The 144,179-nt window shown below is 41.0% G+C and overlaps 1 protein-coding gene across 1 annotated transcript; it reads right to left on the bottom strand.

Annotated features, from left to right (window-relative positions):
• Positions 1-47,134: 47,134 nt before the first annotated feature.
• On the bottom strand, positions 47,135-119,593 carry LOC148021213 (topoisomerase II-associated protein). Its single transcript, XM_087699046.1, has 4 exons — positions 119,317-119,593; positions 50,346-50,503; positions 50,177-50,251; positions 47,135-49,434 (listed from the first exon to the last, which is right to left on the bottom strand). The coding sequence occupies exons 1-4, from the start codon at positions 119,333-119,335 to the stop codon at positions 47,452-47,454; spliced, it is 2,235 nt and encodes a 744-aa protein (XP_087555172.1). The 5' UTR covers positions 119,336-119,593; the 3' UTR covers positions 47,135-47,451.
• Positions 119,594-144,179: the final 24,586 nt, after the last annotated feature.

Below are 144,179 nucleotides of genomic sequence, written 5' to 3'. Positions count from 1 at the left end.
TCGCTTAGAATATGCCTCTTGTGAAACACGGCTGAAATTAGATTGGGCTAATGTAACTGCAGTAGTTCATATGTTGGTAGAAAGAGAGCGAATGAAATTAAGTCGGGGTACAGGCACCACACCTACCAGTGCTCAGAAGGGGGCTAAATTGCAACCAAGGCAACTGTAGCTATGGCAGAACAACCAGCTATAACTGTTGGTCTGACTCTTAAAGGTAATGTTGTGGATGAATTAATCAAAGGCATGTGGGATTTGAGGCTGAATTTGAGAGAAATCTACACAAAGGTTGAAAATTTGGATGTCAAGGTAGAAGAGAAGGATCGTGGGCAACAATCCAAAGACTGTATAAAGAAGGATACAAGAGAAGATGTATTTGGTATGATAGTTTTCAGCATGAAAAGTGAGATTGTATAGCTTACCATGAAGCGGAAGCAAAAAGGTTAGTCTTTTGAAAAGATGGCAAAATAAATGCAACAGAAACTGGTCTTCCAATAGAGCCAAACTTTGGGAATCGTGGCATATGTAGAAGAGGTAACTGGAAGATATGGCTCCAAGGACAGCATTTGTTGCCATAGATGCCGCCACATATGGGTTGAAAGGATTGATGAAGCTCGTAAAGGAGACATGGCTGAAGCAAAATGTCACGTTTAGATGCAAGCATTAGATTGCATGGAAAAGGACAAAATAGCAAAGTATGAATTGGTTAATGCAAGTCAGACAGGATGGAGTGTACTAGTGGATTCATTTTTAGCCTATGCTTATTTGGCTTAGGTTCATAATCAATAAGCTCTTGTGGAATAAAAGAGAAGAAGAGATGAGGACACTCCTAGTCCTTCCTCTTCAGTCCACCTAAATGCATAACATGAAGTAAAATAGAGTAGTAGAAAGAGGCTGAAAAAGCCATATCTGAGCATGTTATGAAGGATGCATCTCAAGAGAAGAAACAAGAAGTAAAGAAAAGGGGCAAGCAACCCGATTACAGGTTACAATCGGATCGTGAGACTGCCACAAACCTTGGGAAGGTCTTGGAAGATCGCATACTTGGCAGTAGAGTGGAATTCACACTTGGAAAAGTTCTTGGAATCACCAAGCATGAATTTCATGATGCAATCATTGATATGATGAAACCAAAAAGACAGTTTGATGGTGAATTTTTGCAAGCATTGATACAGGTTGACAAAGACATAGAGAAACATCTTCAAAAGGAATATGATGATGCATGTCATATTGTTTTGGAACAAGTGGATGCTAAAAATGGGTTAAGTGGGAGTATAGATAGCAAGCTTGTGGCTAAAAATGGTATTATGGGTAGCACAAAGCATAGAGAGAAGGCTATGTATAATAGGGATGTCCATCAGCAAGCACATGAAGAAGAAGATGCTCATTTTATTCCAAGCAGTCATTATTCACGAACGCATTAGGCTCGTGCTACAACAAAGACAATTGTTAAAGTGGGAGAAAGAGAGACACCTTGCATAGCTCTCTTGGATCATGGTTCTGAGATCAATGTTATGGCACACAGTTTTTATGAGAATGGAGGATGGTGGACTGATGTAGATCCGGAATGGCACATGTAGGCAGCAAACAATTCATCAAGGGATCTTTATGCGGCTTGTCCAAATGTACCCGTGACTATTGGAGATGTTAGGGATGAATATCATTTTTTTGTACATGATTCATTTAATTATCCTGTGATTTTGAGACAGCCCTAAATTTGAGAATCAAGGCTGGAAAAAAAAGCCTTGGATGATGGTTCTTTGTATGCTCAGGTTCGAAGTAAAGACGATACAAAGGTGGTACAGTTTCTCACCATTTGTGTGAATAATCCCCACAATCGTGATAGGCTACGGGATAATCCCATGCCACCTAATGCATGAGAGTTTAAGGGCTTTTAGACAACACTGCTATAAGTGGAGGCTATGGCAGTGCCTCTAGGAAGATAATTATGCCTCCAAGAAAGGGGAAAACTATGTTTGTGTCTAGATTGTAGGAATGGACAACATGTAGTCTTGGCAACTTTAAGAACATTTCAGCCATGTGTAGGGATGAAAAGAAATATGTAGGATGGGCTGAAAAAGAGCTAAAGATATATGGTTTGATGACTAAAAATGAAGGTATTTCAAGGCTATTTTTAGGCTGGTTGATGTTGATACAATGGCTGAAATTTTTGCAGCAATTAATGTTGACAAGAGGGCAAAAAAAGAAGTTATGTTTATGTTAAGACTTTAGAGATGTATGAAGTCATTCAAGAGTTTTCTGAGCATGAATGTTATGGGCTGCAAAACACGGCTGAAGCAAGGGTGGATACAAAGTACAAAACAGTTGCAAAGAAGGTTAAGCCTATGGCTTTGCCTTTACCACCTAAAAGTGTGGGTTGGCTAAAAAAGTGACTCAGCAGCCTAGTTTACGAGATCCACATGGAGTAGGACATAAATTTACAGCTGAAACTTTACAAAAGCTAAAATTTGGTTATACAAGCTTTCTTTTGCCTACAGAAAGAGCTTGTTTCTTTTAAATGTTGGCAAGGCATGGGAAAGCCTTTGCATTTCAGCCAGATGAAATTGGATGTGTTGATTCGACCATAGTGGCACCTATGGTGATCTTTACAGCACCTCATGTGCCATAGAATTTAAAGCCTATTCGAGTGCCTCAAGCATATTTGCCTAAGCTTCTAGAGCTTTTAAATGAGAAGATCAGGATGCGGATTTTGGAGCCCTCTTCAGCTCCATATTCAAATCAGTGGTTAACTATTCCAAAGAAGAATGGTTCTTTGAGGTTTATATAAGATTTATAACTAGTTAATAAGGTCACCATAAGGAATTTGGATCAGGCTTGATAGTGGATGAATTTGCAGAAGCATTTGCAAGCAAGGAAATTTACTCTATGGGAGATTTATATTTAGGATATGATCAGTTCTAGCTTGCATTAGAAAGCCGAGATATCACTACCATGAAGACACCACTTGGATTGGTTAGGATGTGTACGCTTCCACAGGGAGCAACCAATTCATTGGCGCATATGATGAATGCTATGAATAAAGTTTTGAGGGAGTATATTCCTCAGTTGACCTTACCCTTTCTTCATGATGTGCCAATAAAAGGGTGTGATATCCATGAGAAGAATGAAGAGCTGAATGAGAAAGGATGTAGAATGTTTTGTGGTTGATCATATTGCTGATTGTGACAAGATTTTAAGCCATCTTTAAGGAGTGCATTTGACTTTGTCAGGAGAAAAATTGGTTTTTGTAGTAGATGAAATATTAGTTGTTCGACACATGTGTGGACCATATGGGAGAAAGCCCTCACCAATAAAGATTTATGCCATAAAGAGGATGCAAGAGACATGTTTGAATGTATCTAAGGTGAGAAGATTTTTGGGTGCATGTGTCTTTAACTTGATATGGATTCTGTATTTTGCTCATGTGATTGAAAGTCTTTATTAGCTCTCTTAAGAAAATGACAAAAGTTTTGGTGGGGAAAAAAGCATACAAAGGTTATTCAGAAGTTAAAGAGCTTATTGGTTTCAACCCTAACACTAAAGAGAGAAAATTATGAGAATGGGTAGCCTATTATTCTCACTGTGGATACAAGCCCAATTGTCATTGGTTGGGCAATGGGTCAGGATTATGCTAATGGGAATAAGTATGCCATTCGGTTTGGAGAAAAGATCCTCAATGAACCAAAATGACGGTATTGTCAAGTCAAAAGAGAGCTTTGGAGTGTAGTTACATCCCTTAAGTGTGATAGGGAGTATTCTATGTGAGCTCATGTAGTGGTAGAGACTGATTGTCTACCTCTATTAGACATGATAGAAAATTGCTCAACTTTTAATATTGCCATTGATCCGGGTTTTTTACAACCCGGATTACTACCACAAAATTTGGCCAAAGCCTCTATCAAGAGCTTACCATATCACTTTGGGTTTACTCTTCAAGCACTAGGTATGCTACATTGTTTCTCGATTATGATAACTCTAGCAAATGGGGGGAACAAGTTCTTAGGAGGCATGTCAATGTAAAGAGTAAAAGGGATGGTTATCTTAGTGAAGATGAAAATGGATTATACCTAGGAGTTGAGTGAGTGCATAGATTTTTCAAAGGACTAGCCTCCAACTACACATGGGCTCCGTCTACATCACTAAGATTTGGAATCTATCACCATCATTAGAGGACACCTCACCCTAGCACACAAGTCAATATCCACATCATGGTGTCATTTGGATCTTACATAAAAGCTTACAAGCATGGACCCCTTCTGTCACATGCTTATATGTATTTATATATATATGGGGGACTAAAGTCAAAGCAGCTTTTGGAAGCCATTTTTTATAATCTCAATAAACCCCAAGAAAAAGAAAATTTCAAGAAAATTCTCGCGCTACCCGATCGATTTCGACCTGGTCTACAAAGTTGCAGAAGAAACTTTTTTCAGATTCTTCACGGATTTGAAGTTACGAAGGCGCAGACTGCTGGCTATATGCAATTTGCTTCTCTCTTTCACCACACCAACTTTCCACTCTATCCTTCTTGTAAATATATTATAATAATGTGCTTTGGGCACCCACCTCTTATAATCTAGCTCCATTTCTCTATTTTGTCTACCACCACCCTTGGCTTCTTGCATGATGACCAAGGTGGGGACTTGTCGCATCCACTATTCTCCATATTTTCAAAGATGCCATACATCATCTAGGATTATGTTAATCAAGAAGATTAGCTTAATCTAATCCCTCATGGAGGCTATATAAAGAGCCCATGGAGAATGAAGAGGGGGAGGGAGGACAATGACAAGCCCATGAGAGCACTCTAGAATACCCTCATCTCTTTGAGGTAAGCTATGAGTAAGTTCTTTTATTATGTAGTATAATGGCAAGCTTCCTCTACCTCTTCTCCTATTATCTCCCTCTCTTCTCATCTTCTCATTCCATGTAGCATAATGGCAAGATTCCTCTACCTCTTGTCTTCCTCTCCTCTCATATTCTAATATGGTGTCTAGTACATATATTCTCTCTTGTAAATTTGTGTCTTGGTTCTCTTGATTCTCTTTGAGAAAAGGGATGTCCTAGCCCATCCTCCCTTTGGCTAGGTGGTGCCCCTCTTTAGTTCTCTTAGTGAGGATTGGAGGTTGGATGGGTAAGAGGCAACCCTTTCATCATTTCAGCCCTCATTTTTTGTGCCCCCGCTGAGGACATTCTCAACCACAATTCTCTACCTCCTTATGTGGGACAATACAACACATGGTGGTGCATCCTCTACAACAAGTGCCCCAAGTGGCTCTTCTCCAATGCCTTCACCAAATTTTTTCGAAGCTGGTCGAATTCCACGACTCCCACAATGGTCTCCCAAGAAAGCCCAAGAAAGAAAGTATACCTATCGGATGACGGCACATATGCGGGTAAAAGGTGTTCACCTTAGAAATTCCATTCTCTCACAACTGAAAAAATCATGTTGCCATCAATTGCTAGGTTCTCATAATTGTGGTGAGTGTTTTGCAAACAAATTAAAGGCCCTTCCGAGAGGTCCTCGTCTCCAAATCATCAAATCCTTCTCTCTCTGGCCTAATCCACATCAAAGGAGGACAACTATGCATGAACGGTGTGAAGTTTTGTAGAAGTGCAAAGTATGGAGACTACCTTCAACTGTTGTTAGCTTGAAGGTTGGGTGTGGTTGAAAAGGTGGCTATCACACCTTATGAAATTTATGTCACCGAGGATGGACACACTATGGCAAGAACAATCAATGGTGAGCAAATTCTTTGTATAGCAAAGTTGGTGGGTTCCAGAAAGATACACTCTGGGAAAAATCCTTTATAATTCAAGAAAGTGCATTCTCTCTACTCCCTTAAGTAGTCTCCACTCATGAATAATAATAATGGCCCAAATTTCTACACCTTCCACTCTGTACAAAACATCCGAGTTAATGTATGCATCAGTAGGAAGATTTTCTTCCAGCAACGCCTTGTCATGTACTTTGGGGCTGAAAGATTAAGGGAGATTCTTGTATCACCAAAACCTATAATCTTCCCAATGCTAGACTACAATGCATCCTTCAATGTACATGTCTTTATCTTATTATAATAGTTTCTCATAAATCACCACGAGTTGTATGGACCTATCCGTCCACTTGCTATGCAAACTGTGCATATTATAGCCAGCACAAAGCTTAGATTCCAAGCATTCCTTTGATGTCCACCACATCATATGTGGGGGAGATATGGTGTGATAGATAGCAAAGGAAAAGAAAAAGTCATTCAAGATGCATCTGGTGGGATGACGCCTGGCAAGATGACTTCAAGCTATGACTCAGCTAACAGTCTAGATAGTGAGCTTGGTATTGTGACAATGTATACGCCTGGTACTAGGCAGAACACGTACATTCCGCCTCATGAGAGAGGGGAATCGAGTAGTGCACCATAACTTAGACGATCGCAGAGAGTCAGGTACCCTGTGGATAGGCTGACTTATAGTGGTTACTCTGCAAAGCATTTTTCTTATATGACAAAGGTAACAGAGGTCAAGGAGCCTCCTTCATTTGCTAAAGCAGTGATGGATAAAAATTGGTAAACAGCTATGGATGAGGAGATAGATGCCTTTGCTTGAAAATAGTACTTGGGATCTTGTGCCACTACCAGAAGGAAAGAAGACCATTGGCTGCAAATGGGTCTACAAGACTAAATGCAAGTCGGATGGTAGTGTTGAAAGGTACAAAGCCAAGCTCATTACTAAGGGGTATGCTCAACAGTACAGATTTGATTATGAGGAAACATTCGGTCATGTTGCCAAATGGTAACCATACACACAATGATTGCATTGGCTGCTACTACAAGGAGGAAATTGCAACAGATGGACGTTAAGAATGCCTTTCTTAACAGTGACTTGGCACAGGATGTCTACATGGATCAGCCCAAAGGGTATGTTCACCCTGATTTTCAGCATTATGTGTGCAAGCTAAAAAAAGCATTGTATGGGCTGAAGCAAGCTCCGAGAGCCTAGCATGCAAGGATCAGTAGTTACTTGCAAAGTTTGGGATTTAGTGTTGGGAGGGATGATCACAGTCTATTTATAAAAAGGATCTGGTAGTGCTGGTCATATATGTTGGTGATTTGATAATTACTGGGGATGATGATTTGGGCATACAGCATGTTACAGAAATGCTGAAATCAGAATTTGACATGAAAGACTTAGGTGATTTGAAGTATTTCTTGGGCATTGAGATAGTCAAAGCTGAAAATGATTTATGGCTGACGCAGAAGCACTATGCTATGGAAATGCTAAAGAAGTATGGCATGCCTGAATGCAAACCATTGGATACACCTCTTGAGTAGAATGTCAAGCTAGACATGAGCACTGGAGCTAAAATTGAGGATGTGACTATGTATAGGGATGGTCAGAAGTCTAATCTTCTTGACCATCACTAGGCCTAACTTGAGCTATGTTGTAGGGCTCATAAGTCAGTTCATGCCGAGCCCAAAAAGCCGCATTTGGATGTTGTTATACGTATTTATTTTATGAGATATGTTAAATCCACTATAGATTATGGGCTATTTTATGTAAGCGATAAGCCCTTGAAACTGGTTGGATACACAGATGCAGATTGGGCAAGATGCTCATATGACCATAGATCTACAAGTGGCTATGCTTTTGGCTTGGGAAGTGGAATGATCAGATGGGGTAGCAAGAAGCAACCTACAGTTACTTTGTCGAGTACTAAGGCTGAGTAGGTGCTGCATTGGCAGCATGTGAGATTGCATGGCTACTCAAGCTTATGGCTGATTTGGACATACAAGAGAATGCTCCAATGACTTTGCTATGTGACAATCTTAGTAGTGTACTCTTAGCTATGAATCCAGTATACCATTCCAAGACTAAACACGTTGAGGTACACTACCACTTCATCAGAGAGATGGTTCTTGCAGGGAGAGTTGATCTCATGCATGTGAATACTGATGAACAGGTTGCGGATATCTTTACCAAGTCTTTGGGTAAAGTTAAGTTTAGTGTTTTCAGACAACTACTTGGTGTACAGATGATGGTATATAGATTATGTCTTGAGCTTGAGGGGGAGTGTTAGACTTCAAGCTCGACTTTCCTATCTTTGGTATGACTATATCCAACATTTAGCATGTCCAGCTGTACACATCCTAACATTGAATAAGTCAGTGTTAAGCTTAGCTATCTTTGGTGTGAACGGTCCAGTTATGACCTTAGGTTGTAAGTACTTGTTTTAGTTATGAGTCATGGATAGAAATAAAAGATGGGAGCTCTTGGCGTTGTATTGTTGGCTCCAACTCCTCTCTCACTCTCAACAAGAACAATAAGGCATTCATTCCTAATATCATCTTTTAGAAAACATCCCTTTATGCCCATGGCCACTTGCCATCACAAACCCCTACCATGAATTTACCATCCATCACAAGCACTTGGAATAATCATCCAAATGACAATCCAACAAATCAGTTGAATGTAAAAGCAATCAAGATGTTGTTTGATCAACCAACAAAACCAATTGTATTTTTCCAAAAAATGCAAGAGTAGACTCAATAACATTTCCATCCGCAGATTTGCTCTCCCCCTTGGGATCTAAGAGCAATACTATGCAAAATTCTACTTAACACTCCCTTCCTTTGGATAAGGCATATGCTAAGGTCTCATACTACTATACAATATGTAAGTTCTATTCATCACTTACGTTGATTAACAACCCAACCTTCTTCCGATAACTACAAGAGAATTGATCCTTTCTTTGACTTAGGGTTTCCTAATCCTTGAGCTCTCCACCTTTGAGGCCAAGGAATCTTAGCGTTAATCCTTATGATTCATTGTTTGTACTAACTATGCACATCTTCAAGATCCCAATATACCAAACATGGACAATCAGTTCATGATGTTAGTAAGATCTTGGGCAATGACCTAGAGTTTCTTAAAACGAATTTCCTTTAAATTGGGTTGTTTACCATGCAATCCACCAACCATGGAAGCTGCAACATATACCTTCAATGTAGCTTGAGGCCGAAGCTATGGAGGTTGGAAGAGAAAGAGTGAGTTCATGGAGTCACTGACATTACTGACTGATACACAAGTGAATTAGGTTCCAAGATGGAAGCTTGGACTCATAAACACAATCTTGTGTATAGACTGACAATGACATAGACTTTACTGAAGGACAAAAGTACTATGACATTGCATTAGAAAAGAGAGCAAGTACAATGCTTTATAGAAAACTGGATGATAGCACTTCTCCTATTGTGCATATGGGATTCTAGTCTTGAGACCTTACTACTCCTTCCAAAGAGACTGAAGTAGGTGTGATTGCAAACATCTCAACAGTATCTACTAATTTGCAAGAAGAGGGAGTGGACAATACTCTGGAACCTTATATGCTTTTCATGTTATGTATGATTTTGTGGCGTAGCACCAAGATGCAATTTACTTCTCTTGATACATGCACCTTGAAGACTCAGCCTTGTGATTATTTGAGATGAAGTTTATCCCTTTCAATGATTTTATGTAAAAGGATTTGTGCATACCTCAATGTGCCATATGCATATATCTATTCAAGGTCATTTATGGTTATGGAGAACCTCACACGAAAAGAATTATCCTACGATCCCCTACAAGCTCATTAACCATTGAAAAATAAATTCAAGCTACTCATTTAAATGAATTCATGCGCAAGTCGAAGTGATATAATCTATGTCTTAATGAATAGAGGAGATGGCAGTTAGTACCTAGGTATTTGGAGATGAATTATCCATACCCAACATTGTATTCATATTAACTACAATGCCTTAGCCCATGGATTTATTGTCGCATGCAGGATTACCGTTAGTGCGTGCCTTCAGCTTATGAATCTCTCTCTCTTGTCAGAGAGATAGCTTGCAGGGGCGACTCTCTTCTATCATGATGGGGGGAGGGAATAAGCTCACGGAGAAGAGGAAAAAGGGCAATTGCGTGTGATCACCCTCTAAGGAGGGGAAGAGAATAAACCTTCTAGAACTCTCTCTCTCTCTCTCTCTCTCTCTCTCTCTCTCTCTCTCTCTCTCTCTCTCTCTCTCTCTCTCTCTCTCTCTCTCTCTCTCTCTCTCTCTCTCTCTCTCTCTCTCTCTCTCTCTCTCTCTCTCTCTCTCTCTCTCTCTCTCTCTCATTATTAGTGTAATGTCTCCTTTCCTTGCAATGGGGAAGAGGAAGAAGTGCTGAATCGTAGCCCTGGGGGGGTGTGATGGGCATGGTATGGAGTGGCCCCCCCCCTCTCTCTCTCTCTCTCTCTCTCTCTCTCTCTCTCTCTCTCTCTCTCTCTCTCTCTCTCTCTCTCTCTCTCTCTCTCTCTCTCTCTCTCTCTCTCTCTCTCTCTCTCTCTCTCTCTCTCTCTCTCTCTCTCTCTCTCTCTCTCTCTCTCTCTCTCTCTCTCTCTCTCTCTCTCTCATTATTAGTGTAATGTCTCCTTTCCTTGCAATGGGGAGAGGAAGAAGTGCTGAATCGTAGCCCTGGGGGGGTGTGATGGGCATGGTATGGAGTGGCCCCTCTCTCTCTCTCTCTCTCTCTCTCTCTCTCTCTCTCTCTCTCTCTCTCTCTCTCTCTCTCCGCCATGTTTTCTTCATGGTCGCCATGCCACTGGCCACTTGGCAATCATGGGGAAATGGTCTAGAGAGGGGAGAAGGGATTGATGCCTTCACGGCTTTTCCTCCCTATCCACTTGTTGTTTCCCATCTACTCTCTCTCTCTTTCTCTCTGTCACGACAGGGAGAGAGAGAGAGAGGGAAAAATTTTCGAACTCGTTAACATCAAATTTTATCCCCACCTTGACCTAAAATGCTAGGGTGCGTATGCGGGGAAGATGAAGACATAATTTCTCTTAAGTGCGGGGACAATATACCTTTTAGTTTGTTTGAGTCCAATTCCAAACTAAAAAATATGTATGGAATCATCGTGTGGTGACAATTAATGTTTAATGTCGAAGACATTACAACTATCTTAATTTTTTGGAAGAAGATGAAGAATAAGAATGGCTTTTATTAATTTTCTAGACGTAAAAGACTACATGCATCTAGAAGAGGCTTTTTCACTAACAATCCATTTTTTTAGAAAAGCGTATACCAAATTTGACATGATCTTTTCAAATCAACACTCCATGCAAACCTATCAAAAATAGAAATAAAGAAAAATAATATGATTAGTTTTTAAAAGAATTTAAGTATTGAAAAAAATATTTTTTATTTTATGAGGCTCATATCTCTAAAATGATAAGGAATTTGACCAAGCTTGTGAGATGACAAAATGTTTTTCTTCGTGCCCTCTTCAAACTCCCTGAGATGAACTTTGGCCAACTTTTTATGTGTTTGATTACAAATCAAGCTTCAAGACAATACATATCCTTGTGTTAGTTAGAAACATTTCAATAAAAAATTTACCATCACTAAAATTTGTCAATACACTCAAAATATCCTAAACCCCATTTCCAAACATTATTTATATGTATGCCACAAAAAAGTTCGCTATGTCTTTATTAGGGCATATCATATTAGTAGACATTTTCTTAGTGCTAACATCAATAGCTAGCTTATCTACATTATCTACAACAACATATATAGCACCCTATGTTAATTCTACATTAGTCTCACTACATTTGTGTCCTAAGAAAAAACCAACATATTTGCCATTTAGAAGCATCCTTAGTCAAGGTCTTTGCATCTTCATAGCCCTCTAGCAATATATCTACATCTATAAACTATAGTCAATAGATTTGTATATGTAGCATCAACCTACATATCAAACAACACAGAAGATTGACACGTCAAAATCTCTGCATCATCAATACTCTCTAGCGCTACATCTGTATCTACAATATTTTGCATCTCCTTTGAATCTGCTGAAGGAAACCTAGATAATCTAGTAGACAAGTCACAATTTGACATATGAAAAGTGTATCTATAAGCACACTTAATTTCTTCTTAGGCTTTAAGATCATGCTTGTAATCTTTCCATGTTATTCCATACATCTGTTGTATCTCTTGAACTTGTGCCTTGATCCTGCTCTTAGCATTGTACTTTGAATGTCCAATCTTGTAATCTTCTAGGATAACATACAATTTCATTATTTTATCAAAAAATTTGAGATGGTTGGATATAACCCACTCATTAAATAGACCCACTTTCCCTATAATCACATGAAGTGCTTCCATTATCAAATCCTGCTTGGTGTGATAACCACATTTGTACTCTCTCCAAAAATATTTGAGCATTGGTTTCATGCAATCCATATCCAAATCTTTATCCTTAACTATCTATATACACTCGTCCAATATCTGCATCTACTCCCTCTGAAGATCCTTGTTAAAGTCCATGTCAGCTTCATGATTATTTTGGTCTCCCATCCTATAATCCTAACATGGCTTTTCACGTTGGATTCACCAGAATATCAAAAAGATTTACTTATAGACCAAAAACATGCAAGGTCTTTGTGAAGTGATTTAGGAAAGAGGAGAATAGATATACTTAAGATCTGCAAACACTAATGAAACCACTTATATTTGTTTCTACTTTAAACTACATCTGTCATCATGTAGCTCAAATCGTGTCCCAAGAAGAAACCCTATATATATTATGAGCATCTACTCATTACCATGATAATCTTCACAAGCATTACTATTCTCTTCATCTTTCCTTCTTTACCATACAAATCACAATAACTTCTTGCTTGATTCAAGTTTACATAGAAGAAGTTGACTCCACATAAATCCACTCACTGGATGGAGACTCCTTAGGCATCATTATGCTTTTGAGTAATACATTCTAGTGTACCCATCACAAGATACTCATGTACTGAAAATTGAAGGCGTCAACAACATTCAAGATATGTGTTGTCATGTATATCCATCCATGGGAAGGGGTAAGAACATGGGATACACATATCTTCTATACTACTTGTGACATTCATGGATCTTACATAAGGGGTAAGAACATAGGATAAACATATCTTCTACACTAGTTCTGACATTCATGGATCTTACATAAGGCGTAAGAACATAGGATACACATATCTTCTATACTAGTTGTGACCTTCTTTGCCCAATGCAACTAGTTAGAGTTTTCCATATGAAAAGTGTGCTAGCCACCTTAGTCATGAAAACCATTGCAAAAAAATCTAAGGAAAGGTATCATGATTAACCTTGCAAATACATGCTTCTTTCTTGCTAACTCGACAATGACTTGATGAAAACCTCAGCTTAACACCATATTAGAGAATTTGGAAATCTCTTGAGCCCCACTTTCAAATAAGGGGTAAAGATTTGGCCATGTGGCTAAATCTTAACCCATGCTTCAAACCAAGACTTTGAAAGACAACCTATATAGTAATTAGGGTAGACTCCACTTTCAAGTAAGGGGACAAGATTTGATTATTTTCCCAAATGTTAACTATATTGGGAAATGACCACCATAGTCAAATCCTTCCTCAGCTATAGTAGAAACATTGCCAAAAGCTTGAGGCAACCTTTATAATGATCACATCAAGTTCAATATTTATCATTGATTGAAAAGTATTGGTCTTCTCTCTACATCCAATCAATGCATCCTCAAACCGCTCTCAATCTTTACTCCAATGAGGACTCCCTAATTGTCATGAAGATGGCCTACACAATAAGCCACAATAGTTTGAAAATCCTCAAGATGATTCTCTACAATTGGCACCTAGATCCCCTCATAATCTTAACCATCTGCTTTTAACTTTGTTTCACTAGTTGCTCCTACAAAATACATGGGAAATCCAACACAATGATTTGCTCCGCCAAATCTACACTTTAGTTAAACTCAAGTAGCATCCTTCCATAAAGCCTCCCACAAGCTTTGCCAACCTCATCTCACTATCATCATGTAGACCATCCAAGCTTCAAAATCACTGTGTTGCCTCTTTGCAATGAACACAGTCGAAAAACTCTTCCAAACCCCCTGACTCCTTCTACATAAAACATCAAACAACCCCCATCTGCAAGAACACTACCCTCCATAATTTCACATTATTGTCTCCTCCCTAACACACAAAAAATCGACCAAATCACAAGCCCTCTCAGGTTTCATAGCAAATCAGAATGGATGGACCATTATCGTACCCAGCATGATAACACCTTAAACAATGCAGAGATAATAGAATAATACCATGTTGTTGGTTGCATGCTCCACTCCTTCCTTCCCTACATAACCTTGGAGATTCTGCCCTCTTTAATCATGTAGAACCAACGTCCTTTCCCATACACATTGCTGAAAGCAACATGTCAATCTTCATTCCATCAAAACATGTCCCCCACCCCCCATCATCACCCAACTGTTCCCTCCCACATTGATGGCCACCATTTTCCCATCGGAGTATCACTCCTCAAATGACACAAAAAAGATCCCCTATTATGGGAAAACCCTTCCATCATTAGCATATGTCTCCTTTTGAACAGTAGTAACACTCTGTATTTTTAATAAGGCTTCATAGCCTTAGCCATTCATTACATACACAACATACCTTGAATATATATTCCTTATCCCTTCTTTCCCAACTCTTTAGAGAATGCTATCAATAGGATCTTCATGTGAAATTTTCAATGTGGCACCTTACTCAGTGCAATCCAAGTCTAGGTAGACATCCACAATACCAATGTTGAATACACTAGGTTCATCATGAAATCCTTTGCAATGAACTCAATATTATGTGGTCGCTTCAAATCCAAGCATCTTTAATACCCACAAGCAATGTACTCAAATTCTTAAGATGCTTTGAATCACAAGGCTATTAAGAACATGCAGTCCTGAGGCATACATGTATTGGTGGATGATTATCCATATGACAATGTGCACTTTGAGCTTTGTTTCCTCATACAAGACATTGATGTCATGAATAGTGTCCTACATTCTGATAATCTGATTACTATTTTGAGTTATAATTTCATTCAGTTGCTTCACTTGTCCAATTAGCTGTTGTATTTGAAGTTGATGTGTAGTAATGACATTATGAAAATTTTTAATTTTTTCTTGGTAGGTTGTGAATACTTTTAATGCCTATTCATTGAGCTTCATAATTAACTAAACAATCCATTTTCACCCTCACATACATATTTTAGTGAAGGTTTATTGATTACTAGATTGATTGGGTAGACTCCCCCCCATCAACCCACAAGTCCAGTCCAAGTGCTTCAATCCCATCTACATGTATCTTTGTCGAACTTGAGGATTAACATTGGTATGCTCTGTCCTTTTGAATATTGGGGCATGTTCAAGCTCTATCTAAACATGAAGCTTCTTTTTGCCTATATTCATTCTACTTATTGATTATGGTCTAGTTAAAGATATATGAATTAATAATACAAGTTAGCTCAATGTATGTTGAGTGTGTTAAGATACTCTACATAGACACACATAGATGTTATTAATGAAAATAAGGGGCTTGATATATATGGAGATAGACTAGAGAAGCATAGACAAACAAACTAAGATGTTAATGGTATTAGGGTGCTTGATTCTATGGAGGTAGATTGGAGAGGCACACATACATAGACAGAGATATTAATGAAAATAGGTAATTATGTATTTGAGGACATAGGCTCGAGAGATATAGATAGACACATAGAGATATCAAAGGCTAGTAGGTAGCTTATTGTGAAGATAGGATGGATAGTTAAAATGAAATGTCAATGGAAATAGAATAGTTGAGTGTGAATATAGAGTGCACAAAGAAATGAAATATATATCCAGCATATGTACACGATGCCTTCTTAAATGAAACATTAGAAGAAGAGGTGTGCATCACTATAGATACATTGCATATAGTGAGTATTTATGATTGATTGTGTACAAAAAAGATCAAAGTGTCTCACTATGTCAAGGTAGGTTGCATAGATATAGAGAAGTAGTCACAGTAAAGCTGTGGCAGAGTAGGGAAATGGAGAAAAATAGCTTAGAGAGAAGAGATGTCTAAGATTTTTTGGATTTTAAAAAAATTCAAATCTACCCCAAGAACATTTCTAATTAATAATGAGAAAATTGACATGAATGCTTGATATCTAACCAAAAGTCATAATGTAAAGAATCCCTAATAAATATTAAAATGAACTCTTAAAAACAAAGCTCTACACTTACATAATGAACTTATTTTTTGTATAAAATTTTATTGAAAATATTATTCAATGAGGAGAGAGAAGAAATCTAAGAAAATCCCTCATAGATAATATAAAAAAGGGTAAAACAAGATTACAAAAGTGAAGAGGAAAGAGGATTAGTTATTCTTCTTTGTACTTTTCCTTATTTTAAGGAGGAGAGAGGAGGATAAAAAGGCCCATTTTTTAGTTTATTTTTATCCTAATGAAAATCCTTTAGTGGAGATAACAACCCATGTTGGGAGTCAGTAATGAAAAATAATAAGAACCTTGATTGGTGCGCAAATCGGACGCTGTATGCTCGCGTAGTGAATGCCGGAAGGTCCCCAAGAACAATGAACTCTACTTTTTGCACAAGTTACAAGGTAAAAAGCATGAACGACAAGAGCAAGAGACCAATTGGGTGCAATCTTCCCCCATGCCTTGTGTGAGCGCTCCACAAAGCATGTATTTTTTGTATATTTCATCTTCATGCTCAATAATAGCCCAATTTACAAAAATATAACAAGCTTTTAGTTTTTGAGTTTGCTTTAACACAAAAATAGGAATAAAGCTAATGGACGGTGCCCAAAGAGTCTGGCACGCCCAATACAATGTCCAAATAGAAATAACATAACCTTGCGCCCATGCGCATATAAAATAATAATAAATAATCGATGCCTCAATAAATAGGCATGACAAAATATAGGTGTGGTGCCTATCAAAATATAATCCATAAATCGAATACTCGCTATCCTCCAATGCTTTCCTCCGCCACTGCTGCTATCTCTACACATCAACTGAAGTATTCATAATCATTAGTAAAATAATACAATTAAACCGACAAAAGTGAATACCTAGCAGTCTTCAGCTACATAAATAAATCAACTGGTTAGAAATAAATCCTAACCTTAATTTATTACGAGTGCGCACTCTAAACTCATAAACGTTTATTAATTTAATATACATTTTGCGGAATCACCCACTATGGAATCACCCATGTACACACTAAATTAATGAAACGCCCGAAAAGGACAGGCGTCCCCATCAACTTCTCGCACAAAGAATCCACTTTGTGTATGAGCCCCGGTCATCAAAGTTTACAGAATCCACCGTAAAACCTCACGGAATCCACCGTGGCACGGAATCGACCGTAGAATATGCCTCCTGGCATCATACCCCCGGGGTGGGATAGCAATTGACCTCAATTGCTATTAGCTCAATGTGGAGCTAACAGAGTGGGGAAAGCATTTAAGTCTCTAGCGTGCATCCATTGTGCTTCCTCTACAGGATGGTTCTTAAATTTAACTAGATATCTAGAATACCTTCGGCCAGTTCTAGTGGTCATAAAGTCAGTGTCTATAATAGCTTCTGGTTCAAGTATTTCAGTCTCTTCCTCTAATAAAGGTGGGTTTTCATAAACAGGGTGTACAGGTAATTGGCCTCTAAATGGTCTCAATAAACTAATGTGAAATGTGTTGTGAATTTTCCAATGAGGTGGTAATTCTAACTTGAATGCATTATCATTAATTTTATGAATGATCCTAAATGGTCCATAGAATCTGGGGGCTAATTTGACAACTGGGTGTCTATCTACACTTTGTAATCTACGTTTTTCTATTCTCAGCCAAATATAATCATCAACTTTGAAATTCATTGCTTGTCTTTTCTTGTTGGCTTGTTTGGTATATGATTGCTGGGCTTTAGCAATCATATCTTTAACCTCATCAAAAGTACTATTATGCATACTAGCAATATCATCAGCACTTTAAATTCTATTTGACAAAGATGCAACAGGTGTAGATAATCTATATCCATAAATCACTTCAAACGGTGCTTTCTTTGTAGATGTGTGTGGTGTATTGTTATATGCAAACTGTAATAAATGCAAATGTGTGTCCCATGTTTGTGGTTTAGAGATAGTATATGCACATAAAAGATCTAGAATTGTGTTGTTAGTGGCTTCTGTTTGTCCATTAGTTTCTGGATGAAATGCAGATGAGAAATCAATCTTTGTGCCTAGGTTAGCAAACAGAGTAATTCAAAAGTTGTTACAAAATCTAGAATCACGATCTGAAATAATAACTTTTGGCAATCCATGGTTAGTAAAAACAGTTTTCAAAAACAATTGTGCTGCTTGTGATGCTGTTAAAGTTTTCTTACATGGAATAAAATATGCTTGTTTACTAAATCTATCTACAACTGTCCAAATCATATCATGGTTAGATTTAGTATTTGGTAAACCAGTAATGAAATCCATAGAAATTTGTTCCCAAGGTTTAGATGGAATAGACAAAGGCATAAGTAATCCATCCTGTTTACCATGATGTCTCTTAACTCTTTGACAAATCAAACATTCAGAAACAAAGTTAGATACATCAGCATCCATATGCGGCCAATAAAAATCTTCAGTTAATATACGTAAGGTAGATATGATACCTCTATGACCTTGATATGGGGGACAATGAATTTCATTCAAAACAAAAGATCAGAATGGAATTGTAACACAGAATCTCTTTTCATAAAACATAAATCCATCATTATATGACAATGAATCAATAGGAATCCAATTATTTTGAACTAATTTATTCCAATCAGCATGAAAAGTAATATCCTGATGATATGTATCTTTCATAGCAATTAAAGAATCAAAAGATATAACATAAATATTATGAATGGCAGGTCTTCTACTCAATGCATCAGCCACTATATTTTCTTTTCCGGGTTGGTATTGAATGATAGGATAAAAACTTTGAATAAAGGAGGCCCATTTGATATGTCGGTCAGAGATTTGAGGTTGGCTAAGTAAATGTCTAATACTTTGCTAATCGGTCTTAATCATAAATTCTGAACCCATTAAGTAGTGTTTCCACTGTCTTAATGCTTGTACAACTGCTAATAGTTCTTTGTCATATGTGGAATATTTCAGCTCAGAGGGTTTCAGCTTACAACTAGAATAGGCTATAGGATGATTGTCTTGCATAAGTACAGCTCCTATTCCTGATCAACTAGCATCGGTCACTACTAGAAAGAATGGTCTATTAAAGTCAGGCAACTATAGGACAGGGGCATGGGTTAATGCATGTTTCAGTAAGTCAAAGGATTTATGTTGATTTTCGGACCAATGATAAACAATTCCTTTCTTCAGAAGTTTGGTTAATGGTAATGCAAGTAATGAAAAATTACGTAAAAACTTCCTATAGAAACTAGCAAGACCAAGGAATGAGCGTAACTCATGCACGTTTTTAGGTACAAGCCAATTCAATATTGCATCAATTTTCTTAGGGTCAACTTTAATTCCATCAGATGATACAATATGACCTAAATACTCAATTTCTGTTTTAAAGAATTCACTCTTTTCAGGATTTGCATACAATTGATTTTCTTTCAATAACTGAAAAACCAATGACAAATGCTCATAATGTTCTTTCTCATTTTGACTAAACACCAAAATATCATCAAAAAAGACAATTACACAATACTAATATTTCAGAAATATACGGTTCATCATTCTACTAAACGTAGCAGGTGCATTAGTCAATCCAAATGGCATCACTAAAAATTCGTAATGACCAAACTGTGTCCTAAATGCAGTCTTGAATATGTCAGACTTATCTAGTCTCACCTGATGATAACCAGACTTAAGGTCTATTTTACTAAATATAGCAGATCCTTCCAGTTTGTCCATAAGGTCATCAACTCTAGGAATAGGATACCTATTCTTTACAGTGATTTTATTTAAAGCTCGATAGTCAATGCACATACGATAGGTATTATTCTTTTTCTTGACTAACAGAACAGGTGCACCGAATGGAGAACTGCTAGGTCGAGTCAATCCTCTATTTAGTAATTCCTCAACTTGACTCTGGATTTCTTTTTGCTCTATCTGGTTATGTCTATATGGTGCTTTGCAAGGTGGTTGTGTGCCAGGGATCAAATCTATCTTATGGTCTTCTGGACGTGAAGGAGGTAAACCAGGTGGTAGGTCTTCTGCAAAATAGTCCTTAAAATATGCAAGAAATTCTTTATGCCTAGGGTGCATATTATTATCTTTTACTTGCAGTTCATTCACCCAAATGAGATAGGATTTACTACTCTTGCGTATTGCACGTTTAGCTTGAGTATGCGAAAGCAGTGGAAAGACATTAGATGCATGCATACCATATAATGTAATAGATTTTCCTTGAAAATTAATATTCATTGAATGTGTGGAATAGTCTATATCTGGGTTATGCTGGTGACGCCAAGGCATACCTAAAATAATGTCACTCGACTGTAATGGAACAACTAGAAAATTTCTTCTTTCAGTGTATTGACCAATTTGAATCTCTAAGTCTTGCACTTCTTGTGTACCATTATACCTAGTGCCTAAGAATGCAGCTTTGATGCGATAATGCGTAGGTACAATCTGTTACTTCAATTCTTTTACTAATTTTGCTGAAATAAAATCATGAGTACTGCCATCATCATGCAAAATAGTCTTTTTCTTTCCATGCACCAAACATTTCATAGTCAATAAAGAATGTGGAGTAGGCATACCTGGTAAAGTATCGGAAGTAGTAGTAGTGTCGTCCTCATCTTCAGTGAAGTCAGGCATATCTTCATGTTCGTCTTCGTCCATTGCTCCAAGGTAGTTGACATGGGCAAGTGGCTTCTTTGAATGACAATTTGCTGCTAGATGTCCAGGCTGGTGGCATTTATAGCATACTATTGGCTTGGCTTTGGTTACATTGTTTGCAATGGCGGGCAGTCTAGGTACATTAGGATTTGGCTGTGGAATAGGCTTAGGGTTTTGATTGACATTGGATGGTAATGCAGGTGGTTTTGCCCAATTTTTGCGGAAAGATGATGAAGAGAAACGACCTGGATTAAATCTTCTAAAATTGGAATTGAATTGTTTAGATCCATAGTTACCATTAGCTTGGAATTGCGGTGGACGTCTGTCTCTACCTCGTAGCTTATCTTCAGTTTCGTGAGCTAGTGAAATGGCGTCTTCAAGGGTAGCACGCTTGAACATGTTAACTTCAGCGTAGTAATGCCCAAGGAGTCCAGACATATATTTGCGCTTGTGTGTCGCTTTAGGTACGTCTTCAAGCATGCGTAACTGGAGTAATGCATTCCAAAAATGCTCTGTATAATTGAGGTATAGGCTCACGATCCCGTTGCTGGAGAAGATCCCATTGCTTAATAGCTTTCTCATAAAATTGTGGTGGAAGGAAATTCTGCATGAACTTCTTCTTGAAATTCTCCCAAGTATCAGGACATTCTATGCTCTTGCGTACTACAGTCCGCCAAAGAGATGCTCTGTCTACTAAATGATTAGTAACACACTTGATTTTATCTTTTTCTGCATAGGTTTCTTCATGGAAATAGTCGTCAAACTGACTAATGAATGCTAGAACAGTTTTTCCTTCTCGTATGCCATTGAAAGTACGGAATTTGAAACTTCTTTTACTTATCTTTGATTCCTTGCGGATGGTTTGAGCTTTAAGAGTTGCGTCGATGGTACGTCGAATAAGATCTTCAGCTTGAGGTTCTTCTCTGTCGGTAGACGCTCTTTGTAAATTTGCCAGTTGGAAATCAACCAACTTAGTTGATATTGCAATGCAGAGATCGAGATAGTTGAAGGGTTGCCAACACATTGGAAAGTTCGTGAACGAGACGGCGACGAGTTGGTAGGTATTACACGACTGATAGTGCATATGACACCCTGGTGTAAGACAGATGAGAGACACATAACTTGACACGTGCCAAAATAGCCATGTGCTGCACGAGTAGAGTATTGACTGGCAGCCAAAGCGATGATTAGTTGCTAAGATTGAATGCTAGAAATCAGGACTTAGTCCAGGAGTATTGACGGCGACGAATGATCGACAAACTATACCTTCTTATGCAAAATGATATGTAGGTCGATAGAGGCACGTTGATGGTACAGACTTCAGCAAATAATCATCATGTCAACAATACGAGGTCAGACCAATGATAAAACATCAGCACAAATTGCGAGACTTCTCGAATCAAAATAGTTAAGACGTTAGATGGACTTTTATTCTTTCAAAAGCTCCAACTTGCTTCGGTGAAAATCTCTCGCCTTATCTTCTTGTTCAAGTCTAACTAATCATGTATCCTTCCCTCTTCCCTCTATCCCCAAGAGAGCAAGGATGTAAGACTAGCTTCGAGGTATTGTGAACTCGTCTATCTTACCTTTTTGCGTTATATTCCATTTAAAGCTTGAAGGCTTGAAGGTGGTTCCAAGACCCAAGCAAAAAAATGCAATGTTATCACTTTTTCACATACACCACCAACTATGCTAGCATTGAGCGCGAAGAAAATGGAAAAGAAGTACTCAAGAAATAAGATGAAAAAGAGTTCGTGCATGCTTAACCTTAACTCTCTTGCAATCTCACAACAACACACAAACCTCAAATTCAACCCTCTTACCATCAATCGAAAGAAGAAGAAGAAAAGCAAGAAGAATATGTAGATTTTCTCTATCCCAAGTGTCTCATTAAATTTAACTCTCACACTCCCTCTCCCTTACATTTAACAATGTTGACAACATTATAGAGTAGAAGAAGTGAATGAATGCCCGATAGTTGCACTAATATAGCTATTGTAGTATCGATGCACTGGAAGGGTGATTACAAATGACACCTCGCAACTTTATATAGAACAAAATTAGCATAATTTGGGATTATGATATTCTCTAGGATGGCGATTTGGATTCCTTTTGTGTTTTAGGGTTTTAATAATTGTGAGTTAGGGTTTACATCCTAATTTGGGCATCCTACACAATTTGTGGGCTCTAGGCTAGATATTTCTTGGTGAATAATTTTACATTAGCCTAATTGAACCTAGCCTATATTATTAATTACAATTACATGTTTATGTGCATAATACACACAATATTTGTAGGTGTGCCAAATACAAGTGTGGAAAGTAATGCATGTGCATGGGTATGATGAGCCCAACTCTCACAAAATAACAAGGCTATAATAATGATGTGTTCATCAAGTAATACAAGTTCACAAAATAACACATTAAATCTCCAAAAATAATAATCCTCTAAAGAATAAATATGGTAGTCATGCTTTGACTTTTTCTTCCATTTATTCTATTAACAATTGATATTGGGATGGAAAATGAGAGAACATGCATATATTTGATATAAGCATTCATGTTCTACTATCCAATGGCTTGATAAGGAGCTTGGGAATGGTAGAGACATCATCTTTATATTTGATCTTGGTATGCATTAGGTTTTTTATGCAAAGCAACATGAAGAGATTGATATCATTTTTATCTTTGATCCAAGTTCACTACAGTGCATCAATTCTTGTGGGCTAGAGGTTGGGCTAACTATGTCCTAATTTTTCATAAGATGCATATATAGCTCTAAATGATCTACCATCTAGATAGATGAATATAACAAGTTATGCAAGTCCTTCTAGCCACTAGAATAATGCACTTCTTTATTCATAAGAAACTAAAGTTGGTTTCATATAGTAGTTTCTATATACAAGCCAGTAATAATAGATGAGTTAGCATCCAGACAAAGTAAATAGAGTAAAGTTGGAGGATGGTGGAAAAAAGGTGTAAGTGGATAAGGAGGTAGTTTGCAAAGGGATTGGCCCTTGCATGGAGAGAGAATTAGAACGCATGGTGTAAGGGGCATGAGGTAGAAGGAAAATTGGGAAGGAGATCATTAAAAGGATAGATGGGTACATGTTTTAGCAACTATATTGAAAAGAATCCTAGCTACATGAAATGGAGGCCAATAAATGAAATATACTACCATATGTGAGTGAGGAAGGAGGCTTTCTATTTGAAGACAATGAGGTGAACAATAACATGGAGCTTCAGAAGAAACTATAATCAAGTATCACAAGAAGCAACTAAGAAGTTGGGAGAAGATACAATAGTTCCAACTATAATAACAAAAACTTAGCATTCATTAATAAGTTGCAAGTTTCTTAGGATGTAGAAGTGTGTCTGGAATGCTACTTTTTCACACGAAGATTGGCTTTCTTTCCATGCAAAGTGACGATTTGATAGAATAAGGTGGTTTAGGACATGATTGATTATTATCTCCATGATACTATCAACAATAAGTGGTGAGATTATTGTGCCAAGTTCAGGTTAAGTACACATCCTCACATCCAAACTCTCCCAAGGGCACCACATGTTCCATATATATCATTTCACCCATAAAGCAAGCACATATAAATAGTGAGCCCAAGCTCTCAAAATATTGACACGTGAATGATACTAGATACCATATGCATCATTTTCATAACCATGACAATGAAAGAGAAAAGATAAAAGTACCATACTACACAATATTGAGGAGTTTGGGAATCTCCCAATTTCCATTTTTTGAATACTAAAAAGGTGGCATCCGGATAACATGCCCATAAGTTTCTCAAAACCATATGATGTGACCTATCATTGGAAAGCACTTGAAAAATGGAATCTATTGAGCTATAGAGCACTCAATTTGGAGTTATACTGTTCAAGTTATGACAAATCCAAAGATTTGACCACGTGTTCCAAACTAATGGGAAATTCCCATATTTTCCAATATGGTGCCATGAGTGCATCAATGACACTTATGTACCATATGCATCATTTACATAGCCATGAGTACGCTAAAAAAAGTTACCACAACATGAGTGAATCAATACAATCCAACATCTCCATGTGTATAAAAGAACCATAAGCATCATAGCTTATCTTCTTGATGTAACCATAAAAACCATAGTTTTGATATCAAGATAATGTATCACAATCACAAGCCCACAGTACTATATGAGTCCAACTATAGAGCATATACCATCGATGTCTTTCTCCCCAACATATGCCATGTCCTTGAGAACATCAACATAAGTTTTGGATGAAAATAAAATCAATTTATCAACATGAACAATCCACACAAAATCAACCCAAAGTTGATAAATATAGTAGTCTAGATAAGATCTCAAATATGCTTTTGATGAAGTATGTTATATTAGAAAGGTTTTTGAAAATTGTGCTTTGGAGATTAAAATAAGAGAATAAAAGAGTGCACACATGAATCATAGAGATGTGACTTATTCTAAAAGGCCTATTTTTTATTTATGAAATGGAGGCAACTACTATACGTAAAGCTTCTAGGAACAAGGTTGTCTTCTTCATGCAAACTCCTACTTATTCATGACTAGGTCTTATTTCATCAAAGAGTCTTGTTGGTGATAATATCCATGTTTAATGATAGTGTTTGACTCCATATAAGCTCTCACCACCTAACAATGAAACAAGGGTTAGTAGTTGCAATTATAAGTCATATGTTTCTTAGGCCACAACTTTGAATCAACCAGATCCTCATCTTGGCTTCATGATTCTTAAATATGCAAAGTCACAATTCTAAAACTAGATAGATCTACCATTCACGTGATACTTTCTTAACTTGGCTTTCTACTTGTGGAATATCCTCCTTGAAAAAATATCCCCATGATCACTTGGTGCTCCACATCAAGGGAGATAGGTCATTCATAAGATCCAGAATGTGATTATTGGAAGTAAATATGGTTGCTCCTTATCCTTGAGTTAGATCAAAATGATTATCAACTCGAAGTAGGTAGGACTTACTAAGAGAATCTAATCTGTACGGCATGAAAAAATCTCATACTGCCTCTTGAGAGTTATAAGAACACAGAGTCTAATTTAAGAACTACCACCTAGATACTAGATTCAATATATTTTCCTATGCCTTAAGATATGGTGAATAGTTTGCAATGAGGATGGAAAATTTTGTAAATTGACCAAAATTAGGTGGAGAAACACTTGGAGTAATTAAATGTAGAAAATACACTAGGTCGCACAAAGATGGGATGACTCAATAATGTAGAATTCATGTTCAGGGCCATCATTGATGAAGAACTCAAGGTCATAGTAAGTATTCCATCACCTCTCAACCTATAATATGGCCACCACCATCTCAATCAAGTCCCAAAATAGCTATTAGCGACATTATAATGAGAGATATAGTTAATTTTTAAGACCTAAATACCCCTTTGGCTAAACTACATGACGAAATCTTTAGCAAATGTATATAAAAATATCCTAAAGAACCCATCACAAATGCCAAAGCACACTGAAACACTAGACAAATAGGTATGCATGGATGCAATTACATTGCATAGAGTGGGTATTGATGATTGATTGTGCACAAAAGAGATCGAGGTGTTTCACTATGTCAAGGTAGGTTGCATAGATACAATGAAGAAGTCACAATAGAGCAATTAGAGAGTAGGGAAATTGAGAAAAATAGCTCATAGAGAAGAGATGTCTAAGAGTCTTTGGATTTTTTAAAAATTCAAATTTAGCTACAAAAACATTTCTAAATAATGAGAAATTTGGCATGAATGCTTGATTTTTTACCAAAAGCTGTAATATAAAGAATCCCTAATAGATCTTAAAAGAAACTCTTTAAAACCAAGCTTTGCACTTACATAATGAACTTCTTTCTGAATATTAAATTTGGTTCAAAAAGGATTATTGAATGAGGAGAGAGAAAAATATAAGCAATTCCTTTGTGGATAATATAAAAAAAGGTAAAAAAAGATCGCAAAAGTGATGAGAAAAGAGGATTAGTTTACTATTATTCTCTCTACTTTTCCTTGTTTAAGGAGGAGAGAGGGGAGACTAAAAGGCCCACTTTTTAGTTTATTTTTATCCTAATGAAAATTATTTAGTGGAGGTACCAACCCATGTTGGGAGTCAATAGTGAAGAATAATAGGAACCTCTATAGTTGTTTATCCACAAAAGGGAACATTCACCCATAGAAAGGAAATCTCATAATTTATTTGAAACTTGAAATTTTGCACAAAAGATCATGGACCCTCATTTACAACCTTCTTATTCTCTTATTGCTACATACATATACATAAGAATGTGCAACCTTTTACACCTTCATAAGTTGTAAAAGGGGGAGCTATCTTTAGTATGAGCTACTTAGAGAACAAACTCCTCTTTGATAACCAAAGACACATTGTATACCATAGCTAGAAGCTCTTCTAGAAATCTCACAATGTCAATACAAGGAGGCAACTCCACAATGAGTATCCACTCATTTGAAAAAGGCCAAGAGATTGCCTCCATACATGGATAATTATACATAATCATGATTAAAATCCAAGGTGCTAGATCTAAGATAAGATACGAGGTCATGAGCTTAGAGTAGGACATACATCATAAGGTACAAAAGGACTCGTTTTCTGGACTAGCTCAAGGTACAATATGATATCACTTCTGATTGCTCAAGGAAGGGTGTGATATAATTTTTAGAGCACTCAAAAAATGTATAATATCATTTATGCCATCAGGAAGACTAAATGCCTAGTCATGCTAAGAACTTCTTAATTGATTGGATGTGTAATATTAATAATAGGAATGATTAATTAAACAAGTTCATCCTAAATCAAAGTTAGCTTCTATCCTTGAAAGAAAATCTTCATGCGATAAAGAAAGAATCTCAAGGAAGTTAGGATGATTAGGAATTTAGGAACTTATCATATGCTAGAAGGCATCAAAGAGCCAAGGGGGATTTTACCATAAATCCTTAGGCATGCTAGGACTATCTTACCCCTACGAGCCTGAGTGGATCTCACAGAAGGCCATGTTATTAGTTGAGGGTGGACTTGGTGGGTCTATTTTGGTCTTCGAGAAGATTCGTGATATGGATTGGAATAGTTTTTTAAATAAGAATAAGAATAATAAATTTGAATAAATATTTTTCTTTCTAAAAGAATTTTTTTTTCCTTATATTCATGTTTGTGCTTAACTTATGTGAAGGAAATTTGTTTAATGGATTAATTAACAAAGTTATTTTTATATGTTGATGGTAGGGTGGTCTCAGTTAACCGAGAGACTTCCACAAAATGAATGCTAGATTAGGACAAGCTGGAAAGGGCCCAATGCTAACTATCCTAGTATGTCATCCTAGATCCCAACCAATGCTATTTTAGGGGACCAGCATCAAGACTATACCTTATGAGTAGATGGGTTGATGCAACATTGCTCCCCCTCATTTCTCACTCTCTTTGAACCAAGTGTAGCAATAGTTTGATATCGTGTGGTCTTTAGTCTTGTAATGAAAGAGACCTAACTGTCCTAACTAAGGGAAAGGAGAGAAAGAAGGACTGTAAAAGAAGAGGGAGAGGAGATGGAAGCTTGAGAAGGTGAAAAGAGAGTTTCTTGATAATTTCTGTGATGCCTCAAAATACCCTCTTACACCTTATATACCGTCAGTGTGACTGGTATGTTCCCATGCCATGTTCATGTGATCCCCATTCATTACGAACCATCCCGTCTCATAAAGTTTTTGTCCTCAAAAACAAGGGATGTAGTCATGGACTATAAGGGTGTGTTGTAGTAAATCAACCATAACTTTGTGTGGGAAACTCCGAATGGGATAGTTGAGGTGTAGTTACGGAGATCATGAGATATACTTTCAGTCCATGTGGGTGGGGCGGGGCTGCAATCAGGTCAGGACCAAAACTGTTACAAAATAAAGGGCTGTCCAGGAATTACTAGTGTGCTGTCCCAGATGGTATGGCTGGAGAAAAACAGCCATAACTTCCACTAGGGAACTCCGATCGAGGCAAGTAAGGTGTTGGCACGGAGCCCTCGAGGTGTACTTTCAGCCCGTGTATGGAGGATGGGGCTGAAAATGGATCAGGACCAAAACTGGTACAAAACAGGTGGTTGTTCAGATGCAGACTGCAGCCCAAAACAGGTGTCATGGTTAAGTTCCAGCCAATACGGCCTCCTTGAGGTGTGGAAATTCATCCAATATAGATGCTGGGTGCCAAGAGGCTTCCTCTATTGGTAGGCCTTGCCATTTGATCAGGTATTCATGTATGGAACGGGTGCGGAGTTGCTTTTCACGTTGCCCAATGATCGCTTCAGGAATGTACTAAATAAGGCCCTCCTCATCTATGGGTGGTAGCTCCTCTGCATGATCTTTGGGAGTGCCAATGAAAGGTTTCAATTGGCTCACATGGAAGAAATCATGGATCTTAGTAGTGGGAGGGAGTTGGAGACGGTAAGCCAAGTCCCCGACCCTCTTAATGATTTTGTAGGGCCCATAGTAATGGTGTGCCAACTTGTTGCAAGAACCGTCCTTTAGTGTGGCTTAACGGGACTTGGGGACCTTGAGGAGTACCAATTCACCCTCTTGAAAGTCAAGGGCTCTTCTTTTTGCATCAGCATGGAGCTTCATGTGCTCTTGAGCCCTTTTGAGGTTTACCTTGCATTGTTGAAGTAGAGTTTGCATGCGGTCCAACTCTTCTTTTCCAAGGGGGTTGAGCTTTTCATTGAAGGTCACGGTAGGAAGGGGCACCCGATAACCATACAATGCTTCGAAGGGAGAGACTCCAATGCTCGAATGAGTGGAGTTGTTGTAAGAAAATTCAACCAAGTGCAGCCATACGTCCCAAGAATTCTGCACATCATGACAAAAATGTCGCAAATAAGTTTCAAGCCACTTATTGACTCTCTCGGTCTGCCCATCCATTCGGGGATGATAGGCTGTGGACAAAACCAATTTGGTCCCATGGAGCTAAAAATTGTCTGCCAAAACTGACTCATAAATTTGGTGTCCCGGTCATGTACTATGACTTGGGGTAAGCCATACAACTTAAAAACATGCTCCATAAACTGAGTGGCAACTTGGGATGCTGTAAACTGGGATTTTGTATGGATGAAATGGGCTGCTTTAGTGAGTCGGTTAACTACCACATATATGCTATCCCAACCCTTCTTGGTTGTAGGTAAACCAGTGATGAAATCCATGGTAATGTGGGTCCATTTTCCTTCGGGGATGGTGAAGCTATCTTTATTTTGTTGGCAAGGCACACATCTAAACACAAAGTCTTTAACATCCTGCAATGTGTCCTAAGTACTCAACCTCTATTTTCATGAAGACACACTTGCTTTATTTGGCAAATAGCCGGTGCTCTCTCAGTACATCAAAAATTTGTCTGACATGCTTCAGATGCTCATGCAGTGACTTGCTATAAATGAGTATATCATCAAAGAATACCAACACAAACTGGAAAAGCCATGGCTGCAATATTTTGTTCATTAAACTTTGAAATGTGGCGGGTGCATTAGTGAGCCCAAATGGCATGACAAGGAAATGGTACAAGCCACGGTCAGTCCAAAAGGCTGTTTAAACTTCATCACCCATCCTCATTCAGACTTGGTGGTAACCTGATCGCAAATCAATCTTGGTGAAGTAGCGTGCTCCCTTAAGTTCATCAAGCAAGTCATCAATTCGAGGGATGGGGTATCTATTTTTTATGGTGATCTTATTGAGATCACGGTAGTCAATGCACAATCGGAAAGATTCGTCCTTTTTCTTAACCAATAGAACCGGGGAGGCATAAGGAGAAGAGCTAGGCTCTATGAATCCCATCTCAGTGAGCTCCTTGACTTGCTTTGCTACTTCCTTTCTTTCACATTTAGAGAGTCGATATGGGGGTTTATTGATGGGCTTGGCATGGGGCTCCAAGTCAATCGAGTGATCCACCGATCTCTGAGGGGGAAGGGTAGTGGGGGGCTGAAATAGGTCCTCATATTCAGTCAAAAGCGCTTTTAGTGCTGCATTTTGCTTCCCCAAGGTATGTTGGTCATCATTATCCTTATGCAAATGCAAGACAAAGATTTGGGAGCGTTTCTTGAATTCTTTTTTGAGTTGTCTTGCTGTTATAAGCTAAAAATCTGCATTTTCTTTGATTCCCTCCAAGTGTACAAGCTACCCATGCATTACAAACTCCATATACAGCTGAGAGAAGTCCATAGAGATTTTTCCCAACTGCTAAAGCCAATCACATCCCAAAACAACATCCATGGGGCCCATATCAAGGGTAATTAAGTCCACCTTTGCTGTGTAATTTTCAGCCAGCATAAGAGACACTTGTGTGCATACATGGGAGCTCACTTCCTCATTTCCATTGGCCACTTGAACCCAAAGAGGTTGTTGTAATTCAGTGGGAACACATGTCAAACGGCCAAGAGTCGATTTATTCACAAAACTGTGTGTGCTGCCACTATCTATGAGGATGTATATACTCTTGCCATCAATGTTACCATGCACTCGTAGGGTGTTCGGACTCCTAGAGCCAATCCATGCATCCATGGAGATCGAGCAAGCTGATATAGTGGTGAATGAGGGGTGCCAAGGGTCATTCCCAAGCACGTCATCAATGGAGCAGCCACCGGGGTCAAAAGGAAACCCGTCCGGTGAGTCATAAAACTGATCGGTATCAAGATCCTCCTCATATTCAGCATTTTCAGCAAGTGTCATCATTGGAGAGTTGTCATGCAAGTCCTTCTCTAACTTGTCACTATCTTCTAGCACATACATGCTATTAAACTTGACAATGGCGTTCTTAAAGGGGCATTTGGATGCATGATCAGTCGTGTACTTATCCTCGCATTTAAAGCACAAGCCTTTGGCTTTTCTATCCTTGACAACTTCAGGAATAATGAATTTTTGACCGTTAGGGCTGAAGCCATTTCTTGTCTTATTTTCAGCATACTTTGGGTCACTTTTGGAGGGTGATGCTGTCCCAAAACTGCCATATTTCCTTTCAACATTAAAAGTGGGGTAAGTAGGAATTTTGGGGCTGCCATTCCCTGCATTGTTACTGCGATAATTATTAGCATATGGGGGTTGCCTGATAGGGTATCTTTGTTGTCCTGCAATGGGCTGCATGCCCTCATTGCGGTGGTATTTTCGACCATAGTGTTAGGCCAATTCTATGGCTGCAAATAGGGTGGCTGGCTTTTGAGCCATTACATCAGCTGAGAGATCCGCATCTAGCCCATAAATGTATTTATGCAATTTTTCATCATCATTGACTGCCTCAACATACATGGATAGGTTCATAAATTGGTTGATGTATTCCCTCACTGTGAGATTTCGCTAATCAAACTAATACCATTGCCTAGCCAAGCATTCTTTTTCCACCGGGGAGACAAAAACTTGGATCATATGCATCTTGAACTCTTCCCAATCACGAAACTGCTGAATTTTTCTTTGAACGAATCTCCACCATGTGTGGGCAAAACCTTCTAAATGAAGAGAGGAAAAAATGATCTTTGCCTCATCGGTACGGGGATAGATGAGAAAATAGGCTTCCAATTTAGAGGTCCATTCCTCTAGTTCAGCTGGGGATGAGGACTGCCCATTGAATTTAGTAAACACAATCTTATCACGCAACTTATTTGGGCCTTGCTGCCCATGAATGCCATGTGCTACATACTGCCCATACATGCCATGCTGTCCAATCCCCGCCGGCTGTCCAAAATTTCCATGGGGGCCATGCTGCCCGTGCATTACATGAGGACCAAATTGCCCATTAGGACCTTGCTGTCCAAAATGTCCATGCTGCCCATTACCATATGCATGCTGCCCATTTCCATATGCATGCTGCCCATTGCCATGTGCATGCTGCCCATTGTCATATGCATGCTGCCCATTGCCATATGCATGCTGTCCATGCACTCCGTGCATTCCATGCTGCCCAATATTTGCATTGGAGCCATTCCCTTGAGTGTGCAAGTAGCTTCCGTTATGGGGGAGTTGGGGTGCCAAGGACGGGCTTGAAGGATTCGTAACGGGGGAGGGAAGGAGGGGCTCATCATGTCGAGTGGAGGGCTCACCCGTCTCATAAGTGCTATGGGGAATGCCATGGGTACCACCGAGACCTTGTGGACTACACCCGGTCTCCAAGGGGGGAGGGCGGTTAGCCTCACGAGGAGGGACATACTCCTTGGGTCGATCCGAGGGGGGGCAATGGTGGCGGGGATGAGGGCGCCCATGCGCTCTATGAGTAATTCCATCTTGGCCATTATCTTGGAATGGCGGTGATCTTAGCGGGTTTTCATCTCCCTGTGGCGTTGCTCCATCTCTCGATGTCGTTCAGCATGATGGGTCTCATGTTGGCATAAGGTTTGGTTGAGCAGAGATAAGTAGTCTATCTCGGGGGCACCCTCTTCAAACATGTCTTCACGATCCTCCTGGGCTGAGCTAGGATCGTTCATTGAGGCACGGGAATCTCTTATTTCACGCTGAAATTCCTCCTGGGCCTTTGCTTTACCCTTGTGGCTTGCCATCCCAAGTGCAGTCCACCAGACCCCTTGTTACAGAAATGATGATATCTTGAGCTCGCAATCCAATCCCCAAAATTTTTGATTCTAATGAAAGCCCTTGATCCCCTCTATGAGGCTATGTAAAAATATCTCTGATAGTAAATGATCAGGGCTTTGCTGTAATCACTTTTTATGGGCTAATTGTGTAGGACTGTTGCCTGTCCCACAGTACCTCTGGGCACAAAACTGAGTGTATCTCCCAAACTGTAGGGCGGAATGGGGAGGTTTTTAGTTCAGATTGAAGGGTAGGATGCCCTCTTTGAATCAAGCTATAGAGCCTGCACTCAGTCACACAAGAAGGCTTTGCTGTAATCAACTTTTGCGGGCTGACTGTGTAGGACTACTGCCTGTCCCACAATACCTCTGAGCACAAAACTGAGTGTATCTCCCAAACCGTAAGGCGGAATGGGGAGGTTTTTAGCTCAGATCAAAGGGAGAATTCCCTCTTCGAATCAAGCTATAGAGTCCGTGCTTAGTCACACAAGAAGGCTTTGCTATAATCAACTTTTGCAGGCTGACTGTGTAGGACTGGCTGTCTGCAATACCCTGCAAAGATTCCCTCAAGGAGCATACCTTATCCCAATGGTGAGGGTCTTATCCCAGACATCCAGGGCCAATGATGGCTCTCAATTCCACATAAAGCCATACATCCTTTGCATCCATAGTTCATTGCTGAGACCATTTCCATAATTGCATACCCTACCCTTCTTGCATTGCATCCACCATACATTACCAAGTGGTTCGTGACATTACCAATGCATGTAGGGGCTTGTAGACTCAAATGATCAGGGTTCGGGCTATTCCATCAAATGTACCTGCACCTGCAATAATTCTTGGGCTTCGGATCACCGGGAGGTGGGCAAAGTTCCCCCCGGGCCGGGTTGTGCACCCCTTCAAGATCTTTGATGGAAAGGGGGGGTCACCCCTCTTTTGTCTTGCCACCTCGCCTAGCATCGGGATTTTCCTCACCGGGAATATACATGGCAGACATTTATTAATTAAACACCCAGCATGAGATGCATTTCAGGAATCAAAATTTTGGGCTTTTCATGAAGTGCATGGAATTGGAATGGGGAATAGGGATAGAGAGCTTATTGGCAGTGACTCACTGCCTACTCACCCTTATACAATGGATTTTTTTTATCACTTCTTGACTCAGCCAATTCACAAGAAGCCAAACGGGTTATGGGTAAGCAAAAATATAATCCCAATGAAGCTTCAGCATGAGTAAAATCCATTTCAGTACCATAAGATCAAAGGGAAATGACTGGGGTTAATACTCAGCATGCATTCAATGTCTAGAACTCCTATTATCTACTTGGATTCATACATTCTCTCAAACAAGTGGATGGGATTCAACAAGAGGCTTAAACAGAGAGAATGAGAGCCAAGAATCGATTACCTTGAGTCTTTTGGAGAAGAAGGCAGCCACTAATGCCACCTCAGTCCTTCATGAGAGCTCCACTTTGATCCCGCATGCTCCATAGCTCCAAAATGGTTGTGCTCCGTCAAGAAAGCGTGAAGTCAAGCTTGGGGCAGGATGGCTCAGGACCTTCCCATGAAGAGTTCTTGCTGAAATTGAAGTTCTACTCCCATAGCCATGGCTGCCCACAAGTGCATGCCTTCAAATCTTGCTTGTAATCTTCTTCTCGTGCTTCTTGATGGCTGAAATCTTGAGCTAAGCTTGAAGAGGGACTCCTGGGGACCAAGAAAAGACCAAAATCTTCAAGATTTCTGAGCTTGATGCCAAGGTTCCATGGCTGCCATGGACTGCACCAGACCAAGGTTTCTTGAAGTGAAAAAGGGAGTCCAAGAGCTGAGGAGGAGACCTCTAATGCTGCCCAAGAAGGTTGCCAAGAGCCAAGAGAGGTCAGGAAGGAGAGGAGGGCTGGGGGGGTTGTCCAGCAAGCCAGGAAGCAGCCCGTTTTTTGCACCGCAAATTTCGGGGCTGCTCCTGGGGGCTACATGCAGGGTAGATCAGGGTTCTTGCTGCTCAATATGTTGCTCTAGTTGAGGGGAAAGCATTGGGACAAGCCCTTCTTGCTGAGGAAGAGGGGGGGAAGCAAGATTCCTGAGGTTCTTGGGCTGGAGCTTCCATGGCAGCTTGGAGGAAGGAGGAAAGAGAAGGTCTTCTTGAAAAGTAACTGAGTTTTTGGCCTTCTCTAACTGTGCTACCCTCCTTTTTTCCCAAAACCCTAAAAAAACTTGCTTGAAAATTAGTGACGACCTATCAAATTTGTCTGCCTGCCTCCAGATGTGTCCATGGTTATTGGGAAAGCTCAAAGAAAGGCTGCCATAGTCTTCAAGAGGGCTGACAGCCTGCCTGAGTACTCTTGTGTACCTGTGAAAGAGATGTAACTGGGGTTTTCTAACTGTGGGAAACTGTGAGAGCCCTAAATCTATGGAAAAGAGAAGGATCAAGGACAAAGCTCTGATACCACTTGTAATGAAAGAAACCTAACTGTCCTAACTAAGGGAAAGGAGAGAGAGAAGGATTGCAGAAGAAGAGGGAGAGGAGAGAGAAAGGCAGGAAGAAGAGAGAGAAAGAGGGAGAAAGGAAGAAGAAGAGGAAGAAGAAGAAGAAGAAGAAGAAGAAGAAGAAGAAGAAGCCATGGAAGCTTGAGAAGGTGAAAAGAGAGTTTCTTGATAATTTCTGTGATGCCTCAAAATACCCTCTTACACCTTATATATCGTCAGTGTGACTAGTATGTTCCCATGCCATGTTCCCGTGATCCCCGTTCATTACAAGTCTAGTGGAAGAAAGTGGTGAAGAAGTCAATCTTCACAAGGGGTTTACTTATATGCCCTATCCACATGAGGATCTTAGGTATGGGTCACTTGGTAGGAAGATATTACAAGTATCCGACAAACTAGTGAGGAATCAAATCTTCTAAGTGTTCATTAAGTTCTTGAAGGTATATGCTTTTAGTCTATGTGTGAAGGCACTTTACAATGGGGATTTTTAAGACTCGTTACATAGCCTATTGAAGGCTTTTGAAGAGAGGTCATTTTTTGGCAACAAATTGTGTTTAAGAGGCCAAGAGGAGGCACATGTATTCAGTGCAAAGAAGGAGAAATGTTTGAGCACGAAAGTGAAGAGAAACAAAATCTTTGAGGCATGCAAGACTTGAATTTCATAATAGGAACCTAGATAAACCACTCAAGAAGAGTAGGGCTAAAAGAAAGTGTGTTCTTTGATGTGTTTTTGGGGCCAAAATACAACATTCCACTAGTGTTATACAAGGCAAAACATGGCTTTTGAACTATTGTTGATAGCTTTGACAATGAATTTTTACTTGAATTGGGTACCATCTACTACTGCTCTTGGAGGACCTAAATAGAGACTTTTTGTGACAAATTCGAAGCTTTATATTCTTACAGTTTTAAATGCGAAATGGCATAGACTTTATACAATAAATAGGGATGCAACAAGGATAGCACTACTACTATCCATAGTTCTTTCATATTTATATGCTTTTTGAAGCTTGTCCCAAGCAAAATAGTGGATAGATTTGATGTTTTTTGTCATCCCTTCTATCAACCCATTTTGTTGATTCACACTAGCATATGAATCTTCCTCCAACTCGTGGTGTGTAGCACGAAATTCATACTTAGCCCTTTCATTTCGTCGGACCTTTCAACTCGTGGTGTGCTATACATTTCTCAAGTAACTTCCTCCCATTTTCACTCAAATTTTTCTAGTTGGACCCTACAGCGCTACAAGGCATTGCCATTGTAGGAAACCCTCTGTGCACGCCATCAAATCTGGGTATCCCTATCTCTAGGATCTTCAAACTTGACACATCAAGATGTGCACATATCCATCAAGCCACATATCCTCCTTGCTTTACTCATAGATATCCTCTCTCTCTCTCTCTCTCTCTCTCTCTCTCTCTCTCTCTCTCTCTCTCTCTCTCTCTCTCTCTCTCTCTCTCTCTCTCTCTCTCTCTCTCTCTCTCTCTCTCTCTCTCTCTCTCTCTCTCTCTCTCTCTCTCTCTCTCTCTCTCTCTCTCTCTCTCTCTCTCTCTCTCTCTCTCTCTCTCTCTCTCTCTCTCTCTCCCCCTCCCCCTCCCCCTCCCCCTCCCCCCTCCCCCCTCCCTCTCTCGCTCTCTCTCTCTCTCTCTCTCTCTCTCTCTCTCTCTCTCTCTCTCTCTCTCTCTCTCTCTCTCTCTCTCTCTCTCTCTCTCTCTCTCTCTCTCTCTCTCTCTCTCTCTCTCTCTCTCTCTCTCTCTCTCTCTCTCTCCCCCTCCCCCTCCCCCTCCCCCCTCCCCCCTCCCTCTCTCTCTCTCTCTCTCTCTCTCTCTCTCTCTCTCTCTCTCTCTCTCTCTCTCTCTCTCTCTCTCTCTCTCTCTCTCTCTCTCTCTCTCTCTCTCTCTCTCTCTCTCTCTCTCTCTCCATGTACTTGTGGTTGGTTTATTGTTGTGTTTGTGCTTAGCCACCATTCTATCAAAATTTACTTGCATTTGTTTTTTGTAACTACATTTGTTGAGATTTTATGTTGCACCTCACCCACCCACCACCTAGGGGCCTACTACACATAAGAAAACATTCCCACACTATTCGATACCTCTCCTATGTTCTATAATGTCTAGGTTCTTCGATGCATGTCTTTGCAAGCTTTCAATAGCTTATATCTCAAGTGGCATAATTGCACTATTGCACTAGTTGTTTATAGAAATAATGGAAAAAACCAAACATATTGCAAAGAAAGAGAGCAAAGGGTACACAATGACATGAATCAAACCACCAAGGGAGAAATCAACTAGAGATTATTCTTCATCATGGAAGCCCTAATAGGAGAGAAAATTCAAATTCTCACATAGAAATGGGAGATGAACCTATCTACAAGATGCACAATACCTCTCCATCTCACCTGAGGACATAATATTCCTTCAAGAACTTCAATTTGTCATCATTTCTTATCATGAGGGGAATATCTTTGCCCATATAATTATTCATTAGTATATTAGAAATTTCCATTTCTTTGAATTCTCTCCATGGAAATGTTAGCCTCTAAGTATTAATTGAATTTTGTGTTACTCATCTATTCCAAGTAAATTTAAACTGATTAATACAAGCATACTCTACATGTTTTCAAAAAGACTATCTACTACTAATGAGGACAAGTTTCTAGTGTTGAAAAAAGGACAACAAGATTTTCTTTTACAACCTCCAAGTCCCTCACCAGGTAGACACCTCCTCCTATGGATGGAGGGTAATAGAAAATTCTTGGAGATTTCTTCAAGAAAAGTTCATGCTATAGAATAAATTAATAATTGTATGTGAGTCTCTAATTTTTTACCATAATTCAAAAATATTTTTATTCTTTCTCATATTCCTTCAGTAATTGTTGCCATTTACACAAGATTGCTACAAAGAAGATTTTGTTGGCTTGTAAGGGTTCTGGCAATTAAAGTTCCCCTTCAAAGGCATGTTAGACTCCCTTCAACTCTAGATTCCCCAGAATGTCAAAGAATTCCCAGAGCTAAGAAGCCAGTTGCAACCAAGAAGGCAATTGGTCCAAAGAAGCTAGTTGTAATCAAGAAACGAGTTGCAGCCAAGAAGCCATCTATAACTAAGACACTTGCCACTTCAACCAAGGATAAGGAACCTACATCATTTTGAAAATTGTTGGTGCAACCAAGAAAAGAGCCAAGAAAAACAAAATCAAGGTGAAGAAAGTGGCTCACACTACAAGGATACAGAGGCATAGCGACGGCGCTTTCCGACGCAAAATAGCGGTGTCGCTATTTGTGTCACTAATAGTGACGTTTCTCAAACGAAAAAAACGCAGACCGAAACCCAAGCGAGTTATTTTGCACGAACAAACGAAAGAGAGAGTGAAAGGGAGAGCGAACTCCATCTTGCATTGGAGAGGGAGAGAGAGAGAAAGAGAGAAAGAGAGAGAATGAAAGCTTCTCACCGCCACCACCACCGTTCGCGAAGAAGAGGAGGAACTGTATGAAGGGAGAAGAGGAGCCGCCGTCGCGAAGAGGAGCTGCCGAATCCATCCTCGGGCCTTTACGGTGAGTGCATTGTTCCTTCTTGCTTTGTTTTTGTTTTTTCTCTTTTTCTTTTACTTGTTTTTGTTTAAAATGATGTGTATTGACAGAGGGAGAGGAAATGAGAGAGGGAGAGGAAGAGAAAAAAGGAAATAAGGAACGAGAGAGAGAGAGGGAGAAAACATTAAACATAATAGGAAAAGAGAGAAAGAGAGGGACGGAGGGACGGAGGGACGGACGGAGGGAGAGGTTGTTATTATTGTTGTTGTTGTTTTATTTTTTCTTTTCTTTTTTTCTTGTTTGTTGTTGTTGTGGTAGTCGTAGTAGTGGTAGCGGTAGCGGTAGTCGTAGAAGCGGTAGCGGTAGCAGTTGTTTAATTTCTTATTTTATTGTTTGTTGTTTTTGTGGTAGTTGTAGTAGTAGTAGTGGTAGTGGTAGTTGTAGTAGTAGCGGTAGCAATAGTGGTAGTTGTTGTTTAATTTCTTATTTTCTTGTTTGTTGTTGTTGTAGTAGTCGTAGTAGTTGTTGTTGTTGTTTAATTTCTTATTTCTTGTTTGTTGTTGTTGTAGTAGTAGTAGTTTTTTTTCTTTTCTTGTTTATTGTTATTTTCTTGTTTATTGTAGTGGTAGTGGTTTGTCGTAGTCGTAGTCGTAGTCGTAGTCGTAGTCGTAGTCGTAGTCGTAGTAGTAGTGGTGGTAGTGGTGGTGGTAGCGATGGCGGTGGTGGTGGTTTTCTTGTTTGTTGTTTTTTTCTTCTTCTTTTTCTTTTTCTTTTTCTTTTCTTGTTTATTGTTGTTTAGTTTTCTTGTTTGTTATTGTTGTTGTTGTAGTAGTGGTAGTAGTAGTAGTTTTTTCTTCTTTTCTTGTTTTTTGTTGTTGTTGTTGTTGTTGTTGTTTTTCCTTCTATTCTTGTTTATTGTAGTGGTAGTGGTAGTAGTAGAGAGAGAGAGTTGTTGTGGTAGTCGTAGTCGTGGTCGTAGTAGTCGTAGTCGTGATTGTAGTAGTAGTACTAGTAGTAGTAGTTTTCTTGTTTGTTGTTGTTGTAGTAGTAATAATTTTTTTTCTTTTCTTGTTTATTGTTGTTTAGTTTTCTTGTTTGTTGTTGTTTTTTTTTCTTCTTCTTCTTCTTCTTCTTCTTCTTCTTTTGTTTGTTGTTATTGTAGTAGTAGTTTTTTTTCTTCTTCTTCTTCTTCTTTTCTTGTTTATTGTAGTGGTAGTGGTAGTGGTAGTGGCAGTGGTTTGTTGTTGTGGTAGTCGTACTCGTACTCGTACTTGTATTCGTAGTTGTAGTCGTCGTAGTCATGGTTGTAGTAGTAGTAGTGGTTTTCTTGTTTGTTGTTGTTGTTGTAGTAATAGTTTTTTTTTATTTTCTTGTTTATTGTTGTTTAGTTTTCTTGTTTGTTGTTGTTGTTGTAGTAGTGGTAGTAGTAGTAGTTTTTTCTTCTTTTCTTGTTTGTTGTCGTAGTAGTATTCTTCTTTTCTTGTTTGTTGTCGTAGTAGTAGTTTTTTTTCTTCTTCTTCTTCTTCTTCTTCTTCTTCTTCTTTTCTTATTTATTGTAGTAGTAGTGATAGTGGTAGTGGTAGTGGTACAAAGAGAGAATTGTTTTGTTAAAGAAAATTGGTAGAGTAGAGAGAGAGATATGTTTTGTTAAAGGAAATGAGAGAGGGAAAGGAATAGAAAAAGGAAGAAGGAACGAGAGAGAGGGAATAAACATACAACATAATAAAGAAAGAGAAAAAGAGAGAGAGATGGAAGGAGAGGAGAGAATGAATGGATAAAAAACAAAGAGAGAGTGGTGGCGAGGTCCGGTGCAATACCACGAGACGGGAAACACTCTGGCATACGTTGGTGGATGGAGACTTTACATATGTTAATTTTGCTGAGTTACAAGAAAATAAACCCCTTCTCAAACAATTTAAGAAAGAAAAAAAGAATGATAACAAAAATAAATTGTTTGTCGTAATGTAGACAAAATGGAAAACGATGAAGGTCGTGATGTTCAAGATCGCGAGGTGTATCTTAATCAACGTATCACATGTCCTTGCTCTCAATGTAAGCTGGCAATTAGACGAAAATATCGATTGTCTATAGAACACATACGATGCTTCGGCGAGTTTCAATCTGAGATCGTTGATCAGGCGATCTCAGATTTTAAGCAAACGGTAAGAAAAGTGTATATCAATCATGCATTGTATTCGCAAGCTAATTGAATACCATATACAAAAACATTGGGTATTGCTGGCAAATTTTCTATCCAGGGAGGTGACGTCTCGTCCCAAGGAGGAGTGCACCCTTTGTGACCAATTAGAAGAGTTCGTGGACGTGCAATGGATGGAGTGCTTGAGCCAATCCACCACTTGGAAGGTACTACCCAATCTATACCATCAATACGAGAGGAGACAAGTAGCCTTCTAGACTTACCTACAATCTTGGAGCCTGAGATGGAGGCAATGATCGATGCATTGATGCCCATGGATGTCGAGACTTCTGATCCGCTTAGAGAGAAAGCATCCATACCATTATATGATGGGTGCGGAGTATCTCGCCTGAAGACACTACTTACACTCCTAAGTGTGCAAGCAAAATACGAGTGGAGCGATGCCAGTGTGACCGAGTTGTTCAGATACCTTGTACATACGCTTCATTGATTTCTTTTCAGCACTATCATTAAAAACATTTGTGCTTTTTCAAGGTCTTATCAACGTTGGTATCAATGTTGCATATCCGACGCAAATAGCGATGCTGATAACGACGATGATACTGACTATTCTATGGCGTCGCCAATAATGACGCTTTTTGCGATGATGGGGGAAATTTTCTTTATGAATATTTTCGTCTCTTTTAACGTCGGTATAAGGCCTATATCTTGTAGTGTCAATGCATGTACAAGAAGGGACTGACTAGAAAACTCTAGAAGGGGAACCATAAAGAATGAGCCCAAGGAAAGACTCTCGAAGGGCACCAAAAGTTTCCCACAAAGAAGACATTCGTGATCTTGCAAGGACCTTTACAAGAGGGAAGCATTGTTATCTAATCCTGGAGCTTGTAGGTTGTCAAATACTACACATCATCCTCACTCGTATTGTACCACATACATGCATATATAGAGTTAGATCACCATCTAGAAAAAGCAATAGAAAAAGAAGCCATGGATAAAGAAGGCTAAGGTATTGGCGAGAAATGAGGTTGAAATAGGATAGAAATATTGCAAAATTGAGTTTGGAGAAGCTGAAACAATTAAATAATGAGAGGATGAGACGAATGCATATAAAAAGGTCAAGAACTACAAAAACCTCTAGATGATCCCTTGCTTTGAGGTAAAATTAAAAGTATGTCAATTTATTATTTTGAAGAAACTTTCAAGTACCCCACTTTTCAAAAAGTCACATCCAAGAGTTCCTTGCTTTGAGGTAAAATTAAAAGTATGTCAATTTATTATTTTGAAGAAACTTTCAAGTACCCCACTTTTCAAAAAGTCACATCCAAGAGTTGAAAGCAAGGTAAAGAACTCAAAAAAATATCATCATCAAGGACAAGTCCTTTGGTTAGAATTGACTTGTGAGGATAAGTTTGGGGGCCCATTTTCACATTTTTCCTTGTGTTAGAAGAAGTTTTGCCAAATTAGTATAGAGTCAAATGTTACATTGGACCACACATGGCAGTGTCCCATTTGCCTACTCACTAATCTCATCATTAGTGAACACGAATTTAAATACCATTTTTGTCTCAAAATTAGTCGTAATATAAAATTTTGATCTTGAAAGTTGTGTTTCACTCACCTTTAGAGATGTCAAACTTGATATTCCTACACTATTTGTTTACTATCTAATTTATGCAACAAAAGGATTGTATTATTATGGAATAGACAAATTTCTTGAAATAGAGTGTGTCTAATACATGTAAGCCTATGGCTACTCCAACAAAACCCGCTTATGCCTTAGGATTTAATGTCTAAGTGATCCACATTTGATGCATTCTCATATCAGCAAGCTTGAATTGGGATTGCTACAATATTTGAATATCCAGGTTACATAACAAAGCATGTTATCATAATGCCACAGATGAAGTACACCTTGATACATGTAGGCATATGGCTACTCTTACAAAATTTGGTTGTATCTTAACCTTTCATGTCCAAGTAATCCACAGTTGATACATCCTTATAATAACATTTTGTTATTAGGTATATTCCTTACATTTTCCACACTAAGCTGAAGGTGTGATGTGCATAGTTACATGTGAGAAAAATTATCCATATCTTAAGTTCAAAGGATTAGCAAGTTATAAAATGAATATTTGTCTACTTCAAGAAACACAAGATTATGATTTGCTTTATATTGTTTTATTTTTTGTGATTTTGATTAGCTTGTTATGATACTGAAGAGTCCACCAATGGTTCTCCTTTCAACTTGGCATTTAGTGGATAACTTCGCTAAGCAAAAAGGGAACCTAATATGGACCCTTCCATGTATGAAGTTGGGTACAAGGTATACTTCACAACTACAATTGAGTGAGTGCATAGATTGGACTTGTTGCCAAATGGGATGTATTGTGATCAAGCTTCTCCTACCACTCTTTGCATTGCTAGAGTGATTTTGCATTTGCAAAGAATTTAGTCTTACAAGTAGATTGATGTACATTATCATTATGTACAAGATTGATGTTCAACAGATGGCATTCACCTATTTATCTACACATAACTACAAGGAGATTTTCGGGTTTAAGACATACCACAAAAGTGACATACATTTATGAATCCATAATTCATACCAATCAATACTAGCATTTATTTTTGTTTTAACATTGTTACAACATTGGCATTGGATACTATCATGAAATTTTATCAAACCAAAAGTTATTTCAAATTGATTTGAGCACCTACATTGATGTATGCCTTCTTGATGCATGTGCCATTACTCCAAACATCTACTACTACAGGTCCAATCCTTGACAGACAAACCAAATGTTCATTCATGTGTTGTCTTCCACCTTTTATTTTATAAGAGAGTGTCAAAATGCTTACCATTTTTTAATAATAGAAAACAAACTATTAGACTTAGCTAGCAAGCAAGTTATAGGTGCACAATTCTTCAAAATAACATCCAAATCATATGTCTTGCTCCCTCATCAAAGTGGAAAGTCCTCCATGGTTATGGTTCAAGTGCCTTTACTTTGGCTTTGTGTGCTTCTTTGATTATCTAAAAGCCTTCATTGTCTCTTTTCCTTTATGAACACATTTCTCTTTCTTCTTCCACTCCAATTGCTCCTCCTTAGATGAATTAGAAGGCATAATTTATGGAACTAATTTCAAGTTTGTGTTTCTAATCTTATTCGAGTGAGACTCAAGTTCAAAAATTGTTCAATTGTGATTATTGAGAGTCAATGCCTTAAATATTTTTGTGCTTTTATCTATTTAATGGCATGATAGCCATGAAATGTGTAACTTGGCACTTTTTAAAGAAAAATCCCAAGTTCATATTAGACAAGAAGTAGTTGCCAATCAAACATTTTGGTAGACACCAACAAACACATTGAGGATGAGAATCCTACCTTGGACTACTACTTTGAGTAGCCACATTTCTCATTATATCAAGCTTCCATCTCTAGCATATTAAAATATGGGATCTCCCTTGACGCAAGCAAGCTTGAAATGAATCCTCTCACCTTGAAACAAAATAAAAGCAGTGGGGGAGTCTTTTCATACTATTCCTAATCTTGATACCATGCATTAGACATGTAAACTAAAATTTTAACATCCACAAGAAATTTAAAAATGCAAGGTGCCTTTGAGACATACAAGTCTATCTAGACTCCAACCAACTTGACTTTCAAATCATCCCCTTAATAGAAAACTCCTACAACCCATAATGGAGATTGATATATCAAGCTCAATCTCTCGCCACATAACACTCAAGGCGATGCCTCCAATGATTGGATGCTAGGGAAAGTGTGGTAACTAGAAGTGAAGCTCAACAAGTAATCTCTGCAGTAACTTGACATTTTTTGTAGCATTACGAGCTCTCCATAAATTATGATCAGGGTGGGCCAATCGAGGGTCCATCATAGGCTCTAAATGACTAGGTTCCAAAGACCCAAGACTCCAGCACTTGTTGCATACAATCAGACCAAATAGTGAAATTTGACTTGTTAAAACCGATCTTATTCATAAATGCATTCTTGGTTGTAACAACAATAACTTGGAGATGGTCAAGTGGTATGACTTTGATCTACTCTACCACTAGTGCTTTACTTAATAAAGTGTCCATGATATTGCAAGTGAGGATCCCTAAACATTCGATTTGGTAAACAATATTTGGCTTGTAATATGTTTGTAAATAGTTCTTTAATTGGATTAGGTAATACATACTATCAAATAGTAAAAAGAAAAAGCATACCTTTAATTGGATTAGGTAATGCCTACTATCAAATAGTGAAAAGATAGATCATATCTTTCTTGGAGTTTTGTATATTGGAATACACTCAATCCCAAGTGCTCTCCGGAAAAAGCCTTCGTGAAATAATATCCTTTGTGAATAAGGATCTGTGCTTTTTGTGATTGTCTCTTTTAAATGCAAAAAAATAACTAATTAACAATCGAAAGATACAAAATGTCAAGCTAGAAAATGCAACTAATAATTTTGGCTTGATCAATTGACTTGAGTTTGCCAAATTTACAATGGGTTTTCCGAAAATTGATGACTTTGCTCACTTTTTCAGCCCATGTAAAATCATTTGATTGTCCTCTCTTTTAGGACCCCCTTGTACATTAAATCAATTCCTAATAGAAGAGGCTCCACTACCAAATAATAGTGCTATCTAGACCCAATTTCGACAATATGGATGAAATCAAATTTTCTTTCATTAAATTCTATTGAGGATAAATGCAATGCACAGAACTTCAGGGAGTACTCCTGCTTGATGCAAAATTGACTGCTCAACAGTCCAGCCTCATATTAGAAACAATGGCTAGATGGGTACAGAAGGACTGGTTGAAAGAAATAACAGAGAGACCAAGGTAAACTTTGTTGAAGATGAGAGATGTTCCAACATAGCTTCATATGAGAGCATAGTTCAATGGGTACAGGACTGGTTGAAACAAATGATAGAGAACACTAAGTAAACTTTGTTGAAGAGAAGAGCTGGTGTTTATGAACTACTCACTCAGCTTGTGTCAGTATGGCTTCCCATGCATTCTACATAAATAGAGAACTAAGGAGTTCTCTAAATCAAAATTCTGGTCAAAATCGGTGAGCCTGATCTATCCTAGAAGACAACCTTTATGTTACAGTACTACCGATTGGCATAGTAGTATGCTAGATACTAACAGGAAAACAAATAGAAAGATTGTGTCAAAAGATTGAAGCGAGAGCGTAATTAGGGATCCTACTCCCTTCCACTGACAGGCGCTGCAAACCTCCTTGTAGCACTCAGCCAATCACCCTAGACTACAGCATTGTAAGGCTGATAGCCTGTGGGAAAAACTTCTGTAGAAACATATTTACATCACCAAACAGCAGAAAATACCATCCAAAAAGAGTTAGAACTAACCCAATACTGTTTTTTGAGCCATCAAAATAAGGTTGAAGGAGATCAAAATAGCAAAGTTGTGCTATCAATAAGCATTTAAATCCAAGCTGCCAATACCATTCACCCAGAAAACTTCTAAATGTGTACCTAGGTCTTACAGAAAGGATTGTAATCAGATACAAGGTCAGAGGCTACTGTTTTTTCATAAATAAACATCATGCACATCTGAAGTTAACAAGGACATTGTCACTTCCGAGTTCCTATGCATGTGACTTCATACAGAGCAAATAAAAACATACAAAATTGAACTGATCTTATAAGCAGTAGAACCAACAAAGCAAGCTTGCCTTGCAAGCTGCTGGCATTAAGTCTGATTTTTTGTGTCCAGGAAGCTCACAAAGGCGATATGTGCAGATGTAGTACAGCTGAGTATATGTGAATTTCAACTGTTGTTATATGCCAGCATGTGCAGATGATTCTTCAAACGATACAAGTCTTGTGAAAGCTGATAAATCAAAGCTCTCATGGTCATGAAAATATGACAAGTTTCAACTTGCACCTCCTGACACATAGCTGAGATTGCAATTAAAGACTGTCTGAAGATAACTGCAGATCAGCCAAGTGCGCTAGAATGGCCATCCCTTATATTATGTCCACCAAAATTGCCCATTGCCATTGATCTCTGAGCAAAATCTAGAAGAGATTTACGCTGATGTTCATTCATGTGTGGCAGGCTCGACTTTAGAAGGTCCACAGGCATTTCCTTGCTCATTTTCTCTGCAGCAGCTGAGCTGATAACTGCTGGATTTCCTGGTGAGGACATCATTAGGGAGTGCATGATGCCATCAAACTTGTTTGTGCAATACTTGTACAGTAAAATAAAGAAGTTATCAAAAGCTGCTTGCCAGATTCTTCTCTCCTCAAGTGGAAAACTGAAATTTCGATCTGTCAAAAGATTTGTGGCCCTCTCAAGCACAGATCTCAATATTATAGTTGCACCATCCCCAGATGGACTGCCCAGAGGTCGCAGTGGAGGTGGTTCAGGAGACAAAACCACAGCTGCTAAGCAAGCAGTCAGTGTAGATAAATCCATCCTCATAACACAGTTTGCTACTGTATTAGCCAATCCAGACGTGGTCGCAGATGCACCTGAATCAAACAAAAAACGAAGGTGGCGGAAAATGGCCCTACAGACAATATGAGTTAGGGGGCTGCCTTGTGGCAAAAGCTGGAGATAACGATGTACAAGCTTTCGCCCTTTGGGTAGGGAAACTAAACGTAAAAATACATAGTCATTTTTTGAATCAAGTTCTGAGAAATGCCCATTTCTTTCCCTCAGAAATGGATCACTGTTAACAATCCAAGGATCCACTAACTGCAATGAGGCAGCCAGGCCTTCTAGTAACATCTGCCTGCGCCTTCTCAGTTGAGCACCACCATCAGGAACCTGAGTCACTGACAAATATCTGTCAATATCATCCACATCCAAAAGGAGACACAGCCCATCCTCTATGGCAATGCGGGCTGCCAGCATTGGCTCTTGTTCCAAAGGCCTGTCACACAGTTTGGTGTGAAAATTTTCACTAGAAGCATCTGGACCAGAGCCATTCTCAACCTCCAATAATGGTCGCGGCCTTCTAATTGAGGAAAAAGGGACTTTACCCAATCCATCTACTGGAACAAAAGCAGGAGGCATGGCTGGAGCACGAGTATGAGGGGTCTCTCGGATGGAGGAGGGAGCAAAACGACGGCGACCATGAGAAGTCCCACTTGCAATCTTTGCTTGAACAGCTTGATGGTAATAGTCATCAATATAAGGGTCATTGCTGTGAGTTGCTGCAAGCTGAATCCTAGCAATACTTTCTATTTCCTCTGCAGTCATGTACTTTGACCTGAATTGCAGGCGGGCAGTGCTCCTGTTTAGGATATTATTTGACTCGTTAGGAGCATGTTGATATTGTCGTCCTGTTTGTCTGGTTCTCTGTGGAAAGTCATTACGATGATCCCGTAGGTCACCAATATTGAAATAGTCACCAGGTTTGCCCATCAATGGTGGTGCTGATGGTTGAGGGTTGTACACTGGTGGTTGTGCATATACAGGAGGAGGAAGCCTAGTATGCCTTTGCAGCATTCCCTGGGGAGGTGAAGACGCATGGGGCATTTGAGGTTGCATAAATCCAGGTATTAATCCTGCTGAGACACCAAGCTGCATACTTGGACTCATCCATTGTCCTGGGATTGCTGGAGTGTTGAAGACTTGATTCCCTCCAAACTGTGCATGTGATGGGGGTGCCCCTCCTACAGGTAAGGATCGAGGAGATGATACATGAGGTCTATAATGGAGGGGCATGTTTCCTTGAGATGCTGCTGCAACCTGTTGCCGATTATTTTGAACTGTTGGTGGCATCATTTGAGGACGGCCAGAAGGATACCTAGCAACAGGAAATGACGACTGAGAGAACCCTTGTTCCTGTTCTCTCCATTGCCTCTGTAAAGGATAGTTAAATGCATGTGGTCCTCGAGCTTCCTGGTATTGATGCCAGTTAAAAGCATCTTGATCCACTTCATGATCATGAGACGAATTCAACTGAAGTTTCTGGAAAGAACACACAACAATTAGTACAATTCAAGACTGAAGGTTCTGGCAAGAACACATGACAATTAGTACAATTCAAGAATCATCCCTGCCTACACTGCCTTGCAACTAGTTGTCAAATAACATCAATTCTGTGTATGTAAGAGGACATTCCAGATGCAGTATCTCTATTCTAGACTGCATTAGCAAATCTACATAATTTTTCTGATTTTCTACTGTGATGATTGATGCCAGGCTGGAGATTCTGGCCTTCTGGTCATTCTTGTAATCCTAACCCTATATAGTTATGTCATTGATCTGTGGCTAGAAGATAATATGCAATGAGAGATAATATGGGACCGGGGATAGGAATGAGGATGAGTGACAGCCAAAACCAGGGAATGGACACAGCACATTAAAATATGCACTTTTAGCTTGATAAACAGTTTTCAACTCATTACACTGAACTATGCTTAGAGAGAGAGAGAGAGAGAGAGAGAGAGTGCGTGCATTCGTGCGTGCGTGCGTGCGTGCGTGTGTGTGTGTGTGTGTGTGTGTGTGTGTGTGTGTGTAAGAAAAAGAAACTGTGTATAAACTTTGGAAACATAGACATACAAAACATGCTATCAGGAATTATCAATGAGTGGCCTTCATAGCCTCATGAAAAAGTGAAATAGTCGTAACAGTGTTGCCTTCGTAACTATACAAACACTCAAAACTGAATAAATCAATCACAATGAAATTCAAGGGTCAAGAAACTTACCATGTAAGAGCTACTGACTTCTGAAATGTCCACAGAAAGGTCATCTGGCTGAGATACCGCATCCAAACCTTCACCCTAAAGGAATCAGTTGACATTAACCAGAAATTTAGCATTTAACAGTGTAAATGAATAATTAATAATTATGATCGTGTGCAAGCAGATATTTTACTTCTTCCTTTTCACTGAAGCACAGAAGCCTCTCATCATCATCCTCGAGGGCACCCCCTAAGCCACCATCATCCTCTTCATCAAGGCCGCCAAGCTCAACCTCTTGGCTTACATCTCCACCAAAGAATGCGTACTGTGAAGCATCAAACCGCTCATCATCTGCAAAACACACACTAATATTAATGCCTTTTTTATATTTGGAGCCATGCAGTCAACACTCCTAGCCCCTTAAGAACTCCAATTATGCTGGATCTTGGATCTATGAGATTTGTAAGTAATTCAACAAGTAATCCAAGATTCCAACATACGCTGGACAAAGAGAGCCACACATATGCAACCTCCCTGCACACATCAGCATGCTACAAAAACCATCTAAACCCAACAATAACCACATTCCACTTTCTCGCGAGAAACTGCTAGCCTCAAACAGTTGACAAGAGGTTTAAATCTTTTATGAATGCAACTTATATGCTGCAAAGGCCATGATAAATTTTTGCGGTAATGAAACTTGTTTTACAAATTTCAACAAGGGACCTCATTCACCGATTAGAATTTGATGGCTGATATGTTAGAATTTGCCAATTCTATGGGCAGTGCCCAATGTTTTAGTCTTTAGTTCTTTTTCATTTCTTAGTGTGAACACAACTAAAGTTATAAGTTGTATCACCACCCTTAAGAGTTAGAGTCAATTAACTCTAGTTGAGTTCGAGCTAGGTCCATCTTAGACCTATCTTGTACCTTTCATTCACATTCTTTCAATTCAGTAAGTACACTCTACTCTTTTACTCCAACACACTCTCATTGTCTCTCTTTTCTATCCTCCATAGCTGGCTGTCATTTTCCAACGTTTGGTATCAGAGCAAGTTCTACACATGGATTCAGTTCAGCCACCGTCAACCGGTGCCGCCCCACCTAAGATCTTGTTGCTGTCAGCCAGCTCTCTGCCCGAGGAAGAGAAGGACCAGCTGCTGCTGTTTTCAGCCTGTGCACAACCCTAGCGCAGTCCCGTCCACAGCCTACACGCAGCCTGAGGAGCTACTGTTTTGGAGGAGCTGCTGCTATTTTCAGCTCTACCCCTTATTTTCCCACCTCTGCCCACCATATTCTCAACCTACCTGTGATTTTCTGCAAACCCTTTTCAGATTTGGTGTTTTTTCAAAATTTCTGCAATTTCCCATCCATTTTGGCCATCTCAGCTCGTGCCGCCCAAAATTTGGGGGTTTTGTCAATTTTCACTCAAATTGACAACCAATTCAAAGAAATTTCTTTGACATTCCCGCCAAAAATTTGGAGTTTTTACCCAATTCGCAATCCCACCTGCAAATCTTCATTGGAAACGCTGACATTGCACAATTCCATTGACATTTGTGCAAGAAATTTGGGGTTTTTTGTCCCAAGGGCTCCGATACCACATCCCAAGGCAGATTCTAGCTATTTTGTTATTGGCACACACCTTGATGTTATAGTCAAATTGAGCAAAAAAAAAATTGAAATTTTTCAATAAATTTTGGTAAAAATCAGCATTAAGTTGCTATAATTTATACTTTTGAGGGCATGCGTTACATGGCAAGTGTGGTATAGTAGTGCATTGTTGTTATTTCTTGGCTAAGTGTGTTGATTTGGGCCGAATTGAGCACACTTTGGCACTTGTGTGACAGTTTGGTACTTGTTGCATAATCCCAAGGGGATTTTTTGTGCTCTGAGGAGTACAATCTCTACTTTAGCATAGAAGTATTAGGCTGCAGATTTTTGTCTATTACTAACAGCATGGCACATCAAGGAACTAATAATTAGAACAATATCCTTGGTGTCCTCACTCAAGAGGACAAACTTGATGGATCAAACTAGTCGTCGTGAAGTTTTATGGTCCGCAACCTTCTTGTAGCAAAGGACTTCTGAAACTATGATATATGTTATAGGTGATTTGCAATGACTAAGAGGTCTTGCACTTGAAACACCTCAACATAACGCTAGAGGACAAGCTGCTGGTGTTGTTGCCCCTCTCTCTCTCCTACCGAGGATCAAAGGAGATGGGACTCAAAAGATGCACAAGCACTTTCTTTGATTGCCTTGTTAGTGAAAAGATAGATCATTCCACACATTCGGTCTTGTAAGACCTCAAATACTTGAACGTATGTTTACAGCACGTAACAAGGCCAGAATATCTTCTCTGTAAAGAGTTGGCCAATGTAAACATGGATGAGAATGATAGCATGATAGATCACCTTACTCACATACAGGATTTACATGAGCAGTTGCTCAATGTGGATGAAATCATTCAAGATGCTAAATTGCTAAGCATCACACTGAACTCTCTTTCAGAGTCATATCTTAGTTTCTACACCTCTTTGATAATGTCTTTTGTGGGGGAGGAGGGGGGGGAAGCAGCCCCTTACATTTGTGGAGTTGGAAGGCCTCTTGTTGCAAGAGGAACGGACTCGGAAGAATGTTACATTGCATTCAGAAGATGTGGCTATGCTTTCCAACTTCAAGGGCAAAGAAAAAGCCAAGCAAAATGCAAAACATCAGCAAAAGAGTGATACTGGACAACTATTAAAAAATGCTATCCAAGACATAGAAAAGTCTAAAAAGAAGGAGAAGTGTCATTATTACAAAAAGCCAGACCACTATATTGATGAATCCCATAAGAGATTAGCCAAAGAGAAGAAAAATGACTAGTTTGGCTGTCCAAGAGACATCAACCAACAAATCAACTAATGGTGTTATATTAATAAGGTAAATTACGGGAAACAGGCACGAGAGATGACCGTCTGAGGGCCTTGGGCGCTCGAACGGGGTTTAGGGGAGCCTAGAATTAAAGAGAGTCCAGGAATAGTAGGACTCACCAAGAAGTGACGGCTGGCAATCGGATCACAATGGGAGTTGCTAGCAATTAACTAGGCAAGGCTGGGAGAAAAAACGTATCTCGTGCCCCTATTGAGAATCGGACTATGAGGTCTTCCGTTCTCATCATCATTACCTCCTTTCTTCATTGAATCGCCATCTCGACTACAACATTGGTATCAAAGCCGCCATCGCATCCTGCTAGAGCCGTTGGGTCTTGTTTCAACCAGCGGGTCCTGATTTCGTCAGTTATTCACAAAGTTTTTTTTTCGGTGTCTTAAGGCGTGACGGTCAGGCGACTAAGGCGAGGGTCAGGCGAACTTGACGGACACGTCACCCGTCATCCGTAATTACTGGCCGCAAGGAGACGTATACCGTGAGACGGTACTCCACATGCCACACGTCATACACGACTGTCTTCGGAGAGCAGTAATACAACGACAGTCAAATCCGTCACCAGCCGACTGAAGTCAGTGAGACTTGTCCTATATATAGAAGACATACTGATGGTTCACGTGACCATTAAGAAGGGGGATATTTAGTCCCCTTCTTACTAGTCGTTTCTGCCAATAAGCTTCATTTCCAGCGTGACCGGCTTAGTTCGGGAAGATAAAAATTATCCCTCACTCTTCGGGCTTATTAATAAAACCAGCAACAATTGCCCTGTCATTATAACTAGGGAAGTACTTTACTTTGTATGCAAATTTCTTATCTTTGCTTTCCAATTCCAGTGTATTAATGGCAGAAAAAGGGAAAGAGGGAATAATGGAAGGTTCTAGTTCTGGGGACCACCCTATGGTAGATCCCCATGAAATGAAGATACAAGAAGAACAGTGGGAAGAATTCTTTGCCACACGAGAACAATTTGATGATCTAACTGCTCGTGTGCAAGCACAGGGGGTTCAAATGGAATTTTTAACTCAAACACTCACCGAAATAAAATCTCAATTAACTTTATTACTAGAAAGGGATAAAAATAAGATAGAAACCTCAGATATCCCATCTTCATCGAAAGATTTAGATGTGACTATATGAGATCCTAAGGAACCCCACCATAAGTTGAGGGATAATCCAGTTCTAAAAGATATGAAACCCCCTTAGTTTCACGGGGAGGAAAAAGATAGAAATAAAGACACTATCTTTAATTTTCTCCAAAAATGGGAAGATTTACACAAACTTAAAAATACTCCACCACATCTCCAAGCGCTGGAGGCCAGTTTAACTTTAGGGCCAAAGGCGTATAAATGGTGGCGAACTTTAAAGGAGGCAAATAAAATACCTGAAACTTGGGCTCAATTTGAATCCGTCTTTTTGAAAGAATTCCTTCTTGAAAATGAAATGGAAAGAAATTGGGAAGATTGGGATTATGTCAGACAAAAGGGAAGACCCCTGCTGACATATTGGGAGAAATATCGTGAGATAATCCTCAAATTGGAAGGAATAGATGAATTTCAAAAGACACGAGGATTCATTAGGGGACTAGATAAGGCTTGTAAAAAGGAAGTAAAAAGGAGTTCACCTAAGACGCTGGAAGAGGCAATTAAATTTGCATTAATCAATGAAGATAGTACGTACGCGTCCAGGTACACTCGCTAGTCTCATTGATACGGAGCCCAAGTCTAAGGAATTGGAAACCTCAAAATTTGTAGGCAAATTTAAAAGGAAAATGCCATTTTTTAAGGGCAAGAAACAACCTTTTGAAAAGAAACAATATGTAAGACCAAAGTTAAGTCCAGATGACTTTGATAAGGCCAAAAAAGAAAAGCTGTGTTTCAATTGCCTATCCCCTAACCATGCTGCTTGGAATTGCCCTCGAAGGAAAAAGGGGGAAGACAAAGGAAAGGATAAGGACAAGGGCAAAGAAAAAGAAAAACAAATCCATGTAGTGCAGACTCTAGAATTAAAGGAGCATGAAGGGTATAAATCTTTAGAAGTCTTGCACAAGGATGTCCAACATAGGTATTGTATGTCAACTTCTATGTGGCAACCTACCTTTGGGCCACATGATTTAGTTAGAGTACATGGATTGATAGCTGGAAAGAGGGTTAGAGTCATGATTGATGACTCTGCTACCCACAATTTCATAAATTATGCACTTGCCAAAAAATTGAAACTTCCCCAATAAAAGAGTGGGCATCAATATGTTGTTCGTATGATGCAAGGTCAAGATAATAAAATATGGGATACAATGGTATCCAATTTGGAAATTGAGATCCAACGATATAAAGATAAACTTGATTTCCAAATTATGAATATGGAAAGAGCCGATATTGCTTTAGGGAGGGAGTGGCTATGGGCATTGGAACCATCCTTAAAACGTAGTTATCATCATAATACACTGGAATTTGAAAGGGATGGTAAGACTTTTGTGATTCAAGGTGAACATGAAGTATCTGATAATCCTTTGTTGTGTTCCACTGAGGTTCAGAAGCTAATAAAGAAGGAAGCTTGTGAGGTATATATGTTATGGTCTCTTCCTGTACAAAACACTTTTACTTTCTGTAATATAAAGCAACAATTTTCTTATGTTTGTGGGTTGAATGTAAATAATAAATCAAGTAGTTTATTAGATGAATTTAAAGACATGTTTCCTTCTAATTTACCAAGTGGCCTTCCACGAGATAGAGATGATATAAATCACCCAATTGATACAAATAAGGATACACACCCTATTTCTAAACCACCGTATAAATTAAGTGAAACACAGCACCAAGAAGTTGAAAGACAAATTAAGGATTACCTTGATAAAGGATTTATACAACCCAGTAATTCACCTTGGGCTTCGCCAATTTTATTAGTAAAGAAAAAAGATGGTTCTATACGACTTTGTATTGATTATAGAGCACTTAATAAAATAACGGTGAAGAATAAATTTCCTATGCCCAGAATGGAAAATCTTTTTGATCAATTACAAGGGGCAAAATTCTTCACAAAGATAGATTTAAGATCAGGCTATCACCAAGTAAGAATTAAGGCACAAGATGTTCCTAAGACAGCATTTCGTACTAGATATGGGCATTATGATTTTTTTGTGATGCCTTTTGGCCTCACTAATGCACCAGCTACCTTTATGAAGCTGATGAATAGTGTGTTACGGCCCTATCTAGGACATTTTGTAGTAGTCTTCTTGGATGATATCTTGATCTTTAGTAAATCAAGAGAAGAACATTTGGAACACTTACAATTGGTATTCCAACTGTTAAGAACACATTCCCTTTATGCAAAGAAAACTAAATGTGAATTCTTCGCACAAGAGGTCAAATATTTGGGGCATATTATCTCGAAAGAGGGAATCAAGATGGATCCAGAAAAAGTAAGGGCAATTATTGAATGGCCATCTCCAAGGAACCTGGAAGAGCTGCAGATCTTCCTAGGTTTATCTGGATTTTATCGTAGATTCATTCTAGATTATGCCAAAATAGTTGTTCCAATGACAGACCAACTTAAAGAGAAAGGAAAGAGCTTTAATTGGGGAACAGACCAAAATGAAAGTTTTCAAAAACTTAAGGTAGCTATTGCTACAGCTCCAATATTATTACTTGTGGATCCCAATAAACCATTTGTGGTTGAAGCCGATGCCAGTGATAAGGCGATAGGCGCGATCTTATTACAAGAAGGTCGACCAGTTGCTTTTGAAAGCAAAACATTAGACCGTGCAAAACAGAATTATTCTGTTTATGAGAGGGAGCTGTATGCAATAGTACATGCAATGAAGAAATGGAGGCACTATTTGTATGGTGCCAAACTTTTGATCTTGTCGGATCATGAAAGCATTAAGTGGCTTAATGACCAACCGGATCTACAAGGGCGTAAAGCCAGCCGAACTCTTCCAAGAGTTCGACTATTGAGATAAGATATAGAAAAGGAAAGTATAATATAGTGACTGATACACTCAGCAGAATGCCCATCATAAATGAATTGAGTTTTACTCAGTTCACTTCCGATTTGCTTGAATCTTTAAAAGGAAAATGCCAAGTTGATCCGGCATATTCCAATATATGGGAAGCAATAAAAAATGGGGATCCAAATGAAAGTGCTTCTACTGAGGAAGGAATATCTGAGGATGCTCAACAAGGAAATGGAACATCAAGGGTTGCTCAAACCGGATTCAAGTGGAAGAATTTTACCATTGATAATGGTTATTTACTCTACAAGGGTAGGGTATGTGTCCCGAAAGATAAAGAAATAAGGCGCCAGATACTCTTTGAGTGTCATGATACCCCTAGCGCCGGACATCCAGGAGTTAATAAGACTTATAGTCTTATTAAAAGGCAGTTCTATTGGCCTGGAATGAATAAGGATGTCCTTGACTATGTGGTCAAATGTAATAAATGCCACGTTAATAAAGCTGAAAGATTGAAAATGGGAGGACTTCTCCATCCATTAGAGATTCCTTCAGGAAAATAGGAGAGTATCTCCATAGATTTTATTGTTGCATTACCCAGAACACAGAGGGGGCACGACTCTGTGTGGGTGATTGTGGATAGGTTAACCAAAATGGCTAGGTTTATTCCAACTTCAACTGATGTTAAAACACCAGAATTGGCTAGATTGTTCGTAGAGAACATATACCGATTGTATGGCCTTCTGGCAAATATAGTTTCTGATCGGGATAGAAAATTTGATAGTCAATTTTGGTGTGCGGCATTTAGGAAGTTGGATACTAAACTTAGCATGAGTATGGCAGACCATGTAAAATATTACACGGCGCAGCGAACAGAATCTGAGAAAGAGATAGGGAGTACACAACAGATAAGAGGAGAATCAGTAAATTCTTTAACTCCAAACAACTGATACAAAGATGGCTCTGTCCACCCGTGCGCTTCCACTGTGTGAAGCTTAGATGGCGATCTAGACAGAAGATAGGTGAAGAGCTTAAGGCTAGTTGGAACAACAACTCTGACTGGGTGAAAGATGAGTGTAAGATGGCTGCGAAGGAGTTTAGCTTTTATAGCCCGCGAAGGTCGTTAGGTCGGCCTGCTGATCGACCTACCATATGAGCCTCCACTAGTCGGCCAGGGAATATTCCCTTTACCATCGGGCGGGGGGCCGTTGGCCCCCCTGGGACCCCCCAGCCAAGGGCCGCTCCCGCGGCCCCCGGACCCCACAATAGGGGCCCCTTTTAACTTCCTTACACCGCAACTCGATGCAATGCACCTCGAGTTGCTACCAGCTTAACCACTCCGTCTAACCCAAAGATTAGACCCACAATGGTCACCTTTTTGCCATCCGGTCACATAGACATCATCTGATATACAAGTCAGGACTCTACCAATGTCCGGGCTCACACTTGGCTTCTCCTCATAATGGGGGCCTTACAACTTTGAGCACCATGGATCATTGGTAGCACCTAATGAGGGTGGGGCATTGATCATATCTAGCACCCCCCCTCAATGTCCACCCATAGGTGAACTATCTCCTCGGCCCAATGCCGAGTCTCTGAAGATGAACTTGAAGCAGATCCTTTGTAAGTGCTTTGGTGAAGATATCTGCTCCATTCTCCTCTGTTGGACAGTAGACCAATTCCACTATCCCATCCTCCATCAAATCACGCACATAGTGATACTGGATCTCTATATGTTTGGTGCGTGCATGAAACACTGGATTTTTGGCAATGGCGATGCAACTCTGATTGTCACATCTCAGCACAGTTGGTTCTTCATCCTGCACTCCCATATGCCATAGAATCCTTCTCAACCATACGGCCTCACATGCAGCAAAACAAGCTGCCTTGTACTCTGCTTCAGTAGAAGACAATGCCACTGTTGGTTGCTTCTTACTAATCCAAGAGAAAATTCCTGAACCCAAAGAGAAACAATAACCAGAAACTGACTTCCTGGAATCAATGTCTCCTGCCCAATCTGAGTCACAGTTTCCCACAAGAGAAGTTCCGAAACTGTATGTGATACCATAGTCAAGAGTTCTCTTCAAGTATCTGAGCACCCGCATCCCAGCCTTCCAATGACTCTCATGAGGTTTGTTTGAGAACCTGCTCAAAACACCAACAGCAAAACTGATATCTGGTCTGGTGTTACACAAGTAGATCAGACTGCCGACCAACCTCCTATACCTCCCAATGTCTGCTAGTGTTGATGTATCCTCGACGGATAACTTTGCATTCACCTCCATAGGTGTAGCTATCTCCTTGCACTCGGTCATGCCAAATGCCTTCAAGATCTCCCATGCATACTTCTTCTGAGAGATGAAGATCTTTCCTGGCTCTTGCCAGACTTCAATCCCCAAACAATAGTGCAGCAAGCCCAAGTCTGTCATTTCAAACTCAGAACTCAAAGCCTTTCGAGTTTGGTTGATCATATCTTCATAGTCACCTGTAATAAGAAGGTCGTCCACATATAGGACAATCACTACAGACTTTTTACCATCCCTGTAAACATACAAGTTAGCATCTGAGGCACATCTTTTGAAGTTTAGGTTTAAAAAGAACCTATCTATCCACTGGTACCATGCTCTGGGGGCTTGTTTCAGCCCATACAATGCCTTCTTCAGTTTACACACTTTGTTCTCAGAATGGGGGGCCTCAAACCCTGGTGGCTGAGCCACGTACACCTCCTCCTTGAGGTCACCATTTAAGAACACTGACTTAACATCCATTTGGTACACTGGCCACTTCTTGTGGGCAGCCACTGCAAGTACCGTGCGAATAGTGGTCATTCTGGCAGTTGGGGCAAATGACTCTTGAAAATCAAACCCTTCAACTTGTGAAAATCCTTGGGCAACCAGTCTAGCTTTGTACTTTTCTAAGGTACCATCAGCTTTGTACTTTACCTTCCAGATCCACTTGGTGCCAATAACCTTTCGCTTTGCTGGTCGATCCACTAGCTCCCAAGTGTCATTCTTCATTATGTTGTCATACTCTGCCTGCATAGCAGCCTTCCATGATGGATCTGCAAGTGCTTCTTCTAAGTCAGTTGGCTCCTTTACTTCTCTCATAATCTCAACCATCAAGGCCATATTGACTATGTGAGCAGAAGCCCTCCTTTGCTCCTCTATTCTCTGAGACCTCCTTGGTCCGTCTGCCTTCTCCTCAACAGATGCAGGCATAGGATTATTGTGGTCATAGAGCTGCTTCACCCAGCGCGGCAATGGCTTTTCCGGTGGGGTGATGTCAGGTTGGTGAACTTTTTCCTCATCATCTGAAGATGATGCTTCCTCCTACTTAAGGATAGGGATAGCTCTCGGGACAGGTTCATAGTGGACTACTTCTTCGCTTGATGATAAAGTGGAAGAACTTGCCTTCTCCTCCTCCACTGTATGCGGCTCCTCCTTGAACACCACATCACGGCTCGCGATGATCTTCTTTGCCTCTTGGTCATATAATTTGTAAGCCTTCTGCTCATCACTATAACCCAAGACGATACATTTTCTGCTTTTTGGTTGTAACTTGTTTCTCTTCTCATCTGGAACATGTGCATAACATTCACATCCAAAAATTCTGAAATGTGAGACAGATGGTTTCTTACCAGTGTAAGCCTCATGAGGTGTTTTTCCCTTGAGAGCCTTTGTATAGCTCCGATTTAGAATGTAGACTGCAGTATTAACAGCTTCAGCCCAAAAATGGTTAGGCAATCCCTTGCCCTTTAGCATGCATCTTGCCATCTCCACAATGGTGCGATTCCTGCGTTCCACAACACCGTTCTGCTGAGGTGTGTGAGGCGTCGTCAATTGACGCTTGATCCCTTTGCTCTTGCAAAAGCCTTCAAACTCCTTTGAGTTGAACTCACCACCACCATCTGTTCTAAATTTCTTCACACTTTTCCCTGTTTCATTCTCAACAAGTATTAGCCATTCTTTAAACTTACCAAAAGCTTGAGCCTTATCACGAAGGAAGTACACCCACATCTTCCTACTGTAGTCGTCGACAATCAACATAAAATAAGAAGATCCCCCCAAAGCCTGTGTAGGCATCTTACCACACAAGTCAGCATGCACCAACTCTAGAGGAGCCTGTGCTCTATTCTTGCTTTCTTGTGGAAATGCCTTTCTCTGTTGCTTGCCCATCATACAAGCTTCACATGGTTCCTTCAATTCAGTTATTGTAGGTAGGTGAGCAACCATACCTTGCTTTTGCATCTCCTTCAATACTGCAAATCCAATGTGTCCAAACCTTTCATGCCAAAGCTTACTTGTGCCCACTCCAGCGGTGGCTGTAAGAGCACTTAGCTCATACAGGTTGTTCCTTCTTTCTCCTTTGCCAACAATTGTGCCAGCACTATCAATAATTTCTGCACCTGTCTTCTTGAACCTCACTTCATGACCAAGATCAGTTATGGCAGCAACTGATAAGAGATTTCTCCTGATTTCGGGAACATACAACACATTTGAAAGCTTTTTGACTTCACCATTTGCAGCAACAAAAGAAATAGTACCTGTGCCCGCAGCAGGGCATTTAGCATCATTTCCAACCGTCACAGTGATGGATTCTTGTAGAGGCTGCATAGAACTGTATAGACCTTTCTTGTTGGTCATGTGACGGGAGGCCCCACTATCCAACACCCAAGAGTCAGTGGTAGATTCTTCTTGCGCCGAGGAGCACACTTCCTCAATGGTCGCCATGAATAATTCCAGCTCTGCTTCAGCCGTATTGGCTGTCTCTTTCCCTTTACTTTTAAGGGTACCATTCTTTTCATCTGCCTTCTTGACACGACAATCTGCAATTGCATGTCCTTTCTTCTTACAGTAGAAGCACTCTCCTTGAAACTTCTTGCCGCCCTTCTTCTTTTTGTCACCATCATTTTTGGTGGAGGAAACACCTTTGCTTTTTGCATTGGCAGAGAATGCAGCATCTCCATTGTTGCTTCCTTCTCGGGCTTTCAGCCTCAACTCCTCCTCCATTAATAATGCACAAAACTCCTCAAAAGTCAAAGCTTGAGGTCTCACCTGAGTATTAAGGGCAGTTATAGTCCATCAAACTTTTGTGGACAGATCCGAAGACACCTCCGAGCTAGCTCTTCGCTAGTCTTTTGTATCCCAGCGCCAGCCATCTGGTCGCGCAGATTCTTAATCCGAGTGATGAATGCTTCAACTGTCTCTCCTTCAGCAAACTTCTCCGCTGCTAGTTGATTCTCCAAGTTTTGAATCCTTGTTTGGTTTCGTGTTTCATACTGACTCCTTAGTACATTCCAAGCCTCTGACGCTTTGGTTGTATGCTGAATCAGAGTCAAAACACTGTCAGAACAGCTTGTAACTAAGGCACACAATGCATCTGCATTCCTTCGTTTCCAAGCTCGTAGAAGATCTTCGTTGAAGGTTGGTGGACGAATCCTCAGTGTTTGAATAGCCGGTACAGCAGCACCACCTCCTGCACCGCTTCCTGATACGCCAAATCCGCTTCCCGGAGTCGACATAGTTTCTCTTTGCTGTTGAAGCCTTTGCCTCTTGCACGCTCTCCGATCTCTAGAGCCCCCTGGGCTCTGATACCATGAAAATATTACACGGCACAGCGAACAGAATCTGAGAAAGAGATAGAGAGTACACAACAGATAAGAGGAGAATCAGTAAATTCTTTAACTCCAAACAACTGATACAAAGATGGCTCTGTCCACCCGTGCGCTTCCACTGTGTGAAGCTTAGATGGCGATCTAGACAGAAGATAGGTGAAGAGCTTAAGGCTAGTTGGAACAACAACTTTGATTGGGTGAAAGATGAGTGTAAGATGGCTGCGAAGAAGTTTAGCTTTTATAGCCCGCGAAGGTCGTTAGGTCGGCCTGCTGACCGACCTACCATATGAGCCTCCACTAGTCGGCCAGGGAATATTCCCTTTACCATCGGGCGGGGGGCCGCTGGCCCCCCTGGGACCCCCCAACCAGGGGCCGCTTCCGCGGCCCCCGGACCCCACAATAGGGGCCCCTTTTAACTTCCTTACACCGCAACTCGATGCAATGCACCTCGAGTTGCTACCAGCTTAACCACTCCATCTAACCCAAAGATTAGACCCACAATGGTCACCTTTTTGCCATCCGGTCACATAGACCTCATCTGATATACAAGTCAGGACTCTACCAATGTCCGGGCTCACACTTGGCTTCTCCTCATAATGGGGGCCTTACAACTTTGAGCACCATGGATCATTGGTAGCACCTAATGAGGGTGGGGCATTGATCATATCTAACAGACCACCCGCAAACTAATGGGCAAACTGAAAGGGTTAACCAAATCCTTGAAGATATGCTCAGGGCATATGTAAGTAAAAGGCAAACTAATTGGGAAGAGTATACCGATAGCAAAGTTTGCATATAATAGTGCCAAGCACACTTCCACTGGGTGTAGTCCATTTATGTTAATGTATGGGTTTCAGCCCAGAGCTCCTCATACAGTAGGACTGCATAAGGAAAAGGTTCAAGCAGCCAAGGACTTTTTGGAGGATATGAATAGTATGTTAAAATTTGCTCAAGAAAATATTAAGAAAGCTCAAAATCGAGCTAGAGCTTATGTAGATCCTCACCAAAGAGACGTCTCCTTTGAAGAAGGATAATTGGTCTATCTTAAAGTGCCTGAACAAACTAAAACCATGAAAACGGGACAATGTCCAAAGCTTTTACCCAGGTATTGTGGTCCTTTCACAATACTTAAAAAGGTGGGAGAACGGGCTTACAAGCTCCAACTACCTACTGGTAGTAAAATACATCCAGTTTTTCATGTGAGTAAGTTAAGGAAGAAGTTGGGTGATTTGGATAATTTAATCTTAAATGATAACATTGAGGAGCTATTAGATGACCAATCTAATCCACATGAACCAGAAAGAATATTAAATATTCGTAGCAGACGAACAAGGAATACTATTTATCAAGAATGTTTGGTCAAGTGGAAAGATTGTTCAGAAGAAAGCTCAACATGGGAGCGAGTAAGTACCCTAAGAAAAAGGTTTCCCAATTTATAGTTAGACCTTCCAAGTATCATTTTCGAGGACGAAACTGATTCTTAAGGGGAAGGAAATGTTATATTAATAAGGTAAATTACGGGAAACAGGCACGAGGGATGACCGTCTGGGGGCCTTGGGCGCCCGAACGGGGTTTAGGGGAGCCTAGAATTAAAGAGAGTCCAGGAATAGTAGGACTCACCAAGAAGTGACGGCTGGCAATCAGATCACGATGGGAGTTGCTAGCAATTAACTAGGCAAGGCTGGGAGGAAAAAACATATCTCGTGCCCCTATTGAGAATCGGACTATGAGGTCTTCCGTTCTCATCATCATTACCTCCTTTCTTCATTGAATCGCCATCTCGACTACAACAAATGGTGATACTTCAACCAACTTTGTGAAGGAGAACCATTCATTCTGACTTGCAATTATGATTCTTCAATGGCTGATTCAGCATTTAATGCTGCCGAAACGCATCAAACATGGTATTTTAACGGTAAAGCTTCAAAGCACATCACTTCTAGGAAGTGTTTCCTCTTTGCATTCAACCCTTGCTAGGAAGCGCGTTACATGTGCGAATACCAATAGTTATGATGTTTATGGCATTGAGATAGCCACTATTACTCTTGCAGATACTTCTGATATCGTGCTTCTAGATGTCTTGTTTGTACCTAGCATTACAAAGAGCTTGTTGTCTATCTCTACTTTTAACAAGCATGGCTTTCAAGTCATCTTTGATTCTGCGTAAAGTAGGATGCCCAAGACCGGATGCTAGAATGCTATCAGGAGACCTTGACCACGAGGGATCCAAGTTTCAAGTCAATCCTAGTGGATTCGTCCGCAAACGTTCTATTGCGAGGCGGACTCGAGAAACCCTAGGCGACAAACCCCATGACATTCCATGGGAGTGCCAAGCGGCGTCACTTAGATTCGTCTCTCAATGGACCACTAAAAACGTGCCTGGACAGCCGATAGGCGGGCACGTTACAATGAAAGTTTTTATCAATAGGGATGCACTATTTGCTGAAAATGCTGCATTTTCACATTATCAATTTCAAATGCCAATCACCCATGGCATTGGTCATATCTTTGAGGGTCTCTTGCCACTTTCTGTGGAGTCTGTGCCTACTATAAATGGCCGAACAGACATAATACAACAAGCTGTCGCTACACCATATGCACCTAAACAACAAGGTATTGATGATGGTTTTCCACATACAATGGAAGATGCAATACAGCATGAAATGGCTGTTGTAAATGCACTAAAAACAATCCCGCGATGGCTGTCATAAACTCTCCAAGAGAGTAAAATGGATGCTCCTTTAGCTCAATGCACTAGAAGGGCTGCTAGACATGCAGCACATGATACATGGGGAGCCCGTTTGGCTGATTTTACGAAAGTAGATGATTGTGATGAGCATGTATTTATGAGCTCACTGTTGGATGATGATGAGCCTACTTCCTTGGACGAAGCTCAACAAGATGTACATTGGATGCAAGCCATGCAAAATGAGTTAGGCTCTATTGCCACTAACTCTACATGGGATCTTGTGGATTTACCACTTGGCAAAAGGACCATTGGCACAAAATGGGTTTTTAAACTCAAACGCAAGGCTGATGGTACCATTGACAAATACAAAGCACAGTTGGTAGCAAAAGGCTATGCATAGAAGAAGGGCATAGATTATGAAGAAACTTTTGCTTCTTCATCCCGTATGAGTATGGTTTTGGTTGGAAGGTATATCAGTTGGACATTAAGACAGCATTCTTGAATGGGGATTTGCATGAGGATATTTATGTGTCACAATCTCTAGGGTTTGTGGTTAAGGGAAAAGAGCACATGGTATGCAAGCTAAACAAAGCTCTTTATGGTCTCAAATAGGATCCTCATGCATGGTGCTCTAAAATTGATGTATATTTGGCCAGCAAAGGATTCAAAAACAGTCCAATTGCTCCCACTCTATACATTAAGGAAGGGGAGGACTTACTGATTATCATTCTTTATGTAGATGACATGCTTCTCATTGGACCTTCAAAAGTTAAAATTCCAGATTTCAAGGCTGAATTGAAACATGAATTTGCTATGTCAAATATAGGCCGTCCACACTATTATTTGGGGATTCAGTCCACCCAAAATCAACATGGTATCATCATGTCACAGTCACACTATGTGGATAAGCTGTTACATAGGTTTAATATGCAAGATTGCAAACCTACATGTACTCTTATGGAGCCAAGCTTAAAGATGTCTATGCATGATGGTGAAGAGATGTGTGATATTGCAACTTACAACCAGGCTATTGGCTATCTTATTTATCTTTGCAACACACGCCCTAACATTCAATATGCAGTATCTCACGTAAGCACTACACATTGGCAAGCTATTAAGCAGATCTTCACATGCGTGCAAGGTACTCAATCGCATGCATTATTATTTCCCAGGGGAGGACTTGCAATTAGAGACTTATAGTGATTCAGATTGGGCTGGTAATGCAGACACTAGGCAGTCCACTAGTGGAAATTGTTTCTTTCTAGGCCATTCGTGCATTTCATGGCTAAGCAAGAAACAACCTACAATGGCTACCTTCTCTTGTGAGGCTAAGTACAGGGCAGCCTTAATGGCAACAGTGGAATGTACATGGTTGCGCAGATTGTTGGCCAATCTACATTTACCATTGGAGGGTCCTACATGACAGTCAGAGTGATATTGCAATGGCATGAAATCTCGTGTTTCATGCTCGCACAAAACCTATTGAGGTGCATTACCATTATGTCAAAAAGAGATGCTATGCAGGAGAGATCAACTTAATGTATGTTTCTACACTAGAAAATATTACAGACATTTTCACCAAGGCGCTACCTCGTGAGAACTTTGAGTCTTTTTGCAAGTCCTTTAACTTGCTACTCTTTGGAGATTGATCATTCCTATACTTTACTACATTGGCATTGTAGGGGGATGTTAGAATTTGCCAATTCTATGGATAGTGGCCAATGTTTTAGTCTTTAGTTCATTTTCAATTCTTAGTGTGAATACAACTAAAGTTATAAGTTTCGTCACCACTCTTAGAGTTAGAGGTAGAGTCAATTAACTCTAGTTGAGTTAGAGCTAGATCTATCTTAGACCTATCTTGTACCTTTCATTCTCATTATTTCAGTTCAGCAAGTACGCCCTACCCTTTTGCTTCAGTACACTCTCATAGTCTCTCTTTTCTCTCCTCCATAGCCGGCTATCGTTTTTCAACATGGTTGTACTCCAAATTTACCTAGCTATCATTTGCCCAACACATCTTTTCCCAACAAATCAAATTTAGTGTTACAGTCAAACATTTTTCAGCACAGAGATTCAAGATTTATCTAATTAGAAAACACCTGCCTAGGTTTGATCAAAAAGATGGTAATATTCGTCGTATTACATGAAAAACAAGCTCCTTTGAGATTGGTCTACAGCTCAAACCCCTGCAAAGCTCTATCCCCCTCACACCTCTAAACAATCCAACCTTTCTAACCATGTCTTACTTAACTAACTTGTAAAATTCAAATTCATGAAGATGACAATGCGAATGTTAGTCTGTGCACATGCCACAATCCAATCAACTTCAATTAATTGCAATTGCCTCTCCGTAAGCCAAAGCACCCAAGCTTTAAGAGAATTTATGAGTCATGCATAGGCAGAGAAAGTGCATGCTTTGAGAACAACAAAACAAATATGAAAATTTACAAAAGCAATGCATGTGCTGCGAGAGATCCACCATTTGCATCATAGTATTTATTGAGTACAATAAAGCCGAGGATTGGTTAGCCCACATACTGCTGAGCCACAAGTATTATTGCTTAATTATGCTTGAGCCTACACACAATTCTAGCTCATTACATTTCACAAGGACATGAAATTTTATTGCTTTGCTTAGCATTTGAGTAAAAATTAATCAAATGTGCTAATGTGACTTGCATATGTAAGGTGCAAGTCAATTATTTCGTAGTGTGGGACCCAAGACCCCAAGATTTCAGTTGAGGCAAAGTTTGTAATAAGTTATACCTGACAAGTACTAGGTGGTATTTGGTGTCAAATTTCGGCCTAGACCTATTTATTGGCCACTAATGTCAATGGTGACATTAGAGACTAGGCATTAATTAATTAATTAATGCCAGTCTAAAGACTAATAACTGTGCATGGATACTTGGAAGACAATTTGGCCTAGCCAATTTCACTATTGGCTAGCAAAATTAATTTTTTGAAAGAGCCAATACAACAACATGATGTTTCAAATGTGAATGGTCAGCATAAGCAAATGGTAGCAATGGGACAATTGATATATATGCAAGGCCAAGTTGGAAGTACCAATCCAATGCTTTTTGGACAACAGGACATGCACACAATGATGGGACAACCATGGTATTTTGGTGGTGGCGCTAGTTTCTATGCTATGGTGGCTCAGAGACCACATACGGGGATGTATGGCACTACTCCTTATCATATGTAGCAACCAATGTAACATGAAAAGATGCACTTGAATCGTATCCAAGTGTGCATGTCATCCTCGAAATCTGCAATCAATGCATATGCACTCAAAGAAGAAGCAAAAAGTACATCACTATTACTATCATTCTCATGAGTGACTACATTTATCTCTTCTATCTTCACATTGCTCTTCTTTGCAAGCTGGCTGTCCTTTTTCTCAACCTTCTTGTCTTCAAAGTTTTTGTTTTTGCATTTCTCTTTCTTCAATTGAAAGCAGTCATGTTTGTAGTGCCCTTTCTTGCCACAATGATGACACTCCACATTTTTACCACAAGACTTGTTGCATGCTCTATTTTCAAAACTACCCTTTTGCTTAAATCTGCCTCTAGTATGCAATGCATTAGAAGACTTGTTTGCTGAATTATTTTGTCTGTTGTGTTCTTCTATCTGCAAAGAACTCTCCACATCAGAATATAGCAGTTGAGCAGTTGAGTTACTCAAAGCTGTACTGGAAGTATTCCAACTTTCAAATATAGTGCATAGCAAGAAGGTAGCTTTGAACTCATTATCAATATGGAAGTCCAAAGCAATCAACTGACTGAAAATGGAATTAAACTCGTTCAAATGTACTCGCACATGGCTATACCTTCCTTTATACGAAAGTCCATTAACTTTTTCAACCAATAAACCTTGCTGGCTGCACTTTTCTAAGCATACAATTCTTTAAGTCTTTGCCACATTGCATATGCTGAATTCAAATTCTCAATGTTGAAGAGCAAGTTGTCTGACACTGAAAGCTCAATGGTAGAGCATGCGAGCTCATCCAAATCATCCCGCTCTTCTTGTTCCATACCTGTTGGTTTTATTCCCTTTGCTTTGATGGGTTTTACCAATTTCTTTTGCACCAAGACATTGTAGCACTATTTTTGCCATATTGCAAAATTATGGGCACCCTCAAGCTTCTTTATGTGCAAAAGATTGCTACTGTCATTGTTTCCAGCCATAATTTGCAATACTAAATTGATTCAAGAGTCACCAAATGCAAGCCCAAATGTCACACAAGTGACCACGGTACACTGCAAGTACCAACCAGCAGTCAAAATCAAGAGATTGCAGAAATTTCAAACCTGCAAATAGATTTTCAGAATTAGAGAGCGTCTGCTGCTGCACTCCATAAGTAGAGGCCAAGGCACCAATTACATGTGAAATCCCCAAAATTTGACTGCAATTTCTGCTGCAAAAGCTTTCACGGGCACAAATTTGACAATTTCAGTCAAAAGCCCCAAATTTTCAAAAGGAAATTTGTCCAGATTGCATCAATACATGTACCCAAGCACATATACCAAGCAATTGTTACACAAATTGAAAAAAATTTGCAAAAGCCCCAATTTTCTTAGCTAAGGTTGCACAAATTTCGATGAAATTAAAGAAATTTCACTAAAATGTGAAAAGCCCCAAAATATATCGGGCAAATATGCACCGATTTTGCAATTTCTGAGTCAGATTATCGTTTCATGAAAGCCTCCGAATCTAGGAAAAGCCCTAATTTTCTGGGTCAAAATTGCACATTGTGCTTGTGCACACAAACACACGATAGTGAAACAAGAAATAAGGATTGCAAGAAATTTAAAAAATGGAAAAAATCAGGCCTATCAAAACGATGACCAAGCGTGGTCTCTGCCTGGGCTGTATCATGGCCCCGTCACCTGCTGGACCAAGCGTGGTCTCTACCTAGGCCATATCATGGCCCTGCCACCCGCTGGACCTGCGCTATATCATGTCCCCATTACCCACTAGACCTGCACTATATCATGTCCCCATCACCCGCTGGACCTACACCAGCGGTCTGACCTGCATGCCTATTGCCTGTTGGACCTACACGCATAGCGACCTTTCCACATGTCGCCCCTACGCTCTTGTCGTCAGCCTCCTATCACCTAGTGCTCCATCTAGCCACCTGTTGACCCTACACGCCACATGCTGACTGCTTGTCATGAGGACACGTATTTTTGAAACCTCACTTAACATGTGGATTAATTTTTAATCATATGATTAAGTAAATGTTGCACATGTGAGGTGCAACTAGGGTTAGAGTAAAATTACTAGCCCAGGACCCGAGAAAATCACGGAATGTCAAAGGCAAAAGTTGCTATAAGATATGTTCACAGGTTACTTGGTAGTATCCGGTGTCAATTGTTAGCCTAGGTCATTCATTTGGCCATAAGTGTCAGTTGGTGACACTAGAGATCTGGCATTTAATGGTACCTAACGCCAATCTAATGGTCAAAGATGGCACAGAGAGACTCGAGAGTAAAAGTTGCCTAGCCAATTTAATTATTGGCCAGTCAAATATTTTTCTGGGCACCGAAATAATTATTAGATTAATTTTCAGTAATTAACGGCTGAAATTAATATTTAATTATAGATAATTTTGAAAACCCCATTTGGGAAGACTACCACTTGGCAAACTTGCCCATACAGGCAAGTAAAAGGCTAAAGAAGAGGAAAAACGAGATCATTCTTGCAGTAGCAAATGTGAGAGAGCTGTGAGCAGCCATGGCCAGTCTATTTTCAACCATTGCAGCCAACCACGAGTGAGTTTTGAGGAGGTGATTGTAGATTCACACCCTCCACAACTAGGCGATTGCATCCAGGTACAAGGTGACAGCTAATTTGGACGTCTCAGTTATAGGTGACAGCATTTAATGCTGTTGTGGCAGGGCAACAGCTGCATTTGACTGATTTTCACTCATTCTTCATGAAAAAACTCTGAATTTTCTCCCTCTATAGCTTTCTCTCTCATCTCCTAGCCATTTCACGGTCTTACTCCAAAGATCTCAGCATTTGGACCCTTGGAGGCTAAGAAATTGCAAATCTCTCTATTGTAAACCCTAATTTACAACAGAAATTAGGGTTTACCAGCAGCCTCGGGAAGCATGCCAAAAATTGGAAGCTCCAAGACTTGGATTTTTCAGTGTTGAAGGTGAATTTCAGCTAAATTCAAGTGGAAAACTAGCCCGCCATTGAATTTGGCGCATTTTCATCGTCAATGAAGCGGGTGAAGGTCAATTAAGTGTCTGAATCAAGAGGCAAATCAGATTGAAGACTTGCTGGGATAGCAAGGGGAGTTTGAATTGCCAAGGGGATCGAGAAAATCCCATTGTAAATCAACTTTTTCTTCAATAAAGCTAAAGAAATACCGAAAGGGGCGCCATCAGTAGGTAAATTTGTATTTTCATATTTGCATTTATTGTTTGCTACTGTAATTAAATTGTAATCAGGAATTTACCACCCATCCACGGACGAAAGGCTAGTTTCACTATTCACTGCGACTATCCGCTGTCACCTGCCCTCTCAGCATCACCTGCAAAAAATGTGCCCCCCTTGTCCTGATTGCATACGTCAAGCAACCAACTATTGACTCTGACCTGTGCCTGTTGAGCCTATGCACGCCTGTCGGCTATCTTGAGATGTGTGAACACTTGAGTTGTCTCTTATACGCCCTAATACCAGTTTGATGTCAATGTGCAAGGATCGAGATACAGTGCAAGTTAGACTAAGTGCAAAGTTTAGAGTAGGAAGAGTGAGCAAGAGTGAGTGCACCACACACAAAGTGTTTGGTACAATGACAAGATGTACTACTTTAGGTTTTGATAATATATATAAAGTACAAGTGTAAGGATGCGTTCACACCCATCGTAAAAGGCACGGTGAGTCTTTATTCCCAACAGCACTCTCTCTCCACGACTGCTTTGTGTACATTCTCTCTCCACAATACTTGCATCTTTCTTTCTATTCGACACATTATTGAATATTAATATCAAATGTAATGTTAATTTACATCAAAACTGCCGTAATGATAACAATAACATTAAATCATCAACATTAATTGTTGATGTGACAATTAACATTAAATGTGAAATCAACCTAGAATTTAATTATCACATTAAGATTGAATGCCACCGTCAAAGCAAAAATGCTGATCAATGATGTCTATACAAGCCACAATAGTTCGGTTACTAATGATGGTCTGCATAGCCCCAAAGTGGCAGCTCCCCAAGCTCCAATCACTAGTTTCATCAAAAACCCTTGCACTCAGACATCTCATCAACACAAATCCCCGAACACAAGTACCGAACAAGAAACTTACTTCGTCATACCGAGCACCTGCAACACATGGACCCCCATGTACACACGTCTTGCTAGCAATGTCCCACACCACCCCAAACGAGATAAACGTATACTTGTCAGACGTGAACCATTACAATCCCATGAGTGAAAGTGGTTTTGTGCACATCATATCGTCATAGGGGACATGAAATTTTACCGTTATGCTTGGCATTTTGGCTTAGGTATTAATGAAATGTGCATGTGAGATGCACATGTGATGTCACAATGATGGGCCAAGGACCCCAAGATGTTAGTGGGTGTCAAAGGCAAAAGTTATGATAAGTTATACTAGCTAGATTCTAAGTGGTGCACCTAGTGTTAGTTTTAGCCTATGGCATTTAGTTGACCAATAAGTGTCAATGGTGACACTAGGAACTTAATGAATTAATTAATGCTAATTCAAGGGTCAATCAATGCAAACGACCACTTCGGAGTCAAAATGGCCTAGCCAAAATTAGTTATTTTTGACACCTTCCACAAAATCAAAGTAAGAAAATTTAAATAAAGTGAACAACTCTTCTTGTTTAATTAGTGTGAAAGACATTTGAAAAATACCAATTTATACCTTAAACATAGTTACAATAATATACACGTCCTTAACTACCATTATCCATAAGACAAATCAATCTAAAAAAGATTATTGTCCACTCCTCAGTAGCTTTTTATGAATATTGTGACTATTGGTATGTTTACTCAAGTGGCCTAATAGTAATCTATAATTTTGAACAAATTAAATTAATTTTTTGTGTTCTAAGCGTGCAACTTATCAACCTTCTAACAAAGAAATAGAAGACATAGCATGTTGTAAAAGCAACTTGATATAATCTAGCAATAAAGTATTTGCATAGGATGCAAGATCTCTCACTAGCTTGTTTGACTTTGTTGTTTTGCTATTAAAAATGAAAGATCAACTAAGGATTTGGAAATACATACTTTACCACTTACTCTTGGACAATGGACACACATTTGGCCCCAAAAACTAGCACCCCTTGCAATATTTATTTAACTTGTATTGCTACAGGATAAAATAGACTTGTCACTAAGATCTAGCCTGATCTCCTTCTATCTTCAATACATCTTGCTGTCCATAGCAACCAGCAAGCCTTCAAACCAATTTGCCACTTTGTTTGCTTGGGGATTGGTCTTTAATCTACTCATTGGATAACAAATTCTACCCCAAACTTCATATTGCCTAGCTAGCCTCCTGAAATTCTTTGAGATCCCTAAATTTCAGCTACTAAATTTCAAGTACTAGGCCCTGAATTCTAAGCATTCCTCCTAGGGTGTCTGGTTCTTGCTTATTCCTTATTGGAGAAGCCTTCATCTATGGATAGTGGTGCATCATCTCATACGACATATCATCGGGATAAGATCCAAGACCTCAATGCTCCACTCCATAAGGGGCAACATCACCAGTGGTAACAATTCATCATTGCTGGTCCAAGGAGCAAGTAAGCTTCCCCTCATTCTAGAGGGACAAGACTCTACAACCGAAGTCCTTTACCTGCCAAATTTAGGTTTTAAACTTCTTTCTGTTGATGGAATCACAAAAATGGAAACCCATAAAGTCTTCAACCAGGAGGTAGTTATCTTAGAGGACAAGACCACTAGAGATGTGATGTGGATAGGGACACAAGCTCATAACCCTAGCAACCATGTCTTCTTTAGCTCCTAGGCTACTTTAGCATGCCTGCTATGGGCACCTTAATTTTGACTCCATTAGACACACATCAAGGAAGGGATTGGTTGAGGGTCTTTCAAATTTCCCTTCCATTGTGCCCTAGCTATTTAAGAGGTAAACAACATCACTAACCTTTTCCAAATGCAGCTCCGAGATGAGCTTCCACACCATTAGAATTGATGCATACCAACTTGTGAGGATCTATGAGAACAGCTTCCTTAGGGAAAGCCAAATACCTAATGCTTGCAGTTGATGATCTTTCCAGATACTTGAAGCCCTGTTTTTGGAGTTTTTAAGTCTGAGGTATTTTCCAATTTCTATAAGTAGAAGGTATTTGTGGAGAAGAAGACGGCCTTTGAGGTTTGTGCAGTTCGAGTTGTTGAGCTAAATTACCATCAGCATTAATTAGACATCCCCAAAACTACACATAATTAATGAATTTTAACCATTCTTGTAAACCGAGAGCAGTTCGAGAGAGTTTGATGTCCCACATGTAAGCCCTAATTTGGGAGGTCCCAAACTTTCTATAAATAGACAGCCTATCCTCCCATTTAGCCAACCTCGTTTTACAGGTTTCCAATGATCTAGCTTCACTATACACACCCCATTCACGAAGGTCATCTCAACCAAGGCTGCCCAACATTATCTACATCCGTCCGACACCTATTTCCAACCTCCACCACGGAGTCCACATGTTCCACTAATGCGTTTACAGCATCTACTACATCGTCTATAGCCGGCGACATCTTCTACTGCTGCATTTGTGATCTAGTGTTGGCATACGGACTATCACATCATCATACCTATGTTTTTGTTGTTGCCAATCTAGCACATCATCAAACCTATGTTTTTACTGCCGCCAACCTACTACATCATCACTCGCCTCGTGTGTGTGTGTGTGTGTGTGTGTGTGTGTGTGTGTGTGTGTGTGTGTGTGTGTGTGTAGTTTTCTCTCTCCTTTGCCTATCTGACATTGATCTCACATCACCCTTGCAGTATTCGATGATGTCTAACGTTTTGAAGGCTACCTTGCTATGTTTCAGGATCCGTCAAGAATACAACACACTCTCCAACTCGTTACCTTTGTCTGGGTCCTTGCGACACAAGAGTTTGGGGGACAATATTCCTTCACTGCATAGTGTGTTTGATGCATGAACATTGTATTATTCAAATTCATTAATTTATGATCTTCACTATGTTCATTGTCTCTGAGTTACCCTAACCCTAACTGTGTTTTATTGAGTTACAGAGAGCGTGAGGATCGAGACACGCAATGTTTTCTCACAGTAGAGAGACAGAGACAAAGAGTGCAGAGTAGAGAGCAGAGTGAGCACGACTTGTTGGATACAATGACGAGTGTACTTCTTTAGGTTTATATATATATATATATGAAAGTACAAATGTGCTAAGGGTGTGTTCACACCTGTGCACATATAAAAGGCACGATAGCCCTTTATTCCCAACAACCTCCCACCTAAAGGCAATATGTCTTAAGAGGAGAAAAGAATCAGCTAAGTCTAGGTATGTACAAAGCTGAAATACATATCTGTATGCACTTTGACAAGCTCAATGCTCTGGCTATCAAGTACATCTCTAATAAAGTAGTACTTCACCTGTATGTGCTTCGTCTTTGCATGAAAGACACGATTCCGTGCAAGCATGATAGCACTCTAACTATCACAATGGAGAACAGGTAACTCTGTAATTCTAAGCTCTCCCACCAAACGTGAAAGCCATAAAGCCTCCTTGCTTGCCTCAATGGCAGCCACATACTCTACCTCTATAGTAGACAATGCAACACACTTTTGTAGCCTAGAGATCCAAGAGACTGCTCCTCCTATGAAGGTAAACACATACCCAAAAGTGGATTTTTTGCAATCTGCATGACCAGCATAGTCTGCATCCGTAAAGCCATAGCAGCAAAGAAACGCGTTTCTTTGCTTTCAAAACCTACGAAACGTTTCGTAAAGTACGAAACGTTGCTTTGCATAAAAAACGTGGGGAGGGGGGACCCCGAAAAAAAACGTGAGTTAGTCTGTAAAAAAAACAAAGGTTAGTGTTAGTCTATGGTCGATGGAAAAAAAAAAGCAAAAAAAAAAATCAAAAGAAACGTATCTTTCGTCACTCGTGACTTGTCGCGTGGGTAGCTTGTCATGACTCACACCTCCCGTCTCACTCGTCTGTCCCGATTTTACCTCGCCGATCGTGGACTGTCCCACGCCACCCACAATAGGATGGTAGTAGTTAGTGCTCGAGCTAGTGTCATAAATGACACAGAGGATGATTGGAGTGTGAGTGAGGAGGATGGTGATGATGATGAGTCTGAGTAGTAACTCATGAGTCGTAACTCATGAGGGTTCATGATCTTGGATTAGACTCTAGAGTCTTACCTTTTTGGGATTTTCACTTAGTCAGTGTAGTGTCCATGGACCATTATTGTTTGGACAATTCATTATATGATTCTAATTTCATTTATGAGTTATCTATGATATATCATGATTCATTTTGTAATTTTGTAACTTGTTTTGAAATGAGAATCATGATATTGCCGCTTCACCCATTTTACATTGCTACTTACACATGGGCTATGTAAAATGTCTTCCAATTTTCTTTATGTGATATGTATGAATCAATGATCATGATGTTTAAGGTTTGATTATAGTATAGCTTATTCAAAGATTAATCTTTGACAATAGTCAACAATGGATTATGGATCATGGATGTGTAACGTGTTATTTTGAATTGACTATATTGTTTCATGTTTTATCACTTTTGCTCAATTCACTTGTTTTTGTTTAAGAGAAAGTTCCATGGAGGTTTAAAACATCTTTCCCTAGTTTAAAATTATTAAAAAACCCTTTATAAGAAAATCTTGTGTTTCTTATTTTACCCCCTTCTCGAAAGAAACTTATGAAACACGTTTCTAACGTTTCATTTCTAAACATTTCAGACGTTTTTGGCTGCTATACGTAAAGCCAACGACAAATGTCTTCTACTTTCCAAAGCAGATGCATAAATCCTTTGTGCCTTTGAGGTATCTTATAATACCTTTCACTGCTTTCCAATGCTTTTTACCAAGGTTTGCCACGCATCTACTAACCACTCCCACTGCAAAGGCAATGTTAGGATGTGTAGCAACCATAGCATACATCAAACTACCAACAACTGAGGCACATGATGTCTTGGCTATTTTAGCCTTCTCATCATCAGATGTAGGGCTGTCCTCTGCACTGAGTTTTACATATGGAGGCAATGAAACCCCGATTCTTTTTCCCCCCTCCATATTAAAACACTGCAAAACCTTGGAGATATACTCCTGCTGAGATAGATAGAGTAATCCTTTTGACCTATCTCTAAGTATTCGCATGCCAAGAATGTGATTTGCATCACCAAGATCCTTCATATCAAAGCTGCCATGAAGACTTTGCTTCAGTGAGTCCAAGGCATGAATATCCCTGCCAGCAATCAACATGTCATCAACATACACAACTAAGATAATCAGGCTGTCATCTGCGGCCTTCTTGGTGTACAAGCAATCATCCACTTGACTTCTATGAAAACCTTGGGACTCCATGAATGTATCAAACTTAGGATGCCATTCTCTTGGTGCTTGTTTCAGCCTATACAAACTCCTTTCGAGTGTACATACCATCTTCTCTTTTCCTTTTGTCACAAACCCTTCAAGCTGCTATATATATATGTCTTCATGCAGATCACCATGTAAGAATGCAGTCTTTACATCCATCTGTATGAGCTCCATATCTTCAGCTGCAACCAAGCCCCAAAATGGTTCTCAATGTAGTCATATTGACTACAGGAGAGAAGATCTCATCAAAGTCAACTCCATGTTCCTGCTTGTACCCCTTCGCAACCAATCTTGCTTTGTACTTTGGCGAGGAACCAGAAGTGACCTTTATCTTGTAAACCCATTTGCATGGGAGGGTTTTCTGCCCTTTAGGCAACTGCACCAAGTCCCAAGTGTCATTTTTCTCAAGAGATTCCATCTCTGACAACATGGCTTTATACCATTTCTTGTTGTATTGTTTGTCCATTGCTTCTTTGCAGCAAGACGATTCACCATAGTCTGTCAACATGCATTAATCAGCCACATTGTTTGCACCAAGAATGAATCTATCAGGTTGTCTAGTAGCCCTAGACAATCTCCTAACCCAATGATCATTGTTTGCTGGCTGTTGAGCCTGCAAATTTCCATCTTCAACTTGTTGTCCTGGCATTTCAGCTTGCAAATCAGCATTAACAGCTTGTTGTCCTGGCTGTTCCTGCACATCCAATGGCTCATCGTTATGGGCAATAGCTGGCTGATCATTTCCAGTATTATTTTCTGCATTTGCAGGTTCATTTACAGCAGGTATTTGTTGCTGTACAGCAGGCACATTTTGCTATCCGAAAGGTATTTCTTCCCGGAATACAACCCTACAGACCTCCTCAGTCTTTTCGGGCTGTTTATGCATACCATCTTCCTAGAAGATAACATCATTACTGCGTACCACTTTCTTTTTCTCAGGATCCCATAATCTATACCCCATTTCACCTTCATCACAATATCCTAGGAAAATACATTTACAGGACTTTGGCTCAAGTTTGCTGCATTTTCCCTTACGTATGCGCACAAATGCTTCGCAACCAAACACTTTCAAGTGTGCATACAAAGGTGGCTTGCCCGACCACGCTTCTGGGGAACTCCCCCTTCCAAGAACCTCTTTGGTGACCGATTAATCAAGTGTACAAATGTCATAACAGCCTCTGACCAAAACCCATGGGGTAATGCAGCATGAGACAGCATCGTACGGACCTTATCCTGTATGGTCCGATTCATACGCTCTGCAACTCCATTTTGGGGTGGATTATGAGAGGCAGTGAGCTTCCACTTTATCCCTTTGAAAGGCCTTGGGCACATATTCCCCACCATTGTCAGAGCGAAGACACTTAAGTATCTTATCAGTTTGATTCTCAACCAATGCCAAGAATTTTTTAAACTTGTCAAGCACTTCATCCTTGCTACGAATAGGGTAAACCCATAGCTTCCATGTAGCATCATCGACAAAGATTACAAAGTATTTCTTTCCCCCTAAAGATAACCCTGACATCTGACATACATCGAAATGTACTAACTCTAGAGGAGAAGATTTCAACGAAAGAGACTTCTTATGAGACGTCTGTGCATGTTTACCGTAAACAAAATGATCACAATGCTCAAAATCAGCATAACGAAGATAAGACAAGTAACCCAAACAAGAAAGCACTTTCATTCCAGTTTGACTCATGTGTCCCAACTGGCCATGTCACAAAGAAACACTTGGCTGCTCGGTCACGGCAACAACATGATCACTCACACTAGATACATGGAGAGGATACAAGGTATCACTTTTACAATCTCTGGCAATCACTCTAGATCCCTTACAGATCTTCCATTTCCCATCTCCAAAGGTGGTATGAAATCCATCGTCATCTAGCTGCCCTGTGCTAATCAAGCTCTTCTGAGCTGAGGTACATGACGTACATGCTAAAGTGTGAAGACAGAACCATGTTGAAACTGCAACTGCACACTGCCAATACCTGCAATGCCACATGTGTAGTTGTCCCCAAGATGGATAACACCAGTCGACCCCCTGTATAGTCAGAGAACCACTCACGATGAGGGTTGACATGAAAGAAAGCACCTGAATCTAGAATCCAAGTATGCATGTCATCATCCATATCTGCAAGTAAAGCATGTGTACTAGAGACAAAGAGTACATCATTCCCACTGTCACTGTCATGAGTGACTACATTTACTTCTTCAATTTTGACACTGCTTTTCTTAGGCTGACTCTCTTTCTTCTCTTCCTTGCTATCATCTGTCTTCTTACCCTTTCTTTTCTCTTTCTTCCATTTGTAGCAATCACGTTTAAAGTGACCCTTCTTGCCACAATGATGGCATTCAACATCCTTACTACGTGATTTACTGCATCCCTTGCTATCAGATTTGCCTTTCTACTGTGATCTGCCCCTAGTATGCAAAGCATTGGAAGACTTATTGGATGCATTGTTCTATCGATTCATTTCTTTCATGAGTAGAGCACTCTCTACATCAACATACAAAAGAATCGCATTAGAATTGCTCAAAGCAGTCCTGAATGTATCCCGACTCTCTGGCAAAGTGCAAAGCAAGAACGTAGTCTTAAATTCTTCATCAATCATGAACTTCCAAGGCAACCAGCTGGCTGAAAATGGAGTTAAACTCACTCAAGTGAGTAGACATTGCTGTACCTCTTTCATACACAAATCCATAAGCTTTTTCAGCCAATAAACTTTTCTTGCGGCACTCTTCTGTGCATACAGTTCTTCCAGTCGAGTCCAAATAGCATAGGCAGAATCCAAACCTTCAATGTTGAACACCAAGGCATCAGAACTCGATAGCTCAATGGTTGAGCGTGCAAGCTCATTTAACTCATCCCAATCTTCCTATTCCATATCTGCGGGCTTTGCCCCTTTGGTCATAATCGGCTTTGTCTGCTTCTTCTGCAACAGGATATTATAGCACTTTTTTGCCAAACTGCAAAGTTATGTGCTCCGTCAAGCTTCTTAATTGCATGAGATTACTGCCAGCCATGATTTTCAGCCCAAATATGACCAAAAAATTCAGTAAATGCAGGCCCAAACTGTCACACAAGTGACCAAGGTACAAAAAAGTACCAACCACCAATAAATGACCACGTAAAAGCAGAAATTTCAGACCTGCAAATAAATTTTCAAAAGCATCAAACCTTGTGCTACAACACTCCACAACTGATTACAAGTGTTCCAAGGACAAATACATCGCATTGCATGAGAAGTCCCAAATTTTAGCTGCAATTTCTGTTGTACATGCACCCACGGGCACAAAATTTGACACGCATTGTCAAAAGCCCCAAAATTTTTGTGCTCAAAGCATCAACCATACATTTGCACTATCTCTGACATGCATAGAATAGACCAATTTTGCCAAAATAGAGCAATTTCAGCAAAACCAATTTTTCCAAGTGTTAGATGTCCAAATTGTATGGAATTAAACCCGCATGTACATAAAATGACCAAATGGCGCACAAATTTCGCCCAAACAGCAAAAGCCCCAAATTGCACGGGTCCAATGTGCATCAATGTCGAGAAATTGGGTAAATTTCACCCCAATTCTTGCATGTACATGAAAAGCCCCAAATGTCGGAGGCAAAATGTCACAAATTCCTGCAATTTCTGAGACAAATGGTCTTGTTCTGCATCACAATCCCCGAATCCGAGAAAAGGCCCAAATTTTCGGGCCAAGATTGCACAAATCTGAACTCTGTGCTTATGCGCACGAACCCCCATCAGGAAAGAAGGTTGTGAAACCAGCCTTCCTTCTTGGATAGGGTGGTTTAACCTGATTAAGCACTTAATTACAACAATTAGCAAATGAACATAAACTGAAATGCTCACTTACCTTCATAAACTTGGACAGTGGACACCCTGTTGGCCCCAAAACTGGCGCCCCTTTCGGTATTTCTTTAATTTCAATTGCTGATGGATAAATTACAAGCCGAGATTTCACAATCTCCTTGGCTGATTCAAAAGCCCCTTGCTGTTCCAATAATCAGCAAAGCATTGGGACAAATTGCCCCTTGATTTTCACCCAGGACTTGCTCTAATGGAACCCAACCTAGTCAAATGCTGCCCCAAATTCACAATAGATGGGCTGGCATCTGAAATCCTCACAATTCCACGAATTTCCGGTGCTGATTTCAGTGTACAATGCCTTTGACTGATGGCACGGGTCCCAAGGTGGCTGCTAACCCCTAATTACTGCTGTAATTTAGGGTTTACAGCAGTAAACTCTCTAATGTCCACCAAATTTGGCTGTACTCTGCTACCAATGGCTGAGAATTACTGAGAATGCTTGAGTATAGACTAGAGGAGATGAGAGAATGTTAGAGAGAGAGAAAATTAGCTGAAATGTATCTTTTGATTCGTAGCTTTGATGACAAATCTGATGGCACCAACAGCTTCAAAAGGGGGGTAAAACGCCAGCTCAACTACTGAGCCCTCCACTCCTACCGCCGCCTCTCTTGAGGCGGAAGAGAAAACCTGCTGCCCCCTGTCCTGTCGCAACGCGCGATCAATTGTCGTCGCCAAACAGAGAGAGAAAATCAGATCACCTCCTCCCCCTCTACCCAGCTCCGAACGGCTACAATTCCACTTCCACCACCCTCCAACAGCCTTCTCCCTAGTTGCATGGGAAAGTTTTGCCAAGTGGCAGCCTTTCTAATGCATTTTCAGCCATTAAATTAATTTTTCAAAATTAATTAATTCTGAAAATTAATTTCAACCCTTTTGACCCTGCCCAAAATTAAACATTCCCATCTGGAATGAAATTGGCTAGGCAATTTGCAACTTGGAGTGGTTCCCAACCTCTGTTGACCCTTAGACTAGCATAAATTAATTAATTAATGCTAGTCCCTAGTATCACCACTGACACTTAATGGCCAAACAATTGTCCTAGGGTCCAACCTGGCACCAACTAACCACCAAAATCCAGTTGACATAACTTAACACAACTTTTGCCTTTAACACCCACTGCATCCTCGGGGTCCTTGGCCCGTTCCCATGAAATAACTGCCATGTGCATCACATGTGCTAAACAACCTTGCACATTTGATTAGTAACTTAATCAAATGTTACTAGCAAGATTAAAGCATTTCAAAATTTCACGTCCCCGTGACAAGTTGTGGGGTCTATTGACCCGCCGTGCAACGCCCATTGTTGTCCAGTCGCCTGCAAGTAGTCGCCTTCGCCTGTCGTCACCAGCCCGTCGCGTGCTGTCTCATCCAGTCGCAGCCTGTCAGTCGCTGCGCGTCAATTGCTTGACCCACCATCCACGGCATGTCATGTGCCCTGCGGTGATGACTGCAAACTGCTGTCTGCTGCTCGTCGAGCCCGCCTGGGACTCCTGCAACACATGCCTGCCTGCAACCTTGCAACACTTCCTCCTCGCCAATGACACCTCTCCCTGTACCTGCCAAATGCTGACGACTGGTGCCAACTCCAAAAAGCGTGCACAACCTGTGAGCTCTGATACCAATTTGTTGTGATAGAGAGTGCGAGGATCGAGACACGCAATGCTTTCTCACAACAGGGAGACAGAGAGAGAGTGTGCAAAGTATATATATATATATATATATATATATATATATATATATATATATATATATATATATATATATAAATCTAAAGAGGTACACTTGTCATTGTACTCAACAAGTCCGGCTCACTCTCCTCTCTACTTTGTACTCTCTCTCTCTGTCTCCCTGTTGTGAGAAAGCATTGTGTGTCTCGATCCTCGCACTCTCTATATGTATATGTACATATACATATGGATATGTACATATATCCATATGTACATATCCATATGTATATGTACATATCCATATGTATATATATATATATATATATATATATATATATATATATATATATCAAAGACAAGTTTCATTCCAAGGAGTTTGACAAGTTTTGCTAGTAGTATGGGATAAAGATAGGGTTTTCTCATATGAACACACCATCTAAGAATGGTATGGTAGAGCAACAAAATCTTTCCATATCGGAGATGGCCCACTTGATGTTGAAGCATCAAGGACTTTCTCACACCCTATGAGCAAATGCAGTCTCTACGATAGTGCATATTCACAATAAGTATCTGACTATTGCTATGAATGACATGATTTCTTATCAAGTGTTTTTTGGCAAAAATCAATCTGTCGACCATTTTGGTGTCTTTGGATGCAACATCTACATCCACATCGACAAGCAACATGGACAAAAACTCGAGCCAAATCCAAGAAGCATATTTTTGTTGGTTATAGTCATATAACCAAAGGCTATAGGCTTTATGATCTCAAGACAAATAAAAGTGATAGCAAGCCGAGATGTGGTGTTTGAAGAGGCAATGCCCTCCAACCCTCCCTCTGATGGTGCTTCTTCTTCTTCCAATGTATATTGTTCAACTCCAACCCTCTCCCAGCTTCAACACTCCCTTTACCTTCTAGAACACCTCTTCACACCACTTCTTCATCTTTGATACGTGCCCTTCCCCTTTCTTTGCCTCCCAACCCTTACCATCTCCTACTACTACACCTACCCCACCAAAGGGGGATCTTTCTTTACCCAATGAGCGGGAGTCCCTTATCCAAACAAGTCCATCACAAGTTCTGAAGGCCCTTAAACCTCCTCATAGGAGGAGAAGCCTTATGTGATTCCTATCAAAAGTAGATACAGTGATGGAAGCGTAAAAAAATGTTGTAATAGACAACTGAACACAGGAGACAAAGGAAAGAGAAACACTACAAAAGAAAATAACATTGCACAATGAACTCAAAAGCACAGAGATGCTCAAGAAATGGATCTACCAAGATATGAGACATTACAAATCCAACATGAATCACTGGTTGTCAAGGCACCAACACTAGCTCCCTCTCTCCATCAGAACCTAAAGGAGATGAATGTCAATGACTAAGAAGGAGGAGCCCCAATATATAGACATAAAATATACCTCAAATAAAGGCTGGTCGGCCAGCTTTAATGTTGGCCGACTGGCATCATAAATGCCAAATTGACATAAATTGTCCTTCAAAAAAATGCCTAAAACAACTATAATGTGCCCAGCCCTAGATGACATGCACAAACTCACACATGAACTAACATATCCACTAACACCATCTCTCAAATCAAAGTCCATACAACAAAAACCACCAAAAGAGAACCATGGATATCCAAGTAGCCAGTGGCCAGCCCACCACCAAGATGCCTCAAAGAGAATCTGATGTCAATGTTGATCATATCAACTCCTAAAAACAAAGAAGAATCATAACAGCTCTCAATATATTTCAACAATGTCACATAGTGAAACCAACCTTCCTTTTCGAATAGGGTGGTAAAACCTGATCAAGCACTTCATTACAACAATTAATAATTAAGCATCAACTGAAATGCACACATTACCTTAACAATCTTAGACATTAGATACCCTGTTGGCCCCAAAACTGATGCCCCTTTCAATATTTCTTTAGCTACAATTGCCAATGGATCAATGACAAGCCAAGATTCTCTAATCTCCTTGGCTAATCCAAAAGCCCCTTGCAATAGAAAAATCAGCAAATAGATTGGGCAATTCGCCCCTTGATTTTCACCCAAACCTTGCTCTAATTGGAACCCCACTGGCCAAATGTTGCCCCAAATAAACAATGGATGGTTGGGCATCTAAAATCCCTGACACAACAAATTGCAGGTGTTAATTTCAATGTACAATGCTTTATCTTATTGGCACCGGTCCCGAGGTGGCTGTTAAATCCTAATTTTTGCAAAAATTTAGGGTTTATAATAAAGATCCCTCTGCTGTCCACCAAATTTGGCTGACATTTGCTAAGAATGATTGAGAAATGCTGAGATCTTTTTAGAATTGACTAGAGAAGGTGAGAGAAAGCCAAGATGAGAGAGAAATCTGATTTTCTTCGCCAAAAACCCCTAAAATTTACCTACTGCCTGTTGTAGCCTGCATTTAATGCAGTCATCTACTGCCAAACAACTCCGAAATGCTGTCACCTGATCAACAATGCTATTGCTAGCCCCTAAAAGGTGTCTTCCTGCTGTACCCTATCTGTTGAGGCCCCCAAATGGCTATATTTTGCAACAAATTGTTATTGTCTGATCAAAAAATGGACCCACAACTCTCTCTCTCTCTTTTTTTTTTTCCGTAAAAGGTAATTGTATTAATTACGAAATAAGTACAAGATTACATGATTACACGAGTACAAGAGACACGAGGGCCGTAGGCCAACGTGTGGGAAATCCCCGGACTAGGGTACTAAAAGGTTACACCAATCATGGCAAGGACCCAGAGGCAATTGCCAAATGCCAGGAATGCAAATCCTCCCGAGGGAGCAAGTCAGAGTGCCTGATGAGATCTAGCTGCCAATGCAAGAGCCCTTTAAGCCTTGCAATATGTCGCGGTACATTAGAAGCCGAATCAAAGAGAAAAGCATTTCGGGTGGTCCAAATGTGCCAGCATCCCCAGTATCTGAAAAAATGGAATAAGATCTTCATATGTAACGGTGGCGGTGTGGGATACTTCGGGCGCACAAAAACCCAATCGAAAGGAGTCAATGAGGACCCCACCACCGCGTGCCAGATTTGCGACAAGAGTGACCAGATATTCTTGGCGAGCGGGCAAGAAAGAAAACGATGTCGGGCCGATTCCGCCGAAGTGGTGCAGAAGAAGCAATTGCCATTCGAGATTCGACGCTTGGAAAGGGCCAAGGCAAGAGGAAGACCACCAATCATTACCCGCCACAGAAAGACCTTGCATTTGAAAGGTGTCTTATTCTGCCATCCCTCCATCAGCGTTGCCTGCCACCATGACAGTGATTTCCGCAGGCCCCAAACATTATTAACTTTCACACCCAGCCATTGGTGATCTTTAATGAGAAGATGATACACCTGATTAGTAGAGGCCTTTTCCAGACTCAACCGGCCTGCAAGGTCCCAGTCCTGCCAAGGGCGATCCATAGCCAGGGCAGGAAAGGGTTGCCTACCCTGAAGTTCCGAGGAAAGCTTCCCCCATAAATCACGGTATCCGCGCGGGATCCTGAAAAGTCTCCTAGCAGTCCGAAACGATGCAAAGACATTGCGAGTAGCAAGGGTAGCATCCGCAATCGAAGTCACACCCAAACGGGCCATGCGGTTAAATCTTGGTCTAAGCTGATGTTTATCTTCCCATGAAAGTAATCTCGATACTGCCAACAATTCCAGCTGAAAAGAATTAGTCTGCACGCGGTCCCCTACAGGATGCCAACGGGCCTTTTGGAGCACCACTTTCCAAGAGCCGACCAAGTGCAGTAACAAAGAGGAAGAGGGACTGGAAAATCGAGAGTTAGCATTAAGGACATGCCACCATGAGGCCCGAAGCCGTGTGTTACCCTGGCGGAGCCCGCTGTCCTCAAGAAAATAACGGGCTATGATGGTCCACGGGTGATGATCCACACACATGGCACGAAACAGAGACCAACGAAGAGCCAACATATGAGTTTCTGCATCCAAAATAGCTCCACCACCCATGCGCTTAGGGGTACATGCATGTGACCATGAAATCCAGGAAATGCCTGCCTGCAGTGAATCTTTCTTCCATAGCATGAAACGAATGGGATGAGTGAGAGCCTTCAAAGTAGTGGGCGTCCATGGCAGTAATGGCAGGAAATACGTCAGCATTGGTAGCATAATTGTCTGAGCCACTTTGAGGCGGACATGGAACGGCCAGGCTTGCGACTTCCAATACATAAACTTCGCGGCCAGTTTGTGTGAAATCCACTCCAGCAGGTCCTTTGGCCGTACGTCCACCCCCGATGGGTATCCAAGATGCCTGACAATTGAGCCACGGGAAACCACCTGGCCCTGCCAGCCTAATGACTCTAAATCAGGCTCCGTGCAACTGAGAATGGCTGACTTGAAGGCATTGATGCGAAGACCAGAAGCTTGACCAAAGAGCGTCCAAACATCTAATGCCTTGCGAATGTTATCCCTGTCCGCCTGCAAAATCATAAAGGAGTCATCAGCCAAAGATTGGCTAATGAAGTGCTGCCCCAAAGGAAGAGATAACCCTGCCAGCTGGGCAGAAGCCGCCATGGAGGATAACATTGAAAGGACCGGGTGAGTCGCCAAGGCAAAGAAGAGAGGACCCAAAGGGCAGCCCTGTCTGAGCGAGCGTGCAAGGAGAAATGGCTCTGTGACCCCACCATTTAGCATAACTCTTGAAGAAGCCTCAGTACTAATGGTGTAGATCAATCGGGACATGCGGATACCAAAGCCCATAGCAGACATAAGATCTGCAAGGAAAGACCAGTCCACACAGTCAAACGCCTTTTCCAGGTCCAATTGAATCAAGACCACTTGCTGATTGGAGTGCCGCGCATAATCAATAGCCATTTGCACATTTAAGATATTATGCAAAATGTTGCGTCCCTTAATGAAACCATATTGGAGAGGGTGCACAAGAGCTGGAAGGTGCTTGTGAAGCCGATTTGCCAGCACTTTGGAAAAGATTTTATACATCACGCCCATCAACGAAATTGGTCTCCAGTGTTGCAGCTTTGACGGCGAAGGGACCTTGGGGATCAGTTTGATAAGGCCTTCTTTCCATGAAGAAGGCATGACCCCTGTTTCCCAAACCTGCTGGAACATGACCACCAATGGCTTTACCAACTGCGTGGCCGAGTGCTCAAAAAATTCATTAGTGAGACCATCCCAACCAGGACTTTTATCCTTAGGCAGGTGCAACAAGACATCCATAACCTCCTCTTCGCAAATATCCGCCTCCAAAGAGGCTTGCATATCAAACGGAACCTGCTGGTGGACCAGCTGATAGAAGACCGAGCGGGCATGCGTAACCTGGCTAGACGGCAAGGAAGAAGAACCAAAAAGATCCATAAAATAATTTCTGCACATATTGATAATGGTCTGCGGATCAGTGACCATGCGACCTTCCGAATCCTGAAGTCGAGTCATATTTTCGCGAGCCGGAGAAGCATGCAAGGCGCGAAAGAACTTATGAGACTGGCAGGCACTATCTTGCAATGTGTCAGTCAAGTTATGCAGCTTGGCCTGCTGATAAGATTTCAAGCTAAATACTTGAATAAGATGGGCCAAACGCCGTTCCAGTGACAGCAGAAAATCATCATCTGGGGAATCCAGGAGCAAGGAACGGACCAAGGCCAATAAGTCCTCTGCTACAAGTCGACGTCGGCGACAAAGAGAGGCATTGTGAATCCCATACTGCCGAGCAACCCGCTGCACATTAGAGAGCAGGCGTGCAAACGAAGCCAAGCCCTCAAAGGCGAAGTCCAATAAGAACCTCTCAATCAGTTGCTACATATAACCCTGAAAAATTGGATGCTTCAAATAAGAGGAGTTGAAGCGTAAAGGGAGCTTATCCAGCAACTGCATAAAAGGTGCAATAGATTGTGCCCGCATCTCAAGCTGGAGGGGAAAATGATCTGACAACGCATATTGCTGCAAGACCTTCATCTCCAGCATCTCGGGAAGAAAATCATCCCCCTGCATGATATACATTCTGTCCAACCGCGACCAAGTGGTTGCGTATTGTGCGGAATGAAAAGTAAAACCTGAAACAGAAGGATGAAGCCACGACCAAAGATCTTGCTTAAGTACGTGCAAAGCAAAGGAGTTCCACACCCGGCTTTCTGGCGTATCCATTACCGAATGCCCTGAGGTGGACTGAGAAGAGTCAACACACATATTGAAATCTCCCATCAAAAACCCTCTACGGCCAAGTGCCATGGAGCCCTGCAAAGTCGACCATAGATCCCGTCGGGATGCGGGATCATTCGGAGCATAAAGTCCCAGTAACCATAAAATCTCGCCTTCAAATAGGACTTCAATTACCAGAAAGCGGCCCTGCACATCATTTTTAACAAGAACAGGCTGGTATTTCTCATGAACAATCATCAGCACGCCCGAATAATGCTTAGCATGTGTCCCTGCATAAAACAGACGGAATCCACGACAATCCACAACTTTTCCTGCCTCACCGTGACTTTTGTGCTCCACTGCACACAATACATCCCACTGATTCTCATGCAAGACAGACCACATGGTATGTTGCTTATGGCGAGAGCAAATGCCTCGCACGTTCCACGTGGCAATCTTCATATATTTTCAAAAAAAAAGAAAGTCAGGAACGAGGCGCCTGTTGCCTCGATTGCACCTTTTCCGCGAGGGCATCCAGGACACCCTCATCCAGAAAATCAGCCAATACTGCAAATGAATTCGGGCGACCTGCTTTAGAGGTAGAAGGGAAATCCACTACCTTGGGAGTAGGGCGGGGATAACGCCTATCCCAAGGTGTAATCACATTGCCTTTTGCATCAAACGCCAGCTTAGCAGGTGGGCCCTTGGGGCCCTCGGAATAGACTTTCCTTGAAGACGGATTACGGGGGGCGGACGGGGCCATGGTACGCGCAACCTGCTGTGAGGTGACCATGTCTTTCCTGCGCGTGTACGTGCGCACGGAATCCGGGGAAGCATTAGGCCCAGGATCTGCCAGGCCTGCGTCCAACTTTTTACCTTTTTTTTGCCGTGCCTCAATCTAGTCAGAGCTAGGAGAATCCAAACCCCGGACCTGTTGTTTACCTTTATCCATGACAGTAGGTGGCTGAAGGGTCTCCTGTGTCTGGGCATCAAACACCATGTCATCCTTGGGCTGCACAACCTGCGCCTCCTCAGAAGATGGTTGCCGTTCCGGGCATTCAGCTACAAAATGCCCTAATTTACCACATGAAAAGCAGTGCCCGGCAAAATTGCCCCATTTCAGGCGAAAATGCAAAGGGTGCATGCCAGAACAATTAAGGCGAAGCCACGCAGACCTTTTCCTGGCCGTATCCCATAACATGCATAAACGGTTTCGGTTCATAGCCCTGAGGCTTGGGGGAACCAGCACTGTGCCCACAACCGCCATCGCGTCCTTCAACAATGGCCAATATACCGCTGGACAATTTTCCACTTCCACCCACACCGGGCATTCTCGTTGAAGCAGACGCTGGAAGTCAGCCATAGGGCGCCATGGTACCACATGGACCAAGCGGCGATCAAAGAATAGTGGCAACTTGGACAGGAGCTCAGCTCGATGCGATTCCGATTTCAACAGCACCTCATAAAAGCCGCGAGGTCCAAGGAAGATCTCCTCAACATACTCCCCTTGCAAAAAATGGTGCATCCACTGGCGAATATGTGAGAGCACTGGGATCCTGCCGGTGAAAAACAGTATAACTGCACGGTCATAAAACACCGAGAAGGACCGCAAGACTGATTTTGGGTCCACCGTGGCTTCCAGCACATCATCCGCAGCCGCAGCAGAGAAGGTTTCATTATTATGCTGGACATAATCGCCAAGCAGAGTATTGGCAAAGTCCAGCAAACGCTCGCAGTCTATTTCCTGCGAATCCACAGGTTCAGAGGCAACCTGCGCATAGGAACGGTCCTGAGGACCCATTGGCTCGTCTGAAGTGTGCTTAGAGCGTTTGCCTGCAGGCGGCAGTTCAGAACCCGGAGGCGGCTCCTCCGTGCATGGCACCATATCCTCCGGCTCCTCTGTATCGGAATCAGGGCCAAGGGCTGCCACCGTCCGGTCGAGAAAATCCATATCCAGGCCAGCCATACTGCTGTCTTCTCGCTTTCGCTCGCTCCCTCACTCTCTCTCTTTCTCGCTCTGTGCAAGTCCCGCAGACCTGCTCTCTCTCTCTCTCTCTCTCTCTCTCTCTCTCTCTCTCTCTCTCTCTCTCTCTCTCTCTCTCTCTCTCTCTCTCTCTCTCTCTCTCTCTCTCTCTCTGTGTGTACAAAGGCAGGTCTGCTTTCTTTGTCTGTGCGTAGGGGCAGATAGCACGTGCAACAGCAGGATGTACTGTCTACAGTCTCTGCTCGTCAATAATCTGTTGCCTCCTAGGCACAAATCTGTCCTTGTAAAATGTCTATCTGCCTGTCCCTATACTGTCGTGTCCCGGCCTGTGCAGGGACGTATTCTGCAAGCACACCCTTTGATCCTGGCGATTCTCTGGTCAGGGCTTCCACGATGCAGCGCAGCACGATTACAGGTAGACAGTGTGCAGGTCACGTTGGCGGGCCAGGTAGGCAGTGTGCAGGTCACGTTGACGGGCGCCAAGGGCCAGCGCAGGTGACAGCATCCCCGATTCGCTCTCTCTCTCTCTCGCTTTCTCTGCCTGAGCCCTGCGCACAGGGGACCACGCAGAGTTGCACAGGCCCGTGCACGTGATGCTGGTTGCGCAAGAAGGCAGGGGCGCAAGGCTGGAAACAATTCGCTGTAGCGAGCTGAGATGCGACGAAGACAACAGGACGATCTGCAGGAACAGAGCAGCTATGGCGATTGCGACCTCCTCCAGCAGTCCGTCGCCATCTCTTCTCTCTCTCTCTCTCTCTCTCTCTCTCTCTCTCTCTCTCTCTCTCTCTCAACTAACTGAATGGCTGAGACCCAACCCCCAAAAAAGTTTTCTCAGTTCGCATGGGCATTTTTGCGAAGCGACAACCTTCTAAACCCATTTTTCAGTATTATCTAGACCTTGCTAAAAAATTTCAGCCAGCATAAACATTAGATAATACTAAGAATAGGGCTAGAACTGTTGCTAGAAAACCATGGCTGAAACTGTCAATGGCATTTACTAACATGCTAATGTCCATGGAACCAACTATAAACCATTGAAAATTGAGCATAATCTGATCATAAACTAATCATTTATTGATCTAAAAATTGAACACAAACTGCTGCAAACATGACCCCAAACTGATTAACAATCGATGCAAAACTAATCCTAAAAGCGACCATAAACAATTCTCAAACTAATCTAAAACTAAGCTGAAACTGATCAGAATCTGATCTCAAAACTTAGGCAATAGCTCATGCCCAACTGATCATGAACTGATCCCAAACTTATGCGAAAGTATAGTCTCAGAGCCACAGTGACAACCATACTCATCTACATATATTTCATAGTGACTAGTACACCAAATAGTGACCCCATGGCAGACGTATTGTCAGCATAGTACCTTGGATGCATGCTGAATGCATCCGAGATCCACTACATATTAGAGTTGTCCACAACTGGAGGAGTGGAATCGCTACCTTCCCCTTAAGCATCAAGCAATACTTTGGACCTTGCTCTTCTGAACCTAAATTGAAATCGGCTCTAACTAAAAGGCATCTAAATAAAGCCCCAACAACTGAGGATGGTCTGCTAAGTCATCCTCTTCCATCCATTTTGCACCCATCGGCGAATAATTCTAAAACTTACACTAAATATCTCCTAAAAGCTTTACTTCTAAGCTTTCTTTCCTTATGTGCCAAGATCTGCTCAGCTACCAAAATCTCATTCAACTCCTCAATCTCAAGCTGAATTTCAACAAACTTGCACATCATCACAAAAAGGCCTCAACAAAATGATATGAAAGGCATTGTGAATCCACAAATGTGGAGGTAATTTCAGCCAATATACCACATCGCTGATCTTCACCAATACTTGGAAGGGCCCGTAGTATCTCGTGCTCAACTTCAATACAACCTCTCTCTTCCTTTCATCTTTTTCAACCTTGCCTTTTCAAAATACAACAATACATAATCACCCTCTGCAAGCTGCAAAGCACATCTATGGCAATTAGCGGTCTTCTGTTGCTTTTGCTATAATCTTTGAAGTGCATACTTTATCTTTGCATAGGTTACATCCAAGTTTTCCATATAATGATTAGCCTCAAAGATATTATCCTTAGTCTACAAGATAGGCGATACCTTCTTGCCACCCTCAACCACCTCAAATGAAACTTTGCCGGTGGAACTATCCACTATATTGTGCTCCCACTATGTCTTATGGTCTGAAACATAAGATCTAAAAGATCCAACATTGTGGAATTGGCTTCCTCAAATTGACCATCTGTATGCGGATAGAAGAATGATGAGAATTGCAACGTGGTACCCATATTCTCAAACAATCCCTTTCAAAATAATCCAAGGGTCTCAATCACTAAGGATCAACTCTAGCATACCATGATACTTAAAAGATGTGCTGCAAAAACAATTGAGTCATATGATCAGCCTTTATTTTCTTTCTCACGAGAATGAAATGGGCATGTTTGCTAAACCTCCAAATGATAGTTGATATCCCATCATTCCCTGTAGGTGTCCTATAAAGCTCAAAAATAAAATCCATTACAATGTTTTACCAAGGCTTATCTCGAATAAGCAAGGGCTGCAACAAGCTTGGCATCTTTTACCTATCATGCTTTAGCTTCTAACATACGATGCATGTTTTGACAAACTGCTCTACTTCATGCCTCAAAGCTGAAAAATAAAAGAAATGCTCCACTGCCTTGTGTATAGCATTAATACCTCTGTGTCGTGCATACAAAGGAGCATGACTTTCAATAATAATTCTAGGCCTCAACTGCTTTGTAACACACAGTCGTCCATGCATCATCAGAAATCCATCTCTAACCACATGTCCTCATGCCTTTGGCTATTGCAAAGCTCATCATAAACATTAGTAAAGTCCGAATCAATAGCATATTGCTCTTTCATGGCATCCAACTCAATATGATAAACCATGCTGACAGCTGAAATTTGTGGCTTATGTAACAATGCATCAGCCACCTCTTTTACCATCATGTACAATCTAAAAATGAAACATAGAGAGAGAATCCACCCATCTCATATGCTTCCCTGACAACTTTGTCTGCGTCAAAAAGTACCTCAAAAGTCTGACGATCTGTCTCCACTATAAAATCAGCCCCCAACAAATAATGTTTCCACCTAAAAGATGCATGAATTACAGCCAAGAGCTCTTTCTCATAGACATGCAAATTCTTCTCTGCACCGTTGAAAGTTCAACTCTCATAAGCCACAATACAACCATCTGCTATTACCACATCTATCAAGTTGAACAACAAATGACTTCCTTAGATCGAGCAATACAAGCACAGGATCTAAAGTCATTTTTCCTTTAATTTTTCAAATGCTGAAATTTCCACTATTGTCCATCTAAATGGCACATTCTTCTTCTATAAAGCATGTAATGGAGATGCAATTCTAGCAAACTGAAACCAGCCTTCCTTCTCGGATAGGGTGGTTTAACCTGATTAAGCACTTAATTACAACAATTAGCAAATGAACATAACTGAAATGCTCACTTACCTTCATATTGGACAGTGGACACCCTGTTGGCCCCAAAACTGGCGCCCCTTTCGGTATTTCTTTAATTTCAATTGCTGATGGATAAATTACAAGCCGAGATTTCACGATCCCCTTGGCTGATTCAAAAGCCCCTTGCTGTTCCAATAATCAGCAAAGCATTGGGACAAATTGCCCCTTGATTTTCACCCAGGACTTGCTCTAATGGAACCCAACCTAGTCAAATGCTGCCCCAAATTCACAATAGATGGGCTGGCATCTGAAATCCTCACAATTCCACGAATTTCCGGTGCTGATTTCAGTGTACAATGCCTTTGACTGATGGCACGGGTCCCAAGGTGGCTGCTAACCCCTAATTACTGCTGTAATTTAGGGTTTACAGCAGTAAACTCTCTAATGTCCACCAAATTTGGCTGTACTCTGCTACCAATGGCTGAGAATTACTGAGAATGCTTGAGTATAGACTAGAGGAAATGAGAGAATGTTAGAGAGAGAGAAAATTAGCTGAAATGTATCTTTTGATTCGTAGCTCTGATGACAAATCTGATGGCACCAACAGCTTCAAAAGGGGGGTAAAACGCCAGCTCAACTACTGAGCCCTCCACTCCTACCGCCGCCTCTCTTGAGGCGGAAGAGAAAACCTGCTGCCCCCTGTCCTGTCGCAACGCGCGATCAATTGTCGTCGCCAAACAGAGAGAGAAAATCAGATCACCTCCTCCCCCTCTACCCAGCTCCGAACGGCTACAATTCCACTTCCACCACCCTCCAACAGCCTTCTCCCTAGTTGCATGGGAAAGTTTTGCCAAGTGGCAGCCTTTCTAATGCATTTTCAGCCATTAAATTAATTTTTCAAAATTAATTAATTCTGAAAGTTAATTTCAATCCTTTTGACCGTACCCAAAATTAAACATGCTTATCTGGAATGAAATTGGATAGGCCATTTGCAACTTGGAGTGGTTCCCAACCTCTGTTGTCCCTTAGACTAGCATTAATTAATTAAAAAAATGCTAGTCCCTAGTGTCACCACTGACACTTAATGGCCAAACAATTGTCCTAGGGTCCAACTTGGCACCAATTGACCACCAAAACCCAGTTGGCATAACTTAACAGAACTTTTGCGTTTAACATCCACTGCATCCTCGGGGTCCTTGGCCCGTTCCCATGAAATAACTGCCATGTGCATCACATGTGCTAAACAACCTTGCACATTTGATTAATAACTTAATCAAATGTTACTAGCAAGATTAAAGCATCTCAAAATTTCACGCCCGCGTGACACAAACCTCCATATATACTTCCTGTAGTATGGACATAACCCCACAAAGCTGCAGATATCATATACATTTCTCAAAGGTAGCCATGATTGTATTGTCTTACCTTTTACAAGGTCCATGTGAATACCATCAACTCATACAATATGCCTCAAAAAGAATTCACTTTTCTTGTTATCAATAACCAATCTATGCTTACGCAGTTCATTGAACACAATGTCCCCTTATGCTGAATAGTGATCTCTTTTGCGCAAGAATCAATCATTTCATGCATACGATGACACCATGGCATTCAAGCAATAGATCACAACCCTCAAGTGGAGCAATGAAAAACACTTTGCTATCCACATATTCCTGTATATGCAACCAAAGCTTTCCAATGAGTGGTATGGCAGGCTCTGCATGGCCTTTACGTGCCATTCCAACTTCCCCCATGGGTCCCATCTCATCCTCTCTAACACCTAGACGGGCTACCATGTCTATAGAGATGAAGTTGGCTCGTGCATCATTATCAAAGAAAAACAATGCATGTTGATCCCTAATTTTGCCCCATGCTCTGCACAACGCAGTAGTATCATCATTGGGCTGATCACTAACAACATCGGGTACTAATCTCATTGATGTTTTAGGCTTCTTTCCCCTAGGATCTCCCTAATTTTCTAATTTTCCAACTTACTACCTACTAGGATAGCCCCTTGCAATATGACTCTCTTGTTCACAAATAAAACATTTATTTGCAGCCATCAATTCCCTACGTTGTGCCAATGTTTTTTAGCTCTTTCTTTGTTGTTTTGGCCTCTTTTTAAGCTGATTTTCAGATTTGTCCCTTTTCTCAACCTTAAAACAACTTTTTATTCGGCTTCTTCCCACTCTTTAGGAAGCCTGAATCCTTCCCACATAGCAAAGCATCTACTTTAGTAGCAATCTCTATGAGCTAAGACATGCTAGAGACGAAGGATTTAATGCAAAAATCCATGATTCCTTTAAGCAGTCCACAAATATAATTTTCTACTTGCTCATGAAGGGGTTATTAGCACAGTATTTTTCAGCTCATGTGTGAGTCTGTACATGCCAGATGGGCTGGGCATTTTAGTGCGTATTTTAGGTATTATTTTAGTGATTTTTGTGTGGCATTTGTGGCATTTTATGCAAGTCAACCAGCATTAAATGCTAGCCGACTAGCTGCCATTTTAGGCCTCCTTTTTGCCTATTTATTATGTGGCTCCTCCTCCTCTCATTCAAACATCATCATTATTCAAGTGGTCTTCTTATTGGAGAGAGGAGTCGATGCCAGTGCCCACGCAGCCAATGACTCACTGTTGTACGCATCATTCTTGTGTTTGATATATGGATTCCATTTCCTGAGCACACCTCTGAGTTCTCTTCTTTTGCAGTGTTCTTCTATTTTTTTTCTCTTTTGTTTGGTGTTCAGCAGTTTATTTCAGCACTTGTCTATGCTTTCATTGTTGCACTACTTCTGGCATGGTATCCATGTTGAGAAACCCACTTCTTCAGTTTACACACTTCATTAAGGGTTTCGCATTGAAAGCCCCAAAAAGGGTTGGTGTCCACATTTTGGCCACTTTTTCAATAGGCACCCACACAATGTTGCACCACCCTAGACAGCTAATGCCTATAAATAGGCAATTACTTCATTCATTCCAGACCACTCTCTCTTCAAGTCACACCCCTTCAAGAGGACATTGTAGTTTGTGGCTCGTGGCTCGTGGCTGCCTTCACCCTTTCTATCCTGCTTCAGGTGCCTTGTTCCATCATTAGGCCTTGCATTTGAAGCATCTTCCACTTGGCGCCACCATCATCTACTTGACATCAATACTCTTCTCCTTCAACCTGCACCTTCACCTACGTTTTTCAAACTAGAGGCCTTCTCCTTACTTGACGTCATCATCTCCAACTTGGCATCAACATCGTAGCCTTTGACGACAATCTCTCTCACTGAGCGTCTGTGATTTTATTACTCGTCTACCACAAGGACTGCTAAGACCTGCGTTTTTGCAACTTGGCTCCTCCTCCATTATCCGGCGTCACTCGTCTGTCACAATGGCTACTGGGACTTGCGTTTTTGCCATGTGGCTCATCTTCCATCATCTAGTATCATCATTATCCACTTGGCTTCAACATCTAGGCTACTCTCCATACGTTTGACAGCTCCGACACTCCGGGATTTGTGTTTTTCTGCCCAGGCCACACCCCAACATCAAAGAATTATGGTTCACTCCCTTGATAGTTAGTGATCATCTTCAACATCTATAATAGAATCAAGGACTGCGTTCCGCTCCCTCGCAGCTGTCTTTCACCTTCCAATGATTATTTCCATAGCCCACTGCTTGGAGAACTACGTTTCACTCCCTTCACTATGCAAATTTCCCACAAGTGATGCCGCCTGATTCAGACAAGACAGTGCAATCATCTTTTGAGCTTCGACTCAACTATATCAGCTTTTCTTCTCATAGCATGATTCAGTGCATCATCATCATGTTCTTGTGTTTCTAAGTTTCTCTTCTCTCTCAATGTTTGCCATACACACTACGTTAATCCCCACGAACCCTACTATCTCTCTGCACTGTCGGTTATTTTGACTTGGTATCAAAGCATACCTATTATTTTTGACATGGTATGAGAGCAAGAGCTTAGAGAGCTAAAGACCCTATTCATCAAAAGGCAAAGACAGGTGGCAAGTTCAGCATCATCTACTAATTTCCCCCTTCATTTCCATTACATCACCAGGAGACAAAGATATCCTTCTCTTCCTCTACCACTCACCCATCCTTTTACAGGTTGACACTCCGATGCTATACCTTCTCCAAAGACAAAGGGACAAACCACTAGGTGCTCCTCTTCTAGTATCACCGGAACCCCAATCGATGCTTCCTGCCATTGATCTTTGCTCCCTACCCCACTGGAGTATATGCATCTACCCCCAAGCACTTGTTGTGCCACCTCTCCCTTCTAGGCCATAAAGTTTGTTCTGCACCGACTTTCAAATTTTTATGCTCAAGGCCATAAGATGCATCTGATGTGTACTAAGCCCTTTCCAACCACAGGAGGATCAATTGGTACCATGGCCTCCTCGCAACCACCGCAACGCGCTATGGAGGTTGCTTCTGCTGCTTCTAGGGTTTTAGGAATGCCACGTCGACAACCCGCGGTTCTACAATCCGCTCCCTCATGATTGTTGGACACCGTTGTCAGAGTGCAGCGGTGCGGAAGCGTAGGACTGAGAGAGAGAGAACGCAGAGAAAGAGAAGAGAGAGAAAGAGACAGTGGAAGATGAAGATCTGCTGTATAAAATGTGTTGTATACAAAGATATGCAGATATATACACGGGCGCAGTGCGCTGGACTGCGTGTCTCCACCTCGACAATGCAACCTGCTGTTCACCTCGAAGTCCGTTGCAGTCTTCACGATCTCCTGTTTGAAATCTGCGAACAGAGACGGAATCTGCACGAGCCTCCAGCCTGTAATCTGCGAGCAGAAGAATGTGAACAGAAGACTGAAAACTCAGCTATAAATAGCCAGGATCTGGGCGCCAGAAATAGACAGGTCGGCTGCATTTAATGCAGCCGATTGATGCAGCAATGCAACTCTCATTGTCGCATTGCAGCAAAGTAGGATGAGGCTGGGAGCAGCCAAGCTCCTCCAACAATCTCCGAAGCCACACAGCCTCACATGTGGTGGAAGACGCGGCCCGATACTCCGCCTCAGTAGACGAAAGGGCTACCATGGGCTGCTTCTTGCTACTCCATGAGATAACACCTGCACCCAAGGTAAAACAGTAACCTGTAGTAGACCGCCTGTAGTCCACATCACCGGCCCAATCCGAGTCGCTCCAACCTGCAAGTACAAGATCTGAACCACCTGTGCCTGCTGGATAATAAATCCCTAATTCAGATGTCCCCCTCAAATACCGAAGTATCCTTTGGGCAGCCTGCCAATGCACCGTCTGAGGTTCACTCATGAACCCTGCCAAAAGCCCAACAGCAAAACAAAGATCAACTCGAGTGTTGAGGAGCCAAATCAATGATCCAATCAACTGACGATAGCGGGAAGCATCCGCCATGGGAGAAGCTGAATGGGAAGTGGCCTTCCAGTTCGGATCCATAGGAGTAGAAATGGTCCGACAATCCTCCATCGCAAAAGAGACCAAGAGCTCTTGTACATATCTCTGCTGAGAGATGAAGATTCCCCTCTGAGACTGATAAATCTCATGGCCCAAAAAGAAATGGAGTAGACCCAAGTCCGTCATCTCGAACGTCTGATGTAAAGCTGCCTTCGTCTCTTGGACCTTCTGTGCATGATCACCTGTGACAATCAAATCATCAACATACAACACAAAAAGCACACAACCATCCTCGGAAGTGTGTACATAAAGCTGCGGATCGGCCTTAGAACGCCGATATCCCAACTGTGACTGAAGGAACGAATCAATATTCTCGTTCCATGCACGCAGAGCTTTCTTGAGGCCGTACAAGGCCTACTTCAACCTGTAGACTTGCCCATCTGAAGATCCAAAGCCAGGAGGCTGCTCTACGTAGATCTCCTCCTTCAGATCACCATTGAGGAAGGCCGACTTCACATCCAACTGGTAGACAGGCCATCTCCTAGCCAAGGCAAGAACAGCTCGAATAGTTGCCATACGAGCAGTGGGGGCAAAAGTATCATGACAATCAATCCCTGGGCGCTGTGCAAAACCTTTAGCAACAAGGCGAGCCTTGTGCTTGTCCAAAGAACTATCGCTAAGGTAATTGGTCTTGAAGACCCATTTGACGCCAATCACCTTCTTATTCAGGGGGCGAGGCACTAGTGACCAAGTGCCATTCCTCTCAATAGCCTCCAACTCGGCTTCCATAGCATTCTTCCATGGTGCGGACTGTAAAGCCTCCTTCACAGAGGTGGGCTCTCGATCCTGCATAACACGGGTCATCAAACAATAGTTAGAGCAAATAAGCTCCATAGAATGTGCCTGGTGCCTCCGTGACCGCCGCGGACCATCCTGCAGTCCCCACTCTTTAGGGACCCCCTCGATCCCTGAATCACGGAGTGTGTCACGGGCCCAACGAGGAGGAGGCCGTCGGACCTCTCCTCGTCTCTCTCCATCAACTGATGACTCTGGGATATCCACCGGTGGTAACTCCTCGGGGGTGACCGGTGGAAGAGAAGACTCTGTATCAGAAACAGAATCTGAATCAAAAGGCGCGGGCTCCAAAGGAACTGTCGCGGGAGCCCAACTCTCCCCTGGATCTCCAAGAACGGGATGCTCCTCACCCGCTGCTATGGCCAGAACTTCCACAAACCGCACATCTCAATTGGTGTACACATGCCGCTTGACGGGATCATACAAACGATAGCCTTGGGACTGGGAGCTGTAGCCAACAAATACCTGTCTTCGGGAAGCTGCTTCAAATTTATCACGATGAGCCTTGGGAATGTGAACATAGGCATCACACCCAAAGACCCTAAAATAAGAAACATCGGGCTTCGTCCCAAAGTAAGCCTCAAAAGGTGTCATCCCATCAACGGCCAAAGTGGGGGATCAGTTAAGGATGTGGACTGCAGTAGCCACAGCCTCGGCCCACAGAAATTGAGATGTCTGTCGGTGCTCCATCATGGTGCACGCCATCTCGATCACACTTCGGTTCTTCCGTTCAAGAATGTCATTTTCTTGAGGAGTGTTGGTATTAGCAAACTCCTGGTGAATACCTTTATCTGCACAAAAACGAGCAAACTCATTAGAAACAAATTCACCACCCTTGTCGGATCGCAAGGTCTTCAATCTCCGGCCCGATCAGTTCTCTTCAAAGAGAAGCCAGTCCTTAAAGTGGGAGAAAGCTTCTGACTTCAATGCCAAGAAATAGACCCATGTCATCCTGCTGTAGTCATCTACGATCAACATGAAGTACGAGCTCCCGCGCAAGGACTCGGTCCTCATAGGGCCACAAAGATCCGTAGATACAAGCTCCATCGATGAAGTAGACCGCCGCGAAGCTTTGTGGGGAATGGTATCCCTATGCTGCTTCCCACGAATGCAGGAGATACATGGCTGCTAGCTCACCACTATATCCGATAACCCTCGAACAAGTTGTCCACGTGACGCCCTCCGAAGATAATCATAATTAAGGTGAGCAAACCGAGCATGCCATAGCTCTGACTGTGTCTGAGAGGTAAGAAGAAGAGTAGAGAGAGCGGTAGAAGACTTCAATTTGTAGATGCCGTTCTCCTCATATCCTGATGAGAGAACCTTCCTTGACCCACGATCAAGGACTCGCACCGAATCACTGTCAAACTCCACCAAAAGTCCAAGGGAACAAATCTTATGAACTAACAGAAGATGATACCCTAAACCTGGAACATGCAAGACCTCTGAGGTATGGGTACCACCACGTCCATCTGGAATAAGTTGCATCTCACCCCGTCCTGCAATAGACACTGAAGAGCTATCGCCAATGAGAATCTGCCCACGCAAAGGTCGCAACTGGGCAACACCATCTGATGAAGGAGTCATGTGCCGGGAGACACCACTGTCAACGATCCACTCTCGAGCCTGGGGAGCCGTCATCGCAGCATCAGAAGCATTCGGTGTAGAGTCCTCAATGACAGCTAGATGAAGAAACGCAGCTGATGAGGGTGCAGCCACCGCTCCAGAATCCTTCGTGTCCTTCTTGTTGGTGTCCTTCTTGTCTTTGTCAGGGCAATCCTTCTTCCAATGGCCAGTCTTTCCACAAATATGGCATGTGGATTCTTTGTCCTTGTCCTTGTCCTTCTTTGACTTGTTATCCCCCTTCTTCTTCTTTTGGTCCTTCCTCTTCTTCTGAGAGGCTTTGACCTGTCAGTGCTTCCGTCTTGGAAGCATTCTGTCCCTTCAGTTGTTCCTCTTGGTCCAAGACCATAGGAACCAACTCTTCCCACCGAATAGTGGACTCCCGCCCCGAAGCAATAAGGGCGGAGTAGAAAGCACCGAATCGTGGCAGCAACTGGGACAAGAGTGTGATCGCCATGTCTTCGGAGGAAATCGGCTTCCCCGAATTCTGAACTTGCATCTGAAGCTGTCTAAGCTTGTTGATGTGCTCCCGCAAACGAAGAAGACTTGTTCACGAACAAGGTCCGCATCTGTACCTCCAAAGAAACCCGCTTCATAAGGGTCATCCGGTTATACATCTGATCAAGCTCCAGCCATATCTCCCGAGCCACCGTCAAGTGCTCGATGTGAGCTATAACGGCTGTAGAACAAGACAGAAAAAGAAAGGAACGAATCCTGGCATTCAGTTTGTCCCAGTGAGACTGTGCCTTGGCCAACTCCGCACGAGCATCGGAAGAGAGTTTGGACTCCTCTCTCACCGAGGGCCGGTCAATCTCCTCCTGTCCAAGCTCCGCCAAATCGTAGGACTCAAGAATGGCCAACATTATCACACGCTAGATACGGTAGTTGTCGCCATCGAGCTTTTGATCTGCGGGAAGAGCCGGTAAGACAGGCACCTTCCGGCCCATAATCGTCTGGAACTCCAAGTCAATCTCTGTAGACATCTTCACATGTAATGCCTTCACAAACGCAAAAGCAGCCCCCTCTGACTGTGAAAGCTCAGCCTACTAGGGCTCTTCCGCGTCCTGAAACTTCTTCATCCGCCGGAGGCGATGAAAAAGCAAAACCTGCACTTGAAAGCTGAAAACTCAAACTTCCTCCTCCTCAAACAGCAGTAAACAGCAGCAAATCCACCACCTGGACTCCTTTCCCGCGCGCCCACGCTTGCTTCAGCCTTGTTCCAAGGTGCAGCCCTCCTGCCTGCCCTCAAACGCTGAAAAATGCAGCCTTGTGTCGCGATAGAAACTCCTCTTCAGGTTGGTTCTGCACTCAATCAGCCCTTCAACACTGCTCTGATACCATGTCAGAGTGCAGCGGTACGGAAGCGTAGGACTGAGAGAGAGAACGCAGAGAAAGAGAAGAGAGAGAAAGAGACAGTGGAAGATGAAGATCTGCTGTATAAAGTGTGCTGTATACAAAGATATGCAGATATATACACGGGCGCAGTGCGCTGGACTGCGTGTCTCCACCTCGACAATGCAACCTGCTGTTCACCTCAAAGTCCGCTGCAGTCTGCACCATCTCCTGTCTGAAATCTGCGAACAGAGACGGAATCTGCGCGAGCCTCCAGCCTGTAATCTGCGAGCAGAAGAATGTGAACAGAAGACTGAAAACTCGGCTATAAAGAGCCAGGATCTGGGCACCAGAAATAGACAGGTCGGCTGCATTAAATGCAGCCGACTGATGCAGAATCAGGTCGGACTGCCACGTGGCAGTCCGACTGTGCAGTCCGACTGCACCTGGACAGGATCTGACTGCTAACAACCGTCCCCTCAACAGTCCGCTCCTTCGAGAGAGAGTGATTGTTTGACAACATCCATTACTTTAGCTCTGCCATCTGCTCCGCTGAGAGACAAAGACTATTGCCTATCCTTGGCTCAACTTGAGCCTCCCTTTTTTCCACCCTTGACTACTCCCGTTCGAGTGGCCACCTCTGGGAGTTCTTTGATATCTTCGATACCCCAAATACATTCTTTGGCACGACCAACAGCACTTCATCATCAAATGATTCAAAGTCCATGATCCATGAGTTTTTAGATTTCCTTATAGAGGGGGATCCAGAGGGCTATACTCTCTTTGCCCTCAGAGGGGGCTTCTCCTCGTTTGGCTTCAAAGGGGGCCCTTCCACCTCCACCCTCGAGGGGGGACCCTCCTCATCATGAAATTCGCCACCTACCCTTTACTCCTTTGAAACAGCTATTTTCAAGCAATCATTTCTCCTATTGATACCCATGATCTTCAGAGACCACCTAGATCAGGGCCTTAGAGGTTGAGCCGCAACTTGGTGACAAGGCCTTTGAATTCCTTCCAACATGGAGTTATGAAGCTAGTGGCCTCTCTCCCGTAGTGGAGTCAAATTCTACAATTCATTCCATCTATTGTTCCTTACTACAGGTTATCTTTCAGGTGGAACTCTTGGATCACCAAGATCCTCTTCTTCATCGTATCTCTCTTCGCTCCTCTTTCTTCATCCCTTTTTGGGCCTTGAGGGGGTATTGAGAAACCCACTTCTTCAGTTCACACACTTCATTTAGGATTTTGCACTGGCAACCCTAAAAAGGGCTGGTGTCTCTTTTTCAGTGGGCACCCACACAGTGGTGAGCCACCCTAGACAGGTTATGCCTATAAATAGACAATCACTTCATTCATTTCAAATCACTCTCTCTTTAATCATTCTTCACCACCACTTTCCTTCTCTCACTAGCCCCTTCCAATACCCTCACACCTCTTCAAGAAACATTGCAGTTTTTGGCCCATGGCTGCCTTCACTTTTCCTCTTCTGCTTCAAGCACCCTGTTCCATCATCACGCCTTGCATTTGAAGCATCTTCCACCTGGCATCACCATAATCTACTTGGCATCAGTACCCTTCTTCTTCAGGCTCCACCTTCACCTACGTTTTTCAATCTGGAGGCCTTCTCCTTGCCTAGTATCATCATCTCTAGCTTGGCTTTAGTATCCTAGACTCTAGCGATAGTCTCCATCACCGAGCATCAATGATTTCATCACTCGTCTATCACAGGGGCTATTGGGACCTACTTTTTGCAACTTGACTCCTCCTCCATCACCTGGCATCACTCATCTGTCACATAAGCTACTGGGACCTGCGTTTTTGCAGCCCGGCTCATCTTCCATCATCTGCGCCATCATTATCCACCCGGCGTCAACATCCAGACTGCTCTCCTTGCGTTTGACAACCCCGACACTCTGGGATTTGCTTTTACTGCCCAGGTCACTCGCCGGCATTAGAGGACTGCGATTCACTCCCTCAACAACTGGTGATTGTCTTCCACATCTACAACGGATCAAAGGACTTCTGTCCGCTCCCCTAACAATTGTCTTTCACCTTCCAGTAATTACTTCGATAGCCCATTGCCTGGAGGACTACGTTTCACTTCCTACACTATGCAAATCTCTCACATGCCGCCACCTAATTCAAACATGAGAGTGCAATTATCTTTTGAGCTTCGGCTCCGTTGTATCCGCTTTTCTTCTCATAGCATGATTCAATGCACCGTCACCATGTTCTTCTTGTGTCTGAGTTTCTCTTCTCTCTCAGTGTTTGCCATACACATTGTGTTACTCCCCGCAAACCCTACTATCTCTCTTCACACTTATTTTGACATGGTATCAGAGCATACATATTATTTTTGACAACCCAATTAGGCCTTTACAGCTTCCGAGAGAGGTGACAAGAAAAAGAAGTCGAAGGCCCAATGTTATCACTATGGTAAGAAGGGACACTTCCAGAAGAAACATAAGTAGTTAGCAGCCTCACCAAAGAAGGAGAAGAAAAAGAAGCGTGATTTGGACTTCTCTAACGAGTCATTCTCTTCCTCAAACCCCAACTCCAATCCTCTGGCCAAGGGAACGTCCAAGGCACAACAAAAATCCACTTCTTCGAACGAAGGAAAGGGCTTGACTACCCCTTCCTCTACTGCTTTCTAGTCCAAGTGATGCAGTCATTCCTCACGACTCTCCAATGTCAAAGAGGGAGTGTGAAAGGGTGGTGAGATGGGGTCAACAAGACTCATCTATATAGGTATACCAATGCACAAGTTCCAAAGAGGAACGTCCATGACGCATCGACCAAAGTCTGGTAGGTTCAAACCTTGAAGCTGGGATTGACATCCAGGTTCATGATGGGTTGTTGTTTAACAGAGAGCATGATTGGCTCCTAGTCCGAACTCATATGAGGGGATCCTTTGGCAATCTTGGCCAAAGGAGGAGAATCCATGGTCACATATGTTCAGAGGTATTTTTTACATGATGGTATTGTATGCTACTACAAGACATTATTGATGGACAGAGAGATCTATTCTGACTCTTCTCTATTTTCAAGAGTTGGTACAATTGACATCTACATCAGGTTCTCTCCAAAGCACCTTAGTGGTGACTTGATCACCTACTGCTTGGGTATCCATGGTTCTATCCGGTGATTCTTTGTTGTATGGACTATGATTAGCCTTTATCATATTATCATTGTATTGTATCAAATTACCCATGATCTGAGAGAGAGTATTAGCAAAGTATTTGTCAACTCATGTGTGAGTCTGTGCATGGCAAATGGGCTAGGCATTTTAGTCCATATTACAAGTATTATTTTAGTGATTTTTGTGTGGCATTTTATGCCAATCGGTCAGCATTAAATGTTTGCTGACCAGCTGTCATTTTAGGCCTATTTTTTGTCTGTTTATTTTGTGGCTCCTCCTCTCATTCAATTGTCATCATTATTCAAGTGGTCTTCCTGTTGGAGAGAGAAGTCAGTGCTAATGCCCACGTAGCCAATTACTCATTGTTATACACATCATTCCGGTGTTTAATATATGGATTCCATTTCACGAGCACAACTCTGAGCTCTCTTCTTTTGCAATATTCTTATGTTTTCTTTCTCTTTTGTATTGTGTTCAACAGTTTATTTCAACACTTATCTATGCTTCCATTGCTGCACCACTTCTGACAGGAGTACACGGTGATAAGAAGTGGCAGGTAGCAATACATCCCAAAACTCCTTATTGTATTGCTCCAAATTTTTACATTCCTTAGTATCCAGCTTATTCCAAGCTGTCATGATGTCCACCCCAAAGGTACTTGTCAACCAATTCGATGCAGACATTTGCTTAAATTGCACCCACATTGACGGAGCTCTACCTTGCATCAAAAGAGAGGACCACCACTGCAATGCATTCCCCTTCAAGAAAGTGGATGTCTTTCAAATCTTTGAAGACTCCATAAAGTTTCCCCCTCAATAGGCTGCATCAAACAGCTAAATGAAAGTCAATGCTTTCAACCTATCTTGTGCACCACTGAAGGACTTAAACTTCACTACTTTTCTACCTTCATCATAGTCTTTTGTTGCCCCTTTGGGTGTCAAGCTGTCATATACTAGTTGCTACAAAAAGAATACACTTGCTAAATTTACATCAAAGCTAATACCAAACAGAGAATTTACATGACTAGCACTTGTTCCTTGCTACCATACATAGGGTTTTGCATATTTCCAGCCATACCTTAAGACATCAGGCCTTGCACACCATGCATTGGCTACTGCATACCATAGGGATTTGTACTATACATTCCCGTATACGGTCTCTGTCCCACCATAGCATGAAGAATGGCACTACCACCAAAGTATCTTGGCTGCCCCATAATAGCATGCATGCTTGCCTATCCAAAATCCATTGGATTAGCAGTTCCATGATGGCCTTGCTTTGGGAGCCTCAAGTGAAGGCCCTGGCATTACCTTCAATGCACCTTGCTGTCCCGAAGGTGTAAAAGACATCTTCTTCTTCTTGCCTTTGCTGTCCTTTGGAGCATTCAAAAATCGGGTAAATTGAGGATCCTTTGCCAATTTAACAAAGAGATTTGTGTTGTCCTTATCTAATTCTTGAACCGATCATCAAATTCCTCTTCGCTTTGCTGGTCATTAGCCTCCTTATGCCCTAAATACCGTGCATCTTGCCCAATAGCAACATTTTCAGCTTGATGTCTATAGTTTGAGCCTTGTCCAAGATTAGGCATTGCCTTTCCTTCTTCACCATGTGAGTGTTCATACTGAGAGGCATCATCATTGCTTGATTCCATCTCACTGCGTGAAGACATATTACTGTAATTTCTCAGCTGAGAGCAAAAATCAACACTAGCACAAAGCTTTGACTTGCAACAAGTGCCTTGGGCCCACCAAATCAAGGGATTGAGTGGTATCCCAGAAATGGAACCATGAAACCAACCTTCCTTCTCGGATAGGGTGGTAAAACCTGATCAAGCACTTCATTACAACAATTAATAATTGAGCATAAACTAAAATGCACACATTACCTTAATAATCTTGGACAATCGGCACCCTATTGACCCCAAAGCCTGTTCTCCTTTTGGTATTTCTTTAACTTCAATTGCTAATGGATCAAAATACAAGCCAAGATTAACTAGATCCCCATTGGCCAAATGCTACCCCAAATTTACAATGGATGGCTAAGCATCTAAAATCCCTCATAATACAACAAATTGCAAGTGCTGATTTTAGTGTATGATACCTTATCCTGTTGGCACAAGTCCCAAGGTGGCTGCTAAGCCCTAATTTCTACAAAAATTCAGGTTTAAAGTAGAGATCCCTTTGCTATCTACCAAATTAGGCTGAGATTTGTTGAGAATGGCTGAGAAATGCTAAGATCTTTTAAGAATTGACTAGAGAAGGTGAGAGAAAGTCAAGATGAGAGAGAAATCTAATTTTATTCGCCAAAAAACCCTAAAAACTACTTGTTGCTTACTCCAACCTACATTTAATGTAATCACCTATTACCATGCACCTCCAAAATGCTATCACCTAATTAGCAATGCTATTGCCAGCCCTTGGAAGGTGTCTCCCTACTTTCCCCTGCCTATTGAGGCCCCCAGATAACTATCTTTTGTAGCAAATTGTTGTTCTCTGATAAAAAAAATGGACTCTCTCTCTCTCTCTCTCTCTCTCTCTCTCTCTCTCTCTCTCTCTCGTGAATAAGTATATTAATATTGGAAACATTTGCATATGGCCTTCAAGCCAACCATATAGAAAGGAAACAAGTCTCTCTCTCTCTCTCTCTCTCTCTCTCTCTCTCTCTCTCTCTCTGTGAAGGCTATAAACTAACTCAATGGCTAAGACCCATCTCCCAAAAACGTTTTCGTAGTTTGCATTGGCATTTTTTCCGGCAGCCTTCTAAATCCATTATTCAGCATTATCCAATCATTTAATTAATTTTCAAAATTAAATTATCCTAAAAATTAATTTTAGCCCTTCTAACTTTACCCAATATTTAAATATGCCCATCCGTAATTAAATTGGCTAGGCCATTTGCAACCTCGAGTGGTCTCCGACCTCTGTTGACCCTTAAGACTGGCATTACTTAATTTATTAATGCTAGTTCCTAGAGTCACCACTAACACTTATTAGCCAAACGACTGTCCTAGGGTCAAAACTGAAACCAATTGACCCTGAAAACCCAACTGGCATAACTTATCATAACTCTTGCCTTTGACACCCATTGCACCCTCAAGGTCCTTGGTCTGTTACCATGAAATAACTGCCCCATCACATGTGCTAAACAACCTTGCACATTTGATTAATAACTGAATCCAATTTTCTCGGCAAGATTAAAGTATCTCAAAATTTCACGTCCCCGTGACATGCAATAGCATACAAGACCATCCTGTCAAAAATGCCTCTGAACATATGTGACCATGGATTCCCTACCTTTGGCTAAACTGCCAAAGTGTCCCTGCATGTAAGCAAGCTCTTGGTCAAACTACTAGCTCATCATAAACCTAGACGTCAATCCTCGCTCAGATTTGAACTTACTAGACTTTGGTCGATGCGTCAAGAACGTCCCTCTCGAGAACATGTGCACCTGTATACCTGTATAGATAAGGCTCACCAACCCCACCTTACAACCCTCCCTCTCTAGCACTATAGAGTCATGAGGGATGACCACATCACCTGTACTAGCAACTAGAAAGGGAGGCCTTTGCAACCTTTGCTCGGGCACGACTATTGGAGCCTAAACCTAGACCTAGAGATCAGGAAGACTCTCCGAGAGATTCATCAACCTTCATCACCGTTCACTCCTCCTACTATAAAGCTATTAATGTCCTGCAATCCTTCCAGAGATGTCTCTTCTTGCCACAATAATAGTACTATGATGTCTTCTTCTATCATATGGCACCTCTCTCTGAAACTATAACATCTAAAGCACCAAGAGATAGCATCCTCACAGAAACCTGAAGCTAAACACAAGTCTCCAACATAATACTTGTAGATGAGTGAAGAATATCTCCATGCTAACCATCAGGAGGAGATGCCGAAGGAGCCATGATGAGGGGGATATAGAGAAGAGGAAGAAGGACAATGAATCTTCAGGGAGAAAAGTATGCCAAAAATACAAAAGTAGCTATCCGTGATATGCTAACTTTAATTTTACTACATAAGTTTAATAGGATCATATGTGCATGGTTTCTAGGTAGCCAAAATGATCACACTATTGTGCTACCAATAAGAGCAAAGACCTCATGATCTCCAATAACCACCAAACCATTACAATTGGCCATTTCTTAACCAAGACCTATGGCTCTATTATTGAGTATGAGCAATTGTCAAGCATAGATAAATTGACACATAGGCTTGTCACACTACATTGGATAGTGTAGTTGCACTTAGAGCTATCATAGAGGATGGGCATCCATTATGGAAGTAATTACTATTGTATTGTGAATTTAACAAACGCTAGGCCTACAAGCCAAGCTTATGAGGAGGCTACATAAGATTTGAACATCAAGGTCATTGAGGGGATTATATGCATTGTATGACTTAGTGACAATGCAAGACATTGAGTCTCCTAAATGCACAACTCAAAGAAGATAAAAGAACACTGAGGCTGAAATGATTCTCCTATCAAATAATGAACAATAAACATTACAGCATTATATGGATATGAATGAGGGTATAAGGCTATGAAGATCAAATCCACATTGTACTTCAATTCTCGAGCACAATCTTGCACTCTCTATTCTCATTATCCTGAGTACTCCTTGATCCCCTATTCATGAAAAACTCACAATCAGCCACAATCAATCTTCGAACGACAATGAACCAAAAATTCTCCTCTTGGCTCTCCTAGATCTATATGCACATCGTCTAGCCCACACCCTTGTTGTCATCTAAGGATGACCTCGATCCACAATCAACCAATGACTGACTAAGAACTAATAGTGACTTTAAAAGCCCAAAAATCTGGAAATAAATCACAACATAGGCTAAACTTAAAAATCATTATAAACTCAACCAAATCATTAAAACTTGACCAATGCCAAGACTTCAGCCCAAGAATAACAAGTCCAAGAGTTCAAACAGTGCAAGTAAGCACAAAGAGATGGGATCAAGGATAAATAGAGTGTAGTGAAAGAGACAATACAACTGGTTACAAGCCAACCATCTCTAATGCAAAAACATAAAAGCAAAGGTTTAAACATTTGTTTGAAAGAGAGTCGATAGTTGGAAAATATGAAAACATCAGCCTAGAAACAAAATGTCTACATGTGGGAAAAATGCAAGTCAGCCAACTCACAACATGTAAAAAATCAACTAACGGCGGTGTACGAACCAGGGCACAGCCTGGAAACCTGAAAACACACAGTTTGAGGAGCAATAAATGCAGTCATGCAGCATATCAAGGGTCACCCAGCCCAATAGAAGGTTGAGAAGCTGAAAACGCAAGGGCTGGATGAAAAACAGAGGGTGCAGACCTGTAAACACAGGATCAGCAGGGCTGGAAACAGGTCAATCAGCAGACACAGAAGTCGCCCAGCCTGGGGAACAATGCGCAGCAGTCAAAAATGCAAGTTCGATCGGCACCAGAACGGAGAAGCCTTTGACCTGCAGCAGAAAACAGCACCATGAACACTAACACAGACGTCTAATACCATGTAAATACCATGTCAGAATAGGGGATGGAAATAAAAGCATGAGAAACTGCTGTAATAGACTGCACAAACACAAAGAAGAAAGAAGAACACTGCAAAGAACAAAAGAACTCAAGAAGGATATGCTCAGGGAGTGGAATCCATATACGAACTCACAAAAACAATACAAGGCTTGGGCATAGAGCACTCGCAATGGGCACCATCTCCCTCTCTCCACCATGAAGAGGAAGTGCAAGTGTGGCAACAACTTAAAGTGGAGGAGGGAGCCTGCATATTGACCAGCCCAAAAACAGGGTACCTAACACAAGTTGGCCAGCTGAGAACTGGTGCCCAAAATCAGGGCAGCCAGCCTCAGCACACTATGGCATAAAAGATGACATGCACATTAATACACAGTTCTAACCCAGAAGATGTACAATTTGCTACTAACAGTGCATGGCTTAGCGGCTGCTCAAAAGCCAACATAGCTCAAAAGGCACAATGCACGTGACCATGGGCCCAAAACTCAAATATGGCTCTTGGGCTCAATGTGGAGGCAAGGAAATATATCCCAATTTCTCCAACAGAGTTCGCAATGCCCTGTAGATTGAACACAATTCCATACAATCCTGAAATCACCTACTGTTCTCTGTAACCAGCAACCCTAATATTCAAATTGTCCCTTAATTCCACAACCAAGGAAGCCCAAATTCAATCTGCTCTAGTTGCATACAAATCAGACCTATCATAGACTTTCAAAATCTCACCGAATCTGCTATCCATCTACTAACCAATTTTACATCAACAACCTTCACAATACACTGAGGCATGCATGCATGCATTCCAATGCAGCCATGCAAACCCTGAACCTTGCTGGATACACACTTGGGATCAGCGATTCCCAATCAGTAACACTTAAGGTTCAAATTGCGGCTTGAATCTTCAATTTCTACTACCAAATCCAACATGCAATTGACAAAGATGAGAGAAAAGAAGCAAAGAGAGAGAATTCTATATTTCAGTCCTGATTTTTCCCTATAGAGCAGTCTCCAGCTGCATTTAATGCTTCCCCAGCTGTCGTCTACAGCAATAAATGCACTAAATGCTGTCATCTCATCCATCGCGCAGCTGCCAGCCTGAATTAATACTTGGAAACGAGATACTTACTGCTCTAACACCTCCAGATCAGCTCACCAACAGCCAATCAGGGTTTTCTTGCAGTTACCAGCCCTAGAATTACCTCCACATCAGGTCGCCCTGCTGCCTAATGGCTCATCTACTGTCTTTCTGCCCACAACTAACTTTCTCCACCCCTGAATCAGCAGAAAATGGCCTTGCACGGCTCCCAGCTTCCAAGTGTCGAACTTGCTCATGCAAACTCAACCTCTAGACTTAATTTCTAGCCAATAATAATCAATTAAATTGGACAACACATGGCCCCTACCCAAACCTTGGCCACACTCAGTCCAATTTTAAATTTCCTCACCTAAAGTTGAAACTATCCACAAAACTTAATTAGATACATTAAATGATTTAATCCCCTAATATCCTTAACACCAAAGGCCCATTGTCCCAGGACCCCATTTGCACCTATCACCACAACTTCTACCAAATGTCCCCCGCTACCCAAGCTAGCATTTGCACATATGTGATTGTGACTCGCATTCCAACTTAATCCCACATGTGCACCTCACATGTGTTGAAATGAATTCCGGATGCCACATAATACCAAAGTTTAAGCACATGAATGGCCACCACCAACTTCTTTTCCGGAGTGGTGTGCTAGACTATGTGTTAGTGAGCTCAAGCCTCTCTTAACAAGATACATCAACCTCTCAAAGTTTCCATGCTCAAACTTTCCACTTAATGGACCAAACAATTAAGCTCAATAAAGGTCATTCAGAGCTTTATCCAATAAAAACACACAAGAAACGAGAGAATTTTGAGGAGTCAACTGCATTGGTATTAGTTGATTAAACAATTCTCTACAATAAAAAGGAAATTAAATACTTGGAATCAGATTTTCGAAGGTCTTGCACGATCAAGGTGGGCGAAAACAATAATCCAAACACAAATACTATCATACAAGGCAATTTTGGCACAAGAGTGCAGCCTAGGATGCATGAAAGTATGCAAGCACGCGTGTTTCAAGGCAAGCAGCCTTGATGATTCTCCCAATTTTGTTGAGAGTGACATAAATTGATTGATATTCCTATGTATGGAACATGAATATGAATTTATATACGTTTGGAATGTGAAGATTTTTTAGTTTGGAAAGGAGGGGGGAAAGTATTGTGTCTGCACCAAATATTTATCAACTAAATGCATGATGATCAAATATCATGATTAGGCAATTTTGCTTTACTTCTCATATTGGTAACCCTATTAGATTAGAGTAACCAATGAACTTTATGTGAACTTCATTTGACAAAGATGTTTTTTAAGATAGTTTTTTCTAGAGGCAATGATGCTTTAACTCATGGCTCAGTGGGAAGCACTTGAGTCTCCAAAACTTCTAGATGATTGTCGTCACTCGTGGTTGGGTTATAATTGGACCTACACCCAAGGTGTCATTATCTTCTACATTGTCTTCCTACATTTGTTTTTGTTAGCAAGTCTTCCAATTCTTGGAGTCGACTAAGAATTTGACACCAAGCACCCAAAGTGATGGGATCCTAAAATAACCCCTTGCAAATCTGCAACAAAAGATCACAAAGCCCAAACCTATGTTCTTTGGAAGCTTGTGTGTAGTATAGCCAAGAGTTTTGAAAATGTGAGGTTTCGTACAAGTTAAGGCATAGGAAATAGTTTGGTCTAAGATAAAATATGGCATGGTACAAGTTTCATATGGAATAGAGTAAATTTATAAACACATGTATATAATATATCTTGATACTAAATGTATAATTTAGTAAAATCCATACTAGAGAAAATCCAACATATTACATGCATAAAGAAAAGCTAAGCTAATTTCCAAACACTTTCAAGGCTCAAGATTTTTGCCTCTCAAAATGTTTTTATCCTGCTTTTTACAAAATCATATTTTATAGGATATGTTCATGTATGAAATAATATTTGTGCCTCGACACCACATTGCCCAAGGTGTGCTACAATCTCCAATAAGGATCAAAACCCAAGGAGAGCCACCTACCTTGCAACTCCAATCACTAACCATTGTGGGAGCTAGACATGACCAATACAAGGTGTCAAATCCTAGATCTCCCCAACCTCAACTTATATAGCTTGCTAATGTCATTGAAGACCTCTCTTAGATGTGAGGATTCATCAAACCCGTCATCCACCCATATTCCCCTCAAGAAGAAACATGGAAACCAATACAAATACTAATAAGCCTAGGTCCCCCACACCCACCAACACCATTGCTACTTTCTTTGAAGGTTTTTGAGGTATTAAGGGAACTTAGAATCTTGTCTTGCCTTGCACTTGGCTTTGTGGCAATCCTTGTCCTATTTCCCTTTCTTACACGTCTTCAAGACATGTCCCTTGTTATTTGCAATCCATTTCACTTTTGCAAACTTCCCGTTCTTTGTCCTTTGCCTTATCTTATTTCCTTTCCCACTACTCAAAGGTGGCAAACAAGAAGTTGCTGTTATCACGGAGTTGCCTTGTAGTCTACCGAAGATAATTGGAGTTGTTAGGAACTCAAAAGTCCACAAGTGCTTTCTAGAACACATTGATGTATGGGTTTCCAACTATGTTGGCTCCCTACAAAACTTTTCATCCACACGATGAAAGGGAGACAGAACTCCAACAAGAATATCAAGATCATCATACTATATGGGAGGAGTTTTTCCCATTATTCACGCTTCCATCATAGGGTTGATAGACCTATGAACAATACCCTTACCAGGTGACTTCAAACAAAGCCTATGTGGTGGATCATTTATTGGATATGAACCAATTCCTAAAGTGAATCAAAGAGAGATTCTAGATAGCTGCTGAATGACAGCAAAAGAAGAAACTTAACAAATACCAATAAAACTTGATCTTTAAAGAGGGTCAAGTAGTGTTCTCAAGATCCAAAAGCAAAAGCTAAAGCACTTCAAAGAGCTTTCGCCAAAGTTAACTCAATGAAAAAGGTTCCACATTCTATGAAAGCTAAGTATGTGACCTACCAATTGGAGTTTCCAGTAAGTTGAAAGATGCATCTCATGTTTCACACAAGTAACCTTATGGAGTACCATGGACCAGTCTCTAGTTCTGCTCTGTAGTAAAAGAAGCCCAAGCTTGTAGGTGTTGTTGGTTCCATGGTAGCTCTTGCTATGTGAGTACAAGAAAAGAGCCAACCAATCTAAAACCACAATTAGGATGCAGCAAAAGGCACAATCGGTATCCCCATTCATGAATTCCTATTCAAATAGAATGAAAGATAAATCCACACAACATTTCAGACATCTAAAACCAGGACAGATACATACAGCCCTAATCCAACTCTCTCTCATGAAGAAAAAGCTTCTACATCAAGCCCGCATGCAATGACTGCAAGAAGAGTAAACTGTGTGGCCTAGAGATGTGGAGAAAATCTTTTGCAGTTTGACAAGAGAAAAATGTCAATGCAGTTGGGGGCAGCTGCTCATCATCAATAAATGCTCTAAAATTGAATTCTCTGAAATATATCGTAACCACACTTTTAGTTATGAATTTCATTACCTCCCTCATAAAGACCCACAAAATAAGACTTGTTTGGGCATAATATAGGAGTCTTAAAGGTTCCCCTTACCTTCTTCATTCACTTTCTTAAGTTGGCTAAACCATGAGTCTTCAGTTACTTAACTAACTTGCTTTACTACATTTAATTTGTTTATCTAAACGTACAGTTTGGTGTGTCCAAAAAAAATTAAATTGGGAAACCTGAAGAGGTAGCTGAACTTTCCATGTCTATGAATCATGCTTCTAGAGGAATTGTAACACAACAACCATCAGCTATCCTGTCTAAAATGATGAATCATTCAACTCATTCTCTGTATGCTTTCATTTCTGGAATAACTCATTTTGCCTAGGGAAGGTAAGAGATTTCGGTTGAAGCAGGAATAGCCACAGTAATTAATTGCCCTTGACTCTTCATCCCCTGTTCTATAATTCCAAACTTTTCTATATCAGCAACAGCTCTTGGTCCTCCTTAGTTCAGTTCTCATTCCCTAGTTTTATCCAAGTAGGTGCACAACAAAAAAAAGCATCTAAAAACAGGGATTTACATCTACCTTCCGCAATGGAATCAGGTGATAAGATATCAATCATTCTCTGTGCATTTGTAACTGAAATGAGGGATATTGGTCAATGCCAAAGAAAATACATGTTCCAATGCAAAACTGGAAAAGAATGAAGTTGTGCTGTAATTCGACTGTAAGATGACAGCCAGAAACCAGATAGCACTAATCCTTTAAAATTCAATAACAAATCAAAGGACACAAACATCATGATAGACTGGAATTGCCTTCTCCCTAATGATCAATTGAATCTTATGATATATTAAGTCAATCAGTTCTGTGTAGTCTTGACAATCATATGGAACCTTATCCATACACAGATTTTAATTCCAGCATGATCAATCACTTGGAAAGTTAACTCACATTCTAGAATCTAAGCCTCATACAAAGAGATCAATAGCAAACCTACTTTCTACAGCAAAAGATGGACCTAGAGTCTCTCTTGGATGACCAGACCATCTTCACCACTATGTTAGCTCCGTAATATTCCTTACCATGCCTGTTGGAGTCATGACCACTAGACTCCGATCTATAGACCTCGAAGAATCTCAGCTTACAAAATTAGAATAGATGTCTTCCAGTTGAGACCCAATAAATGACAAGGGAGATAGATTATAAGTTGAAAAGTGCCATGACAAAGGTTAAGAACAGAGGCACAGCCAAACTCCTGTTTTATAAGTGACTAGGCCTTCCACGTCCACACATTGTTGACCTGCACCGGCACTAAAACTAGCCCCTCACAGGCATCATCACCGATAAAGAGAGCCCTCTCAACAGAACTGTATGCAGGTCAACCACATGAGACCAGTATGGCAACAAGTACTAAAGGCAGGAAGACTGGTGAAACAAGGGCTCATTTGAATGGAATTCGACTTGCAGAGCTTCCCTGCTGACGCATCATTCAGGGAAAAGGAAACCATAATCTGTTAGCATAAGCGTCCTAGAATTCTAGACGGCGCCCACAAGAACCGCTCCATTTTACGGCAATAACCAGACATTTCATGGACATTCTACAAGATCTTAGAAGGCTAATTTTCCACTAAATTGACACCCAGGCCTAGATTAGCATCACGTAATATACTAAACCAGGCCTAAACCAAGATCTTAAGCAATCTGAAGTTCGATGAAGCCGGGGGAAGGCTCTGAATTCTCACCTTCCACAGGTTCTCCCATTACGGCGAGAAAGAAAAGCCTTGTCCTGAGTTCCTTCTACCACACAATAGCAGATCGTTTACATTTGTGCCTTCAAACTGTACATGGGACACAAAATGCTGAGGAGGCCGAGCAACGCGATGACTAATCTCTCTGATGTCTTCCTCTCTAATGTCCTCTCTCTCTCTCTCTCTCTCTCTCTCTCTCTCTCTTTCTCTCTCTCTCTCAAATATACAGCTAAGCTAAGCTAATATTCTCTCTCTCTCTCTCGGATCAGCAATAAAAGGAGCGCCCTAGAGGTTTTAAAGTCCTCGCGTTGTTTTAGCATTGTCCCTAAGGTCATTCCATAGCAATGGCTAGAGCAACTTCACATAAGGTAAGGTTCAGCACGCTTTTGCAAAGAGATCTTCCAATTGATGGGTACCTTTCCGATGTTCACATGTTCAGCATGCCTGAAATAATATTCAGCAACCATATTAAGCAACCTAGAGGAATTTTTCCAGTTGATAGGGCCAAAATTTTTGGCCCACTAGAATGATCCAGTCTCGTTTTGCATTTGTCACTTGCTCTACAACCAATCATTTTCCATTTAACCAACTTTTCACTGCAAATATACACACTAAATAATGGTTTGCAAACAATCGTGTGAATTCGATTAGTATGAACAAGTCTAAAGAACATTGCTCATGTGAAGTTGTTCTCAAGGGATTTAGCCTATTCTTTTTCTCAAATGCAAAACAAATGTGAAATGTCTTAAATATGTAATAAATACAACTCCCCTTCACATGGTCTTGTCAAGAAAACGTCACTAAGGTTCCAACTTACAAAAAGGAAAAACTTAAAGGGTTACATTTAGGCAACTCTCGTAAGGAGGCTATTGGCTACTATATAGGCATTTCCCCTATCCTTGAGGGTTCTAAGGCATGCAAGTAGATCCACTTTGTTGTAGCTATCTAAAAGGATGCCTTTTCCCCTTTGATGCACCCATTTGCACAACATTCCTAGTGTACCATATGTGCTTCAGGACTCTGGCCTGAATTAAGCTCCAAATCTTCTTAAACTCAATATCAATCTTTGTTTTTCCCCCTTATAGCATCTGTCTTGTGTTGATTTGATTTGATTGGAGACCCATACTCTCCATGGCCTTAAAGATCTTACGTTAGAGTGGACTGACTTTTGGGCACCTCTAAAATAAGTGAACCATATGCTCTTCCTTGTTCTAACACAAGCACCCTCCTTGAACTTTATCAACGTGTCCTTTATTAGCATTGCCCTTTAGGGCATATGCTTATAAAATGGTGTGGTGACAAGGTGGTGCAAGTCCTAAAAAATTACCTACCATTAGCTTTAGTGAAGTTGGTGCGTAGATCGGTCGCAGTATGCTCACGTAGTGAATCCCGGAAGGTCCCCAAGAACAATGAACTCTACCTTTTTGCACAAAAAACAATGTAAAAAGCATGAACGACAAGAGCAAGAGACCAATTGGGTTCAATCTCCCCCCATGCCTTGTGTGAGCGCTTCACAAAGCATGTATTTTATGTATATTTCCATCTTCATGCTCAATAATAGCCCAATTTACAAAAATATGACAAGCTTTTAGCTTTTGAGTTTGCTTTTTACAAAAATAGGAAATAAAGCTAATGGACGGTGCCCATTGAGTCTGGCATGCCCAATCTCAATGTCCAAATAGAAATAACATATCCGTGCGCATAGGCGCATACAAAATAATAATAAATAATTGATGCCTCAATAGACATGACAAAATATAGGCGTGGCGCCTATCAAAATATAATCCATAGGTCGAATACTCGCTAGACTCCAATGCTTTCCTCCGCCACTGCTGCTATCTCTACACATCAACTGAAGCATTCACAATCGTTAGTAAAATAATACAATTAAACCGACAAAAGTGAATACCTAGCAGTCTTCAGCTACATAAATAAATCAACTGGTTAGAAATAAATCCTAACCTTAATTTATTACGAGTGCGCACTCTAAACTCATAAACGTTTATTAATTTAATATGCATTTTGCGGAATCACCCGCTATGGAATCACCCATGTACGCACTAAATTAATGAAACGCCCGAAAAGGACAGGCGTCCCCATCAACTTCTCGCACAAAGAATCCACTTTGTGTATGAGCCCCGGTCATCTAAGTTTACGGAATCCACCGTAAAACCTCACGGAATCCACCGTGGAATATGCCTCCTGGCATCATACCCCCGGGGTGGGATAGCAATTGACCTCAATTGCTATTAGCTCAATGTGGAGCTAACAGAGTGGGGAAAGCATTTAAATCTCTAGCGTGCATCCATTGTGCTTCCTCTACAGGATGGTTCTTAAATTTCACTAGATATCTAGAATATCTTCGACCAGTTCTAGTGGTCATAAAGTCAGTGTCTATGATAGCTTCTGGTTCAAGTATTTCAGTCTCTTCCTCTAATAAAGGTGGGTTTTCATAAACAGGGTGGACAGGTAATTGGCCTCTAAATGGTCTCAATAAACTAATGTGAAATGTATTGTGAATTTTCCAATGAGATGGTAATTCTAACTTAAATGCATTATCATTAATTTTATGAATGATTCTAAATGGTCCATAGAATCTAGGAGCTAATTTGACAACTGGATGTCTATCGACACTTTGCAGTCTACGTTTTTCTATTCTCAGCCAAACATAATCATCAACTTTGAAATTCATGGCTTGTCTTTTCTTGTTAGCTTGTTTGGTATATGATTGTTGGGCTTTAGCAATCATATCCTTAACCTCATCAAAAATACTGTTATGCATACTAGCAATATCATCAGCACTCTGAATTCTATTAGACAAAGATGCAACAGGTGTAGATAATCTATATCCATAAATGACTTCAAAAGGTGCTTTCTTTGTAGATGTGTGTGGTGTATTGTTATATGCAAACTGTAATAAATGCAAATGAGTGTCCCATGTCTGAGGTTTAGAGATAGTATATGCACGTAAAAGATCTAGAATGGTGCTGTTTGTGGCTTCTGTTTGTCCATTAGTTTCTGGATGAAATGCAGATGAGAAATCAATCTTTGTGCCTAGATTAGCAAAGAGAGTAATCCAAAAATTGTTACAAAATCTAGAATCACGATCTGAAATGATAACTTTGGGCAGTCCATGGTTAGTAAAAACAGTTTTCAAAAACAATTGTGCTGCCTGTGATGCTGTTAAAGTTTTCTTACATGGAATGAAGTATGCTTGCTTACTAAATCTATCTACAACTGTCCAAATCATGTCATGGTTAGATTTAGTATTTGGTAAACCAGTAATGAAATCCATAGAAATATGTTCCCAAGGTTTAGATGGAATAGACAAAGGCATGAGTAATCCATACTGTTTACCATGATGTCTCTTAACTCTTTGACAAATCAAACATTCAGAAACGAAGTTAGATACATCTGCATCCATATGCGGCCAATAAAAATCTTCAGTTAACATACGTAAGGTAGATATGATACCTCTATGACCTTGATATGGGGGACAATGAATTTCATTCAAAACAAAAGATCGGAATGGAATAGTAACACACAGTCTCTTTTCATAAAACATAAATCCATCATTATATGACAATGAATCAACAGGAATGAAATTATTTTGTACTAATTTATTCCGATCAGAATGAAAAGTAATATCCTGGTGATATGTATCTTTCATAGCAATCAAAGAATCAAAAGATATGACAGAAATATTATGAATTGCAGGTCTTCTACTCAATGCATCAGCAACTACATTTTCTTTTCCAGGTTGGTATTGAATGATAGGATGAAAACTTTGAATGAAGGAAGCCCATTTGATATGACGGTCAGAGATTTGGGGTTGGCTAAGTAAATGTCTAATACTTTGATGATCGGTCTTTATCATAAATTCTGAACCCATTAAGTAGTGTTTCCACTATCTTAATGCTTGTACTACTGCTAATAGTTCTTTGTCATAGGTGGAATATTTTAGCTCAGAGGGTTTCAGCTTACAACTAGAATATGCTATTGGATGATTGTCTTGCATTAGTACAGCTCCTATTCCTGATCCGCTAGCATCGGTCACAACTAGAAAGAATGGTCTATTAAAGTCAGGCAACTGTAAAACAGGGGCATTGGTTAATGCATGTTTCAGTAAGTCAAAGGATTTCTGTTGATTTTCGGTCCATTGATAAACAATTCCTTTCTTGAGAAGTTTGGTTAAGGGTAAAGCAAGTAATGAGAAATTACATACAAACTTCCTATAGAAACTAGCAAGACCAAGGAATGAGCGTAACTCATGCACGTTTTTAGGAACATGCCAATGCAATATTGCATCAATTTTCTTAGGATCAACTTTAATTCCTTCATATGATACAATATGACCTAAATACTCAATTTCTGTCTTAAAGAATTCACTCTTTTCAGGATTTGCAAACAATTGATTTTCTTTCAATAATTGAAAAACTAATGACAAATGCTCATAATGCTTTTTCTCATTTTGACTAAACACCAAAATATCATCAAAGAAAACAATCACACAGTACTGATATTTCAGAAAGATACGGTTCATCATTCTACTAAAAGTGGCAGGTGCATTAGTCAATCCGAATGGCATGACTAAGAATTCATAATGGCCAAACTGTGTTCTGAATGCAGTCTTAAATATGTCAGATTTATCTAGCCTCACCTGATGATATCCAGACTTAAGGTCAATTTTACTAAATATAGAAGATCCTTGCAGTTTGTCCATAAGGTCATCAACTCTAGGAATAGGATACCTATTCTTTACAATGATCTTATTTAAAGCTCGGTAGTCAATACACATACGATAGGTATTATTCTTTTTTTTGACTAACAATACAGGTGCACCGAATGGAGAACTGCTAGGTCGAATCAAACCTCTATTTAGTAATTCTTCAACTTGACTCTGGATTTCTTTTTGCTCTATCTGATTGTGCCTATATGGTGCTTTGCAAGGTGGTTGTGTGCCAGGGATCAAATCAATCTTATGGTCTTCTGGACGTGAAGGAGGTAAACCTGGTGGTAGGTCTTCTGCAAAACAGTCCTTAAAATATGCAAGAAATTCCTTATGCCTAGGGTGCATATGATTTTCCTTTACTTGCAATTCATTCACCCAAATGAGATATGATTTAGTACTCTTGCGTAATGCACGTTTTGCTTGAGTATGCGAAAGCAGTGGAAAAACATTAGATGCATGCATACCATATAATGTAATAGATTTTCCTTGAAAATTAATATTCATAGTGTGTGTGGAATAATCAATATTTGGGTTATGCTGGTGTCGCCAAGGTATTCCTAAAATAATGTCACTCGACTGTAATGGAACAACTAAGAAATTTCTTCTTTCAGTGTATGAACCAATTTGAATCTCTAAATCGTGTACTTCCTGTGTACCATTATACCTAGTACCTAAAAATGCAGCTTTTATGCGATAATGTGTAGGTACAGTCTGTAATTTCAATTCCTTTACCAATTTTGCTGAAATAAAGTCATGAGTACTACCGTCATCATGCAAGATAGTCTTTTCCTTTCCATGCACCAAACATTTCATAGTCAATAATGAATGTGGAGTAGGAATACCTGGTAAAGTGTCGGAAGTAGTAGTAGTGTCATCCTTATCTTCAGTGAAATCAGGCATATCCTCATGTTCATCTTCGTCTATGGCTCCAAGATAGTTGATATGTGCTGGTGGCTTCTTTGAATGACAATTTGCTGCGAGATGTCCAGGCTGGTGACATTTATAGCATACTATTGGCTTGGCTTTGGTTACATTATTTGAAATGGCTGGAAGTCTGGGTACATTTGGATTTGCTTGTGGAATAGGCTTAGGATTTGGATTGACATTGGATGGTAATGCAGGTGGTTTAGCCCAATTCTTGCAGAAAGATGGTGAAGAGAAACGACCTGGATTAAACCTTCTAAAATTGGAATTGAATTGTTTAGATCCATAATTACCATTGGCTTGGAATTGCTGTGGTCGTCTGTCTCTACCGTGTAACTTATCTTCAGTGTCGTGAGCTAGTGAGATGGCGTCTTCAAGGGTAGCAGGCTTGAACATGTTCACTTCAGCATAGTAATGCCCAAGAAGTCCAGACATATACTTCCGCTCATGTGTTGTCTCTGGTACGTCTTCAAGCATGCGTAGCTGTAGGAGTGCATTCCAAAAACACTCTGTATACTGTGGTATAGGCTCACGATCCCGTTGTTGAAGTAGATCCCATTGCTTGATAGCCTTCTCATGAAATTGCGGTGGAAGGAAATTCTGCATGAACTTCTTCTTGAAATCTTCCCAAGTAGCAGGACATTCTATGCTCTTGCGTACTACAATCCACCAAAGTGATGCTCTATCTACCAAATGATTAGTAACACACTTGATTTTATCTTTTTCTGGATAGGTTTCCTCATGGAAATAGTCATCAAACTGGCTAATGAATGATAAAACAGTCTTTCCTTCTCGTATGCCATTGAAAGTGCGAAATTTGAAACTTCGTTTACTTATCTTTGATTCCTTACGAATGGTTTGAGCTTCAAGAGTGGCGTCGATGGTACGTCGAATTAAATCTTCAGCTTGAGGTTCTTCTTTGTCGGTAGACGCTCTTTGTAATTTTGTCAATTGCGCTTGCAATGCTTGCCTAGCCCTTCGTTCTTCGTCCAATTGCATCATGATTAGATCCAACTTTTGTTCCATGGTAGGCTCAGGTAGGTCGTCTTCAGCCATAGGATCATCCATATGTGGTTCCGTCATCCTGTAAAACTCAAAAGACCTTTCTCACTCAAAATCAGGTTAGCGGGATGAGCGTAGCTCAAATTCGGGGTTACAAGGCTATGTGTTTTTGGGTATTTCTTTCTCAATTTTCAGAAAATCTGCAATATTTCCTTCTTCGTATGCTGAAAATACTTCAGCGAAACTGCGTATAGGTAGAATACTTTGCCACGAACAACTTTGCAGTTCGAAGTTTCTGCGCAGGAACAACCGTTCTAGGAGTTTTGAGCACTAGTCAGTTCTGACTCCAGTTGACTAGTGTGACTTGCAGAGTTGCAGACTTAGCCGACTTAGTGAACTTGCAGAACTTGATCACAGTCGACTTGCAGGACTTGATTTCTGGAGTGCAGGACCTGAAGTTTGTTGACTTGCTGGAGTTAAGAGCTTTGAATGACTTGATTAAGCTTAATGTCTTAAGCTTAATAGCTTAAGTTTATGGAAGGGGGGGGGGGGGGGGGGTAATTGAGAAAAACGGCGCAGATCGTGGAGAACGTGGGCAACCGTTTTTTGACGTCGCGGATTTTTCGGACGTCCTCTTACAGCTCGATGAGGATTTTTGTGAAGCTTCTTAAATTCCTTAAGCCTTTAAGCTTTAAGACTAAGCTTTTTGAGAAGATAGATATGGAGCTTCTTACTGTATATCCACGACTTGTTTATGGAGATGATGGAGTGGTCATCCGCCTGTACAGCCTGGTCCTTCGCGATCTGAGAGTAGAAACAGGGGTTCTTGATCGCCAGAAGTCTGCCTGTATCGACGGTTCGCGACGAGATTGACCGTAGAGCCTGATCGTTCCAGGAGCTCCGCCTTCTCACGAGATGGGTAGCGATTGGAAGCTCTTGATCTTAGCTCCACTCTGATACCACTGGTGCGCAGATCGGTCGCAGTATGCTCACGTAGTGAATCCCGGAAGGTCCCCAAGAACAATGAACTCTATCTTTTTGCACAAAAAACAATGTAAAAAGCATGAACGACAAGAGCAAGAGACCAATTGGGTTCAATCTCCCTCCATGCCTTGTGTGAGCGCTTCACAAAGCATGTATTTTATGTATATTTCCATCTTCATGCTCAATAATAGCCCAATTTACAAAAATATGACAAGCTTTTAGCTTTTGAGTTTGCCTTTTACAAAAATAGGAAATAAAGCTAATGGACGGTGCCCATTGAGTCTGGCACGCCCAATCTCAATGTCCAAATAGAAATAACATATCCGTGCGCATAGGCGCATACAAAATAATAATAAATAATCGATGCCTCAATAGACATGACAAAATATAGGCGTGACGCCTATCAAAATATAATCCATAGGTCGAATACTCGCTAGACTCCAATGCTTTCCTCCGCCACTGCTGCTATCTCTACACATCAACTGAAGCATTCACAATCGTTAGTAAAATAATACAATTAAACCGACAAAAGTGAATACCTAGCAGTCTTCAGCTACATAAATAAATCAACTGGTTAGAAATAAATCCTAACCTTAATTTATTACGAGTGCGCACTCTAAACTCATAAACGTTTATTAATTTAATATGCATTTTGCGGAATCACCCGCTATGGAATCACCCATGTACGCACTAAATTAATGAAACGCCCGAAAAGGACAAGCGTCCCCATCAACTTCTCGCACAAAGAATCCACTTTGTGTATGAGCCCCGGTCATCTAAGTTTACGAAATCCACCGTAAAACCTCACGGAATCCACCGTGGAATATGCCTCCTGGCATCAGAAGTGGTCCACTTAGCCTTGAAATGTGACGATATCTTGCTTTTTGAGAAAGAAGAGTTCATTTTAGAAAAGTAAAGAAAGAGGGTTCTCTCTCTCTCTCTCTCTCTCTCTCTCTCTCTCTAAACAAAGCCTCTTGCATGCAATAGCGCACCCTTGTTGGCAACTTCCTTGGCATTACTATCCACATTAGCATGTCTACTAAACTTTTTAAAGGAAATCATTAGGGAACTAACCTTTTCATTATTTGGAAACTTTCAAGGTCCACCTTAAACTAATCTTCTTCAAGTCCTTGTGCTTCTTCACACTACTTAACACCACTCCCTTTCTTGTAGCACAAATCTTACATGGATTGGTCCACATGGCATAACATAACATTGGCCATACATCTTTGGTCCTCTCTAGTGTCACTTGTAGCCACTTTGCTTACTATGGGTTTAATATATACTATTCATGTATGTTTTTAGGCTGCTCAAGTTTCAAGGTGTTATGATCATTCCTATCCAATGTGGCAAAGAGTTGTGGGTCCATTGCCAACACGACCACCTTACACTTTGCTTACCCATTTATGATTCTAGTAATGATGCATCTCTCTTCCTATCCTTTCCATTGCATGTCATTTATGAGGGGTTTCCAACTTTTTAACAAAGTGCATGATATGCTTGACTCTTGATCGTGACTTTCACTACATCAAATAGCTTGTCTTCTCGCCCTAGATCCTTGAATGCAAGTGAGGTTTTTTTTAATGCAAAAAGATAATGATTGAATTTCAGAAAAGAATCTTCAAGATTACATCAATTGTAGGGCAAATAAAGCCTTGACATTACCACATTACCAAGCAGACAAGCACTTCTAAAAAACCACCATGCTAGATTTTTAACTTTTCCCTAACTAACCAAAGTGACCTCATTTCTAAGCATCAGTGCCTTCCTTGCTAGAGTTCCATCAAGACCAAGCACCTTAAGACTTCATAGCTCCATTTCTCCATGCACGTGCTATTTTTAATATCACCTAAGATACACACTTTGTCTATATCATCATCATGCCTTGTAGCTCCTAAGTGAAGTGCTATTGAGGCCCAAGCTTCTCTTGCAATACATCCCTCTATAAAAATGTGTTTCATGCTCTCCACTTTGCCACACCTGCACTTATCATTTGATAAGCCTCATTGACTCAAATTTTTTGTTGAATTGAAGGCTCCACACATGACCCATCAAAGCAAATACCATGTACTTCAATGGTAGTTTCGCACTCCATACTCCCTTAAAAGCACTCAACACTCTCTGCTCATTCAACAATAGTCCTAGACTCTATGAACTCTTTTCATGATGTTACCATTGCTAACAAAGGCCTTTCTTACAAGTTTTATTTCTATCCCAAGTAGTAATGAACCCCCCAAACAATTTGGCCCTTAAAACCACCGTTTCAACCTCAACCTCTAGGATGTTCAATCCTCCCCTTTCTAAGTTTGCCTTAAGGGATTGCAAATTGATAGGTGCACAATATCAAGAGCTACTCGATTTACTCCACAACAATTGCACAACAACCAACAAATCCAATGATTTTTGCAAGGATCTATTCTAGCAAACTAGAGGCATGTAGAAGCGAACGAATGTGTTAATGATTTTAAGGAAGATGTGCAATGGCTAATAGGGCATTCTCCATTTAAGTGCCTTTCTTCTTATCTTCTCCATGACCCACTTCGCTTTGGCTCGTTTGCTAACTTATATCCCCAAAGGGAAACCAAGGTACTTGAAAATGATGCCCCTACCTATGATTTCCACATTCCAACCCAAAAATTGCATATCATCTTCTATAACACTAATAAGGCAAGTCTTCCCCAAATTGAGTCTAAATCCTACAGCCCTTTTGTACAAATGCAATACCTTTATTGCCCCATATATGTTTTGCTGACTTGCTCATAGCATCATTGTTAAGCCATCGACAAAGCCAATTTTGCTTGTTTCCACTATACTTTATTCCTACCCATTGATTCTCTCCTGCTAGTTTGTCAAACATACAAAAGGGTAGGTGTGTCACTATGGCAAACAATAGAGGACTTAAGGGACATACCTGGAGAACACCTCAACGTATCTAAAATGACTCTATTAATGAACCATTCATTGAAATTGATGCTAAGCTATTTTTTGCTAGCAAAAGGGGGAGGTCATCAATCTTGTTGTTGTTGCAGAAGCCCATTTTAAGCATATTTTTCTTGATGAACTCCTAGCTCACTGTGCGAATGCTTTCTCAATGTCCACTTGTAACATCACTATTTTTTTACTTGATCTAGTAGCCCAACTAGTTGACATCATTGCATTAAGAAAATTATATAGAAGACCTCTGCCCTTTATGAAAATATGTTGCATAGGATGCAAATGCTTCTACAATAAAGGAGCCAATCTCAATGCCATTGCTATAGTGAAAACCTTGTGAATGGTGTTTGTAAGTGAGATAGGTCTCCAATGGCTTAGTTGAGTGCACAAAGATTGTTTAGGTACAAGGATAATCACACTTTTGGTCTAGGAAGAGGGCAAGCTTCCTAGATTCCAATACATGTTAACCATCTTGGTGATGCTATCTTTTGATGGTTCCCAAGAGTCCATCAATAGCTCCACTGTGATTCCATCCTATCTTGGGGATTTGCTCCTACCCAAGCTTCTAAGAGTTATCTTAGGTTCTTCAACTGTGAATTCTTGGCTAAGACTTTAATTGTCTACTTTTGAAATGACATCAAATACCACATGCAAGATTTCCTCTAGTGTTGAAGGATCGGGGTTGCTAGCATCCCATATAAGCTTTGGAAGTGAGTTATGCATGTAATCGCAATCACCTCTTGATTCATGATCCCCCTAGGGTATCTTGCAAGGCAACCAAGCAGCCCTTGGTTCTAGCCCACTTTAGGGTATCTATGTACTCACAGGGAGACCAATTCGGGTCAACTATTAACCTCTTGTTAAGTAGTAAGTGGACCTTTTCTATGTCCCTAACTAGTGCTACATGCTCTAATGCATTGTGCTTACAATACCTCTTTTAGCTCAAAAGCACCTAGTCTTCTCCCCTTATCTTCTTTGGAAGACCATGTGAGTGTCTATTTAGCCCATCTAAGCATGTCTCTCTCATTTTGACACAACCATGACCCCTAGAGAGCAATACAATGTTAAAGGGTATTGACAATCTCTGCCCATGGATCATCTCTTCATTTTGCTAGTCTTTTGGCCAGCACATTCAAAGCACCTTCTAGCATGTAAGAAAAGCATGTTTGCTTGAAATGGCATGAGTTAGCCACTACTAGTTTATGCTACCCAACAAACTTCCTAAAATCTAGGCAATGAATGGTAAGCACAACTTGAAAGTGATCTAATAAGAGGTAGCTCCTATCCACCTATAGCTCCACTATGGGAGGAAGCTAATGTCCTCCATGGGTCACATAACGACAATCTAGATGAGCCTAGTATCCTGGGGAGCTAAGAGAATTCTATGACATCATTGCATCTAGATTGCTAATTGCATCCTTTACATCCACCAAAAGCATAAGTTATTGGAAAAATAGGTCCGTGCTTCTAGCTCTTCATCCTACAAGAGTGCAACATGTGATGATGCATCTTCCTTCGAGGTAACCACATTAAAATTCCCAATGGGACAAATCTCTTCCTAATCCTAAATTCTTGCAAATTGTTCCATCGCAACTTCCTCAATCTAGCCTCATTGATGCCATATATGTTGATCAAGTACAATTACTCTTCTTGCCAATCAATATTGACTACTAGGACTCTTCCATCACTTGAGGAGTGGTTCAATTTGGGATTTCTAACTAAAGTGGTGCAATCAAAGCTTCCTAGCAAACCACCTCTCCATGTGAAATTGTTTTCCCATATTTAGTATGCAGCTTATGTTCTTGGAGAAACATGACATTTATTTTATTTTGGGATGTCCACTACTAAGTGCATCCCCTCTTGGCCTCACCGTTGGCCCCTTTGACGTTGAGAGGAGCCAATCTAAGTAGGTTGTGCTCCATTCACCTCCTATCTTGTAGTGTCACCTTCATCCCTTCTTCTCCCACTCCCTTCTCAGCATTAACCAAAGGATTTGCAAGACTTGCATTACCAAGACTAGCTAACACCTCCTAGGAATCTTGAGTTCAGCTATACCCAAGAAGTAAACTAGTTAACTTTCTACCAGCCAAATTTGTGCTGATTAGATTCTACCTTGATCTCTACCACCATCAACCTAGGGTACTCCTATTCCAAATTCTCAAGGGGGACTCTATTGATTTGGGCAAAAGCATTGACTCTATCCCACGGCTATTCCTTGGAATAGCCACAATCGTTTTGCTCCAAAATGTTCTAACGCAATGAGGCCCTAGTTGTGCACCATTCAGCCCTTCCTCCCTTGATTTGTTTTGCATTGACCTTCATTGCCCGTTCCTCACTTCCTACTACTCACCATCATTGTCTTTATGTTCATTACCCAAATCCTTCTCCTTAAGACTGTCATGTTGGTGGACCACACATTAACCTTCTCTACCTTGTTTGCTACCTTCCTTACTTGTGGCCAAATCCTTCTCCTTAAGACTATCATGTTGGACCACACAGTAACCTTATCTACCTTGTTTTCTACCTTCCTTAGTGTGGCCACCATGGGGCACTTTATGCTGATAAATCTAGGACCTCCACCCACATTGGACACTCCCTCTTGAGTTTGTCTCATCCCAACCGCACCGGCTACCATGTAGGAACATGATGCACCAAGTTCAAGCCCCAAAAATACATGCCCTAAGCTTGGAATTTCCATGCTACCTCTTTCATTTTGAATGCCACCTCAAAAAAAACTTTACCGCTATCATATATATGTTCAACTACACCCTCCTCCTTGATTATTGAATTGAACCAAGGTGTAGTTTCCATGGGCCACAGGGTTGAAGAGGACCAGCGCCACCCTCAATTGAAGCATAATATATTGGCACATTCTTTATTAGAATCAAGCATGACCTTCTTAGCAACTCTTTCCTTTCTTTCCTAGATATTATGCCTAAGGGAGTCAGGCGGCCAGAATATCAGCCACCACTTGTGGATTAGCTGCTAGTTGGAGATGGCGTCTTCGCTAGTCCTGATTGACTTATTCACCTACTCAAATGATGCCTTATCAACTTCAGTAGCTCTGACTCCTTCTTCTGATCTAGAGCTTCCAAACTATTGAGACATTCTTCCATCATCTTATCCTCCCTTTTTCTTTTATGCAAGTTGTTGGTATTTGCTTTGCCCTACAACAAAAAGTCATTATCCTCTATCTCTTTTTCCTCCATGTCTACAACTTTTCATTCTTGCTTTGCTTTGGCCCAATTAAGTGCTTTGCATGCAAGATCCTAAATTGGACATTGCATGAGGAAGATTGTCACATGGCACGGTTGGCACTTGTGTAATTAAGAGCAATTAATTATATTAATTAAACATTGATTATGCTAAAACAATCACCCCAATTATCCATTAGTTGCTAGTATTTAATGGTCATTTTGGTTTTTTTTCTGCTTTTCAATCTAGTTCTTGATGTTTACAACCCACTATTAGTCAACAGGGTTTTTGAGCCAATATAGGGATAGTCTATGGGCTTTACTCCAATGGATTTACAACCCAATTCCAACTTCTTCCTTCTTTGCAACAATTAGATCCCACAATTGTAATGAAGATCTTATCTCTGTATAGTTCCCGTCATCATCCTCTCCAACTTCTCCTAATTTGATTTTATAAATTGTATGAGTAAGGCTAAGTAAATCATAGTTGAGGTAAGAAAGGTCTTTGCTATCACCAACTTTTCAACAAAGGCTGGCCACCAAAGTTCCCCCATTTACTAAATTTCTTCATGCTCTATTGTAGAATTGGTTGAACCTCCCTTTCATAGTGACTCTAATGCGTAAGATACATGCTAGATATCTAAAGGTCATTCCCAATCCTGTCGCCTTGAAGCCTAGTTGTGGAATTTAATTGGGGCACTAGATTTATCACAATTTTATGGATTTCTCGATTGTGCACAAGAAAGTGATTAGAATGGCTTACTTCTTTCCATTAATTTTGTTACCAATATGATCATGAAAGTGTTGGAATAATTCAGTTGCTACATCATCAAGTCCTGAGGATTTTCCCCTCTTCAATCTTCTTCCTACCTTTTTCACTTCATCCTTAGAGAAGCATTTGATACCAATAGCGCCTTACCAATAGAAATGCTTTCTTGCAACACATCTAGAAGGTTTTCATAAGCTTACTCCCACACTTTGTCTAGTGTTGCATCCACTCCCATGATCAATCATAATTGCTTTAAGGAAACTCCACTAATGGACTTTCATCTTTATGCTCCTTATCAATTATCATTGTGATTGAATCCTTATGCCTTTTGGTTATTAGAGCATAAATATATAAGGAAGTAGGTGCCTCTCCCCCAAAGTTCATCTAGCCTTTTGTTGGGTGTTAGGTGAAGAATCACTATTCATAAGTCATGTGATAAGTGGGAGTATGTTTTGCTCCATATGCATATTGCCTCTATTAATTATAACTACCCTATATATAAGTGTACCGTGCAATGTCTCAATTGTATGAATTGTGATAGATTAATATGTTGTTCTTGCTTTCTCCTCCAATTTATGTCTACTTTATCATATCTTCATAGTTTGTTATCTCCATTATTTTTGCAAACTAATCATGCAAAGTATATATAATCACACCACCCTCTATGCTAGGTATAAATGTTAGCTTGTGTGGTATTCTATTGAGAAGTTTATACTAGATTATACTTGGTGGTCATGATGTCCCTACCTTCACCAATCGGCATATTTTCAAGCTACTCCTTCACCCTCGCTCACACCCATTTATGGATGGCAACACTATGTGAGCATTCTTGAGAGATTTGTCATGTTTGGACTCAAACCATCAAGGTTCTAGTAAGAAAAGATTATAGAAGAGAAGCAAGAGGATTTGTAGAAGAAGAATGCAAGAGAAACAATTGAAACAACTGGAACATAGGAAAAGGACACAACCCCAACTATATTTTGCATTTAACCTATTCGAGCTTTTTCTTAGATTCAATACAACGCATATAATCAAACTTCCAAACAATAATTTTGAGACTATAGCTTAGAGAAAACCTAATTTGATTCAACCTAAAATATTTAATGTCTATTATACATCAATTTAAACTCAAAACAAAATATATATATCCCAAAATATGTCTCCAAACATGCATAGAATAGTTTGAGACTAGTGCAGCTCATATCCTTCAAAATACATTGTCCTTCCCTTCAAAAGATCCTTGTTTTTTGCCTAAATTTATTGCTTTGAATTACCTACAATAGTGTGAAAGATAAAACCCAAATCTATCCACAAAACCCCCTCGATCAAGATCACAATAAGCAATAGAATCACCTTGAATCAAGGTAGAACCTCCTAAGCAAGCAATGAATAGCCTATTATCTTTGTACATATCAGTCCAAAGTAGTTCAAAGACTCTCAAAATAGTCCCTCCTCATGCATCAATCCACCATAAATAGTCTTCCCTCAATCACTTCTCTCTATTCCCTATGTTCTCTAATGATCACACATACACAAGCTGAAAATTTTCTTGTTGTTGCCCAACCTAAAGGCACCTTGCAGTAGCCTGTAATTTGCATTAAAAATCATGAAGGCTATCCAAAGGCCACCACATAGTTTAAAGCACCCTTCCAACTTGTCCATGGCCAATAGCAAGGTCATTAGCTGCCTAGAAAAGGTGTTTTCATTTGGTAGACAACATTAAGGTCTAAATAGTCTCCAAAACATCTTGACAAATGACAATAGACAAAACAAATTTCAGCATAAACACTAACAGACAAGTTCCATAATTGCAAAAATGAAATTTTAGGATTAACAAATATCCCATAAGATTTGAACATGTAGACATAGGAACATGCAACATCATGGCATGCAATTTCTTTAGAGGCCTTGATATCTTTGAAATATTCAACTATATTGATGGTTTTGCATTGTTTCTAATGGGCCATTTCGGCGATTTGTGCTTCTCATTCAAATTGGTCATGTTTGCAACTTCCCAACTCCAATTGGACCAGGCGCAATTGATCGCACCATCCAGTCTAATAGTTCTACCCAACCAACTCTTCTAGTCCAAGATTTCTTTGGTCATTTTTCTTATCTCTCCATTCAGTACTATGATTTCCCAAATAGCTAGCTGTATGCCTTATCCTAAATTTCTCAATTCCAATGGGGAAGATTTGGACTACTACTAGTTCGAGAAGGCATATGCCCTTAATTATCCTATACAATAGGATGACGCTCATCAAGATTGATTTCTACAATATAAAAATGATGCCCAAAATGTAGAATGATTAAGGATCCTCAAGCAAGGAGAGCAAGTCATGCAAGCTCATAGTTTCAAATTCACCATATTGCTCAAATAGATTTTTGCTAATGTATTGGCTAAGGAAGTTCTTAAATTCTTTTATGTGTGGGGCCCAAATAGACTACTCCATGCCTCTTTGGCTATTACAAATTTAAGTACTCTCATCAAAGTGCCTATTAGAGCAAAGCAATCCCTCAATGGTTTTAAAGACAATAAGTTTAAGGAGTTCATGAAAAAGCTAGGCAAGAGTTGCATATTTGACTAATGATTAGACTTGGACACAAAATGGAGAAGGAGAGTAGTAGTGAAGAGGAGGATACCAAGAAGCCCACAAAAGTCCAAAATGAAGGACATGGGTTGGAAAACCTCAAATGATACTTAAAAATCCTCTACCAAATCCCTTTGATGTTCAAAATGCAATAATTCTAGACACTTGGTAGTGTGTTGCACCCTGAACTAGCATTATTGTGGCATTTGTAAGACTTATGCTCATATATTACTATATGCATGTATGATACATGTGAGATGGCAAGGAACTAGTATGGGTGCTTCCACAAATTGGCAAAAATGAGGGATTGTTTTTATGACAATAGTCGTAGTATCTTATGCTCAACATGACTAACTTCCATCCAAAATGTGGTAAGGAAGCTGTAATATCGAGGACTTATTTGTCTCTCTAGCAAAATCTGCTTCTTCTTCATGCAAAAGGGACATTGGCAATATGAACGTCTTGAAGCACAAGTACATCAAGCTCAAAATTAGTGAAACACAAGAAAGACTCACATGCCTTTGATCAACATGGTTGAGATTGTGGAGCTTCCTAACCTTGTAGTTAATGCCATTACCCATTCTAGGAAGCAAGTGAAGAGGTGATCAAATAACAACACAATCTAAATTAGCTAGTGTGAGGAGGAGATGGTTTGGTATTAGGTGGAAATATGGTTTGCCTCTAAACCACTGATGATTTAAACCCAATTTTAGTGCCAATTCCAAACAATGTTCCTATGAATCAACAAATGGATAATGTGGTGCTGCAAGCACTAGTTGGAAATCCTAATCTATAGGTTCATGTTGATGATGTTCCAATGGTGGATGCTCCTTGTTGCCCTATTCCATTAGCATTTCCCTTGGTCATCTATTAAGTTTGGTTCCACATTCCAAGATCGCCTATTGAAGATTCTATAATCCAATGTTCCTACACCTTTGGGTCCCAAAGTAGTAGCCTTGACAACAACAACAATAGTTGAGGTCATCTAGAAGGTGTAGGATATCCCACTTTCACCAAGACCACCATGTTAGATCCAACAATTCTAGTGATTTCTATCTTATATTGAGGTCAAATCATTAACAATGTGTTGTTGGATAGTTGCCATTGGCTAGGGTGTTAATATTATCACAGTGGCTACTTGTTAGGAGTTTAGCCTCATGGAGTGGGAGCCAACTCTAATGGCTAATAAATAATGGGTGTAGCCTCTATGTTTACTCCAATGTTTGGTAATTGAAGTGGCAAGCATTCCATTTCTAGTCTCCTTTGTGGTGCTAAGTATAAAGATGTGGACGAGGATTATTCCCTCCTATTGGGGCAATTTTAGCTTTGATAAGCTTGAGTTAATCATAATTGGGACATGGAGAAACTTACTATTTAGGCATGTCATCATAGGGTTAAGTTTTCATTAATTAAGATTTCTTCTCCATGTCTTGATTATTGTCAAAATGGTGAATATGGCGGAAGGACTTGAAGGTGATGATGAAAATGCTTTCTTAGTGGCCAATGCAAACTTGGAAACTAGGAGACCATTCTGATTTCAATCCTAATAATGAGGCAGATTGCATGGAATGGTAGTTCTAGTGGCTTTTGACATGATCGAACTATTGCAGTACAAGCAAGAATTTGAAGCCTAGATGCAAAAATTGACATGTGTAAAGGAGGATGATCTAGTCATGATGCACTTAAAGGGAAGGAGAGACTAAGTTGGTCAATATTAGTGTTAACCTAGATCCAAATTTCCAAGAGCAACTCTTTATCTTCTTAAGGAATTCAAGGATATCTTTGCTTGGGATTATAGTGACACAAATGGTTTCCTATGCCATTCTACTAGCATTGATTGCCATTGAAGTTAGATGCGGTATTTATATGCATGCATCAAATGAGCCTACACATGGATACGTTGGTTAAGGATGAGCTAGACAGGTTGCTTTTGTATCTTAGTGGATCAAGTAGAGTGGATCTCCCAGATTACCATCGTGCCAAAGAAAAGAAAGAAGGCTATCATCATGCAAGTTGAGGATCGAGCCTCTTTGACCATTGTCCTTTGTTTTTTGGGGTAGGTTATGTGGCATAACCGACATTTGCAACAATTGATGCATGTGGCCATTCCCTTCAATTAGATGGCACATGTTTTTAAGTATGAATTTTGTTAGGATATGAAGTGTGATTTAGCATTATGGTGGCTTCACTTAATGCTTTCTAAAGCTATCTATTATGCAAGTTGTAGACTTTCTCCATGAGAGTGCAACTACTCCATCTTTGAATGTAAGTGTTAGGCTCATTTATTTCATCAATAAGTTTTAGTATAATTTGCTTGGGCACCCATTTGTCTTCCATCTAGATTGTTTAGACCTAGTGCCTTTCATTTAAAATTACGGTTTTAGCCCCAGCTTAGCTTTAGAGGCCGCTTGCGTGTCTTTGCTCTTTGTCCATCATTTTTCTGCTTTTTCATTCATTTTTCCACCTTCTGGACTTGGGGTTAACATTACCCCCCTCCGAGACGGGTGCCAGTCCCATATCACTTTTGGTTGCTGTTGGATTTAATAGGCTGTTGGCAAAGTAGTCGTGTGAGGGTAGGGCCACATGTAAACTCGCGTGCTTGTGGAAGATTGGTAATGAGGTTTGTTGGAGAAGCCAAATGGATAGCAAGTGGATGGCGGGGGCCTCTGAAGTCGGTGGTTTGTCGCCTTTGTGATGCCTGAAAGGAAAAGGTGCGATGCTCTATCTAAGGGGGGTGTCTACCTTATTGTGTAGTGCATTGTGCTCGTGCTGGTGGAATGGGGATTTGGGGGCTAGCCTAGGTGATGTCCCACACTTGAGGACCCCATTTGTGCAAAGGGAGGTGCGGTGCAAGTAGCTTAGGGTGACAGGTCTAATTAGAGGCGAGTGTTACCTCCCTAGGTATGTCCTGCCCTTAATGGGCCCTAAGTGTAAAGTGGGGGAGCAAAAAGGGCTAGGGGATTAAGAGCGGAGCCAGCCGACCGAAGCCATCGGGCGTGCCTAACTTTAGGACCCCTAGGTGCAGTGATCGTGCTTTATGTGGTGCTAAATGCTTATGCAAGTGAGTTGTTTTGTCTAGTCCGTGTGTAATGTTCTTCTTGCTTTGCCTTTCATGTTTAAAAAAATATATAATAGTATTACACTAGTAGAATGACAGCCAGTGCCTAATTCTCCTCGTCTGAATTAGGCGGAGGAGGGGGTCGGATGGATTTGCTAAAAAATTAATAGCTTTGCATGTATCCTTTCAGATTCATGCAGACGTGGAGGGAGGTGGTGGAGAGGAAAGGATAATTGCATCTAGTGAATTGGCTATGGTTCATATCTTCTAGGAGAGCTAGGCAAAAAGAGGGGAGGAGGCTAGCCCTCATCATCAGATGCACCATGGCACAGTTGTCGATGGCGTTAGGGTCAAAGTAGAGGGGAGGCAGGCCACGTTCTTGTGGAGTCGGGTCCTACTTAAGTAATAACTTAAGTAACCTAAGATAATTACATGTACTTACAATAGCTGGATCAGGGCATGAAGAGAAATCTGCGAGAAAACGCGTCATGGAGTCATCCAAGCTTCCCGAGTTAAAGAGGAGGGCATGTTCAAAGGAGATAACATTAGAGTTGTAGATGATAGGAAAATCATAACGCCCATGGAGGGTGGCAACAAAATCCACACCTACCCTACGAGGGTACGCCATGAACGTGGGGTTGTTCCTCTTGTAGGGAGGGTGTTGCAAAAAGCCATCCAAGCGAGCATGCTAATGTCGCACACCCACCTCCTCCATAGGGGTTGGCAATTATATCCCTATATGGTATGTGGTACTTCAAACACTTTGTTTTGCCAAAACTCGGCTTCTTCATTTCCCCAAAGAGTGGGGGTCTTCTCCCTTTTCTCCAGCCATTTCTGTCCTAGTCGACTGCCAGTCGTGATCACCTCCTCCATCACCTTGAGTGGTAAGACCCTCCACAGGCTGTTGGGCATGAGGAAGCTGAAGGTGAATAGGTCTTTTTCTCTTTCCTGCCGCTCCCAAATCACCAGCTCTACGTGGAATCCAGTGGGAATGTCATCAGGGCACGGTGGGAGGGGTGCGGGCAACTACACAACTAGTTTGGCCCTTAGTTGCTTCCTGGTTTCTTCAACTAACTTTCTCCGTCTTTCCCTGAGTGCGGCTTGTCTCTCCGAAGATGGATCAACCTGTTGTTGCTCTTGGGAATGCGGCGAGGGGGGTTGTGGGATCACCTCTTCTCTGAATCTCCCCATATCGAATTCAAGCTCAGCCTCCTCCCCCTGCCGATCTCCTTATTGTGCTCCTTCTTCAAAGCCCATTGTGTCAATTTCCTGGGGGGTTAGGCTGGCCAATAGCAGGTATTTTCGTTGCTCTTCTAGGCTCAGCCTAACCTCCGCAGATTGGGGTGGCATTTGCAACCCTGTGTGCAAAGCTCTGCGTGCGATATTGAGTTTTTTCTGTACCACCCCCAATGACTCTCCTTCTTATGGATGGGTGGTGTCCATTAGTGTGTCAATGAAGGCTTTTTGGTGGGCACTGAAGGCTGTCAGGGCGGCTTCTGCTTTGCTCTCTGAGAGGATCTTTTCTTTCTCTACCAGAGCGAGGTGCCGCGCCAGTGTCTTCACCCTCTTTTCGTTTTGCACTGCCCATTCCTCTACTCTCTTGTTCATCTCTTCCATGCTCTCTCCCTGCTTCTGTACTAGGGTTACGAGCTTCTGCTCTTGGTCTTTGAGTTCCTTGCTCATGTTCTCTTGCTCTTTCTTTCCCAAGTGTAGCTGATCGATCTCCTTTTGATGCTACTCCATCTTCTGCTTTCTCTCTTCTTCTTTGGCATTCAATTCCTCCATCATTTGCTCCATGTTGGAAGTTTTTGCCTCCAATTCCCCATGTTGCATCAGGAGAAGCTTATACTCTCTCTACATCTGCACCAATTTCTGATTTTCATTCTCTAGCCGCGCTGCTTATAGCTCTCCTCCATGTCCTCCTTGGCCTTCAATTCCTATTAGAGATTGGAGATCTCTCTTTGCTGCATGGCTATTGTGCGAGTCTTTTCGAGCTGGAATGTAGCTACCGAATCCTTTTCCACCACCAACTCAGCCACAGCTATCTTCTTTTTCTCCTTAGCCTTCTCCAGTTGGGAGAGTAGCTAGGCGACATACTCGTCGTAATTGGCTGGTGGCATCATTGTTGTGTGGATTGGAGTGGTCGAGGCCTCCACTTTCTGACGTTTCTGGTCTTGTCTCGACTCAGTATCTGCGGCTGGTCTCTTTTGCCCCGTGGCTGTGGTTTCCGTGCTCTTTCCCTGGGCCATTTCTTTATTAATAAAATACTGCATCCATGCCACGAAGTTGGAGACCTTTGCGCTGGTGGGGATGCTAGGGGTGAGGGTGGTTAGTTTGGTGGGAGGCACCATGAGAGTAGGGATAGAGTGGATAAGGGCCTTGCCTTTACCTTCAAGGACAGCGGGCGGTGTGATTTCTGGTACATGCATGCTGGAACCAGGCCCTTCTTTCCTCAGCGGGCTCAAGGCTCCTATATCATCGGCCTTGATCTGCTGCTCGATTGACCGGCATGTAGCTTTGGCCAAGTCCTCCTCCTCCTTCCTTCTCAGTTTCTCTTCTTCCTCAGCAGCTCTTCTTTGCCTTTCTTCTTCAATTTTCTTGCACTCTTCCCCCAAATTCTCTTTTTCTTTCTTTTCTTTCCTTTTTCTCTTCTCGGCCTCCTGTTTTGACACCTTTTTAGCCTTGTTGACTTCTTCCTTTGCCTTTTCTTCTTCCTGTTTCTTATTCTTCTCCCTCTCCTCGGCCTCCTTGAGGGATTCTCTTTTTGCCTTCCCTAAATCCTCTTTCTCCTTCTTACGGCCTTCATCCTGCTTATTTTTCTTTTGTGCCATCTTCTTCTTGGGTTTCTTGGCCTGCTTTTTGCCGATTGTTCTTCTTGTTCTTTCCTGCCCTTCCTTATCACTCTCGGTCCTGTAACTGGACCTCTCTTGCTCCTGGTGAGGGGGTGACCTATCAATCGTTTCTCCTTCTCCTTCTTCTGCACCTTGTGTCTCCTTCACTGCCTCCTGGATGAGCACAATCAAAATGCTTTCGTAGCCAATGAATGAGGCCTTCTTTCTTTGTGTGGCCTTGAAAGCTGGGGATTCCCCACTTGCTGGTGTACTTTTTAAAGCTAGTGCTTTAGCTGCCTGGTCAATGGTTTTATGTACATATCCATTCCAATCGACTTCATGCAGGGTGTGAGCTGCTGCTATATTCTCGAGCACAGGCATGCTGATTCGATGCATTAAGGAGTTGTAGCACTAGAGAAGAGCACGTGCACTAGCTTTGCTTGTAGTTTGGCTTCCGTATCAGGAATGTCCTGGATGCTGATGCCGTCATTAGTTAGCACATCCTCCCTTTTCATTTTCAGCATGGCATACACATCCCTCTTCTGCTTTTTCTCTATCCTCGGCTCCAGTCCCAACGCCTTCTCCACCAAGGCTAGGTTTAAGTGAACCTGCACCTATTTAGCATTTTCTCCCCTTCCCACCATCACGGTGCCGCACTCATGGTTAGGGTCGTATGTCCTGAGAAACTCCACACACTTCATGTGGTCAGGCTCTTGCGCAAATTTCTCAAGGTACTTGGGTGAGGTTGCATTGCTCGATGACTCTCTTGGCCGCTTTCTCCTTGGCCACCACACCCTCTATATTATGAATGGTTTGGAACTTGAGCTGGTTGTAGGTGCAGCTTTCAAGGGTGATGTGGTATTGCATTCTTTCCTCCTCCGTGAACGGAAGTCGGTGGGCGCGGTCTTGTTGCGACATCTTTTGTTCCTGTCATGATCCCAAGTTTCCATTAGTGCTTTCAAAATAATAATTTACTGGAAAAGTCATAATTAAAAAGAAAGACTCTATATGTTTATTGAATGAAAGTATTAAAATCCAATCCAATGTAGAATTTTCCCTTTAGACTTTAACTTTTTGCCCTTTATTTCAAAGTTATTGTGCCATTTTTCCTACCTTGCTCGTTGTTTACGTGTTTATGCATTTTGCTTGATTTTCCTTGGTTTTAATTTGATTCACCCCACCCCCCTCCCCTTCCATCTCAAGAAGAATCCTTCCAAGGATTGAAGGTTAGGAGGTCGAGGGCATTCTGCAATGGGTTTAGGAGTTACTGGTGTAGGAACCAAGTGTAGAAATCGGGGTTGTACTCTAACTGAGCTTCGCGGTCTAGATCAAAAGGTTGAATGTTCATGTGTGTGATGTAAGTGAGACCATCTATTAGAAAGTCACCGAAAGCGACGCGGCTAGCAATATGCAACTCTTCCTCAGTCAATAGGTGATCGAGGTAAGGGTGTCCTTTGATGTGCTCTTCCATGGATCGATCACAAAGAGTGGTTAACACTCTATACGAGGTTGGCGCGACATAAGTGGGGTCGTACTCCGCTATTTTGATTGCGTGGCATTGCTCAACATTTATCATGACTTGGCACCCTTCAACTTTCCATTGCAACCTAAGAGTGTACGAGTGCCTCAAGAATGAGGATTCAATATCAGCAAGTTTTGATAATTCTAGAATTTCTTGGTCAGTGATGGCAGAAGTGGTTTGCTGATCATACGACATGATGAGGCGCTGTTTGAGGGCTTGCCCTTTGGAGATCTCGCTGTTGAGCAATTCAACAACAGAGTTAGCTGCTTTTGCGAAGGCAAGTTTAAACGTCTCCCAAGAACAAGGCATCGTAGGA

This window comes from Lygodium microphyllum, chromosome 18, assembly GCF_053477565.2.
Source record: "Lygodium microphyllum isolate KBCC chromosome 18, Lygodium_microphyllum_v1.1.10, whole genome shotgun sequence".
Lineage (NCBI taxonomy): Eukaryota > Viridiplantae > Streptophyta > Polypodiopsida > Schizaeales > Lygodiaceae > Lygodium > Lygodium microphyllum.
Note: the sequence above shows the minus strand (reverse complement) of the source record. Positions and strands in the feature narration are given on the sequence as shown.

Coding starts and splice junctions, on each gene's coding strand:
- LOC148021213 (XM_087699046.1), bottom strand. Junction 50,252..50,345: donor GCTTCAGTGAAAAGGAAGAA/GTAAAATATCTG, acceptor TGATTCCTTTAG/GGTGAAGGTTTGGATGCGGT. Junction 49,435..50,176: donor AAGTCAGTAGCTCTTACATG/GTAAGTTTCTTG, acceptor TGTTCTTTCCAG/AAACTTCAGTTGAATTCGTC.